General features: G+C 35.7%; 1 long non-coding RNA gene and 1 pseudogene across 1 annotated transcript; both read left to right on the top strand.

Moving 5' to 3' along the window:
- The first annotated feature begins 44,832 nt into the window (after window positions 1–44,832).
- On the top strand, window positions 44,833–60,908 carry LOC123952244. The gene is made up of 3 exons (XR_006820580.1): window positions 44,833–44,865; window positions 55,542–55,548; window positions 60,898–60,908. It is a non-coding gene; the product is annotated as an uncharacterized LOC123952244 (long non-coding RNA).
- Window positions 60,909–62,912: 2,004 nt separating this feature from the next.
- LOC123952144 lies at window positions 62,913–129,100 on the top strand (annotated as a pseudogene).
- Window positions 129,101–144,179: the final 15,079 nt, after the last annotated feature.

The following is a 144,179-nucleotide window of genomic DNA, read 5'->3' as shown; positions in this document are numbered from 1 at the left end:
CTGAATTTTATTTTCTTTGGTACTCGATAGTTTTGGAATCCTATAAATGTTTTAAATTCAATGTTTGGAATTCAATGACTTAGTTAGAAACAGCTCAATCCTTTGAATCGCTCTATTAGGCGGTTCCAGAATAATGCTCAGCTTTAGGCTAGTTATTCCCCATTCATCAACGAGGAATTATGGTATATTTACTCAATTCTTAATCTTGAAGCTTTCTGTTTTAGCTGTTGGGAATTGACAATATTCCTGGACCCATGTGAATTCCAGGCAGTCTATATCCCTAAAAACAACTAGGATCTGTAATCTCTCTAGCTTCGAGTAGCTTCTTACATTCTTGGGCTAATCTGTATTCTGCGTATCTTCTGAGTGCTCTGTCAAGGTTTCGCTATCCTAGTTGCATGTCTTGAGAGTTCTAGACTTGTTGACCTACCGGTACTCTCAGCTTCAATTCTTCATCTCAGGGACACAGTTGGGCTTTGGGTTCTCACAACCTAGAAATTCATTCAAGATAGTACATTTGGCTATTCATGGGGTTCACCTTGTTTCACCTTGTTTATTTACTACTTCATCTCATGGATTTCTGCCCTTCACTGCCCAATATCTAGTGTTCTTAAAACCACTGTTCCATTAATTTGGTTTTTTTTTTTTTTTTGGTTGCTTCAGACAGTAAAGCAAACCTAGTCCCTATTATTTTATCCTCACTGAAAACACTGCTACTATTTTATTAAAAATTTTTTGCATTAAAATATATCAATTCCTACAAAGACTCAGATATTTAAAAGTAACTAATATCAGCCTGTTTCAAATATATTTTACCAACATGACACCCTTGAAAATAATGACTTTGAGAAAGTATTTCTTGTTTGATTTTTAATATATTTTTTTTAAGATTTTATTTATTTATTTGACAGAGAGAGAGATCACAAGTAGGCAGAGAGGCAGGCAGAGAGAGAGGAGGAAGCAGGCTCCCTGCAGAGCAGAGAGCCCGATGCGGGGCTCGATCCCAGGACCCTGAGATCATGACCTGAGCCGAAGGCAGCGGCTTAATCCACTGAGCCACCCAGGCGCCCCTGATTTTTAATATATCTTTGATAGTGTAGTCTAACCATGACAAAAAATAAATGAAAGATGAATAAATTGAACTTATACTTGAAAAAATATCCTAGGGTTATACATGGATTTTATTTTATTGATTAGGTTAAAAATAGACAAGGGAATATTGTCCTTTGGTAAAGGTAAAATCAATATAAAAATGAAGTGCCCTTAATGTATGATTAAATTTATTTTTATCTAACTTTATGAAAAAAAAATCTTTAATATTTAACTTGTTTCTCTTTAATGTTGTTCCAAAGTAAATAGGGTACATACCACTGACATATTAAAGCTGACACAGATGTTCTATCCCCAAAATTTTAAAGACAAAGCATTTTTTATATCTGTCAGTTTGTTTTTTTCAGGATGGGAATAAAGTAAGAATTAGAAAGTACTTGTCTTATCCTGATACAGAGTTACCTCCATTTGTAACAGAGAACAAAGACACTCTAGTATCTTTTGAGTAGTGGCAACACAAGAAAGACTGTGAAACTGGTGACATTTGGGTTCAAGTCCTTTTTATCACCTCTTGCTAATACTACTTTTTGCCACCTGCTGTTTTTGCTCTTTCCTCTCTAGGTATAATGTACTCTGATCACAAACAGATCTTCCTAGACTTACAGTGTAGAATCAAAACATGGTACTAAATAACCACTTAAAGTTCCATTGACAATAATACTGTGCAGAAAAGAAACTTTTAGGTTAAAACAGTAACACTGATATAGTAAAATTAGAGAAAACTGACAAGGATGGAAGAGATTATTTTTAGTTCCCTTTTTTCTTGTACAAGTGAAGTATTATATGTAATTCAGTATTACATTATATGAAATGTAAGTATAAATAGGAGCCACAGGACTACTTGCTATTATTTATAGTAATCACAGTAAGGTATTTTATACTTACTATTAATTCATCTATAAAATAATTTTAATGAATCATTTTATTTATAAGAAATCAGAGGAGAAAAGTTTAAAACATATTTTGTGTCCTGATATTAAAAATCCTTACTTTCTGAGAGAATATCTGGGGGACAACAATTCCTTTTTCAGAGTCTACCATATATGTTTTTCTTGATTTCACTAAACTTTATCTGCCTCTTAATATTCTGTAAGCAAATCAGAAGCTAAATAAGAATCTGAAGTTATCCTAAAGCAGGGACCTCTTCTGGACATTAATATGCTGAAATATGTAACTTGGACTCTGTCCTATTTTGAATTATTCCTTGTGGATTTTTAAAAAAAATCTATGTTAATATGATATAGATTAAAAAAATGAGATGTTTTCTGTATTTAGTCAAGGCTTCCCTATCACCCCTCATAAAAAACCAGTTAATATTTTATGAAGAAAGATAGAGAAATTATTAAATATCCCTTAGGCACCTCTGAATATGTGCTTTTGTATTGTATTAACTGTCTCAGATACAGACCTCCAATTACAATGAAGAGCATCTCTTTGCTTTCTTCTTTATTAATACATAGAAAATTTTGAGAAGCCAATTAATCTCAAAAGATACATAGTGGTTATATTAGAATTGATATTGAAATGATAAATTTATTTCCCAACAGCTGTTTTAGAAATATATATATCTTTAAGAACAATGGCATAGTCTAATCTCACTTAAGATAAATTTTAGGTTTTATTATTTCAAATATTATTTCAGGTTCATCACATTTTTCTATAATTTAAATGATAAAATATGCCCTGGAGGAAAACTAAGTTCCCAGTCAAATCAGACAGACCAGGCTTCTGAAACACACTGTTATGTTAATATTTTCTCCATAAATTTATTATGAATAATGATTCATTTTCTTTGGAATTAAGAAGCTATAACGCAGTTCTATTTGTCTTCCTGGATAATATTCTCTTTCTCTTGTTTTTTTAGCCTCAGTCCCCAGGCTATGAAGAGACACTACCTAATGAATTTTTATTTGGTAACTCTACAAACTTCTGAAATGGTACAAACTAAATTCATGTTACCAGTAAAAGTGCTGGACGCATACATACATACATACATACAGATCTATTTTTATAAGCTATAAGTAACTAGTACTTCTTCTGTCAACCAAGTCAAAGGTGGTAAACGTTAGTTTGATATCTTGATCTTATAAAACCTGGGCTTAGTGGAGATGGCTAACATCTCATTATATTTCGCCCCCTCTCATCAGGTTAAAATAGAAATTCTTAATTGTCTCACTTTAGAAAGCACACTCCTGACATAAGTTTCTTATTCTGTGATAGTACTCTCAGAGCTGAGAGTACCACTGATGTAATATTTATGAAGGAAATTAATGACCACCTTTTTTTGTATTGAGTTTTTCAAACTGAATAGTAGCCCTGATAGTAAGAGCAAGGCTCAGTGGTGTTCGATATACTAGCCCGTTTAATTTAACACATGCAACCTAAACTCACATACCTATATATTTCAGTAATGCCAACAGTGAGGACAAAAGAAAAGTATACAATATTCTCCACCATCAAACAAAGTTTACGGATTTCCTTTACATTAAAATAGTGATCAACAAAATGTAATTTTCTTGAGTATTTCTTTCTTAAGATGCAATTACATTTTTATGCATCATTTTCATTTGAATGTTGTATCCATCCTGTAAGCTGAATTCATCTTAAAATTTAGCAGATTATAAATCTTCCATCTAACCCCACAAGCTCTTGCTGGCCTGAGTTCCCTGGCAAACCACTGACTTCTATGTTTTCCCTATCTGCATTATTCTCTTAGTGCTTTAACATTAAAAATCACAAATACATGAAAGACTAGCGACTCTGAAAAACAATCTGAGGGTTTTGGAGGGTTTGGGGGTGGGAGGTTGAGTGCGCCTAGTGGTGGGTATTATGGAGGGCATGTATTGCATGGAGCACTGGGTGTGGTACATAAACAATGAATTCTGGAACACTGAAAAGAAATTTTAAAAAATAAATAAAAATTGTTTAAAAATCACAAATACACTTTATCCTTGTAACAAATTGAACAATATATTTCCAAATGTTCTAAAAATCAGTAACAAAAGAACAATGGAAAACTTGCAAATACATGGAAATTAAATACAATGAAACAGCCACTGGGTCAAAAAATCAAAAGGTAAGTTAAAAAATATCTCAAAGGAAATGAAACAAAAATACAACACAGCAAAAACTTGTGGAATACAAAAAAAATAGGAGTACTAAGAGGGAAATTTATAGTGAAAAACACATACATTAAAAAAGCAGAACTCAACCAACCTACCTTTACACCTCAGGAGTTAAAAAAAGACAAACTAAGCCCAAAGTTAGCAGCAAGAAGGAAATAATAAATATCAGAGCATAAATAAATGAGAATATTAAAAACAGTAAAAAATGACAAAACTAAGAGGTAGTTTTTGAAAAGATAAATAAAATTGGAAAATTAGCTAGATTAATGAGGGGGAAAAAACTCAAAGAAATAAAAATTAAAATGAAAGAAGAGATATTATGATTTGATGCCACAGAAGTAATGAAAAAAATCACATGAATAATTATATACCCATGAATTAGGCAATCTAGAAGAAATGGATAAATTCCTGGAACACACAGTATACCAAGACTCAATTGAAACGAAATAGGAAACTTTAACAAGCCAATAACAAAAAAGGAGATTAAATCAGTAATCAAAAGCCTCTTCAAAAATGAAAGCTGAGGACCAGCTGGCTTCACAAGTGAATTCTACCAAAATTAAAGAAGAATGAAGACCCATCATTCTTAAACTCTTCCAAAAAAAGAGGAAGAAGTACTTCCAAACTCATTTTATGAGGCCATCATCACCTTGACAAAGACAAGACACCAGAAAAAAGCAAACTACAGGCCAATATCCTAATGAACATGGATGTGAAAATTCTCATCAAGATATCAGCAAACCAAATTCAATAGCATATTACAAAGATCATGCACCATGACCAAGTGGGATTTATCCTTTGGATACAAGGAAGGTTCAACATATACAAATCAATAATCATATAACAGAATTAAGAATAAACACCACAGAATCACCTTAATAAATGTGGGAAAAGTAAGTGATATAATCTAACACCCTTTCGTGAAAAAAAAAATCCTCAACAAATCAGGTATAGAAAGAAATTAACCTCAACACAATAAAAGCCATATGTCAATATCCCACAGCAAACATGATACTCAATGGTGAAAAATAACTTTCTGTAAGATCTCAAACAAGGCAAGGATGCTCGCTTCTGTCACTTTTATTCAACATAGTACTGGAAGTCCTAGCCACAGCAATTAGACAAGAAAAAGAAAAATCATCAATTATTTTCTTAAAATGTCTTATGTTTACCCTTCCTTTTGTATTAGAATTGCCACTGGCATAGTCTAGGTTCTTAATACTCCCTACCCAGAATAACTGCAATATCTCTGCACTGGTGTTCCTACTGCCAAATCCACAACTCCTAGGGTCTCTTCCTTCCTTAGGATTAGACTTCTAATGCTAATGATATTTAACCTCTTAATTTAAAAAAACTATTATAGTACCTATCATGTTGCAGATTAGAGGTCATGTGATTCTGCATTGCATTAATGATATGCAACAATCTCTCCTTATCTTCTCTATTTATCACCAGTTTGTAACATGAGTCTTGTAATAGGAGCAAACAAAGCCAAACCATATCAAATCATTTGCCATTCACTGAAAATATACCTGTCTCCTGCCCAGTGTCAGACACAACATAAATATGCTTATAGATGTAACAATGTAATAGAATTTCAGAGAGACAAATAGTGTGCTTGTAATCTTCCAATATTCTGGCTTGTTTTTGTTCTGTAAGTGTATTTTTTTGAAAACTCTGAACTTAATATGTGGGCTGGTAGCTTATACAACTCTAAAGGAGAAATTGTCACAAATAATGTGTATGTTGTATTCAGATTTTAAAACTGAACCGCAGATGGGATAATCATGTTCCTTTGAACATACCAGGCAATTTAGACTTCTTTCTTAAATTCCGTAACTCCACTAGCTGCAATTTTTCATGCTAAAAATCCCAAGATAAAAATAGACAGCTGATGACTTAGCTAGAAGGCATATTTTGCAATACCTCTCAAAATCTCTAAATTTCTGAATATATTCACATATTAATGCTATTATTGAATATAAATACTCAGTTTATATTCATAAATTCCATATATAATTTTTCTAGTAAATACTGTTTAAGTTTTAATTATTATACATCAATAAAAATAGCCATTAGAATCCATATTTTTTTAAGATTTTATTTATTTATTTGACAGAGAGAGATCACAGTAGACAGAGAGGCAGACAGAGAGAGAGGGAAGCAGACTCCCCGCTGAGCAGAGAGCCTGATGTGGGACTCGATTCCAGGACCCTGAGATCATGACCCGAGCTGAAGGCAGCAGCCCAACCCACTGAACCACCCAGGTGCCCCTAGAATCCATATTTTTGATGTTATAAATTATATTAATAAATCTTTAAGTGATATTTCATTGATCTGATCACTATAAAGTTTGTTTCATGTAAAGAAACAGATGTCATAAATAACATTTTGTATATTTAAAACCTGATAAAGTAGTCATATATCAAAAGATGTATAAAATGTTCCTTATATTTTCCTGTTCATTTCCTATTTGATATTTTTTTTAAAGATTTATTTATTTGACAGATAGAGATTACAAGTAGGCAGAGAGGCAGGCAGAGAGAGAGGAGGAAGCAGGCTCCCAGCTAAGCAGAGAGCCCGATGCGGGGCTCGATCCCAGCATCCCGGGACCACGACCCGAGCTGAAGGCAGAGGCCCTAACCCACTGAGCCACCCAGGCGCCCCCCTATTTGATATTTTAATAAAATAATATAAAATGCTGGCTTTTGAATACATTGTAGCAATTCCCTTACACAGAGGTATTAAAACATAGAACACATCTCTTAAATATTTTACTATCTAACTCCACTGACACATGTTAACTGTAATATTTGAACAATGTTTAGAGGAGAGCAAACTGCACCCCGACCTCCCTGTTCTAATAGCATTCTGTGAGATCAGTTGTTCCTAAGAACTTTTTAACAGTAACCCTCCCTAGACTAAAGAAACAATGATGAATAAGGAGAAGAAGGTGAAAAGCCTACCCATGTTTTCTACTTTGGAAGTATAAACTCCTATCTTTGTTAAATACAGATACAATGCACAAAGTGTCACACACACACACACACAAACACACAATTACACAATTATACAGTCTATTAAATCAGCTACAAGGCCATATATCTGGCCTTATATGTATACTGTATCTTGCCTGCAATGTGAATTCTTTAAAAAAAAAATAAAGCTGACAGTAGTGGAAAACCTCTGTCATATCTGTGGTGCAGTCTGCGCTAGATTCTCTGCTCAGAAGCAGCTACTTTAGGTCTTTGTGCATTTGACTGCTCTAACTACCTCATTTAAGTGGTATCACACAGTTTTCATCTTTCTGTGAATAGCTTATCTGACTCAGCCTAACGTCTTCAAAATTAATGGATGTTGAAGTATGTGTCAGAATGTCTTTCCTTTCTAAAGCTAAGTAATGTCTTACTGTATGTATATGCCACATTTTATTATCCATTCATCCATCGATGGACCCTTGTGTTGCTTCCATTTTGGCTAGTGTGAATAATGCTACGTTCATTGTTGCATCAGCCTTAAGGAAATACATTTTTTTGTTAATTCTACACAGGTCTACACCCTTGCCATAAAGATGATTATTACATGGATGTCATGGGAGGAAATGTATAAAGGACAAACATTCTCTAAACTTGCCTTAATCCCAGTCAACATATGAAAGAACTGATGAATCACGTATTTTATTATTACAGATTATGTATGGAATTTTTCTGCCTGAAATTTGGAGAGCTGGAAAGTGTCTATTATTACATGGACTTTTAATGTCAGGATCAAGTAGAAACACACACAAAAAAGAAAAAAATAATGTTTGTGTATTTAACCAAGAGTAATGCAATTTAACAATTAAGTTTCTTTTTTGCTTTAAAGTACTGTTTTGTGGGGTACCTGGATGGCTCACCCAGTTGAGTGGCTGCCTTCAGCTCAAGTCATGATCTCAGGGTTCTGGGATTGAGCCCCACACTGGGCTACCTGCTCGGTGGAGAGTCTGCTTTTCTCCCTCCCTCTGCTGCTTCCCCCACTTGTGCTCTCTTCTGGCTCTCTCTCTTAAATGAATAAATAGAATCTTTAAAATAAATAAGTAAAATACAGAACCATTTACAAAAATAAATAAAGTACTGCTTTGTGTTTGATTCTGGATTGAATTTATGCTATATGTGATATTTACCCAGTTGTTACAGCCAGATAAAGCTTGATGTAGTGCAAAAAATGAGCACTAAATTATCACGATTATAGCAGGGATAAGCAGTGTTATCTTTTAAAATATGTTAATTTTAATGTATAAAATTGGTTTCATTAAAAAAGCTTAATCTTGTGAGTTGTTTCGTTGTTTCAGAAAATTCCATTAAAAAATAACAGTAGAACCAACATAAAAAACAAAATCTAATCTAAAATTTACTGCAGGGCATTTTCTTTTAAAGCCGTATCTGTGTTTGTTACTTGTCATAAAATAAAAAATGGGAAGTGGACTCCGTGTAGTAGACTACTAAAGTATGTTTATCAGGAATTAATATATTGAAACATATACTCTTTTATGGAATTTGCCAATATGCACTTCAACAGAATTCCCAAAAAGTTTTATGAGAGTAAAGCCAACACCAGCCCATCCTCCTTCATAATAGGAACTCATGAAGTGTAACATATGAGTTACATATCAGAGAATTCTACTTACTTGCTTACCATATATTTTCCGTTACTTTTTCCTTTAGGAAACTAACTAAAGATGTGGATGTACACTAGCTTATAAAGTTCTATTTTCAAATAGAAACTGTTGGATTTTTCTTCCCAGGAATCTCCTTAAAGAGTGCTAACTCTGCTGGGTACCCAGTGTTTTATCCTTACCTCTTCCTCCTTCTTGCTTCTGAGAACATGGATTTGATGACTAGAGCTACAAAGACTGTCTCATGAAAATGAGTCAGTCCTTATGTTTGGAAACTTATCAGAAAGACCACAGTACAGATAAAGAGAGACAAGATTTCCAATGATACCAAAGACTCCATAACAACCGTACCAACCCTGATCTGCCTATACTGGGATCCTATTACTTAAAAGCAACATTAAAAAGTCTACCATATTATTTTTTGTTGTGAGTTTTTTATGTTATACAGAATAAATTAATTGTAACTGATATAAAGTTTTGTACCTGGAAGTGTATATTGCAATTAACAGATCATCAACAATGGAACTGACTGAAGGGAGAAGATCTAAAGGCAAATACTAAGCATTCAGATATTGTAAACTAGAGAAATAATATTCTTGTGTTCAGACTGTTGCCTGATATATATTGGAAGAGGAGGATGACAAACCAACTTAGGTTGTAACATCACAAACTCTGCTATCATAGAAGAAAATGAAAGTACGGCACATGTTCAACGTTCTGTGTTACTTTCAGTTAATAAACTGAAGTTAGAGCCAGGAGGAAAGTAAGTAGAGATCAAATAAATAAGCCTTGCAGAAACTATCTTCCAATGGCTTGCAGTCTAATCTCACTCAGACTTCGTTAATTTGGAATCTAGCTTGGGTAAAATGATGAATTCTACTATATTTTAACCTTGTGCATTTATCAACTCCAGATGTTAAAGGGAAGCATTAGTAGTAGGTAACACTATGGCCAAACCCTTTTAAACAATTTTCTTACTGTTCTCTTGCTCTCTGACAGGAGTAAACACACTGGTGAAGATAGGAATAAAGTATGGCATTCCTACTTGAGCCTGTTTTTTGAAGTGTATTCAAAATAGTGTAATTTTAATGAATAGGAGGTGGGGAGAACACAAAACTTAGTAAATAAAAAGTGAGAATGTTCAGGCTTCACCATATCTGGATGAGAACTTTAGGTATGATTAGTAATAGATGAAATTGTTTAGAAGAATGTACTAGACAATTTCTAACATTTGTAAATAATTTTATAGCCAATAATTTCTCTAAAGAGAGTCCATACTCCACTGAACCTTTCCCAGAAGAGGTGTGCAACTACCGGAAATATATTTTCCATGGTCTATGACAGACATAGAAGTAATGATAACAAGGAACATTCCGGATGGCAAGCCACACTGTGTGTGTGTGTGATCAATACAGAAGGACGGGGGGAGGGGGACTGGAGAAAAAAAAAAAGAGAATATAGAAGGTGAGGTGCATGACATAATTTAACTTAGTAACTATGACAAAAAAACCCCTAAAACCTATGAAATAATTAACACTATCCTTTTTTTTTTTAACAGATTGGTAAGAAGTCCTAGAGAAGTGGAATAATTAACCTAAAATAAAGCTGTATATCTGTGGAAGAGCCAGTGGTGGCTAACTGCATAAGCTGTATCCTTATATATATAAGTTAAACGGGAAAAATAATAGTAAGTATTGCCAACTGATGAGACTATAGGTGATTTTTTAAAAACATTATGGACTTTTTAATGTATAATGTATAATAGGTATGTATATGGGTATTGAATATTTGAAGGAAAATGAATTTATAAATACTTCTAGTCAGACTTATATGTGCAAACTTAAATATTCTAGTCTAACTTATATTCCACTTTATGACTATATTAATATGTGTAGTCATTGATATTGCATATATATATGAACATGATATATATACATATGAACATTGATATTGCATATACATTGGCACATGAGTTATTCTAGGATGCCTAGAGATAGCACCATTGACTAAAAATATGTTTACAGGGGCGCCTGGGTGGCTCAATGGTTAAGTCTCTGCCTTCAGCTCTGGTCATGATCTCAGGGTCTTGGGATTGAGCCCCAATTGTGCTCTCTGCTCAGTGGGGAGCCTGCGTCCTCCTCTCTCTCTGCCTGCTCTCTTCCTACATCTCTCTCTCTGTCAAATAAATAAAATCTTTTAAAAAGTATATTTACATATTTAAGTTTACTAGACAGTGTCATCTAGATTTCCAAGGAACATGGTTGTTCCATATTATCCACAGCTATTTTTAGAGTTTTACCAGTTAGGTAAGGATAAAACAGTATTTCTTGGTTTTTAAATTTAAATTTATATGGTTAAAAACTAAAGATATTTCTTGGGGAGGGGAGGCGAACCATAAGAGACTATGGACTCTGAAAAACAACCTGAGGGTTTTGAAGGGTCAGGGGTGGGAGGTTGGGGCAACCTGAGGGTTTTGAAGGGTCAGGGGTGGGAGGTTGGGGGAACAGGTGATGGGTAATGGGGAGGGCACGTTTTGCATGGAGCACTGGGTGTTGTGCAAAAAGAATGAATACTGTTACGCTGAAAAAATAAATAAAATGGGAAAAAAAAATAAATTTTAAAATACCTAAAAAAAAAAAAAAACAACTAAAGATATTTCTAAACAGGTTCATTTTTTATGCATGATTCTTTTTCTTTAATTATCCATTTTAATATGGTAATATTTTTGTGTGTTTTAAAGGAAATTTTATGGGGGCGCCTGGGTGGCTCAGTGGGTTAAAGCCTCTGTCTTCAGCTCAGGTCATGATCTGACTGGGATCAAGCCCCGCTTCAGGCTCTCTGCTCAGCAGGGAGCCTGCTTCCCCTTCTCTCTCTCTGTCTGCCTCTCTGCCCACTTGTGATCTGTCTGTCAAATAAATAAATAAAATCTTTAAAAAAGAATAAAGAAAATCTTATGTATTTTGCTATCAATCCTTTGTTGTAATTTGTTGGTCACGTATGGATCATTTTGGTTGCTTTTTTCCAATTATTTGGTGTCTTGATTAATAGAAGTTCTTAACTTTAATGTCATCTAATATATTAAATGTTTTCTTTTTCATACATTTTTGCATCTACCTTAGAAAGTCCTTCTCAGATGAATATATATATATATATATATACACATACTTAATTCCCATAGCATCAATTTGTAGCAACTCATATGAAGTGTTACCTACCAGAGAAACTGATTAGAGACTCAATGCCTAAGATTTTTATTGAGGACTGTTTACATTGACACCCTCTGCCTAGCATTTATCAAGATTCCAGACTCCCAGAAGAAAAGTGGATGTTTCACAAAAAACAGTATGTGCATAATTTAGGCACAGGTGGTAGCATTCTTATTACAGAATGGTGGAATTCCTCCCAAAATTCAAGTTCCAGACAGAAGCCAAAGTTCAACCTTACAAGCATGCTTTTTTAAGGGTAGCAGTCTCAGGCCATCTATGTTAATATTTTTAGGGATGTGGACACATTTCTTCTTTAGCAATTTGATAAAAATAATTTTTTTTCTTATTTACCTTTCTTCCTTATGTACACTGCCAGACATGAAGCAGTAAACACATCCATCTCTCCTTGGAAGTGTCTATTTTAGGCTAATTGATTGCCCTATAGTCTTAGTTCTCTAACTGGATGAAGAAAAGTTATAAATTTGTCTATTTTCTGACTTTTTTTTTGCAATTACAGTAGGAGTGATGCTGTTGTCATATTTCTATGCTATAAGTTGAATCCAAAAGCACTATGGATTTTAAATTTTCTAATATATTTGGACTTTTTAAATGTCCTGTCAAATACTGTCTTTTACCTATGAAATACTGACTTTTAACTTTGTTGTCCAATATTAAGAGATGAAAGGTTATTAATAGAGTACTAATTCACTTAAATGTTTTAAAGCTTTCTTATAGCTTAGCATGTGAACAATTTTTGAAATGTGTATTTTTTAATTGCTCAGTATAGAGTATGATATGGCCTGTTAAATCAAACTATTAGTTGTCTTGTTCATAATATTTCTATCATTTGAATTCATACAAAAATATGTTAACATGATTTTAATAAATGATAGTTACAAACATTATTTAATCTAATGTTGAATGGAAAGTGCTGATTTTCATAATGATAACATAGCAATACTAGCAAACTATAATATAGAATGAATTCTCATTATTTGTGGACTTCACATTGCAACTTGCCTACTCAGTAAAATTTGTGCCCTCAAATCCATACTTTTACCATCTTCATCATTCATGGACATGCATATGCATAGGACTGTAACAAATCTTAGTTATCCAATAAGTATGTGTGTTCCCAGCCAAGGTCAAACAAGGCTGCTATGTTTTCTTTGTTCAGTTCTCATGCTGTCAAAAGTATCCTTTTTCTATTTAGTGCAATGCTGTTCACATTTGTGTTTATTGCTGATTTCACTGCTTAGAATGTTCCTTAAACATAGTGTTGAAATGTTGTCAATTATTCCCAAATATAAAAGTCCTATGATGCATGTTATGGAGAATATATGAGTTACACTGCTTCATTGAGAGTTCAATGTTAATGAATCAACAATACATATTATATAAGGTATGGTTAAACAGAAATACACATAAAATAAGTTTAGAGACTGATTGGTTGATGTAAATATTATGACCAAAAGCTTGCAGGAACCTAACCCTGTATTTCCTCTAGGAGAAATGTGCCAGTGTTTACTAATTCATTGTTCACTGTAACTTTATAGAATATAATACAATAAGAATCATCTTTAAATTGTAAAATATTCCATTATAATGCTTGATTAAATTACACACTCCAAAAGAAGTAGGGAGCCCCTGATTCCCAATTGCTCTTAATCCAGACAACTAGAGATAGAAATCAGTGTCATTTTTGAACAAACTTCCTTAACTTCTGAATCAATATTTCACTTTAACAACTAAAATTTAACCATAACATCTTGAGTTCATCTAATAGCTGGTCCATGCCCAAAGCTGACCCAAAGAAAATCTTTAATAATGGTTTGCTGGACCTTGATCTGGTCAAATTATTATGTACATAAGTTCTACATGTTGAACTGTTTTTCATAAATGTTATGTTTCTTTTAACCTATAGTACTCCTTATCTACCAGATTTTTTAAATTTATCCAGGTTTTGAAGAGAACAGGCCAATTTTCCTTTTAAAAATTGCCAACCCAGGACATCTGGGTTCTCAGTCATTTAAGCAACTGCCTTCAGCACAGGTCATGATCCCAGGGCCTGGGGATCAAGTCCTGCATCAGGCTCCTTGCTCAGTGAGGAGCCCACTTCTCCCTTTGCCTGCTGTTCCCTCTGCTTGTGCGTGCTCTCTCTCTCTCTTTCTCTGACAAGTAAATAAAATCTCCATAAATATATAAATACATACGTACATATTGCCAAGCCTTCAGCACATCTTTGATTATTTCCTTGGGGTAGAGTATAACTCATTTAGTAAATCCTTGTAATGTCTACTTAAACTGGTCAGCTACATTCAAACTAAGAATACACCATAGGTGATTCTGTGTATTTCTTATTCAAACACAACAGGAAAGCAAGAGGCATGCAATGTCTGGATGATACACTATTAATTATGCTACATATAAATTTTATAACTTACAACAGTTCATAAAGGCTAAGAAATTCCAAAAATTGTATTTCTGATCATGCAATTATTTTAAGATTTTATTTATTTGTGTGTTTGAGAGAGTGTGTGTAAGCAGTGGGGAGGGGCAGAGGGAGGGACAAAGAACCTGAAGCAGACTCTGTGTCGAGCCCAAAGTGGGGCTGGATCTCACAACTGCAAATAATGACCCAAGCTGAAACCAAGAGTCAGGCACTTAATCAACTGAACCACTCAGACACCCTGATCATGCAATTGTGAAAAGTGGCATATTCACAGAGAAAAGACGGCTCTGATAAGTAGCTTACAGAACAATAGAAGATGACAAAAAATTTTATTAGGCCATGTGCCTTGCAAGAAATGCAATCAGGATGAAAGATTCCCTTTTCTTGAGACAAATAGTATAACATCAACAATAACAACAACAAAGACTTAGTAAAAAGCGAACAGTAGAACAAATCTCCTCTACTCTTGCCTTCACAGATTATGGAGGGCAAAATTAAAATTAGAAAGGGGCACCTGCAGGTCCTGATAAATGAGAATGTATGGAAAAAATTGTTCTAAGCATTTCAAATTAGATAAAAGTCCCAGGCCAAACGATTTACACTCTTTATAACATGAAAATAATTTGTACATATGCTATCACGGAGAACACTGCAGAAGTGATTTCATACACTATTCTTAAGGAAGATAATATTTGAGAGGTAATTAAGCACTGAAGAGGAACCATACACACACACACGTGTATATAATACAGGTAGTACTCTAGCTCTTATTTATATAAGGAGTAAAGGCAGGCAAGAATTAATTCAGTTTCCTCACTTGTGGAAGCTACATAATTAAGATAGTTTGGCCATGTATGAGTAAATCTGCATCAATTTTTATAATACAAAAATGAATTAATTTTTTAAAAAGAGGAATAAACCTCTAAAAATGAGCTATTTGGGATGCCAAACCATAGATAATGAAATGTTAGAATCGAGAAGTACAATGAGGCTAGAAAATGGATTCATTAAAGAACTTAACAACTTTCATCAAAGTACACAATGAAAAATTTTCTGTGTATGGGTCAGTAATTTGACAATGAAGGAATCCTACAAAACTCAGTAATATACTATATTTTTTATATGAGATAGTATGTTTTGTAACATAATTTAACTGAAAGCTCACAGAGAAAAACACACAACAAAAAGGAGAGTAATCATGAGCTTATAAAAATCAGAAATGTTGACTTCCAGGTACTATGTAAAGTAATTCCTATTTCTTTTTTTTTTAAGAATTTATTTATTTATTTGACACACACAGAGAGAGAGACCACAAGTAGGCAGAGAGGCAGGCAGAGAGAGGGGGAAGCAGGCTCCCCACTGAGTGGAGAGCCCGATGCCGGGCTCGATCCCAAGACCCTGAGATCATGACCTGAGCCGAAGGCAGAGGCTTAAACCACTGAGCCACCCAGGTGCCCCAAGTAATTCCTATTTCTAATCTGAGTATGCATTTAGGGAAGGAAGAGGATATTTTTCATGAGAAAAGTAGAACAAAAAGCCATTTATTTCAGGTAATTTCAGGGTAAAAAATATCAGTCAGTAATTTTAGTTTTAATGGAAGATTTAGGAGTATCACCACATAAATTTAAAAGCTATTGGTCTCTTCAAGGCCCCTTATCCCTCCTCTTTCAGAATGTTCCAGATGAAGCAAACTATCCCCACTTCTTCCCCACATTTTTTCAGGCTTATGACTGTCCTCTTTCTTACCCTCAATTCCCAGTGAGATATCAAAACTTGAATAAAAGAAAATTAAGTTCTGTAAAATGCTTCTTTTGGGTAAATTAAGGAAATAAAACATGTCATCCATACCTTCTGAATTACAAGAGTTCAAATGCCTTAGGCTGTATAAAAGTATTTCTTTTTTTAAAAAATTTTTAAAGGTTTTATTTATTTATTTGACAGAGAGAGAGATCACAAGTAGGCAGAGAGGCAGGCAGAGAGAGGGGGAAGCAGGCTCCCCGCTGAGCAGAGAGCCCGATGTGGGACTCAATCCTAGGACCCCAGGATCATGACCTGAGCTGAAGGCAGAGGCTTAACACACTGAGCCACCCAGGTGCCCTGTATAAAAGTATTTCTTAACCTTCAATGTGCTAGAGTACTCTGTACAAATAGAAGGTTTAATTATGGAGGGAAGGAGAGAAGAAAGAAGAGAGATATTCACACAGAGATAAAGTCAGACTTGTTCTTGCTGCATAGATAAAATATACTCCCTTAGCTTTTCATAGAGTTTATGTTTTATATTATTATAATTTGTACTTATTGCTATATAGTATTTACTTTTATATTATTTATTTTTCTATTTTTTGTGGGAGACCGCGATAAGGCTTGAGACGAGGAACAAACCAGGCCCTGACTTGTGTCTCCTTTAAAGTCCGAATAACCTAACAAAAGGTTTAGGATGGAAAAGTTGAGTAGCACTGAGAAAGGGTCTGTGCTATGTGTTGTGTGCTCGCCTACGCGATTTCCCACACGCTTACTTGTTAGATTAGAGCAATTTGGTTGGGGTCATAAAATCATAACTGGTCCTTGCTGTCCCAGCACAGCTTATGAATCACTCTCAGGTTTGTTGTTACTTCTTATATGTTTTGAGTTACTTTGGAGTCCGTGCAGCTGGTTAAGGAATTATCTGAAGACAGAGACCACTGGCCTTGGAGAGTCTGCATTTAGACCGTAAGAAGTAGATAATGGGGAAGTCTGGAAGGTTTTTTGTGCATGTAGTAAATTCTTTTGTAATCAGTTAAAAGTAGTTATTGTTGGCTATATAATGCCTTGCTGCCTTGAATAAACTCGGCATTGGTGGAAATCATCCCCTATGCTCCTCCTGCCCCCATCTCTTTGTCTCTTTAATTTCTTTTCATCATCCTCTTACCCTCGCGCTTCCTGGTCGATTTGTCACGCAGGCCGTGGCAATTTTTTTTTTTAAAGATTTTATTTATTTATTTGACAGAGAGAGATCATAAGTAGGCAGAGAGAGAGAGGAGGAAGCAGGCTCCCCGCTGAGCAGAGAGCCCGACGCGGGACTCGATCCCAGGACCCTGAGATCATGACCTGAGCCAAAGGCAGCAGCTTAAACCACTGAGTCACCTTTAGGTTGTTTCTAGATTTTGATTATTATGCATAATGCTGCTGTGAAAAAATTGTGTCTTTTTTTTTTTAAGTTGGCTTTATGCCTAATATGGGCCTGAACCCGTGATCCTGTGACCAAGAGTCATATGTTCTACTGACTGAGCCAGCCAGACTCAGTGTGTCTTTACTGTGTATCTTTTCTTTTTTTAAGATGTTATTTATTTATTTGACAGAGAGAGAGATCACAAGTAGGCAGAGAGGCAGGCAGAGAGAGAGGGGGAAGCAGGCTCCCTGCTGAGGAGAGAGACCAATGCGGGGCTCGATCCCAGGACCCTGAGATCATGACCTGAGCCGAAGGCAGAGGTTTAACCCACTGAGCCACCCAGGCGCCCCTTTACTGTGTATCTTTAATGAACATGTTCACATATTTTCTTTGGGGTTTGTATCAAAAAATAAGATAGCTGAGGGAAAATGCATATTTTCTTTTTTTTTAAGATTTTATTTATTTATTTGACAGGCAGAGATCACAAGTAGGCAGAGAGGCAGGCAGAAAGAGAGAGGGGAAAGCAAGCTCCCTGCTGAGCAGAGAGCCCAATGTGGGGCTCGATCCCAGGACCCTGGGATCATGATCTAAGCTGAAGGCAGAGGCTTTAACCCACTGAGCCACCCAGGTGCCCTGAAAATGCATATTTTCTATAAGTTTAGAAAATTTTTCTAACACGTTTCCAAGTTCCCATATTTTTATTTCTTCCAATAGCATGTGAGAATGCTACTGCTCCATATTGTCATAATAAGATGGCTGAGTATTTATTTATATTTGTGGTGATTTAAGTGTCTTCTTTCAATTGCACCCTTAAGTATCTTTCAATATAATTGTGTCATTAATTATATATTTGGATTAATGTCTATGATTATCTTTATTTTCTGCTTCTTACTTCAGCTTCTATTTCTTTTACATGTTTGCTTTTGGATTATTTATTAAGATTCCATTTTAGCTCCAATATTGGCTCATGATTAATAACTCTTTAAAAATAATTGTTGCCTCTTAATCTCACAAAACAAACTGGGGGTTGCTGGGGGGAGGTGGGATTGGGAGAGGGGGAGGGGGCTATGGACATTGGGGATGGTAAGTGCTATCGTGAGTGCTGTGAAGTGTGTAAACCTGGCGATTCACAGACCTGTACCCCTGGGGATAAAAATACATTATATGTTTATTAAAAAAAAAAATTGGAAGGGGAGGCGAACCATAAGAGACTATGGACTCTGAAAAACAACCTCAGGGTTTTGAAGGGGCGGGGGTGGGAGGTTGGGGGAACAGGTGGTGGGTAATGGGGAGGGCACGTTTTGCATGGAGCACTGGGTGTTGTGCAAAAGAATGAATACTGTTACGCTGAAAAAATAAATAAAATGGAAAAAAAAATAATTGTTGCCTGACTGGCATAGTTAGTTAAGCACCCAACTCTGGGTTTCAGCTCAGCTCATAATCTCAGGGTCATTAGATCAAGCCCCAAGTCAGGTTCCATGCTCAGCATTACTCTGTTTAAGTTGCTCTCCTCCACTCCCTCTGCTCCTCACCACTGTGCTGTGTCAAATAAATAAAGAAATCTTAAAAAAAAAAAAAGGGTGTTGTCTAGGCACTTAAAACATACCTTTTAAATTATTCATAGTTTACTTTAAATTAACAGTCTATTGCTTCACATGCTGGGTATATAAGTCTTGGTTTATAGGATTTTTTAATTTCCTGTCAGTGTTTTAATGATGCCATTCTTTATCTTTTGATGTACATAGTTTCACTATAACTAATAGTTATTTTAATCAAGATTACTAGCTGAAAGTGATAAAAATAATATTTTATGTACTAGTAATAAAAATTGGGAAATTAAAAATTTTAAATACCAGGGAACCTTGGTGGCTCAGTGGGTTAAGCTTCTGCCTTCAGCTGAGGTCATGAGGATTGAGCCCCACATCGGGCTTTCTGCTGAGCAGAGAGCCTGTTTCCCCTGTCTCTCTGCCTGCCTCTCTGCCTACTTGTGATCTCTCTCTGTCAAACAAATAAAATCTTTAAAAAAACTTAAATGCCCATATGCAGTAGCAAAAAAAAAAAAAAAAATCAGAAAAAAATTCCTGCATATATTATCATTTAATTTATGACAAAGGAATCAGGAGTATACAATGGTAAAATGACTATCTCTTCAATAAATGGGGCTGGGAATACAAGACAGTCACATGCAAAAGAATGTAATTGGATCACTATTTTAACACCATACACAAATGTTAACTCAAAATGGATTAAAGATTTGAACATAACACCAAAACCCATAAAACTTCTAGAAGAAAACATAGGTAGGAAGATCCTTGATATAATTCTAGTGATGATTTTTTGATTCAAAACTAAAAGCAAAAATAAACAAGTGAGACTACATCAAACTAAAAAGCTTCTGCACAGCACAGGAACTCATCAATTAAATGAAAAGGCAATGTACTGAATGGGACAAAATATTTGAAAATCTTATATAGGGGTTTAATATTCAAAATATAAACAACACATATAACTTAAGAGCAAAAATAGATAATTCAATTAAAATATAGTCAAACAACCTGAATGGAGTTTTTTCCAAAGAAGACAAGAGATGGCCAATAGGTTCATGAAAAGGTATTCAATATCACTAAATCACCAAGGAAATGCAAATCAAAACCACAATAAGATATCACCTCATATCTGTTAGAATAGTTAATGTCAAAATGACAAGAAATAACGTGTGCTGACAAGGATATGGAGAAAACCTAACCCTTGTGCACTGCTGGCAGGAATGCAAAGTTGTGCAACTATTATGCAAAACAATATGGAATTTCCTCAAAACATTAAAAACAAAACTACCATATGGTCCAGAAATTCTCCTTCTTGGTATTTATCTAGAGGAAATTAAAAAAAAAAAAAAAAAAAAAACTAACTCAAAAGAAAAGAAAACCAAAGCTGGTGGCATCACAATTCCAGACTTCTGGTTATATTAAGCTGGTGGCATCACAATTCCAGACTTCTGGTTATATTACAAAGCTATATCATCAAGACAGTATGACACTGGTACACAAAGAGACACATAGATCAATGGAACGGAACAAAGAACCCAAATATGGACCCCAACTCTATGGTCAACTATACTTTGACAAAGCAGGAAAGAATATCCAATGGAAAAATGTCTCTTCGACACATGGTGTTGGGAAACTTGGACAGCCACATCCAGAAGAATGAAACTGGGCCATTCTCTCACACCATACACAAAAATAAACCCCAAATGGGTGAAAGATGTAAATGTGAGACAGGAATCCCTCAAAATCTAGAGAATACAGGCAACAAGCTCTTTGACCTAAGACACAGCAACTTCTTGCTAGACACATCTCCAAAGGCAAAGAAAACAAAAGCGAAAAGTAACTACTGGGACTCCATTGAGATTAAAAGCTTTTGCACAGCAAATGAAATGGTCAATAAAACCAAAGACATTAGTGGGAGAAGATATTTGCAAGTGTCTTACCATATAAAGGGCTGATATCCAAAATCTATAAAGAACTTATCAAACACAGCACCCAAAGAACAAATAATCCAATCAAGAAATGGGCAAAAGACATTTTTCCAAAGAAGACATTCAAATGGCCAATAAACACATGAAAAAATGCTCAACATCACTAAGCGACACGGAAATACAAATCAAAACCACAATGAGACACCACTTCACACCAGTCAGAATGGCTAAAATGAACAAGACAGGGAATAAGAAATGCTGGCGAGGAAGTGAAGAAAGGGGAACCCTCTTACACTGTTGGTGGGAATGCAAGCTGGTGCAGTCACTCTAGAAAACAGTATGGAGGTTCCTCAAAAAGTTAAAAAAATGGAGCTACCCTACAACCCAGATATTGTACTACTAGGTGTATACTCCAAAGATACAAATATAGTAATCCAAATGGGCACCCCAATTTTATAACAGCAATGTCCACAATAGCCAAACTATGTAAAGAGCCCAGAGGCCCATCAACAGATGAATGGATATAGAAGAGGTTGTATATATACTTAATGGAATTTTACTCAGCCATTAAAGAAAATGAAATTTTGTCAGTGCAATAACTTTGTTGGAACTAGATGGTATTAATGCTAAGCAAAATAATTCAATCAGAGAAAGACAATTATCATATTTCACTCATATGTGGAATTTAAGAAAAAAAAAAAGAGGATCATAGAGGAAGGGAGGGGAAAAATAAGATGAAAACAAAGAGAGAGATAGACCATGAGTAGGAAACAAACTGAGGTTGCGGGAGTGGAGGTAGGGTAACTGATTGATGGGGCATTAAGGAGGGCACTTGATGTAATGAGCACTAAATCTAATAAAACATTTTATGTTAATTAATTGAATTTTATAAGAAAAGATATATTCACTTTGTTCATTGAAACAATATTCACCAATAGCCAAGGAAACAAGTGTCTATCAAGGGGTGGGATGTTGGGGGAACAGGTGGTGGGTAATGGGGAGGGCACGTTTTGCATGGAGCACTGGGTGTTGTGCAAAAAGAATGAATACTGTTACGCTGAAAAAATAAATAAAATGGAAAAAAACAAACAAACAAACAAACAAACAAAAAAAAAGATACAGAAGATATATATCTATATCTCTGTCTATGGATGTCAATTATATCTTGATAAAAATATCAGAAAAACTAACACACACACACACAAAACAACTTTTATATAAACTTAATAAAACATATTTGCCACTATCGAGACCTATTTTCAAACAATAAAAGACTGATGTCAAAAATCAAAGTAAATCGGGCACCTGGGTGGCTCAGTGAATTAAAGCCTCTGCCTTCTGCTCAGGTCATGATCTCAGGGTCCTGGGATGGAGCCCTGCATCAGGCTCTCTGCTCAGCAGGGAGCCTGCTTCCCTTCCTCTCTCTGCCTGCTTCTCTGCCTACTTGTGATCTGTCTGGTCTTCTGACAAATAAATAAATAAAACCTTTAAAAAAAGATTTTAAAAATCAAAGTAAATCTAAAAATTTTCAATATATCCTAGTTTTATAAATTTTTGAAGAATCAACATTTGTAGAATGTCAGTTTTCCTCAATTTGGTCTACAAGTTTGAGCACAGATGCCTTAGATATTACAAAAACTGATTAATTTTAGAAACAATAGTTTGTACCTCAAAAAATTTTAATTTCTGCTTTTCCAGAAATTTAAGCATATTTAAGTAAATAAAATACAAGCCACTAATATATGTTGGAACACAACCTGGACCCTCACTGGTGTGACTGTCGTGTGGGATCCTGTGAGAAAACTCCAGGGGATGGAGGGCAACCGTCTTCCTGGGCCAATGCCCAGAATAAACATGGGATCCCCCGAGTGCTTTCATGTCCTCCTTTAGATGGATCTGGTAAGTGTGGAGAATCCTTAACTTGCTCTTGTCATTTAAAGCTAAGAGATAATCACTGTTGTTCACTTGTCGCACTGCACTTGATTGCCTGCATGTAGTCCATGTCCGCACATAGCCCACATCCCACAAGCAGTTCATGTCCTGCTCATAAATCTATATGTTGTTCATAACTGGATATTGTGTAAAGGATAAGAGAAGTGATTGTAAGAAATAAAGTCGTCTACTGATCATTAGTCAGGAGTCCCCCCACCATTTAGGCTCTGATCACCAGGATCCCCACCTCACGAAGGTGACAAACATATATAATATTAAAAATGGTTTTTTTCTTTAAAACTCTCTCAGTTTGCATTAGAAATAATATATGTATCAACACAGTATGTAAACCTCATTCCTCTGTTGCTTAAAGGCTGCCTGTTGAAGCATCCTATCCCAACACACATTAATTTTATCAGAATTTCTTTTGAATTAATCCTAAACAAATGATACATATTGACGAAAGAAATATCTATGAAAAAAGATAGTTTTAGTTATATAACCATTTAAACCATAATAATGCATTTGTATTTGTTATTATAGCATTCTAAATGTGTTCACATTTTCCCACAAGTACATATCATTTCTTTGCCCTGGTTTTTATCTATGGTGGCTGCTCAGAAATATTTTGCTTCACTTACTGAGATTTATTGGCTTTTTATTTTAAGGAAAGTTAGTTTGTTGCATGAATGACTTCTGGATAAATGAAGCACTCTCATCTTTGAATATGTTATGGTTAGCATCTGTGTCTGATTTCTGAAGGAAATAATTTCATAGAAGCAATACAATCAAATATGGTGATAACCAAAATAAGTGTTTCAGAATAATTAGAGATATATCTTCTTTTGCCATTTATATTTTAAGCTCATCATATAGTCTCATTGACAATACAATAATTTAAAATTAATCTCCACTAGCTTTCATGAATCATGTAGTTAGTTATGGTAAAAAGGGATTTAATTAATTTCTGGGGTAAATTCCAGATCATCATAAAAACTTGGAAGAGGACCATTTGTATATTTAATTAATAAACTGTAGCATGTACACTATTGTTTCTATTAAAAATGAGCACTCTAATACTGATCATTGCTCAGTGTGAAATTCCTGCCAAGTAAAATCACAGGGAAATCCTCAAGATGAAAAATGAGCATAAGGAATTATCAGTAGTGCTTTAGAAATAATTCAATGAGAATAATAATAATAACAGATTAGGACTAGATATATCTCTATAGGTTCTTGTAGACTATTTGCTGAAAATAATCAGAATCACATATTAACTGACTCTAAACTGACAAAATCCATGGAAAACCCGACATTTATTTAAATACCTTGATGGGATGTAATAAATTCACCTTACTGAAACTATTAAAAACTACATAATTTATTTTGGTATTTTTACTTATTGGTGTATATCACTTTCCAATAATGGATCTTAAAAGGTCAGAAAACAGGGAATTTTGATACTTTCATTAAATTTTTGGTTCAGCATGTGACTCAACATCACAACCTGAGATTCTGATATTAGGGTGTTTTATTAATTTTAACTGGATATGTACCAGACATTGTGTGTACTTAAATGATTATGTTTATATAGGTACTCTCCCCTGAACCTGGGACATCTTTGAAAATTCATCATTTTGGATCAATGAAATTCATTTGATCCCTTCCCACTTCTTTTGATACATTATGTAATCTATTATTCTCTTCCTGAATCTTCACATACCTTTTTCAATGGCTTCATTCTTCTGCTATAAAATGTATTTAATGGGGCACCTGGGTGGTTCAGTCATTAAGCATCTGCCCTTCAGCTCAGGTCATGTTCCCAGGGTCCTGGGATCAAGCCCTGCAAGGAGCTCCCTGCTTAGTGGGGAGCCTGCTTCTCCCTCTCTCACTCCCCCTGCTTGTATTCCCTCTCTCACTGTCTCTCTCTCAGTCAAAAAAAAAATTTTTTTAAATGTACTTCAAAAAATAAAATAAAATAAAATACAATGTACTTCAATTTCCACATCAATAGTCACTTATCATTTCCAAACTTCTCATGGAAACACACATGCATAGTCCATTATTTAGCAATATTTATTGACCACCTAATACATATAATTAATTATTCCAAGTACTCAAGTTACATCATTAAATAAAATATCTCTACCAAACTAAGCTAATATTTTGTTTGGTGGAAAAACACAATATGTTAAATATAATAAATAATTTAAAATATGGTATATTAATAGTTAATAAATGCTTAAAAACAAAAATAGGGTAAGGAATATAAAATATATGTAAATGGGGTGGAGGTGATTTGCAATCTTAATTAGAGTCATCGATGTAGGTTCCACAAAGAAAATGATATTTGTAAAAATTATTGGAGGAGATGAGAGGGGTAATCATTAGGGTAGCTGGGAATAGAATAGTCCAGGAAGGAAGAATGCTGTAGCCAACGCAAAGTCAATAAGGGGTAAGGGTATAGGAGGGCAGGTCAGAGGGATGACAAAATCCTTCATCTGGTGGGGATATGCAGGCCACTGTATGATTTTTGGATTTTTTTTTGAGTGAGGTGAAAATCCACTGAATAATTCTGTACAAAGGAGTGCGATGACTAGACATATATTTTCAAAGGATCTTTGTAAATGACTTTGTAAATGTGAAGGACTTTGTAAATGACAGACTATAGAGTAGCAGATATGGTTGCATGCAGACTAGCTAGGATGTTCCTGTGCTAATAATGGCAGGAGATTTGATGCCTTAGACCAAAGTGGGAATAGGAGTTGTAGAGAAGTAGCCAGATTCTGCATATATATATATTTTAAAGATTTTATTTATTTGACAGACAAAGATCACAAGTAGACAGAGAGGCAACCAGAGAGAGAGGAGGGGGGAAGCTGGCTCCCTGCCAAGCAGGGAGTCTGATGCGGGGCTCAATCTCAGGACCCTGAGAATATGACCTGAGCCGAAGGCAGAGGCTTTAACCACTGAGCCACCCAGGTGCCCCTCTGCATATTATTTTAAAGTAGAGAAGACAGCAATGGATGTGGCAGATAAGAGAACACGTACTAAGAATGTCTATAAAATTTTTGGTGTCTATTTTCGTGTGTGGTGTAAGGAAGTGGTCCAATTTCATTTTTCTGCATGTGGCTGTCCAATTTTCCCAGCACCATTTATTGAAGAGGCTGTCTTTTTTCCATTGGACATTCTTTCCTGCTTTGTCGAAGATTAGTTGACCATAGAGTTGAGGGTCGATTTCTGGGCTCTCTATTCTGTTCCACTGATCTATGTGTCTGTTTTTGTGCCAGTACCATGCTGTCTTGATGATGACAGCTTTGTAATAGAGCTTGAAGTCCGGAATTGTGATGCCACCAACTTTGGCTTTCTTTTTCAATATTCCTTTGGCTATTCGAGTTCTTTTCTGGTTCCATATAAATTTGAGGATTATTTGTTCCATTTCTTTGAAAAAAATGGAAGGTATTTTGATAGGGATTGCATTAAATGTGTAGATTGCTTTAGGTAGCATAGACATTTTCACAATATTTATTCTTCCAATCCAGGAGCATGGAACATTTTTCCATTTCTTTGTGTCTTCTTCAATTTCTTTCATGAGTACTTTATAATTTTCTGTGTATAGATTCTTAGTCTCTTTGGTTAGGTTTATTCCTAGGTATCTTATAGTTTTGGGTGCAATTGTAAATGGGATTGACTCCTTAATTTCTCTTTCTTCAGTCTTGTTGTTGGTGTACAGAAATGCAACTGATTTCTGTGCATTGATTTTATATCCTGACACTTTACTGAATTCCTGTACAAGTTCTAGCAGTTCTGGAGTGGAGTCTTTTGGGTTTTCCACATATAGTATCATATCATCTGCGAAGAGTGATAGTTTGACTTCTTCTTTACCAATTTGGATGCCTTTAATTTCTTTTTGTTGTCTAATTGCTGAGGCTAGGACTTCTAATACTATGTTGAATAGCAGTGGTGATAATGGACATCCCTGCCGTGTTCCTGACCTTAACGGAAAAGCTTTCAGTTTTTCTCCATTGAGAATGATATTTGTGGTGGGTTTTTCATAGATGGCTTTGATAATATTGAGGTATGTGCCCTCTATCCCCACACTTTGAAGAGTTTTGATCAGGAAGGGATGCTGTACTTTGTCAAATGCTTTTTCAGCATCTATTGAGAGTATCATATGGTTCTTGTTCTTTCTTTTATTAATGTGTTCTATCACATTGATTGATTTGCGGATGTTGAACCAACCCTGCAGCCCTGGAATAAATCCCACTTGATCGTGGTGAATAATCCTTTTAATGTACTGTTGAATCCTATTGGCTAGTATTTTGGCGAGAATTTTTGCGTCTGTGTTCATCAAGGATATTGTTCTGTAGTTCTCTTTTTTGGTGGGATCCTTGTCTGGTTTTGGGATCAAGGTGATGCTGGCCTCATAAAATGAGTTTGGAAGTTTTCCTTCCATTTCTATTTTTTGGAACAGTTTCAGGAGAATAGGAATGAGTTCTTCTTTAAATGTTTGGTAGAATTCCCCTGGGAAGCCATCTGGCCCTGGGCTTTTGTTTGTTTGGAGATTTTTGATGACTGTTTCAATCTCCTTACTGGTTATGGGCCTGTTCAGGTTTTCTATTTCTTCCTGGTTCAGTTGTGGTAGTTTATATGTCTCTAGGAATGCATCCATTTCTTCCAGATTGTCAAATTTGTTGACATAGAGTTGCTCATAGTATGTTCTTATAATTGTCTGTATTTCTTTGGTGTTAGTTGTGATCTCTCCTCTTTCATTCATGATTTTATTTATTTGGGTCCTTTCTCTTTTCTTTTTGATGAGTCTGGCCAGGGGTTTATCAATCTTATTGATTCTTTCAAAGAACCAGCTCCTAGTTTCATTGATCTCAATGTGAGAAAGGAATCCATCAAAATCCTTGAGGAGAATGCAGGCAGCAACCTCTTCGACCTCAGCCATAGCAACATCTTCCTAGGAACAACGGTAAAGGCAAGGGAAGCAAGGGCAAAAATGAACTCTTGGGATTTCATCAAGATCAAAAGCTTTTGCACAGCAAAGGAAACAGTTAACAAAACCAAAAGACAGCTGACAGAATGGGAGAAGATATTTGCAAACGACATATCAGATAAAGGGCTAGTATCCAAAATCTATAAGGAACTTAGCAAACTCAACACCCAAAGAACAAACAATCCAATCAAGAAATGGGCAGAGGACATGAACAGACATTTCTGCAAAGAAGACATCCAGATGGCCAACAGACACATGAAAAAGTGCTCCACGTCACTCGGCATCAGGGAAATACAAATCAAAACCACAATGAGATATCACCTCACACCAGTCAGAATGGCTAAAATTAACAAGTCAGGAAATGACAGATGCTGGCGAGGATGTGGAGAAAGGGGAACCCTCCTCCACTGTTGGTGGGAATGCAAGCTGGTCCAACCACTCTGGAAAACAGCATGGAGGTTCCTCAAAATGTTGAAAATAGAACTACCCTATGACCCAGCAATTGCACTACTGGGTATTTACCCTAAAGATACAAACATAGTGATCCGAAGGGGCACGTGTACCCGAATGTTTATAGCAGCAATGTCTACAATAGCCAAACTATGGAAAGAACCTAGATGTCCATCAACAGATGAATGGATAAGGAAGAAGTGGTATATATACACAATGGAATACTATGCAGCCATCAAAAGAAATGAAATCTTGCCATTTGCGACGACGTGGATGGAACTAGAGCATATCATGCTTAGTGAAATAAGTCAATCGGAGAAAGACAACTATCATATGATCTCCCTGATATGAGGACATGGAGAAGCAACATGGGGGGGTAGGGGGATAGGAGAAGAATAAATGAAACAAGATGGGATTGGGAGGGAGACAAACCATAAATGACTCTTAATCTCACAAAACAAACTGGGGGTTGCTGGGGGGAGGTGGGATTGGGAGAGGGGGAGGGGGCTATGGACATTGGGGAGGGTAAGTGCTATCATGAGTGCTGTGAAGTGTGTAAACCTGGCGATTCACAGACCTGTACCCCTGGGGATAAAAATACATTATATGTTTATTAAAAAAAAAATTTGGAATGGGAGGCGAACCATAAGAGACTATGGACTCTGAAAAACAATCTGAGGGTTTTGAAGGGTCAGGGGTGGGAGGTTGGGGGAACAGGTGGTGGGTAATGGGGAGGGCACGTTTTGCATGGAGCACTGGGTGTTGTGCAAAAAGAATGAATACTGTTACGCTGAAAAAATAAATAAAATGGAAAAAAAAATTTTTTGGTGTGAATAATTGGAAAGAATAACTGGCCAGAAACTGCAAAGGGAAGAGAAGTAGTGATTTTATTGGTTGGAGGAATTTAGCAGTTAATTTTAGTCATGCCAAGTTTCAAGTGTTTACCTCCAAATGGAGGTATCATATCATATTGGTGGTTGGGTATATTAGTCCAGGGTTTAGAAAAGGAGTCTATATTTTGAAGACAACCTTTTGTTGTATTCAAAGTCAATGGCTGGATAAGATAACCAGAAATACATCAGTGTAGAAAGAGAAGGGGGAAAGTCATGTACTAAGAACTGGGGTACTTCTACATTAAATAGTTACAAAAAAGAGGAGAAAACAAAGAAATTTAATTTAGGTAATTTAACATTAACATTTTGAGATGTATTCACTGCATTAAGCTAGAAGCAGCCTATATCACCATGGAGGAAGAAATGTTTGCTTTTCGCATCTGTCTTGCCTTTTTTATTTATTTAAAATATTCTGAATTTTGAAAAAAGGAAGTAGTTTGTAGATTTCAGATATTTCTTACTGTAGTCACCGTTGATTTCCTTTTATTTGTTACAATTTTAGCTGTGAATTTTAAAAAGTTTTAAAAAGTTGTTTGTGAGTTTTAAAAAGTTGTTTTTAAAAAGTTTTTATTTAAATTCCAGTTAGTTAACATACAGTGTAATATTGGTTTCAGGTGTACACTATAGTGATTCCACACTTCCATACATCACCCTGAGCTCATCGCCACAAGTGCACTCCTTAATCCTTATCACCTATTTAAATCATCCCCTCACTCACCTCCCTTCCGGTAACCATCAGTTTGTTCTCTATAGTTAAGAGTCTGTTTCTTGGTTTGCCTCTCTCGCTTGCTCTCTTTCTTTTTCCCCCTTTGCCCATTTTTTTGTTTCTTAAATTTCACATACGAGGGAAGTCACATGGTATTTGCCCTTCTCTGACTAAGAGTATTATGCTAAAATAGATTTCTGAAGTAATTTATCTGGCATTTTTATGTACTTCGTTGCTGGAGAAATATCTAGAATACAATATTACAAAAGCTTAAACCTTTTTCTTAAATTCTGAGCACCCAGTATTATGTTTTTACAGCCAGGAGTAATTTAGACATATCAATAATGTGTTTAGTAATTTCTTTGTTCCTTAATACTTCTAGTTTCCAGTCTTTTCTGGGTTTAATTTTATTTTAACTGGAGTGCAGTTTAGTTCTTCTCAAATTAAGGAATCATATCCTTTCTGTATTTGCTCATCTAAATGTTTTTGTTATTTTTCTCAAGTGTAAAATTCTAGGTAGGAAGTTATTATTTTTTATAATATTTTTGAGCATATCATTTTATGGCCTTTTGGCATCTTTTATTAAAGGGCAGAAGCATATAGTTAGTTCAACTTTATTTTCTTTGATGTAATCTGTTTTTCTCTGGTAGCTGTTCAGATTTTGTCACTGAATTTCTATTTTACTGTGATTCTTTTCCAATGGTAAATGCCTTCTTGGTCTTGCTCAGGACTCAGTCTCTTCAATCAGAGATGTCATTCCCCATCCCCTAATATTTTATTATACATATATCAATTTCTCTTTAAATATTGACCTATTTCTCACTCCACGTTTAATTTTTCAACTCTTACTGCTTTATTCCTTTGTTTTCCATTTCTTTTAAGACACTGAAATGTCTTAAGACATACATTTTTTAATCTTTGTGCTTTTTTGATTTCCTCAGAAATGCATCATTTCTCTTCATAGTTTTGCTAATTAATTCTTACTGAAATCTACTGAAGTTTCTTTTTCTTTTTTGTAATTAATATTTTTTTATTTTATAAAATGTTTTGACATATGAAAAAATGTAACCTGTATATTGCCTTTTAATTTATTTATCATTTTCTCTTCTGTGCAGAATCTCTTTAGATTAATATAGTTCTGCTTGCTTATTTTAGTTTTTGTTCTTGTTGTTATTTTTGTTTTCCTGTGCTCTTGAAGTCTTATCCAAAAATATCATTTCCAAAACTAATGTTAAGGATCTTTTCCTTTAAGTTTTTTTGGTAGGAGTTTTGTGGTTTCAGGTTCCACATTTAATCCTTTGATCCATCTGAGTTCATTTTTATCAGAGGTGTAATGTAGCAGTCCAGTTTCATTCTTTTGCATGTGGATACCCAGTTTTCTCAGTACCATTTATCAAAGATATTCTCCTCTCTCTATTTTGTGTTCTTGGCACTCTTGTTAAAAAATAGTTGGCCATATATGCATAGGTTTATGTCTGGGCTCTCTATTCTAATCCACTGGTGTATATGCCCATTTATTCCTTATAAGAGGTCAGTATCCAAAATACATAAAGAACTCATATAACTTTACAGTAAAAAAAAAGCAAATAATCATATTAAAAATGGGTAAAGACCTGAATAGACATGTTTCCAAAGAAGACATACCAATGGTTAACAGATATATGAAAATATGTTCAACATTACTCATCAACAGGGAAATGCAAATCAGAATCACAACGAGATATCTATCACCTCACATCTGTTAGACTGGGTATCATCAAAACAAAATGAGATAACTAATGGTGAGGATATAGAGAAAAGGGAACCATTACACTGTTGGTGGAAATAAAATGGTATAACCATATTAGGAAACAATATGATGATTTCCCCAAAAATTCAAAATCAAATTGCCATAGGATCCAGCAATCACACTACTGAGTATATAACCAAAGAAAGAGAAATTAGTATCTTGAAAAGATTTCTGCACACCCATGTTTACTGCAGAATTATTCCTAATATCCAAGATATGGAAACAAACTAAATGTCCTTTAATGAATAAAGAAACTGTGGTATACATGAACACCTGAACAGTATTCATCCATAAGAAAGAAGGACATTTGGGGAGGGGAGCTAAAATGGCGGCACAGTAAGAGGACCCTAAGCCCGTCTTGTTGTCCTTGAACAGAACTAGATAACTATGAAATCATTCTAAATACTACAGAAATCAACTTCAAGACTGACAGCACAAACTCCACAATTAAAGAGAGAGAATAAACCACACGGAAGAGGGTAGGAAGTGCAGACATGTGGTTTGGGGGAGAAATGGAGCAAGGGTGCTGCCAAGGGGAGGAAACTATGGTCCCAGAGAAAGGTGAGGTAGACAGACAGGAGCACACAGGGGAATGCACAAGGAGATATTCCCAAAAACCACTGACTGGAAAAATAAGAGAGGCTGAGTTTTATGAGTTATTGCAACCATCAGGGCTTTAAGACTAGAGTTTTAAAGGTCTGAAGGCTTGGCTGGCGTAGAGACCTAAGGCCACTGCCCCACTCCTGCAGAGGAAACAGACAAACAACCCAGAGACAGTATGGAAAACGATCTGGAAAATGCCTGGGGCACACAGTGGGGAGTTTATTTGCTCTTCTGGAGTGTGCCCTCAGCAAGGAGAGTTCAGAGATGCCTCTCCGGGGACCTAAGAGACAGCTGGCACCATTTCTCTGCCTTCCCCCGGCCCCCACCCATCAGTTCAAATAAGAGCCACTAGCAGTAAGCAGCACATTGCCGATACTGGCTGCCTTCCCTGCTTACACCAAGTCCCACACCTCTGCACTCTGGTGTGACTGCCCTTCTCTGTTGAGCTTGCCTCAATGCCAGCACAGTGAGCCCTTTGCCAAAAGACCAGCAGAAACCCCCGCCCATGCCATATCTCCTGACCAGAGAGTTCTGCAGGCCTTCCATTATAGTGGAAGTACTATCAGCTCTCATTTAACAAGCAGACCAGAACACACCTAGTCAAAACTCATCACATCCTGGCCAAGGACAAAACACTGCCCACTGCAGGCAGAGAGCCTCTGCAGATGACTAGCCTGAGGGAGAGAACAGTCAAAACACAACAGCAGAGTGCATGCAGCACACATCAGAGACTCCCTGAAGCACAAAGCTCTAACTGTATGACCTCATCTCCATAAAGCCATGACTATCAGGAACAGGAAAAATAATGGGTTTTTCTAACATACAGAAGAAAGCAGAGACTTAGAATACCAAGATAGAGGAATTCATCCAAAATGAAAGAAGAAAATAAGGTCACAGCCAGAAATCTAAATGAAACAGTTTTAAGTAACATGTCTGATGGGAGGATTTAAAACAAAAATCATAAGGATACTCACTGGGCTTGAGAAAAGAATAAAACTTCAGGAGGCCCTTTCCACAGAGATAAAAGAGTTAAAAAACAAACAAACAAACAAACAGAAATGCAAAATGCAGTGGGACACTTGGGTGGCTCAGTCAGTTAAGCATCCAATTTCAGCTCAAGTCACGATCACAGGGTCTTACAAGTCACTATCTCAGGGTCCTAGGACTGAGACCCCACTCAGTAACTGTTTGTCCCTCTGCCCCTCCTCCCACTTGTGCTTGCTCTCTCCCTCTCACCCTCTCTCCCAAATAAATAAAATCTCAAAAGAGAAATGAAAAGTGCAGTAACTAAGATTCGTAACAGGCTTGATGCAATGTACACAAGGATGGAAGAAGTAGAGGAATATATAAGTGATTTGGAGTATAAAATAATGAAAAATAATGAAGGTGAACAAAAAAGAGATAGTTATGGAACACAATAGACTTAGGAAACTCAGTGATTCAAACGTAACACTTCATGTTATAGGAGCCCCAGAAGAAAAGAGAGTTAAGGGGACAGAACATTTATTTAAGGAAATAATAGATGAAAACTTCCCTAATTTGGGGAAGGAAACAGACATCCAGATCCAGGAGGCACAGAGAATTCTCACTAAAGTCAACAAAACCAAGCCAATACTAGGATGTATTTTAATTAAATTTGCAAAATATCATGATAAAGAAAAAAATCTTAACAGCATCAAGAAGTTGTCCCTAACTTACAAGGGGACGCCCATAAGGCGAGCTGCAGATCTCTCCATAGAAACTTGAGAAACCAGATGGGAGAGGCATGGTGTATTCAATGTGCTTGAATGGGAAAAATACAAAGTCTTGAAGAATACTATATCCAGCAAGGCTATCATTCAGAATAGAAGGAGAGATAGTTTGAAACAAAAAAAAAAAAAAAAAAAAAAATCTAAAGGAGCTCATGACCGCTAAACCAGCCCTGCAAGAAGTATTAAAGGTATCTCTGCTCTTAGTCTCAGGAAACAAGCTGAGGGTTGCTGGAGGGAAGGGGGCTGGGAGGGATGGGGTGGCTGGGTGATGGAATAACTAAAAAAAAAAAAAAAATTGGAAAAAAAAAGTGTCTCTGAGTGGAAAGGAGAGACCAAAAGTGATGAAGATGAAAGGAACAGAGAAAATCACCAGAAACAATAACGAAGAAAGCAAAAAAAAATGTCATTAACTACATATCAATAATTACCCTGAATGTAAATGGATTAAACACTTCGATAAAAAGACATAAGGTGTCAGAATGGATAAAAAGACCCATATATTTGCTTCCTGCAAAAGACTCATTTTAGACATAATGACAACTATAGATTGAAAGTGAGGGTATGGAAAAGTATTTATAATTGAAATGGACATCAAAAGAAAGTGGGAGTAGCAATACTTATATTGGACAAACTAGATTTTAAACTAAAGACTAACAAGAGATTAAGAAGGGCATTATATCATAATAAAGGGGACAATCAAACAAGAATATCTAATAATTATAAATATTTATGCACCCAATATGGGGACATCCAAATACATAAAACAATTAATAACATACATAAAGAAACTCATTGATAGGGGTGCCTGGGTGGCTCAGTCAGTTAAGTGTCTGATTCTTATTTTGGCTCATGTCATGATCTCAGAGTCCTGGGATCCCCAGGTCAGGTTCTATGCTCAGCAGGGAATGTACTTGAGATTTTCTCCCTCTTCCTCTGCCCTTACCATACCCTGACTCATGCTTCTGCTCTCTCTCTCTAATAAATAAACAAAATCTTAAAAAAAAAAGAAACTCATTGATAATAATACAATAAGAGTAAGAGACTTTAATACCCAACTCACATCAATGGACAGACCACCTAAGCATAAAATCAAGAAAAAAAAAAAAAAAACAATGGCTTTGAATGACACACTGGCTCAGATGGACATAACAGATATATTCAGAACATTCTGTCCTAAAGCAGTAGAATGCACATTCTTTCCATGTGTACACAGGACATTTCTCCAAAATAGATCACATACAGGTCACAAATCAGCCCTCAACAAGTACAAAAATATTGAGATCACAATCTCAACTATATATATTCTGATCTCACCACTATGAAACTTGAACTTAACTACAAGAAAAAAATTTAGAAAGACCATAAATACATGGACATTAAATAACATGCTACCAAATAAAGAACAGGTCAACCAGGAAATCAGAGAAGAAATTAAAAAAAAATACATGGGAACAAATGAAAATGAAAACAATGATCCAAAACTTTTGGGATGCAGTAAAAGTAATCATAAGTGAGAAGTATATAGCAATACAGACCTACCTCAAGAGGGAAGAAAAATCTCAAACAACCTACTCTTACACCTAAAGGAGATAGAAAAAGAACAAATGAAACCTAAAGCTATCAGAAAAGAAATAATGAAGATTATAGCAGAAATAAATGACACACACACAAACAAACAAACAAACCACAGTAGGACAGATCAATGAACCCAGCAGCTGTTATCAAAAGAAAAGAGAAAGGACCCAAAATAAACTAAATCACAAATGAGAGGAGAAACAACTAACACCACAGAACTATAATTGTAAGACAATATTATGAAAACTATATGCTGACAAATTGGACAATTTGGAAGAAATGGATAAATTCCTAGAGACATATAAATTACCAAAACTGAAACAGGAAAAAATAGAAAACTTGAATACACCAAAAACCAGCAAAGAAATGGAATCACTAATCAAAACTTACAACAAACCAAAGTCTCAGGCATCACAGGTGAATTCTACCAAACATTTAAAGAAGACTTTGTATCTATTTTTCTCAAACTATTCCAAAAAAATAGAAATAGAAGGAAAACTTCCAAATTCATTCTATGAGTCCAGCATTAGCCTGATACCAAAACGAGATAAAGACTCCACTGAGAAAAAGAACTACAGGCCAATATCCCTAATGAATATAGATGCACAAAATCTTGGTAAAATTATGGCAAACTGAATCCAAAAGTATATTAAAAGAAACATTCACAATGATTGAGTAGGATTTACTCCTGGGTTGCAAGAGTGGTTCAATGTTTGCAAATCAATCAACATGATACAGCACATTAATAAGAGAAAGGATAAGAATTATATAATTCTTTCAATAGATGCAGGAAAAGCATTTGACAAAGTATGACATCCATTCATAATAAAAACCCTCAACAAAGTTGAGGTAGAGGAACCATACCTCCACATAATACAGGCCATATTAAAAAAACAAAACAAAACAACAACTACCACTAATATCATCCTCAGTAGGTCAAAATTGAGAGCTTTTCCTCTATGGTCAAAAAAAAAAAAAAAAAAAAAAAAAAGAAAGGGATGTCCATTCTCACCCCTGTTATTTAACATAATAGTGGAGGTCCTAGCTATGCAGACAACAAAAAGAAGTGAAAGGCATCCAAATTGATAAGGAAGAAATCAAATGTTCACTATTCACAGAGGACACAACACTCTATGTAGAAAACCCAAAAGACTCCATCATAAAATTACTAGAAGTGATACATAACTCAGTAAAGTCACAGGATGCAAAATCAGTGTACAGAGATCTGTTGCATTTCTATACAATAATAATGAAGCAGCAAAAAGAGAAATCAAGGAATCAATGCCCTTTGAGATAATACCAAAAACCATAAAATACCTAGGAATAAATCTAAAGAGGTAAAAAGTCTGTATCCTGAAACTATCAAACACTTATGAAAGTAACTGAAGATGACACAAAGAACTGGAAAAACATTGTGTGCTCATGAATTGGAAGAACAAATATTGTTAAAATATCTATATTACTCAAACCAGTCTACACATATAACGCAATCCCCACCAAAATACCACAGTATTTTTCAAAGAGGTAGAAAAAACAATTTTAATTTTTTTTTTCCAGTGGAAGTCAGCAGTTTTTTTTTCCATTTTATTTATTTTTTCAGCGTAACAGTATTCATTGTTTTTGCACAACACCCAGTGCTCCATGCAAAATGTGCCCTCCTCATTACCCACCACTTGTTCCCCCAACCTCCCACCCCTGACCCTTCAAAATCCTCAGGTTGTGTTCCAGAGTTCATAGTCTCTTATGGTTCGCCTCCCCTTCCAAATTTTTTTTTTAATAAACATATAATGTATTTTTATCCCCAGGGGTCAGGTCTGTGAATCGCCAGGTTTACACACTTCACAGCACTCATGATAGCACTTACCCTCCCCAATGTCCATAGCCCCCTCCCCCTCTCCCAATCCCACCTCCCCCCAGCAACCCCCAGTTTGTTTTGTGAGATTAAGAGTCATTTATGGTTTGTCTCCCTCCCAATCCCATCTTGTTTCATTTATTCTTCTCCTATCCCCCTACCCCCCCATGTTGCTTCTCCATGTCCTCATATCAGGGAGATCATATGATAGTTGTCTTTCTCCGATTGACTTATTTCACTAAGCATGATACGCTCTAGTTCCATCCACGTCGTCGCAAATGGCAAGATTTCATTTCTTTTGATGGCTGCATAGTATTCCATTGTGTATATATACCACTTCTTCCTTATCCATTCATCTGTTGATGGACATCTAGGTTCTTTCCATAGTTTGGCTATTGTAGACATTGCTGCTATAAACATTCGGGTACACGTGCCCCTTCGGATCACTATGTTTGTATCTTTAGGGTAAATACCCAGTAGTGCAATTGCTGGGTCATAGGGTAGTTCTATTTTCAACATTTTGAGGAACCTCCATGCTGTTTTCCAGAGTGGTTGGACCAGCTTGCATTCCCACCAACAGTGGAGGAGGGTTCCCCTTTCTCCACATCCTCGCCAGCATCTGTCATTTCCTGACTTGTTAATTTTAGCCATTCTGACTGGTGTGAGGTGATATCTCATTGTGGTTTTGATTTGTATTTCCCTGATGCCGAGTGACGTGGAGCACTTTTTCATGTGTCTGTTGGCCATCTGGATGTCTTCTTTGCAGAAATGTCTGTTCATGTCCTCTGCCCATTTCTTGATTGGATTGTTTGTTCTTTGGGTGTTGAGTTTGCTAAGTTCCTTATAGATTTTGGATACTAGCCCTTTATCTGATATGTCGTTTGCAAATATCTTCTCCCATTCTGTCAGCTGTCTTTTGGTTTTGTTAACTGTTTCCTTTGCTGTGCAAAAGCTTTTGATCTTGATGAAATCCCAAGAGTTCATTTTTGCCCTTGCTTCCCTTGCCTTTGCCGTTGTTCCTAGGAAGATGTTGCTACGGCTGAGGTCGAAGAGGTTGCTGCCTGCATTCTCCTCAAGGATTTTGATGGATTCCTTTCTCACATTGAGGTCCTTCATCCATTTGGAGTCTATTTTCGTGTGTGGTGTAAGGAAGTGGTCCAATTTCATTTTTCTGCATGTGGCTGTCCAATTTTCCCAGCACCATTTATTGAAGAGGCTGTCTTTTTTCCATTGGACATTCTTTCCTGCTTTGTCGAAGATTAGTTGACCATAGAGTTGAGGGTCGATTTCTGGGCTCTCTATTCTGTTCCACTGATCTATGTGTCTGTTTTTGTGCCAGTACCATGCTGTCTTGATGATGACAGCTTTGTAATAGAGCTTGAAGTCCGGAATTGTGATGCCACCAACTTTGGCTTTCTTTTTCAATATTCCTTTGGCTATTCGAGGTCTTTTCTGGTTCCATATAAATTTGAGGATTATTTGTTCCATTTCTTTGAAAAAAATGGATGGTATTTTGATAGGGATTGCATTAAATGTGTAGATTGCTTTAGGTAGCATGGACATTTTCACAATATTTATTCTTCCAATCCAGGAGCATGGAACATTTTTCCATTTCTTTGTGTCTTCCTCAATTTCTTTCATGAGTACTTTATAATTTTCTGTGTATAGATTCTTAGCCTCTTTGGTTAGGTTTATTCCTAGGTATCTTATAGTTTTGGGTACAATTGTAAATGGGATTGACTCCTTAATTTCTCTTTCTTCTGTCTTGTTGTTGGTGTACAGAAATGCAACTGATTTCTGTGCATTGATTTTATATCCTGACACTTTACTGAATTCCTGTACAAGTTCCAGCAGTTTTGGAGTGGAGTCTTTTGGGTTTTCCACATAAAGTATCATATCATCTGCAAAGAGTGATAGTTTGACTTCTTCTTTACCAATTTGGATGCCTTTAATTTCTTTTTGTTGTCTAATTGCTGAGGCCAGGACTTCTAGTACTATGTTGAATAGCAGTGGTGATAATGGACATCCCTACCGTGTTCCTGACCTTAGCGGAAAAGCTTTCACTTTTTCTCCATTGAGAATGATATTTGCGGTGGGTTTTTCATAGATGGCTTTGATAATATTGAGGTATGTGCCCTCTATCCCCACACTTTGAAGAGTTTTGATCAGGAAGGGATGCTGTTGTCAAATGCTTTTTCAGCATCTATTGAGAGTATCATATGGTTCTTGTTCTTTCTTTTATTAATGTGTTCTATCACATTGATTGATTTGCGGATGTTGAACCAACCCTGCAGCCCTGGAATAAATCCCACTTGATCGTGGTGAATAATCCTTTTAATGTACTGTTGAATCCTATTGGCTAGTATTTTGGCGAGAATTTTTGCGTCTGTGTTCATCAAGGATATTGGTCTGTAGTTCTCTTTTTTAGTGGGATCCTTGTCTGGTTTTGGGATCAAGGTGATGCTGGCCTCATAGAATGAGTTTGGAAGTTTTCCTTCCATTTCTATTTTTTGGAACAGTTTCGGGAGAATAGGAATGAGTTCATTTTCATTCCCGTCCTCCGGAACTCTACGCAATTTTAAAATTTGTATGGAAAACCAAAAGACCCCAAATAGCCAAAACAACCTTGAAAAAGTAAAGCAAAGTTGGAAGTACTATAATTCTGGACTTTAGTTACATTACAAAGCTATAGTGATCAAAACAGGATGGTATTGGGATAAAAATATGGTATTGGTATAAAAATATGGTATTGGGACAAAAATGCACACATAGACCAATGGAACAGTAAAGAAAAGCCAGAGATGGGCCCTAAACTATAAGGTCAATTAATTTTCAACAAAGCAGGAAAGAATATCCAATGGAAAAAAGAATCTCAGATGTAGTGAAAAGAAGGGCCATCTGTACCCCAATGTTCATAGCAGCAATGGCCACAGTTGCCAAACTGTGGAAAGAACCAAGATGCCCTTCAACAGACGGATGGATAAAGAAGATATGGTCCATATATACAATGGAGTATTATGCCTCCATCAGAAAGGATGAATACACAACTTTTGTATCAACATGGATGGGACTGGAGGAGATTATGCTGAGTGAAATAAGTTAAGCAGAGAGATTCAATTATCATATGGTTTCATTTACTTGTGGAGCATAAGGAATAACAAGGAGGACATTGGGAGATGGAGAGAAGGGAGTTGGGGGAAATCGGAGGGGGAGATCAACCATGAGAGACTGTGGACTCTGAGAAACAAACTGAGGGTTTTGGAGGGGAGGGGGAAGGGAGGTTGGGTGAGCCTGGTGGTGGGTATTAAGGAGGGCACGCATTGCATGGAGCACTAGGTGTGGTGCATGAACAATGGATTTTGGAACACGGAAAATACATAAAATAAAACAAAATTTAAAAAAAAAGAATCTCTTCAACAAACGATGTTTGGAAAATTGGACAGCCACATGCAGAAGAATGAAACTGGACCACTTCCTTACACCATACACAAAAATAAATTAAAAATGGATTAAAGACCTAAATATGAAACAGGAAACTATCAAAATCCTAGAGGAGAACACAGGCAGTAACCTCTTTGACATCAGCCATAGAAATTTCTTATTAGACACCTCTCTATTAGAGATAGAGGTATATCTATTAGATATCCCTCCCCTTTGCAAGGAGGAAAAAGCAAAAATAAACTCTTGGGACTTCATCCAAATAAAAAGCTCCTGCAATTATTAACCAAACTAAAAGGCAACCTATGGGATAGGAGAAGATATCTGCAAGTGACATATCTGAGAAAAGGTTTGTATCCAAAATATATAAATAACTTATAAAACTCAACACCCCGAAAACAAATAATCCAGTTAAAAGATGGGCAGAAGACACGAATAGACATTTTCCCACAGAAGACATACAGATGACTAACAGACACATGAAAAAATGCTCAATATCACTTATCATCAGGGGAATGCAGTCAAAACTACAATGAGATATCACCTCACACCTGTCAGAATGGCTAAAATTAGCAACACAAGAAACAAGGTGCTGGCAAGGATATGGAGAAAGGCAAATGCTTGTGCACTGTTGGTGGGAATGCAAACTGGTGCAGCCAGCTCTGAAAAACAGTATGGAGGTTCCTCAGAAAGTTAAAAATAGAATTACCCTATGATCCAGCAATTGTACTACTAGGTATTTACCCAAAGAACACATAAGTTCTAAATCAAAGGGATACACACACCCTAGTGTTTCTAGCAGCATTATCAACAATAGCCAAATTATGGAAAGAGTACAAATGTCCGTTGACTGACGAATGAATAAGGAAGATGTACCTAACACAGGGGTGTATTACTCATCCTCAAAAAAGAATGAAATTTTGCCATTTGTAACAATGTGGCTGGAGCTAGAGACTATTAAGCTAAGTCAAATGAATCAGAGAAAGACAAATACCATATGAATTACCTCATATTGGAAATTAAGAATGAAAACACATGATCATAAGGGGAGAAAAAGAGAGAGGCAAATAAACAGACTCTTAATTATAGAGAACAAACGAAGAGTTACCAGAGGGGAGGTGGGTGAGCGGATTGGTTACACAGATGATGAAGATTAAGTAGTGCCCTTTTGAGGCGCCTGGGTGGCTCAGTGGGTTAAGCCTCTGCCTTCAGTTCAGGTCGTGATCCCAGGGACCTGAGATTAAGCCCCGCATCTGGCTCTCTGCTTAGCAGGGAGTGTGCTTCCCCCCTTCTCTTTCTCTGCCTACTTGTGATCTCTGTCTGTCAAATAAATCTTAAAAAAAAATTAAATAAAAAGTAGTGCACTTGTGATTAACAATGGGTGATGTATGGAAGTGCTGAATCACTAAATTGTACACCTGAAACTAATATGTTACATTGTATATTAGCTAACTGGAATCTAAATTTTTTTAAAGGAAATTCTGCCATTTCTAACAACTTGGATGAGTCTGGGGGGCGCATTACACTAAGCACATAAGTTAGACAAAAACAAATACTATATGGTATCACATGTGGAATCTTTAAAAAATATAGAAACAAAGAATAAAATGGTACTTTCCATTGCCTGAGTGGGAAGGAGGAAATAGGATGCTAGGGGTCAAAGGTCACATATATTCAGTTGTAAGAATAAGTTCTGAGGATCTAATGCATGGCACAGTTACTATATTTAATAATATAGTATTAAGGGGTGCCTGGGTGGCTCAGAGGGTTAAGCCTCTGCATTCGACTCAGGTCATGATCTCAGGGTTCTGGGATCGAGCCCCGCATTGGGCTCTCTGCTCAGCCGGGACCCTGCTTCCCCCCCCTCCCAAACCCCACCTGCAGCTCTGTCTACTTGTGATCCCTCTCTTTCTATCAAATAAAAAAAAATCTTTTTTAAAAATAATAATAATATGATATTAAATATTTGAAGGTTTCTTAGCACGGATCTTTTTTTAAAATTTAATTTTTTGTTTTTTTTTTCAGTGTTCCAAAATTCATTGTTTATGCACCACACCCAGTGCTCCATGCAATACGAGCCCTCCTTAATACCCACCACTAGGCTCACCCAACCCTCTACCCCCTCCAAAACCCTCAGTTTGTTTCTCAGAGTCCTAGACTGGTTCATCTCTCATGATTCATGTCTCCCTCCAATTTCTCCCAACTCACTTCTCTTCTTCATCTCCCAATGTCTTCTGTGTTATTCCTTATGCTCCACAAGTGAAACCATATCATAATTGACTCTCTGTGTTTGACTTATTTCACTCATTTTATTTATTTATTTATTTGACAGAGAGCACAAACAGGGGAAATGGAAGAGGGAAGCAGTCTCTGCTGAGCAGGGAGCCTGATGTGGTGCTTAATCCCAGGACTCCTGGATAATGACCTGAGCTGAAGGCAGATGCATAACCAACTGAGCCACCCAGCCATCCCTAGAGCAGATCTTTTTTTTTTTTTATTTATTATTTGACAGAGAGAGGTCACAGTAGGCAGAGAGGCAGGCAGAGAGAGAGGGAGAAACAGGCTACCCACTGAGCAGAGAGCCTGATGCGGGGCTCGATCCCAGGACCCTGAGACCATGACCTGAGCCGAAGGCAGAGGCCTAAACCACTGAGCCACCCAGGCGCCCCCGTAGAGCAGATCTTAAGCATTCTCAGTGCACACCCTCCAAAAAATTTTCTGTGGTAACTATGTGAGATAATGGATGTGTTACTTATCTCAAACTTGGTAATCATTCTACAATGTATATGTATATCAATTCACTTTAAATATACACAACTATATTGTCAATTCCTCAATAAAGCTAAAAAACATAAAACATTGCTTCATATTCAACCTTATTGCCCTTATGTCTCCTTTTTCTCTTCCATTTTCAATATGTGACATGATTTCAATATGTGATGATATGTAACATAAAACATTCTCTTTCATACTGCTCTATTATTTCCCTATTCCTTAACAAATTTTGCTACTTTTATCTATTTTTCAATTAAAATGAATTTCCAGTTTCTTAATCTTCCTAACAGAAACTATGATCACAAGGACTCCAGACTTCTAGCTTCATGATTTACTGGAACAGTAAGACTGAAGGGGGGAGGGACAGCATCTGTGTGTCGGGGTCCCTGCTCCAAGGGGGACCTGCTTCTCCCTCTCTTGCTCTCCCCTGCTTGTTTTCTTTCTCCTCTATCTCTAATAAAAATCTTTTTTAAAAGATTTTAAATCTTTTTAATCTTTTAAAAAAATTTTATTTATTTATTTATTTATTTATTTATTTTTTCAACAGGATCTCACGTTTATTGAGAAGTGATTAATGGTAAAAAGAAAGGCAATGCCCTTTCCTCATTGGCTGAACAATAAACTGAAGAAATATTCACTACACGTTTTATAATATTTTTCTCTTCCAAAATGCATTTCTGTAAACAAGTTTTTACCACTGTTCTTAGCTTTGAAATCAAATTAATCCTGACTTAATCAGTATAATGTACAAGAACAGAAAATTTCTTAGGACTCCTAGTACTTTACTTTGAGTAACAAAGGGTCAGAGAAAATGAACCACCCTTAAAGACACAACCTTGGGTAACACTGTTAAATTCTCCAAGACAAAAATTCTTCATAAAAATGTTTTCCCAGTTCGGAAGGGAAAAACCAAATTCCCACTTTCTGGGGTTTATTTATTTATTTATTAAAGAGAGACAACTAGCTGGGGGAGGGGCAGAGGGAGAAGCAGACTCCCAGCTGAGCAGGGAGCCTAATGTGGGACTAGATCCCTGGATCCTGAGATCATGACCTGAGCCAAAGGCAGACACTCAACCAACTGAGCCACTCAGATGTCCCATAAATAAATAATATCTTGAAAGAGACTGAGTCAAATTTGGGCCGCCTGGGTGATTTAGTCAGTTACACATCCAACTCCTGATTTCTGCCCAAGTCATGATCTCAGGGTCATGGGACTGAGCCCCCCAATCTGGCTCCTCGTTTGATGTGAAGTCTGCCTGAGATTATCTCTTTCCCCTACTCTCTCCCCCTGTTTGTGCTCTCTCTCTCTCAAATAAATCTCAAAAAAAAAGTGGAATATTAGAGTCATTTCTAAAATCCAAGGGGACACAGGTACCAGCTTTAGGAGATGCCCAGTTTGGGGGTAAGAATCACTGGAAAGGGATCTGAGTGTAATGGAAACCCATTTTTTTAAAAGATTTTATTTATTATAAACATTCGGGTACACGTGCCCCTTCGGATCACTATGTTTGTATCTTTAGGGTAAATACCCAGTAGTGCAATTGCTGGGTCATAGGGTAGTTCTATTTTCAACATTTTGAGGAACCTCCATGCTGTTTTCCAGAGTGGTTGGACCAGCTTGCATTCCCACCAACAGTGGAGGAGGGTTCCCCTTTCTCCACATCCTCGCCAGCATCTGTCATATTTACTTGACAGATAGAGATCACAAGTAGGCAGAGAGGCAGGCAGAGAGAGAGAGAGGAGGAAGCAGGCTCCCCATGGAGCAGAAAGCCCAATATGGGGGTCGATCCCAAGACACTGGGATCATGACCTGAGCCAAAGGCAGAGGCTTTAACCCACTGAGCCACCCGGTGCCCCATTGAAACCTATTCTGACCAAGAAGTTAAGAGCAATGATATGTCACCTAATAGGTGTTTCAATCAAAGCACAAATGTCAGAAATTTCTACTGTAATTTTGGAAGGAAATTATATATATAATATTATATATTTCTATAATTTATATATATTATATATAATATATAAGAAAACTATATAAATGTCACTCTGAGTTAGATTATGAGAAATAAATTCAAAGTAGATACCTGTTGTTTTCAGTTATAAATTATTTTAGTAACAGCATAGGTGTAGTTGGGGAGCATTATCGGTGTTTGAGCAGAGACAGCCTGAGAAAACTCAATGTCCAGATTCAGGGCATATTCTTGCTTTACTTGTCTCAATACTCTAATGATGTTGTCCATGATCAGGGTTCTTCTCACTTTTCTGATACATCTTCTGAAGTATGACAAATTTCCCCCTCGTGTTGATTCCCCTCAAGGTAATGGAATGCTATAGAAGTTCTAGGTTTCATGTCTAAACATGAGAACAACCATAGCAAAGGAAATCATCTCCTATTAATCACTTTTCATCACATCTGACTTTATTCTCTGCACTATTTTTCCAGAGCTTTGCATAGGGCATTGAACTGGTTTTAACTTAAGAAAAAAAGTTCTATTGATCTACTTCTACTAAACTGAAGAATTAGAGAAATATTAGCAATGAGTGCAGTAATATATCAATCAAAAATAGACGCCTAAGATGCCAAATACATCTTTGAGTTTAATCTTTTGTGTGTGACAAAAGACTGGCCTCAGCCAATGCCTGCATAGCTACCATTTAATCATCAAAACATTTATCTAAAAATGTAGTTAATATAGAGGATTAGCAGGGAGGAAAAATGATGAAAACTGAGAAATATTGAAAACAAGCCACGAATGGCAGTGATTATGCTGATGAAAAGTTTGCTTTTTGTACACTCTGTTCTCGCTCCTTTGAATATTTTTATGATATATGTAGGAGGCTGATTCACCAAAGTAATTAATCATGTAATGACTACACTTGTGTGTTCAATTACAGTCTTTCTGGTTGATTACTCTTTGTAATAAATACCATTACCAGCTCTTTTTCACTCCTTTTGCCCTGGGCAAGAAGGCCAGGACATAAATGGAAAAGACAAATATAACCAACGTGTAGATAGAGTACTTTTTGTAAAGCGGGATGTAAGGACATATTAATTTTCAGTGTCAGAAATATTAGTTTGTTTAGTGAAGCTAAAAGCATATAAACATTCACTAAATGTACAACTTCATTGCAACACCATCAGCTCTTTACCACATTTCAATTTTATTATTAATATAAATAATTTTAAAATGATTTTTTTAAAAGCCTCTCTACTTTTTCTCAAATGATAGAGAAAACATTTTGTGCATTCCCACAAAAAAATGCTTTTAATGTTTAAAGCCAAGAACCATTTGTAAAATCAACATCATTATTCCTAGGATAACCTCTAATGAAAACATTTTATCAGACTTTTAGAATTACATATATGGCTCCTAAATACATTGAGATTATAATTTGTCCCAATTTAAGAAGGAAATGCAAGCCCTAAATGCCCTTCCCCCCAACTTGTATAGGAGGCATTCTTTATTCATTTGGAATGGAGTTTGTTCACTTTCTTTGACAAATGTTTACTGAGAACTGCCCTATCTCAGGCTCAGTTCTTGGGGATGAGAATAATGTAATAAACAAAACAGGTAAACATCTCTGACATTGTGGAGCTTAAATTTTAGTATAATAAAGCACAGATAACACATACAATCTGTATTTGAATAAACGGTAGTGAGAATTTTGGAGGAATATAAATCATTGACATTTTAAATTGGGTGTTAAGAGAATACTTCATGAAGAAAGTTATATTTTAGTAAATCTATGTCTTTTCAAATCATTAATGTGGTTTCTCCCTTGTGATAGGATCCCAACATATACAGAATTGGTGTCAACAGTTGTCTTTGGACAATTGTCCATCCCAATTATGGAGTTTTTGGAAGGGGTAGTCATGGTCTTGCCCATGGAAAATGGGATAGTCATAATCTATGGTGTACAGTGGCACACACTGAGTCAAGTTTTTTCCTGTGGTTGACTGTGATCTATGACAAGTTCCTAAGGAGTTCAGATGGTTAACTTAACAGCTCAAGTCATGATCTTAAAACTAAATAGCTTTCATGGTAATACTAGAATAATTTATTTTTTTGCAGCCTCAGAACCAAGATATTTGACTATCAAACAAAATTTAATTGCATTGGTTACAGAATTACTGATTTACTTCATAATCTTGCCCAGTTTCTCATAGGAAGGTTAAGATTTTGACTGAAAAGGATAGGGACCGAGACACTTAGAATGAAGGCATCTGGTGGGGCTCCAATGAAACTTAGAATCTTGTGTACCCAGTTACCCTGAGCCTTCCTTGCTGGTGAAGTTAGATGTCCATATCTGTCTGAGAAAAGCTGCCTTTCTTTGCTGAAAACGCTTTGTTAACCCTACCTGGGTCATAGGTCTTACAGGGAAGATACTTATTTTCCTTAAACTGACACCATTACCCCCCTGTTGGCACCAGATCCATAGCTGAGTTGAATATCAACATGATCCTTGTTGATATTCAACAACTATGACCCAGAAAGAAATAGCTTACACACAAAATAATTCCAAGATTTAACGAATATATGTCAAGAGAATCTTGGAAATACATATGAAAGTGGATCCTAGACAGTAGACCAAGGTTAGAATAAAACACTAGGACATGCTTTTACCAGAGAATCTGAATCTAATGTGTTCGCTCATGCAGCTGACAGTAGCTCCTTCACCTAGTTACTTGGTTAACAGTAACATGGATTTAAAGGTAGCATATATTTCATGAGGTGGGTATGAAAGACCTTCCCAGCCATGATGTGGAAAAAAGAGTCAAAACTCCAGGATACGAGAAGGTGGAAATATATTTAATTTTTGCAACCTTCACACCAACCCTTACCTATATCTCAAAACATAGATCAGAGAACAAATGAAATAAAAATCTGAAAAACAGTAGAAAAGATTAACACAACTAAAAACTGCTTTTTAAAAGATAAACAAAATTTATAAACCTTGAATTAGACTAATTAATAAGAGGGAAGACTCAGTATATAAAATTAGAAATGAAAGAAGAGATCTTATAACTGTTACCACAGAAATACACAGGATCATTAGAGACTACTATGAATACACACCAACAAACTGAGTAACAGAAAAATGGATAAATTCCTAGAAACATACAACCTGCCTAGATTGAATCTTGAAGAAAGTGAAAATCTGAACAAACCAAAACAAGTAAGAAGTTTGAATTAGTAATCAAAAACCTCCCAAAAGACGGAAGCCCAGGAAAAGATGGTGAATTCTACTAAGCATTTAAAGAATTAATGCCAGTTTGTCTTAAGTTCTTCCAAAAAACTGAACAGGAAGGAACACTCCCAAACTCAAATTACAAGGCTAGCATTACCCTGATACCAAAGCCAGACAAAGAGACTATAAGGAAAGAAAACTATGGGCCCATATCCCTGAAAAATACATATGCAAAAATTTTCAAATATTAGCAAACCAAATTCAACAGCCCATTAAAAAGATCATACACCATGATAAGTGCAATTTATCCCTGGGATTCTAGGATGGTTCAACACATGCAAATCAATAAATATGGCATATCAAATTAATAGAATGAATGATAAAAGTCATATCTCAATAATGGCAAAAAAATAGTCTTTGACAAAGCAGAATATCCTTTCATAATAAAACTCTCAACAGATGGGATATAAAAGGAATGTACCTCAACATCATAAAGACTAACTATTGCAAACCCTTAACTAATATCATACTCAATGATGAAATTTAAAAGTGTTTCCTCTGAGGTCAGGAACAGGAAAATTGTGCCCCGGTCCCACAATTCCATTTCAATATAGTATTGGAAGTCCTGGCCAGAGCAATTAGGAAAGAGAAAGAAAGAAAATGAATCTAAAATGGAAAGGAAGAGGTAAAATTATCTGTCTAGACAATATGTTCTTATACAGAGAAAATCCTAAAAGGATCCACCAAAAAACTCTGAAGACTAATCAACAAATTTGGCAATGTTGCAGAAATCACATCAACCTACAGAAATCAGTTGTGTTTCTTCTATACAGTAACAACAAAATATCTGAAAGAAAATAAAGACAACAATCCTATTGACAATAGTATCAAAAATAATAAAACACTGAAGAACAAATTTAACCAGAGGTAAAAGACCAGTATACTGAAATCTGTGACTTTGGTGAAAGAAATGGAAGAATACACAAATAAATGGAAAGATGATCCATCTTTGTAGATCAGAAAAATTCATATTGTAAAAAAAGCCCATGTTACTCAAAGTCATCTATACATTCAGTGTAATCTCTACAAAAAATTCTAATGGCATGTTTTATAGAAATAGAAAAAAGAACCCTAAAATTCTTATGGAACCACAAAAGACTGAATAGTCTTTTCCTAAGAAAAAAGCTGGAGTCATCACACTTCCTAACTTCCTAAGCCCTTGTGAACTGTTGATGGGAATATAAACTGGTGCATCCATTATGGAAACCAGTATGGGGTGTCTTAAAAAATTTATATAGCAACCCCACTATGAGTAGGTATCTCAATGAAATGAAATCAGGAACTCAAAGAGATACATGCACTCCTTTGTTCACTGAAGCAATATTACAATAGCCAAGTAACAGAATCAGCCTAAATGTCTCTCAACAAATGAATGGATAAAGAAGTTATGTACATATCAATGAAATATGATTCAAACATGAGAAAGAAAGAAATCTTGACATTTGTGACAACATGGATAAACCTTGAGGATGATCTCATTTTTTTGTGAAACATAAAAAAGAAGCCAAAGGCATACAAACAGAATGGAATGGTGTTTGCCAGGGACTGAGGGAGTGGGGAAAATAGGAAGATGCTGGTCAAGAATATGGTATAAACTTGCATTTTTAAGATGAATAAATTCAGGAGATCCAGTGTACATCATGCTGACTACAGGTAGCAATCCTGTACTATATACTTGAAAGTTGCTAAAAGACTAGTTCTCAACACACACACACACAGTAATTATGTGAGGAAACAGAAGCATTAACTAACCCTACTGCAGTGATCATTTCACAACAGATACATTTATCAAGTCATCATGCTGTACACTTTATACTTGTCTAATGTTATATGTCAATTATATATTACTATAGCTGGGGGGTAAAGCAGGTCTTTTTTGTTGTTGTTTTTAAACCTAAAGAAACAAAGGAGAAATAAAACAACAAACCAAAGTGTAGATTCTGGCATCAAAAACTACAGCAAACATTAAACACAGCCTAGCTTCTAGCCAGGTTAACGCAAAGCCTCTCACTGAAGTTCCATTTACCTCAAGTACAATTTCCTAAACGATTACTGGTTGCTTTCAATAAAAAATTACAAGGAATGCCAAAGGCCAAGAAATGTACAGTCTAAAGAGACAAAACAGTCATCTAAACCAGATTCTAGTATCATACAGATTGAGTTATTATACAGAGAACTTAAAATAATTATGATTAGTATGTTAAGGACTTTAATGGAGAGATACAATTGGACAGCATTAAAGACTAGATGAGGAACATAACTATAGAAATAGAAACTCCAAGAAAAAATCAAAAGCAATGAGGGTTTATGGGGTGGAGGGAAGATGGGCTAAATGGATGATGGGTATTAGGGATGATGGGTATTAGGGATGATGGGTATTAGGCACTTGTGATGAGTACTGGGTGTTATATGTAAGTGATGAATCAATCACTAAATTCTATGCCTGGAATCAATTTTACCATAATCTTAACTAGCATTTAAATAAAACCTTGAAAAAAATTAAAAAATGAAGTGCTATAAACATAAGAAATCAAATATACTTTATTTTTTTTAATTTTTATTTATTTCTTTTCAGCATAACAGTATTCTTTTTTTTTTTGCATCACACCCAGTGCTCCGTGCAATACGTGCCCTCCCTATTACCCACCACCTGGTTCCCCCAACCTCCCAACCCCCTGCCACTTCAAAAGCCTCAGGTTGTTTTATAGAGTCCATAGTCTCTCATGGTTCATCTCCCCTTCCAATTTCCCTCAACTCCCTTTTCCTCTTCATCTCCCCATGTCCACTTTAAAAAATGAAGAATACCTTTGTTTTGAGCTCATCAATAGACATGGCCAAAGCAAGTCGGGTAAAACTTCCCAAAATGATATGCAAAGAGAAAAAAAAAGTGTATTTAAGAGTAAGATAGAAAGAAACCTACGTGAAGAGTGGGATAATAACAAAAGGTGTAATATTCCCCTCCCCATAAGTGGAGGGGAAAATGAGAATAAAGATTCTGAGTACTAAAGATGAATTTTCCAAAGTTAATTAAAGCCATAAACCATAAATTCAGGATGCTAACAGAATACCAACCAGGATAAATACCAACAATCCTACATCTGGGAGTATCATATTTATACCGTAGTAAATCAAAGACAATGAGAAAATCTTAAAAGAAAGCAGAGAAAAAAAATCACACTTCACCAGTAGTGGACTAAGGACAAAAATTACATTGGAATTAACATCAGAAACCATGCAAAGAGAGAAGAGGGGCGTTGAGAGAAAGAGAGAGAGAGATGTTTATCTCTTAGCGTTTCTCTTCTTGCGCCCTTCTAATCTATTCTTCATACTGAGAGAGTGAAAATTTATTAAAGAGAATTTGGTTGAACCCCCCCCAAAAGCCCCCATTTTAATACCTTTCAATGGTGTAAGACTAGTGTTTTGAGGCTAGACCTCCTAGGTTTTTTGAGCATTGAACCTGATTTCTCCAGGAGCGCTTGGAATTACCTGTCTACCTGATATTTATGCTTTCATCACACATTATTTTTTTCTCAGAAGCATCTTCTCATTCCTGTCAGAAGGCCCCCTTGCATATAAATCCTAACATCCCCCCCATACACATGGCTTCAATGAGTTAATTCCTATTAATCCTTCCAAACTCAGACCTACTCGCTCAGAGAAGTCTGTTCTGCTTTTCCAAACTGCCTCAAATATTTCTGACAAAGGTTCTCATTAAATCATACCATTTCCTGTGGTGCCTGGATGGATCAGTCAGTTAAGCATCTGTCTTTAGCTCAGCCCATGATCTCAGGGTCCTGGGATTGAGCCCTGTGTCAGGCTCTCTGCTTAGCAGGGAGTCTGCTTCTCCTTCTGTCCTTCACCTCTCCCTTTCTCTCTCTAATAAACAAAATCTTTTTAAAAATTTTGTACCATTTCCTTCCAGCAGATAGAGTTCCGTTTCGCCAATGTTCAAAACAAAAACAGAAACAAACAAACAAAAAAAAGAAGGCAGAAAAAGGAAGATAAAAAATAAATAATTGAAATTAACTGAAAACTGTTAAAAATATGGCAGATGTTAATCTAAATATATCAATAAGGACTTTAAATGTGAATTCCTGAAGTGCATCAATTAAAAGGTACTGTCCGAGTTTACTAAAAATTGCAAGACCCAGCTCTATGTTACTATAAGAAACTAAATTAGTAAGGATAAAGTAAACAGTTATAACCTTATGGCAAACAACATCAATTAATATGAACTGTTGTAAACACCATCAATCAGTTTGATCTATTGAGTGGCTTCCTCCACTCAATATCATTGATATTTGCACCCCTCCCACAAAAGAAAGAAAGAAAGAAAGAGAAAAACTCAATCATAAATTTGACAAAATATATATAGAATCTATGTGCAGAAAACTATAAAAGTTTGATAAAAGATATTTTTAAAATCTAAGGAAATGAAAGGATGTTCCATGTTTATGGATAGGAAGACTTAATATTAAAATTATTAAATTATTAAAATATTAAAAAGACTATATATTAAATTAAAATTTTAATTATTTAAAATAATTAAAATTATTAAAATACTTCCAATCTTGATTCATTGCAAGTCATTCAGAATCCCAGCAAGCAATTTTATGTTATTGACAAACTGAAACTAAAAGTTATATGGATTGGGAAAAGATACAGAAAAAGCAATATAATACTGAATAAATTCAGAGAACCAATACCACCCAACCACAAGATTTCTCATACAGCTGCAGAATTCAACATAGTTTGGTATTAGCTGAAGAACAGACCCAGAGAAGACAGTGAAGGGCCCAGATGCAAACAAAGGCAAAATAAACTATTGGGACTTCATCAAAATTAAAAGTTTCTGCACAGCAAAGGAAATAGTTGACAAAACTGAAAGGCAACCTACTGAATTGGAGAAGATATTTGCAAATGACATGTCTGAGAAAGGGCTAGTATCCAAAATATATAAAGAACTTATAAAACTCAACACCCCCCCCAAACCCAAATAATCCTGTTAAAAAAAATGGCAGATGACAGGAATAGACATTTTTTTCAAAAAGGATATACATATGGCCAACAAACACAAGAGAAGTTGTTCACCATCACTCAACAGCAGGGAAATGCAAATCAAAACTACAATGAGCTATCACGTCACACCTGTCAGAATGACTAAAATCAACAATATAAGAAACAAGAGATATTGGCTAGGATGTGGAGAAAAAGGAACTCTCATGCACTGTTGGTGGAAATGGAAATTGGTACAGCCACAGGTAGAAAACATATGGAGGTTCCTCAAATGTTAAAAATAGAACTTCCTTTTATGATCCACCAATCACACTATGGGGTATTTACCTAAAGAATACCAAAACACATCATGTGCCCTCCTTAATACCCATCATCTGGTTACCCCATTCTCCTACCCCCTTCCCCTCTGTAACCCTCAGTTTGTTTCCTGGAGTCCAGAGTCTCTTATGATTTGTCTCCCCCTCTGATTTCTTCCCATTCTGTTTTCCGTCCCTATGGTCCTCTGCTCTTTTCCTTATATTCCACATATGAGTGAAACCAAATGATAATTGTCTTTCTCTGTTTGACTTATTTCACTCAGTATAATACCCTCCAGTTCATCCATGTCGATGCAAATGGTAGGTATTCATCCTTTCTGATGGCTGAATAATATGCCATTTTATATATGAACCACATCTTCTTTATCCGTTTATCTATTGAAGGATATCTTGTTTCCTACCTCAGTTTGGCTATTGTGGATGTTGTTTCTATGAACACATGATGTGATGAGCACTGGGTATTTTATGCAACTAATGAATTGTTGTGCACTACATCAAAAACTAATGATGTACTATATGTTGGCTAATTGAACATAGTGGAGAAAGAAAGAAAGAAAGAAAGAAAGAAAGAAAGAAAAAGAAAAACACATCCTTGTTCTGTTAAATAACAAAAATTCAACCAATGGGGAAAAAAAAGAATTCCAAAACACTAATTCAAAGGAATACATGCACTCCTATATTTATAGTAGCATTATTTACAATAGCTAAATTATAAAGAGCCCAAACGTCCATCAACTGATGAATGGATAAAGATGTGAGATATATATATAATATTCATATATGAAATGGAATATTAATTAGTCATGAAATGAAAAGTAAATCTTACCATTTTCTATCACATAGATGCAGCTAGAGAGTATAATGCTAAGTGAAATAAATCATTCAGAGAAAGACAAACACTGTATGTGGAATTTAAGAAATAAAACAAATGAGCAAAGGGGGAAAAAAAAAACAGAGAAAGAGACAAGCCAGAAACAGATGCTTAACTATAGAGAACCAACTGATGGTTACCAAAAGGGAGGTAGGTAGAGGGTTTGGTGAAATAAGTGATGGGAATTAAGGAGTGCACTTGTGATAAGTACTGGTGATATGTGGAAGTGTGAAATCACTATACTGTGCATGTGAAACTAATATCACAGTGTATGTTAACTGGAATTTAAATAAAAACTTAAAAAGCAAAATAAAAATAAAAATAAACCTATACAATTATAGTCCACTGTTCTCTGACAAAAGACCAAAGGCAATTCAGTAAAGAAAGGATTATCTTTGCAACAAATGAAACTTGAACAGTTGGACATACATGTAAAATCACTTCTCAACAAATTTAAATCAAGATACTTAATAGATCTATATATAAAATTTAAAAAAAATATATAAACTTCTAGAAGAAAACATGACAAAGTACCGGTGGTCATGACTTTTGCAATGACTTTTTATATATAACGCCAAAAGCACATTTCAGGAAGAAAAAATAGATAAAGTTGGATTTAGTAAAATTAAAAACTTCAGATCTGTGAGAATCTTTTAAGAGAATGAAAAAACAAGCCACACTGTGCAAAAACATTTGCAAAACACCTCTCTAATAAAGGATTTGAAATATAAAAAGTACTCTTACTTAAGTTGTACTTAAAATTTGCAAAGCACTCTTAATACTCAATAATGAGAAAACAACTCAATTGAAAATAATCAAATAATTTGAGCATACACCTCAGATGTAAAATAAGCATATGACAAGATAAGCAACATTAATGTCATTAGGTAGTTGCTAATTAAAGCAACAAGATACCACAACACAACTACTAGAATGGCTAAAATCCAGAACACTAAAATACTAAATTCTGATGAAGATATATAACAAGAACTCTTATTTCTTCCTGGTGGAAATACATAATGGTACAACCATTTTAAAAGACACTCTGGCAATTACTTTCACATCTCAACTTTGTTTTAACATATGATCCAGAAATCATATCCCTAAGTATTTATGCGATGAATTATAAAACTAGGTCCACAGGAAAAACCCAAATCTAAATGTTTATAGTTGCTTTATTCATAGTCAACCCAAATTGGAAACAACCAAAATGGCATTCAAAAAATGAATGGATAAACTATGGTCTTACATTATACCCTGGAATATTATTCAGCAATAATAAGAAATGAACTATCAAACTATGAAAAGACTTGGAGGAACTTTATATATTGCTAAGTGAAACAAATCAGTCTGTACAATTACAACTATATGACATTCTAAAAAAGGCAAAATTATAAAGAAAGTAAAATATTAAAATATCAGTGGTTGCAATGGGATTGTGGACTAGGGTGGTATGAACAGGTGAACCACAGGCAATTTTAGGGCAGTGAAATTGTCCTGTATATTAATGTAATGACTAATATGCAACACTATATATTTGTCAAAAACTTTAGAAGTTGATAGCAAGCAAATTTACATACTATGGGTATGCAATTTAAGAGAAAAAAATCATTTAGTGTATTATAGGATCCCCAGAAAGAATGTAGACTGTGATAAGAGAATCTAACTATTATATATGAATTAAACAACCATACTAAAGGAGTTAGAGGTATATCTAAGACTAAAGTCAAAAGGACGGCTCATAATTTCTGTCCTCTACTTGACAAATTTATTTTATATTGAGGTACAGGTTAACAGTTCGGATACTACTCTCCAATTACTAATGGATATGCTGGACTTAACCAATTAGGTAAATGAATGGGTGACTATGAGAGTCAGGTTTCTCACTGTTGAGGTGGAAATTTATAGGTAAGCAAGTGAGAGATGTTAGAATGATCCATGTGGTAATGGATTATAGGTGGAGAATGTAAGAACTTCTGTTTAACTTAATATAGATATATATTATTCATATAGAAATATTCATAGATATGTGTATATACACAGGTTAGCATACCCAGATATATTTCTTTGCTCTCTGTGCTGAAAGGGTCTAGAGGTTAGGACACCCCAGTAGCAATGCACACACGTAGGGCTCCTGTGAGAAAGGGCTAATTATAAGACTGTGCAGGAAACATCCAAGAGGAGTCTGGAGCATCTTACAGTACCATCAAGTACGAAGTTGCTCAAAAAATTTCAATGATGGGCGTATGGAAAAGGCACAAGGATCCAACTGAGAGTTTCCAAAGGTTAAAGCTAGAATAATCTAAGCAACAATTAATAAAGCAATGTTGGATTCTAACTCAAAGTATAAATAACTACGAGTTTATATCAGTAAAAAAATGACTGAATAAGGGGGAGAAGAGAGAAATATCCCATGCTGATGAATTTCAAATAATTTATATAGAAACTCCATAGCATAACTCCCCACTCCTTATTTGTTGGGCTGTATGTAGTTCCTTCCAAAGAGTAAAGTATGAAGTGGAGATGTGGGATAGTAACTTTGTAGTGGAGAAACCCAACACTCCCTGACTCAGTTAAACAAAGTCACTATTAGCATTAATAAATCATGTTGATTTGTGTTCCCTTTCCATGAGTGACAAAATGGTCCTTTCCTCTACCATTTTTGTCCCAAATTCATATCACCAGTCTAATCATGGGAAAACAGAAAAATTTCAATAGAGGAGCAGCTACAATATACCCAACCAGTACTACCAGAAACTATCCAGGCCATCAAATGAAAAGAAATTCAGATAAACTGTCACAGCCAAAAGGAACTTAAAAAGACAGATATTTGCAAATGACAGTACAGACAAAAGGTTGATATTCAGGATCTATAAACAACTCCTCAAACTCAACACACACAAAACAGATAATCATATCAAAAAATGGGCAGAAGATATGAACAGACACTTCTCCAATGAAGACATACAAATGGCTATCAGACACATGAAGAAATGTTCATCATCACTAGCCATCAGGGAGATTCAAATTAAACCACATTGAGATACCACCTGACACCAGTTAGAATGGCCAAAATTAGCAAGACAGGAAACAACATGTGTTGGAGAGGATGTGGAGAAAGGGGAACCCTCTTACACTGTTGGTGAGACTGCAAGTTGGTGCAGCCACTTTGGAGAACAATGTGGAGATTCCCCAAGAAATTAAAAATAGAGATTTCCTATGACCCTGCAAGTGCACTACTGGGTATTTACCCCAAAGATACAGATGTAGTGAAAAGAAGGGCCATCTGTACCCCAACGTTTATAGCAGCAATGGCCACGGTCGCCACACTGTGGAAAGAACCAAGATGCCCTTCAATGGATGAATGGATAAGGAAGATATATAGTCCATATACACTATGGAGTATTATGCCTCCATCAGAAAGGATGAATACCCAACTTTTGTATCAACATGGCTGGGACTGGAAGAGATTATGCTGAGTGAAATAAGTCAAGCAGAGAGAGTCAAGTATCATATGGTTTCACTTACTTGTGGAGCATAACAAATAACATGGAGGACATAGGGAGATGGAGAGGAGAAGGGAGTTGAGGGAAATTGGAAGGGGAGGTGAACCATGAGAGACTATGAACTCTGAAAAACAACCTGCGGGTCTTGAAGGGGCAGGGGGTGGGAGGTTGGGGGAACAAAGTGGTGGGTATTAGGGAGGGCACGTATTGCATGGGGCACTGGGTGTGGTGCAGAAACAATGAATACTGTTATGCTGAAAAGAAATTAAAAAAACAACAACAAACAAACAAACAAAAGATATATAATGAAAGGTAATGTTTTATCTTGAATGGGATCTTGGAATGAAAAAGGGGCATCAATAAAAACTAAGGGAATCTGTTAATGTAGTTAAAAATAATAAATATTAGCTCATTAATTGTAACACAAGAATTACACTAATTACTGTAAATAGGAGAAACTTGGATAAGTATATAGGCATTGTTTTTATATCTGCATAATTTTCCCTATAAAGTAAAACTGTTCAAAAATGGTCTATTAAAAACATAAAGGGAAGCTAGGACCGACCATTGAGGAAAGACCCTGCAGCAGTGCCAGAGTATAAAACAAAGATCATCCAGGGCGCCTGGGTGGCTCAGTGGTTTAAGCCGCTGCCTTCGGCTCAGGTCATGATCTCAGGGTCCTGGGATCGAGTCCCACGTCAGGCTCTCTGCTCTGAAGGGAGCCTGCTTCCCTCTCACTCTCTCTGCCTGCCTCTCTACCTACTTGTGATCTCTGTCTGTCAAATAAATAAATAAAATCTTTAAAAAAAAAAAAACAAAAAACAAAGATCATCCTCCAAATCTTCCTAAGGGGCTTAAACCCATTTAATAGAATGACTGTGCCCTGGGGAGAAAGGGATGCTGAGACTTTTCAAAGATGGTTAGATCCTGACTTTGAATGGACACTAACTCCTGAGCACCAAAAATGGTACAACAGCTTATCAGACAAAGTGTGTACTTTTGGAGTCAGGTGATAGATGGCATCTTGGTTCAAGATGAACTCATAGTGGGGTCAGAAAGTGACTCATCTTGTGGTTATGTGCTGAATGTAGAGTTAAGATGACATATTTCACAATTCTCAGAATTTCCATGTTGGCTCTCTAACCCATGGAGAAATGGACAATGTAATAGGAATGCCTAAGTGGAATCTTCTGGAATTTTTTTCACTCCAGCAATATTGTAAACCAGAAGCATATCTCATTCCTAAAGCACTGCAAAAATTAGTGCCACTGTCAAGGGACCTTAGGAAACGTACAATGATTTGGGTTAAATCTACGGGTAATATGCATAACTGCTTAGAATTTTAAGGAGCTTGTGTTCAACGGATACAAATATTATGGAAGATAGGGACAATGCTTAACATTCTAATGTGAAACTGTATGGGTTTAGAGATTCCGTGCTGGAGGGAACAAACATAAATGTAAAGTAACAAAGGGGGAAAAGTGACTGGCAAGATTTTTCAGAGACTAAGTAGGCTTTACCTGATGCATATTTTGAATGGCCACTATGTGTGGAGAGATCATAATGTGTTTGTCCTTCAACAAAGGACTGAGTCATCAGCTAACTTGTTCTGCACCCAGTTTTCATTGGTTGTGCTAGTTGGAAACTTTTACAATTGCATGAGCCCTCTTTGCTAGTAAATAGTAAGCAGTCTCTTAGTCCATTCAAGCTGCTATAACAGAATACCATAATCTGTATGGCTTACAAAAAACAGAAATTGATTTCTCACAGTTCTGGAGGCTGGGAAGTCTTAGATCAAGACACCAGCACATTTAGTGTCTGCTGAGAGACTCCTCCTGTTTCACATAAGAGCCACTTTTTGTTGTAACCTCATATGACAGAAGAAATAAGGTTGCTTCTGAGATCTCTTTATAAGGATACTAATGCCCGGGGCGCCTAGGTCGTTCAGTGGGTTAAAGCCTCTGCCTTCGGCTCAGGTCATGGTCCCAGGGTCCTGGGATCAAGCCCCAAATCTGGGCTCTCTGCTCAGCAGGGAGCCTGCTTCCCTTCCTCTCTCTCTGCCTGCCTCTCTGCCTACTTGTGATCTCTGTCTGTCAGATAAATAAAATCTTAAAAAAAAAAGAAAAAGATAAAGATAAAAAGGATACTAATACCCTTCCTAATCACCTTCCAAAGTGACCTAACCAACACCCAAAATCTCCACCTCCAAGTATCCTCACACTGGGAATCAACATATTAAGGGGCAAGGGAGAAGGCTAAAACATTTGGTCTACAGCAAACAGAATTCCACATAGGCCTTCAGCAGTTTCATATGTACTAACAAATGGTATGATATTCGTGGGTCAGAGGCAAAGGACCTTATTACTTACATTTGTTTTTTCCCCCTTGTGATGCAGAACAGCCCAGATGAATGCTATATGTGTAATGGGTTTTCATAATAGCGGAGCAAGTCCAAGCTTACGAAATTCCAGTTTTTTGTAATAGGCTACAAGAAAACCTGTTCCACCTTTGCGTTGGAAGAAGACATTATCTAAGAATATTTGATTGACAATTTACTCAAAAGGAACTTAAAAGCAGAAATGCAAGTGTACCTTGAGTTAGAAAAATTGATCAATACTAAAAAGTTTGTGATATATACATACAGTGGACTATTCAACAATAAAAAGTAACAAAATACTGATATATGCGATAACATAAATGATTCTCATAGAATTTATGCTGGTAAAAGTATCTGAACATAAAATGTACACACTGTTCGGGTGGCTACAGGGATAAGTAAATGGGGTCTCTTTCAGTATGCAATTCCTTTTCCTCTTCCATAATTTATGGAGTTAGATGAGAGAGAAATTGATCACAGTGGGGAGAGCAAGAATGGGAATGCAGCTGAAAAACACGGGCAGGTGATTTTAAAAAGTGGATATATAAGTAAATAATTAATATACTTTTCCTGTCTAACCTCAAAAACTCAAAAGCCAAACAGAGCCAAGTGTAACCTGTACCTTTCCCTTGCCATATTACTGATATTTCTTAATTTCTTACATTTCTGAAAAAATATTAATATAAATTCAAAGTTCTTAATTGTGTTCAAATTTTGAGCAAGCAATTTCCCTTCTGAAAATCTATTCTATCATTTTGCTGTATTTGTGAATAAAGATTTATGCACAGAACTGATCATCACAACTTTATTTATATGGTGAAAAATAAAACACAAAATTTCCAAAAAAGAAGGAAATACTAAATAAATTGCTGTGTATCCAATCGATAGAATAATGTGCACCAGTTGAATAACTTTTATTAATCATTTTAGTAGCATATTGAACCGTTTGCAGTACAGCAGTAAGTGGGAAAAACATAAAATTAATGCTGAATTACATATTTAGCTTCATATATTTTCCAAAAAAGTTTTGCCATAACTGAATTTTTTAAAATTAATTTATTTATTTTTATTTGTTTATTTACAGCATAACAGTGTTCATTGTTTTGGCATCACACCCAGTGCTCCATGCAGTACGTGCCCTCCCTATTACCCACCACCTGGTTCCTCAACCTCCCACCCTCCCCCCCCGCCCCTTCAAAACCCTCTGGTTGTTTTTCAGAGACCATAGTCTCTAATGGTTCAGCATAGAAGTAGCAGTTGAAAAATGCCTAGGGTATACAAGATGATTTTTTTTTAAAGTAATCTTAGAGCATTTGCTGGAGGAGGGGGCAGGGATCTTTAGGAGACTTTTCCAAGAACAAAAGACCTGAGAGGCACCATTTTCCTCTTCTGCCCCCTCCCTAGCCTAGACACAAAGACCACCTATTGGACCAAGCATAGCCCAAACACTCTCTATCTAGCTTGCTACAGTGCACTGCCTGTGGTCTTCTATAGATGGGCTCTCTCCAATCTGCCCTCAGTAGGAGTTTTCCACAGCAGAGGAACACAACCTTGCTGACACCACATGCCCCCTCTGTCTCCTACAGACCTGTGTCATCCAACACTCCCTTGGCAGGAATCCATGGGAAACATTGCCATAAGCATGGCAGTGCGCAAGCAGCCCCAAAGGAGTCAGCATCATCATAAAGCGACTCCTCAGCCAGGAAGAAAGGAGGAAGACTACACACATCAACTCCACTGCAGCCCCAGCAGTAGGCTGGAGGAAGACATATGGTCTGAAAGCAGGCTCTACCCACCAATGAAAGCTTCTGCGGAGACAACACAGGTAAGTGCCTTGCAGTTCAGTGATACTGCATCTCTGGCAAATGTCTGGTCTCATTAAACTCAAGTTGAAGTTGGTCTCAGATGGCTCATTAACAATAGAGACCAAACCCTGACCACAAAAGGCAAAGAGAATCATTAGAGACACTGAACAAAAAGTAAACATGGCTCAGCCACAAATGTAGGGTATAGGCAGCCCACATAGAAAAACCCCTGAAGTGCCAGGTTCTGGTGAACTGGGGACATTGTACTACAGGGTACTACAGGACCCCTTCTTCATAAGCCCACTTCTTTCAAAAGCAGGAGACATAGCTGACTTTCCTAACACATAGAAACAAACACAGAGAGTAAGACAAAATGAGAATATGGAGGAATATGTACCAAATAAATGAACAGGACAAAATCACAGGAAGAGACTTAAATGAAAAACAGATAATATGCCTGATAGAAAATTTGAAATAATGGCCATAAAGATTCTTACTGATCTTGAAAAAAGAACAGAGGACCTCAGTGAGATCCTCAACCAAGAGACAAGACACTAAAACCTACCAATCAGAGATGAAGGACTCAGTAACTGAAATTAAAAATACACCAGATGGGTTGCCTGGGTGGCTCAGTTGGTTAAGCAACTGCCTTCAGCTCAGGTAATGATTCTGGAGTCCCAGGATTGAGTCCCACATGGGGCCCCCTGCTCAGCAGGGAGCCTGCTTCTCCCGCTGTCCTCTCTCCTCTTATGTGCACGCTCTCTCTCTCATTCTCTCTCTCTCTCTCTCAAATACATAAATAAAATCTTAAAAAAAAAATACACCAGATGGAGTAAATACTAAATAGGGGAAGCAAAAAAAAAAAAAAAATAGCAGCACTGTGGAGGACAGAATAATGGAAAGCAATCAAACTGAACAGGAGAGGGAAAACATAACAAGAAATTAGGGAACTCAGCAATACCATTATGCATAATATTCACATTCCATGGATCTCAGAAGAGAGAGAGAGAATGGAACAGAAAATTTATTTAAAAAGATAATAGCTGAGGACTTCCAAAATCTGGAGAAGAAAATAGGAATCTAGATTCAGGAGGCAGAGAGAACCCAATAGAATCAACCCAAGCAAGTCCACACAAGTATACATAATAATTAAATGGCATAAAGTTGTGATAAAGAGAGAATTTTAGAAGCATCAAGAGAAAATAGTGACATACAAAGCAAGTCCCATAAGGCTATCAGTGGATTTTTCAGCAGGAACAATGCAGGGCAGAAAGGAATGGCATAATATATTCAGTGCTGGAAGAAAAAACAAAAAACAAAACCCGAGAAAGTTCCGTAACCAATAATACTCTATCCAGCAAGGAGAGATAAACAGAAGAGATAAAGAGTTTCCCAGAAAAACAAAAGTTAAAGGAATAGAGTGCCACCATTCTAGCATTACAAGAAATATTAAAGTGACTCTCCATGGAAAATGAAAACCATAAGTAGGACTAAATGCACAAATCACAAAAGCAGTAAAATTAAGTATATCTGCAAAATCAGTTAAGGGTTTCACAAATAAAAAGATGCAAAAATATGACACTATATACCTAAAATGAGGCAGAAAGAGTAAAAATTTAGTGTTTTGAGAATGAGTTCAAACTTAAGCAACCATCAACTTAATATAGACTGCATATGAGTAAGATATTATATATAAAACTGAGGGTAATGATAAATCAAAAACCAATAATAAATATGTGAAAAATAAAGAGAAAGGAATTCAAGTATATTACTTAAGTAAGCCAGAAAACTATGAGAGAAGACAGCAAGAGAATATAGGAACAGAGAAGAATTATGAAAACAACCATAAAAGTAACACAATGATACAAAGTACACTTTCAATATAAATGGACTAAATGCTCCAATCAAAAAAATATAGAATGACCAAACAAATAAAAAAGTAAAACCCACCTATATGCTGCCTACAAGAAGACTTTTTTCATACCTAAATATACCTGCAGAGTTAAAGTGAAGGGACAGAAAAGCATCTATCATGTAAATGGAATTGGAAAGAAAGCTGGGCAGCAATACTTATATTAGACAAAATAGACTCAGAAACAAAGACTATAAGAGGCAAAGAAGGACACTACGTGATAGTAAAGGAGAGAATCTAACAAAACGATAAAACAGTTGTAAATATTTATGAACCCAACATGGGAGCACCAAATACATAATGCAGCTAATAACAAACAAAAAGGATGTAACTGATAATAATAAAATAATGGGGGAATTAAACATCCCATTTACACCAATGGATAGATCATCAAAACAGAAAATCAACAAAGAAACAACAGATAATGCATTTGTGTGACAACTGGAACAAATGAATCTAACAGATATATCCACAATATTTCATCCTAAAACATCAAAATATACACATTAAGCCACAAAATAAGTCTCAATAATTTCAAAAAACAAAGTCATGGGCATCTGGGTGGCTCAGTTGGTTGGACGACTGCCTTCAGCTCAGGTCATGGTCCTGGAGTCCTTCTCCCTCTGACCCTCCCTCATCTCATGCTCTCTCACTCTCGCTCTCTCAAAACAAACAAACAAATACATACATACATATATACAAAGTCATACCATTCATTTTTTTCTGATCACCATGCCAAGGAACTAGCAATCAACAAGGAAAAAGCTAGAAAAGAACACAAACACATGGAAGCTAAAGAACATGCTACTGAACAATAAATGGGTCAACCATGAAATCAAAGAAGAAATAAAAGAATACATGGAGGCAAATGTAAATGAAAACACAACTGTCAAAAGTCTCCAGGATGCAGGAATAGCTGTCCTAAGAGGGAAGTTTATAGCATTACAGACATGCCTCAAGAAGAAAGGAAAATCTTAAACAACCTAAGCCTATACCTCCAGGAGCTATAAAAACAACAAAACTCAAATCTGTAGAGGGAAATATAATAAAGATTGGGGCAGAGATAAATGAACTAGAAACTAAAAAATAGAAAATATAGAACAAATCAATGAAACCTGGAGATGGTTCTTTGAAAAGATCGATAAAGTTGATAGATGTCTACAAGATTGATTTAAAAAAGAGAGGGTGTACTCCAAATCAGAAATAAAAGAGAAGTAACAATTGTTATCACAAAAATACAAAGAATTTTGAGAGAAAATTATGAAATGCTGTATGCCAACAGATTAGACAACTTGGAAGAAATGGATAAATTCCTAGAAATGTGTAACCTCCCAAAACTGAATCAGGAGAAAATACAAAATTTCAACAAACAAAACACCAGCAATGAAATCAAATCACTGATCAAAAAACTGCCAACAAATAAAAGTCTAGGACCAGATGGTTTCACAGGTGAATTCTACAAAGCACTTAAGAATGAATGCCTATTCTTCTGAAACTATTCCAAAAAACAGAAGAGGAAAGATTATTTCTGAATTTATTCTATGAAGCCAGAATTACCTTGATACCAGACCAGATGAATGAATGAATGAATGAATGAATGAATGAATGAATGAATGAAAAAAGGAAAGAAAGGAAGGAAGGAAGAAAATGAACAGATAACTAGAGGCTAGGATCTCTCATGGTCATCAACACAAAAATCCTTAACAAAATATTAGCAAATTGAATCTAACAATTTATTATAAAATCATTCACCATGATCAAGAGGGATTTATTCCTGAGATGCAAGGGTGATTCAATACTCACAAATTAATCAATGTGACACATTGTCTCAATATGAGAAAAGATAAAAATCATAAGATCAATTCAAAAGATGCAGAAAGAGCGTGTGACGAAGTACAACATCCACTTATGAAAAAACCCTCAACCAAGTAGGTTTAGAGAGAACATACCTCAATGTAATAAAGGCCATATATGAAAAACCCACAACTAACCTCATACTCAATGGGGAAAAAAAAAACTCATAGCAGTTCCTCTAAGGTCAGAAATAAGATAAGGATTGGAAATCTTAGATAAGGATTTCCACTCTCATCACCTTTTTTTCCCCCCAAACATAGTCCTAGAAATCCTAGTCACAGCAATCAGACAAGAAATAAATGGCATTCACACTGGTAGGGAAGAAGTAAAACTTGCATTATTGGCAGATGACTTGATACTATATACAGAAAACCTTAAAGACTCCACCAAAAAATGACCACAACTCATAAGTTAATTTAGTAAGGTCACACAATACAAAATCAATCTACAGAAATCTACTGTGTTTTTATACACTAATAATGAAGTAGCAGGAAGGGAAACTAAGAAAAGCTCATTTATAATTGCACCAAAGTGAATAAAATGCCTAGGAATAAACCTCACTAAGGAGGTGAAAGATCTGTAAACTGAAAACTATAAAGCACTGATGAATGAAATTGAAGATTAGACAAATGGAAAAATATTACATGACCATGGATTAGGAGAACAAATATTATTAAAATGTCCATACAACCCAAAGTTATTTACACATTTAATGCAATCCCTATCAAAATACCAACAGCATTTTTCATAGTACTAGAAAAAACAATCCCAAAATACTTATGGAACTTCAAAAGACCCTAAAGAGTGAAGGTAATCTTGAAAAAGAGCTAAACTACAGCTATCACAATCCTAAATTTCAAGTTAAATTACAAACCTGTAGTAATCAAAACAGTATGGTACTGGCACAAAAATAGGCACATAGATCAATAGAACAGAATAAAGAGCCCAGAAACAAACCCACAATTGTATGGTCAATGAATTTTTGACATAGGAAGAAGAATACACCATGGGTAAAAGACAATCTGCTCAACAAATGGCGTTGGGAAACCTGGACAGCTACATGCAAAAGAATGAAGCTGGACCACTTTCTTACACAAAAATAAACTCAAAATGGAATAAGGACCTAAATGTGAGACCTGAAACCATAAAAATTCTAAAAGACAGTACAGGCAGTAATTTCTCTGACCCTGGGTGTAGCAACATTTTGCTAGGTATGTCTCTTGAGGCAAGGGCAACAAATGCAAAAGTAAACTATTGGAATTACATTAAAACAAAAACTTCTAAATAAAATAAAATAAAAACTTCTCCACAACAAAAGAAATAATAAACAAAGCAAAAGACAACATAGTGAACAGAAGATATTTTCAAATGGTATATCCATCAGGGGTTAATAGCCAATATATATAAAGTACACAAACAACAGACAAAAAAATAATCCAATTAAAAATGGGCCAAAGACATGAATAGAAATTTCTCCAAAGACAATATCAAGATGGTCAACAGCACTCATTATCATGGAAATGCAAATCAAAACCACAATGAGATATTACCTCACACCTGTTAGAATGGCTAAAATCAAAACACAAGTATCATAAGTAATGGCTAGGATGTGGAGAAAAAGGAATCCCAGTGTTTGTTGGTAGGAATAGAAGCTGGCGCAGCCACTTTGGAAAAGATAACAGAGGTGCCTCAAAAAGTTAAAATAAAATTCCCATATGCTCCAGTAATTATAATACTGAGTATTTACCCAAGGAATATGAAACATGCAGCATTATTATAATAGGCAAATTATGGAAACAGCCCAAGTGTCCATTAATAGATGAATGGGTAAAGAAGAAGTGGTGTACATATACACATAATACGATATAAGTCATAAAAGAGAATGAAATCTTGGGACGCCTGAGTGGCTCAGTGGGTTAAGCCTCTGCCTTTGGCTCAGGTCATGGTCTCAGGCTCCTAGGATTGAGCCCCACATCAGGCTCTCTGCTGAGCAGAGAGCCTGCTTCCCCTCTCTCTCTCTGCCTGCCTCTCTACCTATTTGTGATCTCTCTCTGTGTCAAATAAATAAAATCTTTGAAAAAAAGAGAATGAAATCTTGCCACTTGCAACAACATGGAGCATCTAGAGGGTATAATGCTAAGCGAAATGAGTCAGTCAGAGAAAGACAAATACTATATGATTTCACTCATATGTAGAATTTAAGAAACAAAACAAAGGAAAAAAAAAGAGATAAACCAAATAACGGACTCTTAAATATAGAGAACATACTGGTGTTTACCGGGAGGTGGAGGATGTGGAGGGATGGGTAAAACAGGGGAAGGGGATTAAGGGTATACTTACAGTGATAAACAATGAATAGTGCATAGTATTATTGAAGCACTTTATTATAAACTGAAATTAATACAATACTGTATGCTAATTGCATTGGAATTGCAATTTAAAAATAAAAGAGATTCCAAACTTAAAAAATAAAATTTTGTGACATTATCCATTGTTTGAATCAAGTAAGATAATGAGTCTCAAAATGTCATAGTGGCATATAAAAGAAATTCAACTTTTAGGTTTATGCTTGCTTTTTTTTAAGGATCAATAACCTTATCTAAGTAATTCACAATAACAATGTGAATTTAAACAGTATCTAGGTAGTTTTATGATAGGTCTCAGAAGACTGGCTTTGTAATATTTACCACTGTGGTAGCTAACACTTGGTGAACTGTGTTAATATCAAGAAAACAAATCCAAGAAGATAAAAATTTGTAAAAATTGTTTCTACAATGATGTCTATTCAAAATTACCATGCGTTGTAGATTTGTTATGAATATTTCCCACAATTTTAAGTTTATACACCTTAATAGAAATGTGCTTATCATAACATAAAGACATCCACTTTTATACCAATGTAACCATAAGCAAAGAACACATAAAAAATATGAGTAATTCTGTTCAACAAGCTTTACTGTCCCAAAACACATATTCCATATTCTATAGAAATATAATTCTAAACATGGAACTTGTTTTATGCTCACACTATTTCTTATTAATACTCCTTCCCTGTCCATATACTCACCCCTTCTACCAACCACATGAAGAAAAATAAATTTTTCCAAACAGAAATACCATAGATCTAGGAAAAAAAGTCCAAAATACCATTCTATTACCAATGTTAGAATTTGGGGGAAAATAAAGCTTCTGGTTTATGAAAACATAGGGATGATGGAGTATTTAAACAGCAGTCTTACAAAGTTTAAACAAGAGGAAAAAATGTAATAAACTGTGACACTGATGTTCATTTAGCTTAGTCTGTTAAGAGAAGGAGATGGAATCTTCTGAATATTTTTTGTAGTAATATTTTCCTCTCTAAGCAATTAATTTATACATAAATTCTTCCTCCCCCTCCTCCCCCCTCCTCTCCCCTCCTCCTTCTCCTCCTCACCACTCCCTCTCCTCCTCCTCCTCCTTCCTCCTCTTCTTTTTTTTTTTTGTAGGCTCCATGCCCAGTGTGGAGCCCAAAACAGGACTTGAACCCATGATCCTGAGATCAAGACCTGAGCCAAAATCAAGAGTCGAATGCTTAACTGATTCAGCCATCCAGACACCCTTGTACATAAATTCCTGAACATATTGAGACCATGTGGAAGATTCTAAGACAAATTTTTTCTAAGAGTTTCAATAGTGAAAGAATGGATTGGTACCTAGGATATCCATTAAAAGAAAAAGTATGAGAATTAAAGTGGCCAGAGAGATGACTTTGTTCTTTCTTTTGGAGAAGGAAATTTGGGTTATAAGAGGTACTGTGACATAGAAAAAGCATTATTATGGTTCAGACAAAATATGTCAGAAAAATTGGGGATTTTCAATGTAATCAATACATAGCAGAAAAGAATCAATTCAATAGTAAATCTGATAAAACGACTTATGAAGGGAGAGTATGCTTGCATAAAACTTGCACTTCCATTAGCAGAGATGAGTTACCACTACACATTTTCTAAAAAGCCTGTCATGTCTAGATTCTTTTAAGCGAAGTCACAAGTAAAGTATACAGCTATGGAAGCTACTTCAGATGTGGGTTGCTTTTTTGTTTTTTGTTTTATAGAGAGGAAGGGGGCAGCCTAGTGCAGAGCCTGGCATGGGGCTCAATCTCACAACCCTGAGATCATGATCTGAGCCAAAATCAAGAGTCAAATGCTTAACTGACTGACACACCCAGGCACCCCCAGATGTGATTTTTTAATTTTTTAAATTATATTATGTTAGTCACCATACATCATTAGTTTTTGATATAGTGTTCCATGATTCATTGTTTGTGTATAACACCCAGTGCTCCATGCCATGCATGCCCTCCTCAATACCCATCACTGGGCTAACCCATCCCCAGGCTAACCCATCCCCCCCACTTCCCTCCCCTCAAAAACCCTCAGTTTGTTTCTCAGAGTCCACAGCCTCTCATGGTTCCTCTCCCTCTCTGATTTTCCCCCTTCATTTTCCCCTTCCTTCTCCTAATGTCCTCCATGCTATTCCTTATGTTCCACAAATAAGTGACACCATATGATAACTGACTCTCTCTGCTTGACTTATTTCACTCAGCATAATCTCCTCCAGTTCCATCCGTGTTGATACAAAAGTTGGGTATTCATCTTTTCTAATGGCTGAGTAAAATATTGTATATACAGACCACATTTTCTTTATCCATTCATCTGTCGAAGGGCACCTTGGAGCTGATATCCAAGACCTATGAAGAACTTCTCAAACTCAACATCCCAAAAATAAATAATCAGTCAAGTACACTGCTGCACTTTACACAAATTTCTGGAGAGAAAAGAACCTAATGTACTTGCCTCCCTAAGAACATAAGAAATATGGAAGTAGGTATAGCTGATCCAGAGTTAAAAAAAAAAAAAAGACACTACTTACTTTCTTGCCCACACTTACCAGATCCTATAATTGTTTAAAGAGGGACACCAAAAGCTACTTTCTGAGTCTTTCCTGGTGACCACATGTGGAGGTGGTCTCTTCCTGACTGCTCACGTCTATTTTCACCCCTTTCTTCCACTACTGCTTTCTGCTTTGATTTTCACTTTTGAGAATAAAGTGTGTTTCACAATAGACTACAGACTAAAAATTCCTTTAGTGTATGACCTATATGAAATCAGTATTTTTCACCCTTAGCAGAAGCACAGCACACTGATAGCAGCTAAGAACTCTACAAACAACCTTTGAGATAACATAATTTAGACAAGAGAGTGAATAATATAAGGGGAAAAAAAGATAAATAAAATCACATAAATAAAAAGCAAGAAAACTAAAGGGTAGGGAAAAGATCATTTAGAAGTAAATTTATGTATATACATATTCAGTGTCCTGCAAAAAAGTCATGTTTCCTTGTTCTCTTGAAACCTGATTCTGTGATTCTAACCTGATTACCATTAGCAATATTCTACAGAACCATCTAAGGACTGGTTGTTCAATTGCCCCGTACACATTTACCCTGGAACAACTGTAAGATCAAGCGAAGAAACTGGTCGTATTAAGAGTGTTGCAAAAGAAATTTCTACGAATAGTGAAATATATGACTACTGTCTACACATGTAGTGAGTGAATGGGTAAATACACTGAAGTGACAAAGTTAAAAAGGAATGGTACCAGCCTACTTATGACTTTTCTGTGGATCTGTCCTCTGAGTTTGTTCATAAATAAGACAGTTTAGTATATTTGAAAGATAAATAAAATTTCTGATAGGCTCATGGAACCTCAGATAGGGAGAAGTAAATTAATATTATAATATAGTATATATTTACATAATTATATAATATATAACTATATTGTAAGAAATAATATGTTATATATAATTTTATCTAATATAAACGTCTTCTAATGTAAGCAAGGAAAAATCTATTATCTCTTCCTCTGGATTTTAATGATCCTTTCCTAGGCCTGCATTTGACACTATTTACACTATTTACACTGCCTTGTAATTTCTTCACATTCAGTCTCCCCTGTACATACTTATGTTGCTCCAGAATGGAAGGTGTAGGCAAGGACACTGCCTTAGAAATTAGTCAGTCCTAGGACACCTGGGTGGCTCAGTTGGTTAAAGGTCTCCCTTGGGCTCAGTTCATGATCTTAGGGCCCCAGGATCAAGTCCCTGAGTCCCATATTCATTCTCCTTCTCAGCTGGGAGCCAGCTTCTCCCTCTGCCTCTTCTGTTGTTGTGCTCTGGCAAATAAATAAATAAAATCTTAAAAAGAAAGAAAGAAATTGGTCGGTCCTACGTTCAAAACCAGTCTCTGCCCTTCAGTTGTTTAACTTCTCTGAGGTTTAACTACTTAAATTATAAAATTTAAAAACTGGACAGCTATATTTATTTTCTGGGTTTGCTGAAACATGTAAAAGGTGCCTAGGACATAATTTCGTACTTAGTAGGTGCTTGCAAATAAAATGCCATTAAAAATAACAATACAAACACACAATACTTAGGTATAAAGCTGAACACTAGGGTAATCCCTTTATGGGGAAAAAATATAAAATATAAAACCCTAAAAAGGTCCTAAATAAGTGGAGAGACATAGCACATTCATAAACAGAAAACACAGCATCATTAATGTATCAATTCTCAACTGCTATTAAATTCAATCTTGTTCCACTAAAATCTCAAAAGGGTTTTGGTAAAATTTAGTTAGAAGCTTAAATAAAAGAAAGTAGTAATGAAACTCTGAAGGGGAGACAAAATGCAGGGGGGGAATAAAAGTAACTGATTTTCTATACATATATCAAGAATTTTTGCAAAGCCATGGTAATTACACTGTGGTATAGATACAGGGGAAGACAGTAGGACAGTACACATGTGCATAGTAAGTGGAAATCTAACTACTGACCCAGCTACCACTGAAGACCAGTGGTACTTATTCAGTATATGGTGATATCTCAATTGAATGTAAATATAGAAAAATAAAGAAATAAATCCCTACCTCACACCATATACCAATCACTTTGAATGAGACATATGTGAAAACTGGGAGTTTAAGAACTGAAGTCATATCAGCACAGAAAATTTGAAGAGAAAAAGATTCTCAATTTTGGACTTCCGTATGTATTCTTTCATAAAACTACTCTAAGAAAACACTTTTTTTAATGTCTTTTTCACTTTTGCCTTTTTCCATATTTGCAAAAGAGAGCCATACCTCTCACTCATTCAGAATTATTCTGTGGTGTAAAAATGCCCAAGTACCTGATAAAGGAAGATATTAAAATGCCACCATCATTCGACCAATATGCCAAAACCCAGACCTGAGGCTGTCTCATTTCCTCTTGTATACATATTCTTTTCTGCGAAAAAAGCTTAGCATGAGAAATGTAACATTTTGTTCTATTTCAAAATATTCTTCATCAGGTTATTCCACACGGAGTACAGAACTGATAAAGTCCCAAATTATTTCCAGATATTTCAAAATTATTGTCAAATATTTAATGCATCTCTCCTGGGGGGAATGTCTAGCAATACAGAGGAGAAGGAGAGAGGGAAGAAATGAATGAGAATGAATGAAAACTTAAGAAATGCTAATGATGTAGCCCTTTATCTTATCCAGACCACAAAATGATGCTAGGAATCTATTCATTTTAGAGCTGGAATTTAGAAGTTCAATGATTATGAAGGGAGCTTATTAACACATTTACACTACTTTCTAAAAGAAAAATAAACCTTGCTTGGCTAATTTGCTTGACAAGGATTGACTTTGCCAATTAGGTTATATGACCATCATTTAAAATAAAATAAATGTGTTTAACTATGGCTCCATGACTTTTGCTCAAATATATTTAAAATGTGAGATAAGAGAAAACCTTTAATTAAAATTATATATTGCACTGATAAAAATAGAATTGATTTCAAAATGCATTTTTTTTTCTAATAAACTTTTAGTATATCAGGTTAAACACGTTGTCTCTAAATGGAGAAAGAATTAAAAGAAATAACTAATGGTCTTCTGAAAAGTCTTAGTAAAGCCTTTTAGGTATTATTCCTAGATACATATATGATTGATCTTCATGACTGGGTAACAAATCTTTTTGAAAGTTAGGTCATTTCCAATTTCTTGCTATCAATAAAACTGAAGGAGGAAGTAATCAAGTTGTCAGCTGATATAACATTAAAAATAGGTTTTATGAGAAACCACTATGTTATTTGGAACATAATTTGAAGAGTTTAAAGCACTGAGTAACAATGCTATTACAGAGCTTGTTTCCTTGTATCTCTCCATTAAATACACAAATTTTCTCATCATTTTCATCTATATTAAAGAAAACTAGGAAAAGGTCTCATTCTAGCAATTAGCAATAATTCATCAGGCATATATGAACTAATAGGAAAAAAGCTTTTTCTATCTTATAAAAGATAATTTATAGTTTGTATTTTATTCCTTATCTTTAACAGTTACTCAGATAAATTTTTTTGCTCATTTTTACACTCACACCTCATACTAATTCAAATGTAATGAAAAAAATCCTGAAAAAAATTTAAATTGTAGAGAGCTTTCAATGTACAAAAATTCTCAAAGTATTATGAATCATGCTTACATTTTCATTATATATAAATATATATATATATATAGCATAGGTAATTAAAATAATTTGAATCATAAAACATTAAATATTGAATACAAGGCAAAAAATCCAAATGTTCAGTATGCTCTAATTGCTGAACTTTTTTTAACTGGAGGACTGTGGTTATCAAATTGTCACAGTATTTTGATTCACTGGATACCTTTTTTTTTTTTTTTAAAGAGAAAGAGAGCATGCATGAGTGTGGGAGGGGCAGAGGAAGATGGAGAAAGAGAATCTCAAGCAAGTCCATGTCTGAGCAGAACCCAACACAGGGCTCTATCTCATGACTCTGAGATCATGACCTGAGGTGAAATGAAGAGCCAGAAGCTTAACCAGCTGAGCCACCTAAGTGCCCCTGAATATTGTTTTAAAATTGATGTGAGTTTTCTGCTGAATGCCAAACCTGATAAAATCCCCCTAGTTTTCTTTGTGCAACTAAACACAGTTGTGGAAATATCACACATGTCAAATTAAAACATTCAAAACAGTATATAACTTTCAAGTTTTTTAGGGAATCTTTAAGAAAAATTTTGAAACTGTGACCACTTCCAAAAGATAATTCTATATAAATCAAGGAATTAAATGTAAAAAGCAAATGTGTAATCTTCTAGAAACAAAAGCAGGAGAACGTCTTTATAATTTAAGAAATAAAATGTTTTATATAGGCACAAAAAACAATTGGGAAAAGACTGACCACTTGAAAACAAAAAAATATGTATGAATTTCTATTAAAATGAAAATGACAAACCAAAAATTAAGAGAAAATAAACACAACATATATAACTAAAAAAGAGAAAATACTCAATAAATAAGGGACTTCTGTAAATCAATTCTAAAATTTCAGCAAATTGGGAGAAATATAGATGGGGATGCACAAGTTGTCAATAAATATTTGACAATTAATCTAACTTTGATCAGAAGATGAAAATTAAAGGCATTAAAATTATTTTGCAATCATATTGGCAAAAATTAAGAAAACTAAATGGTAAGAATAGGAATTCATGATTATGTTTATTCAATCACTTTGGAAAACAATTTGGCTTTTCTCATATCTTACAACCTAGCAATTCCACTCTAAAGAAATACTGGCATACAGCCAACAAGAAACACGTACAAGAATATTTGTAATAGAAAAAATATATCAAAAACAAACTAAGGTCCATCAACAGGAAAATAAATAGTCTTATATTCAAGTAATAGAATTATAAACAGCAGTTTGTTACAAGGGTAAATCCCAAGCGTTTTCACCATAAAAGACAGAAAGAAAGAAGGAAGGAAGGGGTAACTACGAGAGGTGATGGACATGTTAATTAGCTTACTGTGGGGATCACTGCACATACATATGTATGTTGTGCGATTCAAGTTTGTGAATGTCAAACTATGAAGGTGTACATTTTAAGCATATATACAACTTTGATGTTTTAATTATACCCCAGTAAAGCTGAAGAAAACAGCAGTAATAAAATGAATCAATTCCATAATTATATATCAACGTAATGGATCTTGTGATTTTTTAATTTTGAAGGAAAGGAACAAATAAAGCTATTTAAATACTGTATTTATATAGAATTCAAAATTAAGGGGAAAATGAACATTGTATTCCTTAATCTTTCATATGTGTTTGTACCACAAAGAAAAGCAAGGAAAATATCACAGGAAAAGAGCACATGTTATGCTCTATTTTTAAAACTGTGTAATGAAACAAGATGGGATTGGGAGGGAGACAAACCATAAATGACTCTTAATCTCACAAAACAAACTGGGGGTTGCTGGGGGCAGGTGGGGTTGGGAGAGGGGGAGGGGGTTATGGACATTGGGGAGGGTATGTGCTATCGTGAGTGCTGTGAAGTGTGTAAACCTGGCGATTCACAGACCTGTACACCTGGGGATAAAAATACATTATATGTTTATAAAAAAAAAAAATGGAAGGGGAGGCGAACCATAAGAGACTATGGACTGAAAAAATAACCTGAGGGTTTTGAAGGGTCAGGGGTGGGAAGTTGGGGGAACAGGTGGTGGGTAATAGGGAGGGCACGTTTTGCATGGAGCACTGGGTGTTGTGCAAAAACAATGAATACTGTTACGCTGAAAAATAAATAAATTTAAAACACACACACACACACACACACACAAACACAAAAAAAACTGTGTTGACGCAAAAATTCTCGCCAAAATACTAGCCAATAGGATTCAACAGTACATTAAAAGGATTATTCACCACGATCAAGTGGGATTTATTCCAGGGCTGCAGGGTTGGTTCAACATCCGCAAATCAATCAATGTGATAGAACACATTAATAAAAGAAAGAACAAGAACCATATGATACTCTCAATAGATGCTGAAAAAGCATTTGACAAAGTACAGCATCCCTTCCTGATCAAAACTCTTCAAAGTGTAGGGATAGAGGGCACATACCTCAATATTATCAAAGCCATCTATGAAAAACCCACCGCAAATATCATTCTCAATGGAGAAAAACTGAAAGCTTTTCCATTAAGGTCAGGAACACGGCAGGGATGTCCATTATCACCACTGCTATTCAACATAGTATTAGAAGTCCTAGCCTCAGCAATCAGACAACAAAAAGAAATTAAAGGCATCCAAATTGGTAAAGAAGAAGTCAAACTATCACTCTTCGCAGATGATATGATACTATATGTGGAAAACCCAAAAGACTCCACTCCAAAACTGCTAGAACTTGTACAGGAATTCAGTAAAGTGTCAGGATATAAAATCAATGCACAGAAATCAGTTGCATTTCTGTACACCAACAACAAGACTGAAGAAAGAGAAATTAAGGAGTCAATCCCATTCACAATTGTACCCAAAACTATAAGATACCTAGGAATAAACCTAACCAAAGAGACTAAGAATCTATACACAGAAAATTATAAAGTACTCATGAAAGAAATTGAGGAAGACACAAAAAAATGGAAAAATGTTCCATGCTCCTGGATTGGAAGAATAAATATTGTGAAAATGTCTATGCTACCTAAAGCAATCTACACATTTAATGCAATCCCTATCAAAATACCATCCATTTTTTTCAAAGAAATGGAACAAATAATCCTAAAATTTATATGGAACCAGAAAAGACCTCGAATAGCCAAAGGAATATTGAAGAACAAAGCCAAAGTTGGTGGCATCACAATTCCGGACTTCAAGCTCTATTACAAAGCTGTCATCAAGACAGCATGGTACTGGCACAAAAACAGACACATAGATCAGTGGAACAGAATAGAGAGCCCAGAAATCGACCCTCAACTCTATGGCCAACTCATCTTCGACAAAGCAGGAAAGAATGTCCAATGGAAAAAAGACAGCCTCTTCAATAAATGGTGCTGGGAAAATTGGACGGCCACATTCAGAAAAATGAAATTGGACCACTTCCTTACACCACACACGAAAATAGACTCCAAATGGATGAAGGACCTCAATGTGAGAAAGGAATCCATCAAAACCCTTGAGGAGAATGCAGGCAGCAACCTCTTCGACCTCAGCCGCAGCAACATCTTCCTAGGAACAACGGCAAAGGCAAGGGAAGCAAGGGCAAAAATGAACTATTGGCATTTCATCAAGATCAAAAGCTTTTGCACAGCAAAGGAAACAGTTAACAAAACCAAAAGACAGCTGACAGAATGGGAGAAGATATTTGCAAACGACATATCAGATAAAGGGCTAGTATCCAAAATCTATAAGGAACTTAGCAAACTCAACACCCAAAGAACAAACAATCCAATCAAGAAATGGGCAGAGGACATGAACAGACATTTCTGCAAAGAAGACATCCAGATGGCCAACAGACACATGAAAAAGTGCTCCACGTCACTCGGCATCAGGGAAATACAAATCAAAACCACAATGAGATATCACCTCACACCAGTCAGAATGGCTAAAATTAACAAGTCAGGAAATGACAGATGCTGGAGAGGATGTGGAGAAAGGGGAACCCTCCTCCACTGTTGGTGGGAATGCAAGCTGGTCCAACCACTCTGGAAAACAGCATGGAGGTTCCTCAAAATGTTGAAAATAGAACTACCCTATGACCCAGCAATTGCACTACTGGGTATTTACCCTAAAGATACAAACATAGTGATCCGAAGGGGCACGTGTACCCGAATGTTTATAGCAGCAATGTCTACAATAGCCAGACTATGGAAAGAACCTAGATGTCCATCCACAGATGAATGGATAAAGAAGATGTGGTATATATACACAATGGAATACTATGCAGCCATCAAAAGAAATGAAATCTTGCCATTTGCGACGACATGGATGGAACTAGAGCGTATCATGCTTAGTGAAATAAGTCAATCGGAGAAAGACAACTATCATATGATCTCCCTGATATGAGGACATGGAGAAGCAACATGGGGGGGTAGGGGGATAGGAGAAGAATAAATGAAACAAGATGGGATTGGGAGGGAGACAAACCATAAATGACTCTTAATCTCACAAAACAAACTGGGGGTTGCTGGGGGGAGGTGGGATTGGGAGAGGGGGAGCGGGCTATGGACATTGGGGAGGGGAGGCGAACCATAAGAGACTATGGACTCTGAAAAACAACCTGAGGGTTTTGAAGGGTCAGGGGTGGGAGGTTTGGGGAACAGGTGGTGGGTAATGGGGAGGGCACGTTTTGCATGGAGCACTGGGTGTTGTGCAAAAGAATGAATACTGTTACGCTGAAAAAATAAATAAAATGGAAAAAAAAAAACTGTGTTGAGTGATATCATCAAGATGGTGTCACATGTTGCTCTGGATTCCAATCCTCCACTCAAGAAGACCAACTAGCAACTATCCATGGACAAAACACCAGAATTAAAATCCCAGAACACAGGTGTGAGACTGAAACAATCCCCTGGCCAACAGAGACTAAGATGGAGGGAATTGGAACACAGAGATACACACAGAAGACAATGTAAAGACACACAGGGACAAAATGGCCAGCTATAAGCCATGAAAAGAGGTCTGGAACAGATTCCCTTTCTCATCCCTCAGATGTCAACCCTTCTGACATCTTATCTCAGACTTCTATTCTCCAGAACTGTGAAAAACCTTGTGTATAGTGTCCATGAGTGTTTATATTATTGCTGATCTTTCTAACATGTTAGACATATCATTTTAAAACATTCAATATTTCATGGCATATTTTAGATCAAATGTATATGGGAGGGAAAAAAATAAGGAGAAAATATTCCTCCAGCCTGGATTCAAGGAAGTCCTATGTCAGCATTCCATGTTAACTCCAAAAAGCAAAATGGTTCTGAATCTGCAATTCTACAGTAGGACACTCAATGATATGTCATTGTTAGACAAAACGAGACATGTGAGCAAATAAAATTAGCCTCCAAAGGCTGGGGGAAATTTTTTAGCTCATTACTCCTGTGTGTATATTTATATACTGTGGAATATTTGTCAATGGATAACCTCCTTAACTAATAATCAAGAAGTAATTCAAAATAAGAAATAACTCTAAACATTTATACTGATGTTTCCTCATCTCTGAAGAACAAGCATCATGTATCATCTCAATGTGTTCATATTAAACCAAAACCTGCATATATAAGTGAAGTTAAATATTGATTCTTTACATTACCTTTTTTTTCTATGTAGAGCCACCTACTGTAAATATCTGTAAAAACTTTGTAAATTCTAAATGTAATTTTGTTCCCTCTTTCTCTAAGCCTACATCAACATCTTGGGCATCTACTTGAAAACCTACAAATTTAAATCCCTATATTGAACAAATAAAAATGCTTCCCATGAAGTTCATACAAGTTTTCCATCATGATATGTATTAATTATATGTAGGTGATAGCGTTTTGGTAGATGTAAGAGGTAGCTCTCATGTCCATTCTTCAAAATTTGAAAAGCTTCTTAAAAGTTTATTTCAAAGACCTATAATCATTTCTAACTGCTTGAGCATTGGTTCAGAGATAGTTCTCTTCTCTTCAAACAACTCTAACATTGATTTTGAAATAAAAGGTTCCCAAGGGGATTCAGAAGGTTTTACAGTGACTCAGTGTGAAGCAATAAACCTGAACTTTTAGGAATTTGTTTTATAACCTTGAGGTGTCTTAGACATACATGCTTGTAACCCTGGTTGATAGACCCTGTTGACACTGAAGCACTCAATTTGTTCTATCTTTTTTCTTTAGGGGACCAAGCTGATTCAACCTGAGAAATAAGTTTATTTGATTTAGCTGGATCCTATTGTGCCTTACATTTACAGATCCAAACACACACACACACAAATGCCTTTTAAATAATTGTGCCTTTCAGACAAATCCTCTTGGTCTCAATTGCTTTGATAATTTAAGCATATAATAATTAAACAATCATCAAGAATATTTTTAGTATTAAATTCATTTGAGGAATGTACAGCTATAAAATGTCTTTTTCAAATGCTTATTTAAATTGATACATTTTATATTTAAATTATTGCATGTTATTTATGTCATGCTAAAAATAAATTTTTTAATTTTTTTCTTTCTTTTAAATTTATTTTTTTTTCAGTTTCTAAGATTCATTGTTTATGTACCACACACAGTGCTCCATCCAATATATGCACTCCTTAATACCTATCACCAGTCTCACCCCTCAAAAACCCTCAGTTTGTTTCTCAGTGTTCATAGTCTCTCATGGTTTGTCTCTGCCTCTGATTCCCACAACTCACTTCTCCCAATGTCCTTCTCCCAATGTCCTCTATGTTATAAAAATAAAATTTTTAAAGTGTTGAAGATTTTTTAAAAAGACAGTAAAAAGAAAAAAAATAAGATTTCCCTCATTATTCATTTGATGCAAAATTTATAAAGGAAAAAATGATTTCACAAGAAAGTCATCTAATAGTATTGTGTTAAACAAAAATACAGTAAAATTGATAAAATAGGCATATATGTAGACATATAAATATATGTATGATACATATTTTCTCTGCACCATTAGCTAGAAAATAAAAGATCCTATCTATGTTTTATTATGAGATTTCTGTCACATTATTGTAAAAAGCAGTAACTAAGAAAAATAAAAAAGCAATGGGCAGGAAAGATATAAATGGACTTCTTTTTGGTGATCAATGTAGATGGAACTAGAAGGTATTATATGCTAAGTGATATAAGTCAATCAGAGAAAGACAACTGTCAGATGATCTTTTTCATATGAGGAATTTGAGAGGCAGGTCAAGAGGTTGTGGGGGGAAGGGAGGGAAAAAAAAATGAAACAAGATGGGACCAGGGAGGGAGGCAAATCATAAGAGACTCTTAATCACAGGAAACAAACTGAGATTTGCTGGAGGGTAAGAGTGGGGAAAGGGATAGGGTACTGGGTGATGGACACTGGGGAGGGGATGGGTTGTAGTGAGCACTGGGTATTATATAAGACTGATGAATCATAGGGCTGTACTTATGAAACAAATAAAAATTATATGTTAATTAACTGAATTTAAATTAGAAAAGCACAGATAATAAATAAATAAGTAAAAAAAACAAGACTTAAATAACTGGACAGATATGATGGCAAAATACTAGATTTCTTGAAGTACAACTCCAACAAAATTTTGATCTATAACAAATGAGTAACACCAAAAAATTCTGTAAAGAGATATAAAATATAGACAAATTTTTTAGAAAAAACTACACTTAAAGATATATTATTCCAGATAAAGAGGATTAAAAAATGATGATAAAAGATCTAATGATACCATGATAAAAGATCTTACGAGAAACGGGCAGGAGACATGAACAGACACCTTCTCCAAAGACATACAAATGGCTAACAGACACATGAAAAAATGTTCAATGCAAGTTAGAATGGCCAAAATTAACAAGACAGAGAACCAACAAATGTTGGCAAGGATTTAGAGAAAGAGGAACTCTCTTACACTGTTGGTGGGAATGGAAGCTGGTACAGACACTCTGGAAAACAGTGTGTAGTTTACTCAAGAAGTTAAAAATAGAGCTTCCCTATGACCCTGCAATTGCACTGAGTATTTACCCCAAAGATACATATGTAGTGAAAAGAAGGGGCACCTTCACCCCAATGTTCATAGCAGCAATGTCCACAAAAGCCAAACTGTGGAAGGAGCCAAGATGTCCTGAGATGAATGGATAAAGAAGATGTGGTCCATATATACAACGGAATACTATGCAGCCATCAGAAAAGAAGAATGCCTACCATTTGCACTGACATGGATGGAACTGGCGGGTATTATGCTAAGTGAAATAAGTCAAACAATGAAAGGCAATTATCATAAAGACTCACTAATATGTGGAATATAATGACTAACAGAGAAGACCATAGCGAAAGGGAGGGAAAACTGAACAGGAAGAAATCAGAGAGGGAGACAAACCATGAAAGACTCTGGACTCCAGGGAACGAACTGAGGGTTACAGAATGGAGGAGGGTGGGGGGATAACTGGGTGATGGGCATTAAGGCAGGCAGGTGATGTGATGAGCACTGGGTGTTATATACAACTAATGAATCACTGAACTTTACACCAAAAACTAATGCTGTGCTATATGTTGGCTAGTTGGACTTAATTTTAAAAAAAGATCTTACGAGGACAATATAATTACATAAAATGTACACAAAATTTCATGGGGTTATGCACATTGGGGAGGGTATGTGCTATGGTGAGTGCTGTGAAGTGTGTAAATCTGGAGATTCACAGACCTGTACCCCTGGGGCTAATAATACATTATATGTTTATTAAAAGAATAAAGAAGTTATTTTAAAAAATATGCACAAAATTTCAAAAAGAAAGCTTTATAATATGTAAAACAGATACAAACACTTTGAGGAATTGTAAAATCCAGTATCACTCAGAGAGATTCCAACACTATTCCCTCAATTGTAATTACATGCTAAATACACAAGATATTGAAGATATGGGAGACTCGAACAACGCAATAAACAAGTCTTATCCATTGGCCATAAACAGAGCTAATTTCAGCCATCATCTCTGGGTAGGTTATACATTCCCCAGCTGTTCTGACTAAACTTACATTCTGGTTGGCTGGATCAACACACCATTGGTTTTCACATATTTTTGTATATTGTCTCTGAGCAATATGTAAAATTTAATAAATGAGGATTATATTCTTTAATGAATATATAGAATGTCTAAAATATTACCACATATATTAGGCCATTGAGATATCAACACGTTTTATAATATCAACTCATCAGTATTGTCAGACCATGTTCTCTTAATAAAATGCCATCAAATTAGAAATGAATTTGAAAAATAACACTGAAGGGTGCCTGGGTGACTCAAGGGGTTAATCCTCTGCCTTCAGCTCAGGTCACGGTCCCAGGGTCTGGGACTGAGCCCCACATAGGGCTCTCTGCTCATCAAGTTGCCTGCTTCCTCCTCTCTCTCTGCCTGCCTCTCTGCCTGCTTGTGATCTCTCTCTCTGTTAAAAAATAAAGTCTTTTAAAAAAAGGAAAAATAACACTGAATAATTATGAAATGAAAATACTTCTAAATGTCTCATAAATTAAAAAAATAAATCATAATTTTAATTTTAATTAAAGAGAGTTTTCAGTAAATGTGATAATTAACTGACAATGAAAAAAAAATTGCAAATGGAAAACAGAGGCACAGGAACCAACAGTCTTCAGAGACCAGTATATTTTTTTAAATATTACTTTGAGAAACGCTGGAAGGAAGAGTAGAAATTGCTCAACAAAGGAGTGGAGCATATGTAAGACACATAGTGCAGATATATGGCAAGATAATTATTTACTTGTTTTTTATTTGTTTCCTGCTTTTTCTCATCCAGTAGCAGTTATTTTATTGGGAAAGATTGGATTTTTTTTAGGATTGGAAAAAAAACAAGTCTTTTTTTCTTTTCTTAGAAAGTCAAAAGACACTTTTAAAAACCAGATTTTCAGATTACAAGACCCAGGCATTCAAAAGTTAAAAAGGGGTTCTTTATTCTAAAGTTTAACTCAAATGGTAAAAATTCAATGTGCACAAGACTGAAATTACGCTTTTTTCTTAAGTCATGACTCAGGGGCTAAGTTCACTGACTATGTTGTTCAATTACCCAGAAGATGCCTGCAGTCTGGTCAAGTAGGACAGTTTGTGGACCTTACAACTGGATATTATAGCAAATACCATGGACAAGACAATAGTGATGTATGCCTATTCTCAACAGATATAGCAAGCCACAGCAACAGCAGATGCTGGGAAAGAAGATGAACCAAAGACTAAATAAATCCACTGAGAGACATTGGAGAGGCCACCACTGGCCTCCGTGACAAATCAGGACTCTATATGCCCTTCTAATGCCACAAGGTTATAAACATTTTCCCTGCAGCTCAGAGAGAGGCATAAAAGAAACAATTATTAAGAGGGGACAATATCTCTGATAGTAAGTTTAAATTTTAAATTGACTAAGTTTAAATGCAATACTGATTGAGAAATTAACCTTAAGAGACTGTTTTAACTTGAATGGCATAGGGTTTCCTGAAAGAGGCCAGATCCTATTCTTCTCCATTGAGTGGAAATGAGAGTTTAGGAGCAAGTTGATTACAATTACAGAAAAAAAAAAAGTAAGAAAATCGCAGTTCTGCACATCAGAGTAGTAGCGTATAAATTTAAAACACATGGCTTATGTAAAAAGTAGAAAGTGAACACTTGGTGTAGGAACTTGCTTTTTGAGTTTAACTGGATGTGAGATTTGGTTAACAAATCAAGAAGGGGAGCTTAGATAGCTAATCAGAGTAAATTATAAAAGACATATGTTATATGGTAGAATGTAGATTTCATTCTTTGGGCAATGCAGAATCATTTAGGATTTTAAAGAGTGGAATAACCACATTATTTAAGAGTCAGGTTTATTGAGATATAATTTTCATAACATATTTTATTTTTTGCTGTACAGTTGTATAAGTTTGGACAAATGAATAGAGCTAGACATACCAAGAGTCAAAATACAGAAGAATTCCATCCCCCAAGAAGTCCCTCGTCCTCTCTTCCATTCCCCGGTCTTAGTGCTCAATGACCCATTTTCTGTAGTTATAATTTTGCCTTTTCCAAAATATCTTATTAAGGGACTCACAATGTATCTTATTTAATCAGGCTGCAGAATGACACATTTGAAATTCATCCATGCTGCTGTAAATCACTAGTCTGTTTCTTTTCCTGCCAAGTAACAAATACATTGATACACCACCAGTGAAAGGCATTAGCTTATTTCCAGTCTTTGTGATATATATAGATATAACTATACATACATATGCGAACCTCAGTTTTCATGTCTCTTGATTAAATATATAAGATTGGGATTGCTGGATCATATGTTAATTACATATTTAATAGCAACTGGCAAAATATTTTCCCAAGTGGCTGTGCCATTTTGCATCTGTACCAGCAATCTAGGAGAGATCCAGTAGTCCTGGATCCATGCTATTTGAATGTCTTTTTGATTTTAGGTATTCTAATATGTGTATATATAGGTATTTTATTGTGGTTTTAATCTGCATTTTCTTAATGATATCGAGTATCTCTATTTTGTTGTTATTTTCCTTTCATGTGGTATAGTGTCAATATTAACATTATTAATGTAGATGTTATTATATGTCATCCATATACAGTTTTGAAGTGTCTTCCAACCCTCTGCATATTGTATTGGTCTATTTGCTTTTCCTGTTATTGAGTTTTTAGAGACTCTTATATATACACCAGATGCAAATCCTTTCTCCTATTTGTCTTTAGCCAAAATCTTCTTCAAGTTTGTGACTTGTCTTTTCAGATCAGATATGTGTGCTTGAAAGAGCCTGGTTTCAAGTTTTACAATCAGCTAAAATGAACAAAATTGGGGGCAGGAAGACTATGTGGTTGCATTTAACTGGAAAAACTGAACAGAATATAATGATATTAAAGAGACAGAATCAATAGAAGCTGTTAATTTAGACTTCCCAGGAAATAGAGGAGGAATAAAAATATAAACTAAGCCTTCTTCCCCAAGCAAATGGAAAGAAAATTTATGAATTTAACATATTCCCAAAAGATATTTTTTTCATTTATTTATTCTATTTTCATTTTTAAAATGTGAACTATTATATGAGCATTCATTTACTAGTGTCTAACTTTATTTTTACCATCATGCTTGATAGGGTCAAATTTTGACATGAACCATGGTTATTATCCTATTCTAGGATGTGAAAACTCCCCAGTCAATAAAATGTAATTTTTTTCATAGCCAGTCTTATTTGTGCATTTCCCCTCATTGCACCAGTTCCGAGAAGAATACTTAGCATATAGGAGGTACTATGTGATTAATGAAAAAAATGCGAATCTAGGATTAATGTCAGGTGTTGATAGGTTTACATACTCTTGACCATGTCCTGACTAACATTCTGATATCTACATCAAACACAGCTAATTCCATGTGCATCCCCTATCCTATTTATTCAGCTTGGCTTAAATTTATACAATCCTTGTTTTTCTTTCCAATACCACTGGATCTATATAGTGTCCTAAACTAATACCCCATTACTTCTCCTAAAATTTGCTTTTATGGATGTTAAATATAATTATAAATCTATCTGAGGTGAATTTTTATAGGTTTCTGACTATGTTAATAATTTCACCTAAAACAAACTTTATCTAGTATCCAAAAATCAACTCACTTTGGACAGCATGCAAACATCAAAAAAGAAAAACAAAGAGCAAATCTCTAAAACTGTTTAATGTATTACCATGTGTTTCTGTCTTATCAGAAAAAAAACAGTCATATTTCATTCATGTCAAAGGAGCTTACGTTACAGGGTAAGAATTGTGACTTACACGACATTTTAAAGAACTGGCTGAAATCTATTTGCAATATTTTTTCACCAAATTATCAGAGCATACTCTGTTTGAATGGTACATGTTTTTGAATACATATAAAGGAGTTTTAAAACAGATCTGAAGTCATAAAAATATTCCCTGAAAACACTAAAATTTTAACTTAAGAACAATCAAGTGCTTATAGAAATTTACCTAAATTCCAATCTCTTAAGTTAGTTCTTTGGTCTATTTGATCAAAGTATAAATTATGATATTCAAGAACACATGGAAAAATCAAATTAGCCAAGAAAATTCAGTGGAGATTAGGGACATACACATGCTTAATAAGTAGCACAGATTAAAACAAATGTGAGTATCTTAGAATCAATGTATAATCACACTTTATTCTGTTTAGTCTTGTGTCTGTAGCCTAATCCATACTGTGAAATATTATTGACACATTTAACATTAAAAGTAAGAGGAAAACACATAAATATTCTGTTGAATTATCCCACTATTTTAACTTGATGGATTTGATAAATGTTTCCTGTTAAAACTGTAAAATTGTGTTTATTCAGCTTTCCAGTCAAAATAAATGTTGTTCTCAAACTTACAGGTTCAGTGAAGCTTAGGGAAATCAAACAAAATCCTGCCTCCTTCATAAATTATAAGCAAAATCTGTGAAGTAATGGAAACTGTATCTTATTTTGGAATGATTCGTGGTGGCAATGTGAAATGTCCATGCAAACAGAAGTTGAAAAAGAGCACAGTCTTATTTTCATAAACTAGATGGGCCCTCTCAGGGTAAGGATAACAGAAAATAAATGAAAAATTATTCCCTATTTCTTCCAGTCAAACGAAGCATGGCCAGAAAATTGTAAAGATGAATACAAGAGTATAATGGTACATTTGTCTTTATGCCCAATTACATGCATCATTTTATAGGAGGAAAACTAAAACCAACCTGTACTGACAGAGTATCAAAGTCAGGACTGGAGCTATCTTCAGTCATTTGTTCAAACCTTTTTCACATCATCTGCTAATACTTTGGAAGTGCATCTGCATTACATTGGTAAATTTTTTAGTCATAAAGACACAGTGACTTTTATCCTCAATATTCTAGAATACACCATAAAGAGCATGAACACCAGAGTTATTCATTTCTTAATATATTACCAGCCTCTGGAGCTGTATCTGGTGGATAGAAGGTGTTAAATAATCACGAGATAATGAATGAGTTTTATCTTTGATTGAGGAACCTTAAAAAAACTCCCTATTTTTAAAATTATACATCATGCAATTGTAATTAATTTATTATGTTAGGGTAAACTTTTTAGACTTTGATTGCTTTTTTTTATTGAAAAGGCAAAACTGGGGCGCCTGGGTGGCTCAGTTGGTTAAGCGGCTGCCTTCAGCTCAGGTCATGATCCCAGCGTCCTGGGATCAAGTCCCACATCTGGCTCCTTGCTCCGCAGGGAGCCTGCTTCTCCCTCTGCCTCTGCCTGCCACTCTACCTGCCTGTACTCTCTCTATCTCTCTGAAAAAGAAAGAAAAAAGAAAGAAAGAAAAGGCAAACTCAGGCACCTGGATGGCTCAGTTGGTTAAGCCTCTGCCTCTGGCTCAGGCAATTATCCCAGAGTCCTGGGATTGATTCCCACTTCAGGTTCTCTGCTCCACAAGGAGTCTGCTTCTCCCCCTCCCCTCACTCATTCTCTCAATCTCTCCCTCAAATAAATAAAATCGCAAAAAAAAAAAAAAAGGCAAAGTTCAGTTATCAGTGAAAATTCCCACTACTACCTGGCACAGCAAAAATACAAACCACTAAGTATATTCACTTATATTCATGCCCATACCACATATGTAGCTATGCAAGTAGTTTTTTTTAAATTTTCAACAAAACTGTTTCAAAGTTTCACAAGATCATAATGATCTCTGATAAATTAGCAAGTAAAAGTAAGAACTGAAGCTGAATATTGAGCTAAATTCACTCCTGGTACTGATTCTTACTAAAATGTCTAGCATGAATTAGAGGGAAAAAAGATAACTATGAATAATTAATGTACTTTTTAATATAAGCAATAGATATGTGAACAACTAGCTAGAAAACAACATTTCATGGGCAAGAATGGATGAACAGCCAAACACTGAAATTTGTGCAGCTTAATTAATTTGTACCAATTGATTAATTTATGTAGATTAATTTGTGCTGAGTAATGTATCTGGAAGAAGAAAGGTAAGAGAGGGCTCCATGCAAAAGTTTGTGCCTTAGTAACATTGTAAAGATAAATAAAATAGAAACACAATGTGATATTGTGTAGTTTGGAAAATCAGGTATTATGCAATATTACTAGGAAATAAGGATTAGAAATGGAAGTAGTAAGGAAATTGCCCTGGAGTCTAGGCAGTGGTAAGATGATGTAGAAAGTTATGTATCTCATTACAAAATATGGATTTTCAATATGGATATTTCATTTTCAAAAACTAAACATAAAAACAACTATATAGTATGCTAGAATGAGATGAATGCCATCAAACATGTTTTCATGAAAGGAGAGCAAGGGAAGTTAGATGGATAGCACTAATGGTTACAATGTCCATGCGCAGATTAAAATTTTAAGAAGGCTGATTAGGGCAGGTTTTGTTGACAAGGTGACATTTGACCACTGATAGGAAGTGAGGTGGTAAGCTATGAAAACATCTCCTGAAACAGTATTCCAGAAAGAGAGAAAGAACAAGTACATAGTGCAAAAAACACAAGTTCAAAATATCTACGGTCAGCACATGCCTGGTGTTTTTAGTGATGGCAAGAAAGATTGGGTAGCCGGAGCAAACTGAGTAGGGAATACTAAGTAATCTGGTCTTATTAGGAACAATGAAGCCAGATCATGGAGGATCTTGTAAGCCATAGTAGGTATTTAGGAATTTATTCTAAATTAAATAAGGAACTACTGTAGTTTTAAGTAGAGAATATTTAGCTTTTGATTTAAAAGAATTGCCCTGATATGTTAAGACCCAAATATACAGAAGCAATTCTAAAAGCAGGGAGGCCAGTTAGGAAGTCTTTGCAGAAAATCAGGGGAGATGATGGTCTCTTTGGACCAAGGAGTCAGCAGTGGATTTGGGAAGAAATGTGCAGATTCTGCTACATTCTGAAGGTAGAACCAGAAATATTTTCTTAGAGATTTGAGATGGTATGTTAGGCACTAAAAAGAGTCCAATTTGAGTACAAGGTTTTAAAATGCAAATTAATGCATGGAATTACCTCAATTTAGTATAAAATGTCTGGAAGTAGAATCCACTTTGAGTTAGAATATCAATGTGGGGCATGGTTACACTGTAAAGATCTATTAGACATGTAATTAGAAATGCCGAATAGGCACTTGAATATATATGCTGGAGGTCCATAGAGATCTGGACTGCAGATAGAAATTTCTGGGTTATTTGTATATGGATGATAAGGCTGATGATATTATCAAAGAAGTATACAAACATGTGAATAGTATCAAGGGCTGAATACAGGGCACTTCAACATGAAGAGGTCATGGAACAGAGGAAAATCCAGTAAATAGGTCTGAAATGGAGTAACAGGGAAGAGAAACACAAGAGTGTGGTATTCTGGAAGTCAATTATAGAATGTGTATGAAGGAGAGCAAAGTATTTAACTGGGCCAAATGTTGCTAATAGGTCAAACTAGGAAAGGACTGGGCTCTGAGATTTGGATTTAACAGATGAAAGTTATTTGTCCCTCTAGCAATGCATGTTTGGTAGAATCCCATGAGTGAAACAATACTGATTTGGATTTAAGAAAAAAACAAAAAGAGAGAGGTTTCCCCTTCCCCTCCTGAACAATTCAAACCTGAGATCATTAGGAGGGGCTTGACAAGATAAGTGTTTACCTTGGTAGGAAGATAGTGAACATGGCTGAGATCAAGGGGGCAGATCCTGATCAGGGTGGAAGAGGTGTTATGCGGGAAAATGGTCTAGGGTACTGGAGCATGTGTAGAGTTTTGAGCACATCCTTGGGAAAAGGCATCCAGCACTGAGTGTCAGCCTAACGGTGGAATGGGGAATACATTTATATATGTAACAGTAGAAATAGCTGAGGATGGGTGTTAAAGTCAAGGGGCATAAGGAGAGCACGTATTCAGGGGAGGAACAATGATGGTTAGGAGAGATAAGACACATGCAAGGGGACTTCTAAAAACATATTTTAAGATTCATGGGAATGACGTTTCACACTATTAGGAAAAGGAGTAACAAATAACCCTAGAATAAACCCTGGTATTAGACTGAAATTGGGGTTATTAGTGTGAACTCACAGTTTTCAACAGCAACAGATATATAGAGAAATAAACAGGCATAAAAAGGTGTACACACATACACACATTCTAGAAAAAGAAAAGGTAATAGAGCCTAACACCAGCAGAAGGGAAATAATAAAGATTAGAGCAGAAATAAAGGATATAGAAAAAGAACAAACAGATCAACAAAACTAAAAGCTGGTTCTCTCAATTAACAAAATTGATAAACCCCTAGCCAGATTTACCAAAAAGAAACTAGAAAGGACCTAAATAAAATCATGAATGAAAGAGGAGAGATCACAACCACCACCACAGAAATACAAACAATTATGAGAAAATATTATGAAAAATTACATGCCAAAAACCTGGGTAATCTGGAAGAAACCAACAAATTCTTAGAAACATACAAACTATTAAAGCTGAAGCAGGAAGAAATAGAAAATTTGAACAGACCCATAACCACAAAGAAGTTGAACCAGTAATCAAAAATCCCCCAACAAACAAAAGTCCAGGGCCATATTGCCTCCCAGAGGGAATTCTACCAGACATTTAAAGAAGAGTTAATACTTATTCTTTTCAAAGTGTTCCAAAAAAATAGAAAAGTAAGGAAAACTTCCAATCTCTGTCTACAAAGCCATTGTTACCCTGATTCCAGAAACCAAAGACTCCACTGAAAAGGAGAATTATAGGCCAATATCTCTGATGAACATGGATGCAAAAATTCTCAAAAAGATACTAGCAAATTGATTTCAACAGTACCTTAAAGGAATTATTCACCATAACCCAGTAATATTCATTCCTGGGCTAAAAGTATGGTTCAATATTTGCAAATCAAGATAGGATAAGAGCCATATGATCCTCTCAATAGATGCAGGAAAAGCATTTGACAAAATTCAGCATCCATTCTTGATAAAAACCCTCAAAGAATTAAGGATAGATGGAACATACTTCAATATTGTAAAGTCCATATGTAAAAAACTCACAGCTAATATCATCCTCAATGGGGAAAAACTGAAAGCTTTTCCTGTATGGTCAGGAACAAGACGGGAATGTCCACTCTCACCATTACTATTTAACCTACTACTGGAAGTCTTACCTTCAGCAATCAGACAAGAAGAAGAAGAAGTAAAAGTCATCCAAACTGTCAATGAAGAAGTCGAAATTCCACTATTTGCAGATGACATGATATTCTACATAGAAAATCTGAAAGACTCCACCAAAAAATTGCTATAACTGATACATGAACTCAGTAAAGTCATAGGATATAAGATCAATGTAAAAAAATCTGTTACATTTCTATACACCAACAAAGAATCAGCATAAAAAGAAATCAAGGAATCAATCCCATTTTCAATTGCACCAAAACCCATAAGCTACTAGGTATATTCTGAAGGAAATTGAATATGATACAAAGAAATGGAAAACTATTCCATGATCATGGACTGGAAGCACAAACATTGTTAAAGTGTTTATACTCGCCAAGGCAATCCATACACCTAATGTAATCCCCATCAAAGAGCCACCAGCATTTTTCACAGAGATAGAACAAACAATCCTAAAATTTTTGTGGAAAAAAGATTCCATCAGGGAGATTCAAATTAAAACCACATTGAGATACCACCTTACACCAGTTAGAATGGCCAAAATTATCAAGACAAGGAAACAACCTGTGTTGGAGAGGATGTGGAGAAAGGGGAACCCTCTTACACTGCTGGTGGGAATGCAAGTTGGTGCAGCCACTTTGGAGAACAGTGTGGAGATTCCTTAAGAAATTAAAAATAGAGCTTCCCTATGACCCTGCAAGTGCACTACTGGGTATTTACCCCAAAGATGCAGATGTAGTGAAAAGAAGGCCCATCTGTACCCCAATGTTCATAGCAGCAATGGCCACAGTCGCCAAACTGTGGAAAGAACAAAGATGCCCTTCAACAGACAAATGGATAAGGAAGATGTGGTCCATATACACAATGGAGTATTATGCCTCCATCAGAAAGGATGAATACCCAACTTTTGTAGCAACATGGACGGGATTGGAAGAGATTACGCTAAGTGAAATAAGTCAAGCAGAGAGAGTCAAGTATCATATGGTTTCACTTATTTGTGGAGCATAACAAAGAACATGGAGAACATGGGGAGATGGAGAGGAGAAGGGAGCTGAGGGGAATTGGAAAAGGAGATGAACCATGAGAGACTATAGACTCTGAAAAACAATCTGAGGGTTTTGAAGGGGCCGGGGGGTGGGAGGTTGGGGGAACCAGGTGGTGGGTATTAGGGAGGGCACGTATTGCATGGAGCACTGGGCGTGGTGCAAAAACAATGAATTCTGTTACACTGAAAAGAAATTAAAAAAAAAAAAGATTCCAGATAGTCAAAACAATCTGAAAAAGAAAAGTAAAGCTGGAGGCACAGTTCTGGACTTTAAACTATATGAAGATATGATAATCAAGACAGTACTGTACTCGCATAAGGACAGACAAGTAGATCAATGGAAAAGAGTAGAGAACCCAGAAATGGACTCACAATTATATGATCAATTAATAAACAAAGCAGGAAAGAATATCCAATGGAAAAAAGTTTCTTCAGCAAATGGTGTTGGGAGAAGACAACAACATGCAGAATAAAACTGGACCACTTTCTTATACCATACACAAAAATAAACTCAAAATGGAGAAACACCTAAATGTGAGGCAGGAATCCATTAAAATACTAGAGGAGAATATAGGCAGCAAACTTTTGAACTCAGTCATAGCAAATTCTTATTAGACATGTGTGGGAGGTCAGGGAAACAAAGGCAAAAATGAACTATTTTATCAAGATAAAAAGCTGTGTAACAATTAACAATTAACATAGGAAACAATTAACAAAACTAAAGGCAACCTACAGAATGGAAGAAGATATTTGCAAATGACATATGTGAGAAAGGATTATTAACCAAATATATAAAGAACATTTCAAACTCAACAGTCCAAAAAATAATAATAATCCATTAAGAAATGGGCAGAAGACATGATTAGACACATCTCCAAAGACAACATTCAGATGTCTAAGAGACACAGGAAAGATGGTCAACAGCACTCATCATCAGAGAAATACAAATCAAAACCATGATGAGATACCATCTCACACCTGTCAGAATGGTTAAAATTAACAACACAAGAAACAAGAGGTGTTGGTGAAGATGTAGAGAAGGGGAACCCTCTTGTTCTCTTGGTGGGAATGTAAACTGGGACAGCCACTCTGGAAATCAGTATGGAGGTTCCTCAAAATGTTAAAACTAGAACTACTCTGTAACCCAGCAAATGCATTACTAGGTATTTATTCAAAGGATATAAAAATACAGATTCAAAGGGGGCACATACAACCCCAATGATTATAGCAGCATATCAACAATAGCCAAACTATAGAAAGAGCCCAAATGTCTTTGGGCTGACAAATGGATAAAGAAGATACAGTACACACACACACACACACACACACACACACACACACACTGGAAAATTGCTCATCCATCAAAAAGAATGGTATCTTGCCATTTGCAATGGTGTGGATAAGCTAGTGTGTGTTACACGAAGCAAAGTACATCAGAGAAAGACAAATACCATATGATTTACTTCTTTGCTTAATTAAATGTTAATACTTTCAGTTGAATTGCTAGTAGTTTCGATAGAGAGAGACCGAAGGCATTTTTCTTTACTTTAAAGTAAACGACAATTTTCTTGAAGTAAGTGTTCTAGTTTTGAAAGACAAAAGAAAAATGAAGTGAATGACAGATTTTTCCCCCATTAAAAATTTTCTGAGATGGGTAAGTAAATATCAACATACAGTTGATGTATTTTTTTAAAAAATCAAGAATAAATACTGAATTTTTAAAAACACTTTTCAGCATCTATGGATATAATCATGTGATTTTATTTTCTCCTTAGAATTCATTGGAATGGAATGGAACAGAAAGTGTTATTTTCTAACTATGAACAAAGCCCACTCTATATTTCCAAAATAAAAGACTGACACATTAAATGTAATAATTTTAGCTTTCTCTTATTTTGAAAATATTTAGAAAAAATCTTTGCTTCCCTAAGTTGACAAAAAATGTTACATTACTTTCAGGTGTTAGACACAGTGATTAACTTCTCTATACATTATGCTATGCTCACCGCAAGTGTTGCTACCATCTGTCACCAAGCAATGTTGTAACAGTATCACTGGCTGTATTCCTCATGCTATGCCCTTTATTCCTCTGACTTATTCATTCCATAACTGGAAACCTGTATCTTTCACTTCCCTTACCCATTTTGACCCCCCCCCCCCTTACCCCCTTCCCGTCTGGCAACCATCAGTTTGTTAGGTCTGATTTTGCTTTTTCTTTATTCATTTATTTTCTTTTTTAGATTCCACATGAATGAAATAATTTAGCATTTGTCTTTCTCAGTCTGACATATTGTTTCTCCCTTTATTTCACCCATCCCCCATCTACTTTCAGACTTGTTTTTGAAAATTATTTTCCATAATACTTAAACTGGTGATATATATTCTATATACTAAACTGAAGATGTATTTATGATTTTTCACATGAATTTTCCCCCCAAACATGTTTTTTTAGATGGCCAAGGTATGCTGGAACTTTCACAATCTGGAAAAGCCACCACCATGCTCAGTCACTGACTAAAGCATGCTTTGTAGAGGAAAGGACATAAGCTTGATGTTTCTGAAGGAATCAAATTTTGGTTCCACTCTTTTATAAATAAGTAAATGAGGGCAGTTAACTTAATCACTATAAGAGAAGCAAATACATTATGTTATAGTCACCTCATTACTATGGTCATTTTAGTTCAACCCTTTAAGTCTGCCTTCAAATATTCAAGCCTGCATTTTGCATTTTAAAAAAATTTTCTGTTCTTCTTTCTTATAAAATCCTATGACAGACTTTTGACAGAAAGTGCTTTCACCAAAACTGACAAACTGTGTCTAAATAGAAAGTTCACAGTTACAACATCTGGCTTTGTTTGTATTTCGTCGAGCTACGTGGGAAGATTCAACAACCCAAGGGGTTGTCTGCCTAGTCAGCAGGACAGCAGGAGCCAAAGGCAGAGAGAAGAAGGCAAGGTGTGAAGGAAGAGACATCCTGTCAATCAGAGAGCACAGCACGGGAGAACAAGGACCTGTACAGAGAGAGTGACTGTAGCAATGGGACAACATGAGGAAGTCTGGCACGGGTAGGCTTCCCTGGTACTTTGTGTACTGAGAGACTCTAGGACTGTAGAGAAGTCAGGGGCCTTACACCTTTTGGTTTTCTTTAAAATCCTCTAAAACTGCATACACACACACACACACACACACACACACACACACACACACATTCATGCTACTGAACTGCATTTTCTCTATCACTGTAAGCTACTGATTCTCTAGCGGCAAAATAGCAGTTACCTGGCTTTTTGTAATTTCAGAGTAAATTACTTATGAGTAAACTAATAATCACAGATGCAGGAAATGTGCTAAAAATATGTGGAGGAGCTTACATTAGGACCTAACTCGCATTGCTTTTGGAGGAATAAAAAGTTACTTTTTTTTTTTTTTTTTTTGTATATGAACTTGATAAGTAGGTAAATACGGGTTTTAGAATCCTTTAAAAGTTTTTTTTTTTCCTCCCCTATGGTCTCCTGAATTGGCTACAGTAATTTCAGACAAGGTAACAGACCTTATTCCAATTTTCTTTAAACTTCACACATGGAAAATGATGAATCAACACTTTCTTCCCCAAAGGAAAAAAATGCTCATTTTTAGATTAATTAGTAGAATAAATAGTGGTGTCGACTGTCTCTCCCCTCTAAATTGCCATTCTTAAAACCAGGACGAGTATTTCATTCCTTAAAACTATATCTGGCAGTCAGTGGACATTGGCCCCTCTGGACTATGGCTTAATCACCTGTAGGTTCCCATCTTTGGCCGTTTGGGCAGAGGCAGAAGCAGAAGAGTTCAGCCGTAGCTCAATAAATACGTTATGAAATCCAGCAGGCCAGGATAGCACACAGTTTCCCAAGACCAGGAATCAATTCTCATTCAGCATTTCTCCTACTCTTCCCTGCTCCCTTTGTTCCAAGATCGTTAACGTAAGAGATACGGTTTTGTGTTTACATGGGCTGACTTACACCTAAGCTCAAGTCATTAAAAGTAGCTGCCTAATTCTCATTAACGCAACCATTTTAATTTGCTGAGACAATATTTACTAATCCTGGGATTAATGATGCTCAATACAGCATGACTATTTTTTGCTAACCAGAACTTTTATGTAATAACGGAAAACTGACATTTGCTCTTGGGCCTTTTCTCACCCCTGTACAAGAGTGTTTATTGGCAACTCAGGGAAATACCCTTCAGAACTGAAGGAGAAATAAAGACTTTCAGATAGACAAAAACAGTGAATTAATTGCCAACAGATTTGCCGTGAAAGAAATGTTAAGGGAGACTTTCAGGCAAATGTAGCCTGAAACCTTGATAGGAGAAAGGTTCCACACAAAAATATGGAAATGGAGGAAAATAAATAAAACATTCCTGTTGTAAAAGAAAATGATTAAAGCAAAAGGGTAGCAGGGTACTATGTGTTTGTAGCACTTGTAAAAATAAAATAAGGGACAAAAATGTACAAAGGATGGAAAGAACCATTGGGACTATATTATCGTTAAGGCCCTTAGCACCACATATGAAGTGGTATAATACTATTTGAAGATAAATAAAATCTTTAAAAAAAAAAAAGAATCTCTTTATTTGACATAGAGAGACACAGCAAAAGAGGGAACACAAGCAGGGGGAGTGGGAGAAGGAGAAGCAGGCTTCCCACTGAGCAGGGAGCCCAATGTGGGGCTCAATCCCAGGACCCTGGGACCAGGACCTGAGCTGAAGGCAGATGCTTAATGACAGAGCCACCCAGGCACCCCTTGAAGATAAATACTTATTATTTAAAGATGTACACCATAAACCGTAGAAAAATATTTAAAATAGTTGTAAACTAAAAATAAATAGTATGATAAAACTGAATTTTAAAAAATTGAATTAACCAAAAATGCAGAAAAGGAAAAAGAAACAAAGACAGAAAAAATGGGAAACAGCTATCAAAATTGTATTTTAATCCAACCTTATCAATAATAATATTAAACAATATAGTACCAACTAAAATACAGAGATTGTCGTGTGAGATGAAAGATAAATATCCCACTGTAGACTGTCTCTAAGAAAGTCACTTTAAAAATAGAGTCATGGGGCAACTGGGTGGCTCAGCGGTTTAAAGCCTCTGCCGTCAGCTCAGGTCATGATCCCAGGGTCCTGGGATCGAGCCCCACATAGGGCTCTCTGCTCAGTGGGGAGCCTGCTTCCTTCTCTCTCCCTGCCTGCTTCTCTGACTACTTGTGATCTCTATCAAATAAATAAGTAAAATCGTTTAAAAAAATAAAAATAAAAAATAAAAATAGAGTCATGAATTGGTTAAAAGAAAACTGATAGAAAAAATCTAACATGTAAACCTTAAAAAAAAAAAACACCTAAAACTGTTATATTAATTCAGAAAAAAAGACTTCAGAGCAAGAAATTAAGCAGAACTAAAAAGGTATATCACACTGCAATAAAGGGGTCAGCTCTCCAAGAAACCTAAAGACTCAACTCTATAGGTTAATCGGAGCTTCAAAACAAACGTAGCAAAATTTGCTAGAACTGAAAGGAGAAATTTACCTGTCCACAGCTAGAGTTGGAGACATCAACCTCTCTTTCTCTCTCTAATTGATGAATATGTCACCAAAACTCTCTGCAGGAAAGATTTCCTATTCTCATTTACTCAAAATCTCCTATCTTCTTTAATTTCTATCTTTCCAACATCTCATCTCTACACATTTACATACCATATGAGCCCACTTCTACTTACTGGAGAAATAGGTGTCTAACATCCAAGAATCATATAAAATTGGAAAGCCACACCTGCATATTATCATATCTGCTAAAGGTTAACAACCAGCAGATATATTAAGCAGCAATTACTAGAAAACAAAGTTATAAGTTGGGGGGAAAAAAGCGCATTTCTCTCAATCTGTTTCATCAGTTTGATCATGCAGAGTCAAGCGTATGAAAATATGACTCAGTCTTCATCATTGAACGATTGCTGGTGTCTTGGGAAACTTCATGGAAACTAACACTAAAATTGGAAAAGCTACTTGTATTCCAGGTCACTTTGAACTGTTCTACAGACATCAGCATTGTGTTCCCATTAGAAATGTAAACCTCTTCAGCTATCTGTAATAATACATCCTATAAGACAAGAACGTGGTCGCTTTATTTTTCTTAGCTGTGTATACCATAAGGAATGGAAGAAGTTTAGATTGACCTGTTTTGCTTTAAACACTTGAGTGATGAATCATTGTTTTAAAAGTTTTTGTCTTTTGTTTGCTTTTGCCTTTTGGAAACAAACTAGCAACCTAACTTTCCTTATGACAATATGATTTCTTCTGGGTTAAAACAATGTGATGACTAAAGGCAACAAATCTCTCTGAACTTATTTGTCACTAAAAGATTCCAAAGAAAATCTTGACAAATGAAATTTTTAAAAAGTCCTACAACATTTCTGGGATCTTTAAGAGTAGTTTACTTCTGAAACAGAAGTATACACAGTCCACACAGAGATCTCTAAGAAGAATAGTTTAGTTCTGAAAGCAGAAATACGGAGTGGCTAAAGAACAGGAGAATTCATAAAAACCAAGTTTTATTGCTAACCTGGATAATAGACTGACAATGGGCTATGTCTTATCATGAGGCGACTAAAGCTAGAGCAGTTTCCCTGTATAAGAGAGAGAGCAGGGCGGCCAAGTAAGGCAATAAAAACCAGGCAGATGACAGGGAAATCTGACTCTTACTTTAAAAAAATAAAGCCATCTGTGATTTCCCCTCTCTCTCTCCATATACCTTACTTCATTCTCCAATTCTCTCCTGGTTGATTCAAACCCTGAGCTCCAACTATCCTGTTTATACACAGTATCATTATATATTAACTTTCCACCACTCAGATTGAAATTAACACTCCCTACCTGCTCCTGCCCTCATTCAGATCTCATTGAAAACTTCACAGTCAGTGGTTACATACTTCAAATAAAACACTTAGGATAATGTCACACTTGATTATGTGTCAAAACCTGTTCTTTTTAAAATTATTCAAAGATTCTATTTATTTATTTAAGAGAGTGAGCAAGAGAGAGAAATGGAGCAGGGGGAGCAGCAGAGGGAGGAGAAGTAGACTCCCCACTGAGCAGAGAGCCTGATGCGGAACTATTTCTCCCTACATTGGGCTTGACCCTGGAACACTGGGATCATCACTTGAGCCAAAGGCAGATGTTTAACTGACTGAGACACGCAGGTGCCCCTGTTCTTTTTAAAATGTAAACTCCTTAAAGTCTAGGGTTCTTTCATTTGTGTATTGTTCTGGAACAATACCTGGCATACAGTAACTACTTAACTAATATCTGTTGATGTGCTTACACCACGCAGTCAAACAAGGAAGGGGGACTGTTGCCTGGAAACAGGTATTCTGAGACAGAATACAGGATGTTGGGAGTACAAAGCAGGTACCAGCTGCCTTGATTTCATTGCAAAATGGAGGGGTTGGCATTTATGATATTTAGAGTTCTGAAGTTTTAAGTCTTTATGTGTTTCCTTATACACCCATTTAAATATGCATCTGGTAATTTGAGTTTACGAATCAAAAAAAAAGTCATAATTTTTAAAAGTACAATATAAACATACAAAATCAATATGCAGAATAAAAATACTTGGCATTTTACATTTATAACACAAATACTGTTTTATGTTAAAATTAAGTTGAATTTTATTCCATTCAATAAACTTTCTTTCACTCAGAAAAGTGTCCTAGCTATAAAATAACTTGTAACTTTACCTACATCTGCGATGATGTCTAATTTTATGAGTAAAATCATAGCGCTACTTAAATATTATTTCCATAGTCAAGTAATGTTTAAACTTCATGATATCATTTTATATACATATCATAATATATGAAAGGTTTACATTTCACATTATTATTACCATGATATGGTTCTCCATCTCTTTATTATATAATGTTTAAAATCCATGAGATTTCTTAAAATAATAGGCTGGAGTTCCCATGCCTCAAGTTTTACATTATAAAGTTTATCTAACATATCGTATTTTTAACTAACAATGTCATATATCTTATCTAAGCCTCAAGAGATATTATCCATGCATTACCACATTTGTGTTCATAAAACAGAAAATTTCCAACGACAACTTTTTATACGTATATGCATGCTTGAGTGAGCACTGGCGAGTAAGAAAGCCAGTGTGAGAAGGTAAGGTAGAAACTTTTGTGTTGTCCTGTTGTAATCTGGTAAAATGTGGCTATCCAGAAACTTCAGTCCATAGAAAGCTTCCCTTGCAGTAACATAGGTTTTCTTTTGGTATTTTCATACCTAAATATTAATACCTTCAGTTGTTTTAGAAGCAGTTTCAGAACATTATGACCCTTGGAAAAATATGGAGATGGGTCCGATATTGTCATATTCTGGTCTTCTCGCCTTTTGTTTTCTGGCTCTTCTTCAATTTAAATTGTTCAAAATCTATTTTAAATTTTTTTAATATTTTATTTATTTGACAGACACAGATCACAAGTAGGCAGAGAGGCAGGCAGAGAGAGGAGGAAGCAGGTTCCCTGCAGAGCAGAGAGCCTGATGTGGGGCTCGATCCTAGGACCCTGGGATCATGATCTGAGCCGAAGGCAGAGGCTTTAACCCACTGAGCCTCCCAGGCGCCCCCTATTTTATATTTTTAAATTTCTGGCTGCACATTCTACTGAATACAACCATTCTGTCATGTTCAGTGAAATGCTTATCTTCCCTCATTTTATTTATTTTTATTTTTCATTATTTTTAAAACTATCATTTCCAGTGGTAGTGACAGTTACAAAACTACAACACCAACTTTTCCATTTAGAAATTACTCTAAATAATTGATAAGAGACTGCCTGCTATGGGTAACTTTTTTCATATGAAAAAGGCTATTTCTAATAATAATGACAATAATAACACATACTCTGAGTAGGTGCTCTTCTAAGTACTTTCTATGTGTTTCACAATTTCAGCTTCATACAAACCCTGTGAGGTATGTACTATTATTGGCTCCATTTCACCTGTACGGACACTGAGGCATGAAGAAGTTAATGACATAAGCGTGAGATCACTCAGCTGTGGACCCATAATCTACCCTCATTGAAATTTAAGATATAAAAGGTTGATAGCCATATAGGAAGCTTTCTTCTAATACTTAAACATTTCCCCAAGTTGTGTTTTATGGATCAGCTTAATTTTACAGACGTCGTTTATTTCTCATCTAGAACTATATTTGTCTATGCATGACAAGGGTTTTGTCGGGTCTATGTGATGTCGATCGTATGCATTGACTGGGCGTAGGCTATAGCACAGCTGTTTGGTCAAATATTAGTCTAGATGTTGCTGTGAATGTAGTTTGTCTAAGTGAATAACATTGACAATCCAGTTACATTTAAGAGGATTACTCCCCATAATGTGAAGGGGCCTCATCCAATCAGTTGAAGGATCCTGAGAGGAAAAATTGCTATTTCCTGGGGGAAAAAATAAAAAGGAATTCTGTCTAACAGAAATCTTCTCTGAGTTTCTAGCCTACTGATCTGCCCTACAAATTTCAGATGTACAACCCTCATAATCTTGCCCCAAATCTCCCTTTGAAAAACCCTAACCTGGAAGCCTTCCTTGTATATACATATAATCAATCTTCAATCATTGTTATGTAAATATTACCTTTTTCACCAATTTTAGAGTTAAAGCAATATACCATGAAGATGTACTGTGAATATTACTATATTTGTACTTAGAAATTCTGTAAAGTATCGAAATGAAGATTCCTCATTTTTTTTATTTTTTATTTTTTAAAAGTATTTTGCATTTAAATAATCTCTCACCCAACATGGGGCTTGAACTCACAACTCTGAGATCGAGAATCACGTGCTCTATCCACTGAGTCAGTCAGGAACCCCTCATTCCTCATTTTTAAATCTTGAGTTTGGATTTACTAGTATAGTTTTTTTATAAGGCTAGAAACATCATCTGATTAAATATTGGAAATAGTAATATACTAAGAAAATTAATCTAATTGTGAAATCTATTTTATTTGATACAAGTTAATTTGAATGACTTTAGTTTCTCCTCATTTATTTCCTCTGCATGTGATTGTTTATAAAAGTTATGAGAAAAGGAAGCCAGGAAGGCAGCCAACAAATTGGGCTCCAGACTTTGTCTCCTCATTCTTCTTTTATTCTCATCATTATTATCACTAGGAGGTAAATCTGACTTCTCTTACTGGCTTGATTATCTTTTTCCTTTTATAAAAATAGCATTTGTGTGAGAGTTGAAAGTTTTATTACTGGGCAAAGTCTAGGGTGGAAAAGATAAGCGTAGCTGACCATATTGGTCCCCTAATAAAGTTTTATTAGGTCTACAGACTCTGCCTGTTAAAATAATGGGGTTACCCTTAACAGGGAGGCTTCCAAATTTTCATGCCCTCACTTTTTTTATTTTTCTGACCATGAAGGGAGATTTTAAATCTAGTACGGAAAAATTTTAATTCTTTCTTAAAAATGTGAGTCTACTCAGTGTGCATCAATTTCAGGGGACACTGGCATTAACATTCTCACAGGGTAGAGTATTCTCTACTTTACATAATTGAGATATCCAAAAACTCACACAAGCAGCAGTATTGTTATACACATACATGGTAATGATTTTAAGCCATTAAATGTATGTTGTAGATAAAGTAGAGGAAAAAAAAACTTAAACATACTGCCACTGGGGCACCTGGGTGGCTCAGTGGGTTAAGCATCTGCCTTTGGTTCAGGTCATGATCTCAGAGTCCGGGGATCAAGCCCTGCATCAGGCTCTCTGCTCAGTGGGGAGCCTGCTTCCCCCTCTCTCTGCCTCCCTCTCTGCCTACTTATGATCTCTGTCAAATAAATAAACAAAATCTTTAAAAATAAATAAATAAACATACTGCCACTGTCCTAAGTATAGCCAGTAACTTTAAACTAATTTATTGGCTCATGATTTCAAATAAATACTGCATATGGAGAACAAACACAAAAATGTCTTGACATGTTACAAAGGTATAGCAAAAGGGTTTATAATAAAAAAAAAGAAGTTTATGTATACTTGTTAAGAAGAGTTTAAAGGAATCAAAGCCATCTATGAAAAACCCACCGCAAATATCATTCTCAATGGAGAAAAACTGAAAGCCTTTCCGTTAAGGTCAGGAACACAGCAGGGATGTCCATTATCACCACTGCTATTCAACATAGTACTAGAAGTCCCAGCCTCAGCAGTCAGACAACAAAAGGAAATTAAAGGCATCCAAATCGGCAAAGAAGAAGTCAAACTATCACTCTTCGCAGATGATATGATACTATATGTGGAAAACCCAAAAGACTCCACTCCAAAACTACTAGAACTTGTACAGGAATTCAGTAAAGTGTCAGGATATAAAATCAATGCACATAAATCAGTTGCATTTCTGTACACCAACAAGACAGAAGAAAGAGAAATTAAGGAGTCAATCCCATTCACAATTATACCCAAAACTATAAAATACCTAGGAATAAACCTAACCAAAGAGGCAAAGAATCTATACACAGAAAACTATAAAGTACTCATGAAAGAAATTGAGGAAGACACAAAGAAATGGAAAAATGTTCCATGCTCCTGGATTGGAAGAATAAATATTGTGAAAATGTCCATGCTACCTAAAGCAATCTACACATTTAATGCAATCCCTATCAAAATACCATCCATTTTTTTCAAAGAAATGGAACAAATAATCCTAAAATCTATATGGAACCAGAAAAGACCTCAAATAGCCAAAGGAATATTAAAAAAGAAAGTCAAAGTTGGTGGCATCACAATTCCAGACTTCAAGCTCTATTACAAAGCTGTCATCATCAAGACAGCATGGTACTGGCACAAAAACAGACACATAGATCAATGGAACAGAACAGAGAGCCCAGAAATAGACACTCAACTCTATGGTCAACTAATCTTCAACAAAGCAGGAAAGAATGTCCACTGGAAAAAAGACAGCCTCTTCAATAAATGGTGCTGGGAAAATTGGACGGCCACATGCAGAAAAATGAAATTGGACCACCTCCTTACACCACACACGAAAATAGACTCCAAATGGATGAAGGACCTCAATGAAAGAAAGGAATCCATCAAAATCCTTGAGGAGAACACAGGCAGCAACCTCTTTGACCTCAGCCGCAGCAACATCTTCCTAGGAACATCGCCAAAGGCAAGGGAAGCAAGGGCAAAAATGAACTATTGGGATTTCATCAAGATCAAAAGCTTTTGCACAGCAAAGGAAACAGTTAACAAAACCAAAAGACAACTGACAGAATGGGAGAAGATATTTGCAAACGACATATCAGATAAAGAGCTAGTATCCAAAATCTATAAGGAACTTAGTAAACTCAACACCCAAAGAACAAACAATCCAATCAAGAAATGGGCAGAGGATATGAACAGACATACTCCCAAGGGAGTTTGTGGGGAAATCTGATAGTTGCACCCAAAGTTGAATACAGCCATGTGTAAGTCTTGGACGGAAGCATAGGAATGCAGGGTGCAAATGGAGTTTGTGGGGGAAATCTGCAGTTCCCACCGCAAAGGCAGACCGGAAGGTAGAGGGTAGGTCCCAGAAGCTCCCACACTTGCCACATGGGAATTTGTGAAGTCAACTGCACAGCTGCCAAACTGAAGAGGCGTCTAGGAAATCACTCGTGACCTCCCAGTGGTTACTGTCTCACTTCTGGTTTGTGAATCCCGAGGAAATTCCTTTCACTGGACATCTCTAACTAACAACTACACAGCAACAGTGCCCAGGGAGGGATGGAAGTGGTGATCACGGTGCCAACTTGACCGTGAGTAGCCGGCAACAAAGAATCTAGCTTTGTTTTATACTTTTTTTTTTAAATGTTGCAATAATTCTAGGAGCAGCAGAATTATGAAAAGTCTAACACAAAATATGAAACCTGAATCATTACACCAAACAGACTTGGAGGTAAGGCTAATTGGGAAATCACAATTAAAGTCCCTATGGAGAAGTTTTTTGTTTTGTTTTGTTTTACAGTAAGAATTAAATGAGGCTGAAACCAAGAGAAGCAGATATGAAAACCAGGTTATACTAGAAGGAAAGGAAAAGGGTAGGATTAGTGTCTCACAGGACTTGATTGGAAATTGTGCTCTGCAACCAGATAAATTCTGTTAGACCCCTGCGGCACATTCCTCTCCTTGTTTTATCTGGTAAATGTGGATTTCTGGTACTTGCAACAAAAGGTACATTGACTAAGGAAATGTCCTGGCTAAATTATGTTCATTTTCTATCATGCAATTAAAATCACTGTTCTGTTTGTAAAAGGAACTGATAAACCAGCATAGACTGTAAATGGACAGACCATAGAGACAAACTATATGGATTAACATCCCAACGCTGCCACTTAGCAGAGTGATTCCGGGAGAGTTATCTACTTACCTTATCTACCTCTGCCTAAGTTTCTCATTTATCAGTTGAGGACACCATTATTGGACGGTATTAAGAGGCTCCAATGATTCATTATTAGCACAGTTCTTCTAAAAGTGCCCGGTGAGCTGTAAATAATTTTTGAGCTAATAGATATTCAGATATGAGCCATGAACTCATTAAAAAAAAAAATCCATCTCTGAACTCACCAGAGACCTGGACCCTTATCACAAGTATTCCAGAAAAGTCAATCAAAACAAAATAACGAACAGTGGAGGACTTCATAGTCACTATCTATAATTCTTCTTTGCCATGTTGATGTGCCTTTCAAGTGTGATGTGTACATCAGTTAGAAACAAACGGGCTCCTGAAAGAGACCTCAGCCAATGAGCGTCCTCCCCTCCTTGAATCACTATGGGCTACCAGTGCTACATGTTATCCGACAGCAAAACTGATCTCAACATTAGAAAGTTGGGTGCTTAAAAGATATTAGAAATAATAAAATAGATTTTGTGGACTCCTGTATTTCACAATAGATCATTCTTTTATAATGTTATTTCTCACGAAGCTCTAGATTCTAACTGAATAATACCATCAATGAACTCTTAAGCATGTGCTAATTAACACTAAAAACTTAGTACAGATACAATTATGAACTATAAATCAACATTTGTTTATATGTCCTTGATTCAATGCACATGCACACATCCAGTAAACGGTACAATTAGCACCTTATGTTTTCGCTAGTTTATCAAAGGTTTTTTCTAAAAATTACTATTTTTCAAATGTTTTATATAAGATATCTGGTTCTCGCAGTGGAAGGACCCACTCTTCTAACTATCTCCTTGTTACGGGAACTGGAATAATTTACTTTGTTTCTTTTTTTCTCTCCTTTTTTTCTTCTTGATCTGTAAGATTGCCAAACAGATAAACTCAACTTTTCCCAAGTATGTGAAAACTTGCCACTGTATTCTAATAAAATACTTTTCACCTTACAGGTTGATCCTATCTTGTTAGTTGATTTGCTTTTAGGTACATGACTGAGACATTATTTTTTGTGGAATGTTTGAACATTTTCTGTTCTTCTTTCACTTTATTACTATTCTTCATGTTAGAGTTTATATTATGATATTATACTGGCTTTCTTCATTTGCTTCAATTTCAGATTTTTAATTCTTATGCTTTTTATCTATTTTTTTTAATTTGGCCCCTGTAAAGACCACAAAGATATTTTTTTCCTCCTTTAGAAATCTAACCTGAAGATTTCTCATTTTTAGTGATCTGGTTTCTATTTGATATCCCAGAATGCACAGAGCAGGCGCTGCAACCCTGCATTGCCAGCCCAATGTGGAGTACTAAAGAGACTATTAAGAAATTAGGGGCTTAACCTTTGCTCATTTACCAAAATTATTCTATTCATACTCAATCTCTTAATTCTCTCACCTTCTTTACTTCTGTCTCAAATAGAATGAACCTTTTTGTACCTTGTATGTATATTAAGAATGTGAGCTTAATGCACATTCATTTTTTGCACTTTTTTGAATATAGTTGATGCAATACATTAATATCAGGTGTACAACATAGTGATTCAACAAGTTTACACATTACAGTATGGTCACCACAAGTGTAGCAACCATCTGTCCCCATATATCACTATCACCATACTATTGAGTGCTAAAAAGGCTGGGCCTTTTATTCTCATGGCTTAGCCCTTCCATAACATTAACTTCTTTTCTCTAGAAAAATCTCCACATATTTATTATGGGTTTATGTGTATGTTAGCATGTTAAGTTAAGAAAAACAGAAATATCCGTACTTCCTGGAGTCTCAGACTGGGGGAAGAAAACTAAAACAAATAAATTGCTACAATTGGAAATACATTCTGCAACAGAAGAAGCTTCAAGTTACTTTCAGCACCAGGAGGGGAAAAAAAGACAGCTGTGGTCTCTATGCTGCCAGGGAATTTAATGAGGTGGGAGGTAAAAATGGGTAGGGAAGGGGGCACCTGGGTGGCTCAGTGGGTTAAGCCTCTGCCTTCAGCTCAGGTCATGGTCTCAGGGTCCTGGGATCGAGCCCCGCATGGGGCTCTCTGCTCAGCAGGGAGTCTACTTCCTCCTGTCTCTCTACCTGCCTCTCTGCCTACTTGTGATCTCTCTCTCTCTGTCAAATAAATAAATAAATAAAATCTTAAAAAAAAATGGGTAGGGAAGGCTTCACAAGAAGGCACTGCCTTTGATGATCTGTAAATGACGAGTGCAATTCTAGCGGATGGATTAAAGGAGCTCTCCCTGAGAAAAGGCCAGTATATGCAAACAATATGAGAGAAACCAGGGAAAGCTGTATAAACTGCGGTTGGAGACTTAGAAGTTAGATTAAGGATGGTCTAAAAGCCACATCTTCGGGGATGGAATCTGTCCAGTGATGTGCTCGCATCAGTTTGTAAGACACCATTCTGTGTACATCTTTGTCTTTCCAACTTGAATTTCAGTTAGGTCAGGTTAGTAGCATGAAATAGGCTATAATTTGAGCAGTTATAACGCTGAAATTGGCAAACAATACACACCAGAGCTTTTTATCCCAGAGATCTAGTTGTTAAACATTAACTAGCACACTAATGACTTTATCTAAAATGTAATGAGGAATCACCAAAAGACTTTAAATTAGGGTGCGACATCTAATTTGCTATTGGAACAACATGCCACAAACTTGGTAGTTTGAAACAACATTCATAATCATACAGTTCCAGAAGTCAGAAATCATAAATGGGTTTCAGTCAGCTAAAATCAAGGTACCTGCAGGTCTGCTTTCCTTTTGGAGGCTCTACGAAAATACTGGTCTCCTTGCCTTTTCCACATTCTAGAGGCTGACCACATCCCCCTTCACACATGTCCCCTTTTTTAAATTCAACACCATCAAGGTCTGGAAGAGCCTTTCTTTTTTTAAGTTATTTATTTATTTTCAGCATAACAGTACTTATTGTTTTTGCACCACACCTGGTGTTCCATGCAATACATGCCCTCTCTATTACCCTCCACCTGGTTCCCCAACCTCCCACCCCCCGCCCCTTCAAAACCCTCAGGTTGTTTCTCAGAGTCCATAGTCTGTCTTGGTTCATGTCCCCTTCCAATTTCCCTCAACTCCCTTCTCCTCTCCATCTCCCCATATCCTCCATGTTATTTGTTATGCTCCACAAATAAGTGAAACCATATGATACTTGACTCTCTCTGCTTGATTTATTTCGCTCAGCATAATCTCTTCCAGTCCCATCCATGTTGCTACAAAAGTTGGGTATTCATCCTTTCTGATGGAGGCATAATACTCCATCGTGTATATGGACCACATCTTCCTTATCCACTCGTCCGTTGAAGGGCATCTTGGTTCTTTCCACAGTTTGGCGACCGTGGCCATTGCTGCAGCCTTTCTTATATCACATCACTCTGACATTCTATTCTGTCTCCCTGTTCCACTTTGATTACTTTGGACCTGCCTGGATAATCCAGATTAACCTCCCCGTTATCAAGGTCTACTGACTAGCAAACTTAATTCCATGTGCAACCTTCACTCCTTCTTGACATGTAACATATTTACAGGCTCTGGAGATTTGGGGAACCATTCTACACCTACTGCTACATTCCATAGTTTGTTCAGCAAGTGGTATCGAAGATGGGCTAGATGCTAGTAAGAAGCGTAGGACAATACCTCAGTGAGATAAGATGAGAGCTTGAATTAAGTTAGTGTAAGTTAGAATAAAAATGGTGAGGGTAACTGATGACTTCTTTGTTGGACATAATGCAATAGGGGAAATAAAAGAACCCAAAGCTTTAACATAATGCAAAATTGTATCAACAATGAATGATATTGTTTCCATTTCCATTACAAATAAAAGTTATCAAATAGAATTTATATTTTGGTAAAATTGCCTACTTTGTATTAGATTGCAAACCAAAACAGCACTGTAATAGAAACTGTGTGCAATTTATCAAGTCCTAGCAAATACAATGCAGTTACCTTGACTCTTCAGATTTTTCTTCTCTTTCCTCTTGTTCTATAACATTCTGTCCACAGCTTTGAAATAAGTAACGATGGATTGGAGAAACAAATATTGTTCACTTCTTTACACATTTATATTCTAAATACCACTCTCAAAGAATTCACAGCAACTTTAAGAGGTTCCTAGAGGGGGGCATAAATGTTCTGTTTCTCCAACACATTAGCACAAACTACTTATGAAACAGTTACAGAAATGAAATATTTACCACTAATATAAGAAAGCACGATTATATTTATTCCTAAAATAGTAAGATAAAATAACTTATGTCAGGGAAAAGAAGAACTTGTGTCTGGCTCTTACCAGTTAACTGAGTGAAAGACTGATTAGGTAATGTCTATTGCTTAGAAGCTTAGATGAGTTAAAAACAAAAACAACAACAAAAAAACTTCTAGGATTAAAAAAAAATGCCAGTTGTAGTACTCCTAAATCTTTTAAAAGTGACTAAAAAGGACTAAGATGGCAGCACAAAGTAGATGTCCAAAGATACTTTCTGAAGACATAAATTAACATAAAGCAAAAGAAGTCTTTCTCGAAAATCTTTAAAGCTCCAGAAATCTGTACTATCTGTTATAATACCATATATTTATATTACTGAGCCTTGAAATTTGACCAGGGAACACTAATCCAAGTCACTGTCATATGCACAAGTGTCACACGCTTCCCAGATTTTCTCTCTGCTGCCATTCTTGATCCCCACTTAAACTGCACACATGTAAAATCATTATTGGTAAAATCGAAATATCATCGTAATTCTCCTGCATAAAACTCTCTAGGGGCTTCCCATTTCACTGGGAACAAAATTCCTAACCCTTGCTCTCCAGGGATTATCATGGCTAGCACCCATTTAGATGGTGGACTTCAAATCTGCTTGGAACATGCTAACCCCAGATCTTTGTCTCTTACCTCTGAAGAAAGGCTCTCCCTATCCACCTTACCTAAAGTAATCCCCCTTCTCATCCTGTCAAGTTATCACCTCATTTCATAATATTTATGGATTTTAAATTTCTTAAACCTATTATATTAAATCTGTTACTATTTATCTATATTTACATTACCTTATTTTTGTTTTACTTTCTCCTCCTCCCCATTAAAATACAAGTGCTGTGACTGCACATTGTTCATGTTTTTGTTCATTGCTCTATCTTGGTGAGCCCTCACCACATATTTTTGTATGGTTTAATGCATGCATTACCTTTAAGTGCAATGTATACAATCTTATATAATTATCAATTCAAATGATTCATATTGACTGATGAATTTAGAACAGACATCATCTCATGCATCCACCTCCCTTAAAATTTCACATAAATGAGACTTCCATTCACAGTTCAGGCAAGAAATACATAAAGCATGTTTTTGCTCATTTAATTCTCTCTCTCCACAGCATCTTAACCTTCAGCAAATTCTGTTGGCCTTGTTTTCAGACTCCCCCTATTCCTCTAGTACCTTAATCCAAGGAGCATCAACTCTTATAGACTACCATAAAGAAAAAAAAATTAGCTTGTGAAGTTTGAGAGGGCATTTGCATATACATATCACATAGGTAGAGAGTTATGTTAAAACAGGTTTAGTGGAAAATATATTAAAATATAAAATTTAGAGTTTTTATTCTGACAGGTGTAAGGTGATTTTTCATTATGGTTTTGATTTGCATTTTACTGATGATACATGATGTTGAGCATCTTTTCATGTCTGTTGGCCATCTATTTTTTTTTTTTTTTGAAAAATGTCTATTAATCTCTTCTCATTTTTTTAAATGGATTGTTTAGTTTTCTGGTGCTGAGTTGTATAAGAGTAAAAAGACAAGAAATAATAAGTGTTGGCATGAATATGGAGAAAAAGGAATGCATTTGCACTGTTGAAGGGGATATGAATTGGTGAAACCACTATGGAAAACAGTTGAAGGTTACTCACAAAGTTAAACATAGAAATACCATATAATCTAGTAATTCCATTGCTGAGTATTTCCCCAAAGAAAGTGAAAATGCTAACTCAAAAAGATATATGCACTTCTATGTTTACTGCAGCATTATTTATAATAGCCAAGATATAGAAACTATCCAAGTGTCACTAACAGATGAATAAATAAATATGATGGGGGTGTGTGTGTGTGTGGTGGAATATTACTCAGCCATAAAAAAGAATGAATTCTTCCCATTTGCAACAAGATGGATGGATCTAAATAATATACTGCTAAGCGAAGTAAGTCAAAGAAAGACAAATAGCATGTGATTTCACTTATATATGGCATCAAAAAAACAAAACAAGAATAAAGAAATGAACAAAAAAACAGACTCTTAAATACAAAGAATGGGTAGTCATTGCAGGGGATGCCAAAATAGATAAAGGGGACTAAGAGGAACAAATTTCTACTTATAAAATAGTGAATCATTGGGATGAAAAGTACAGCATAAGGAATACAGTCTATAATGTTGTAATAATGTTTGGTGATAGATGGTGACTACACTTATCATGGTGAGCACTGAGCAATGTATAGAATTGTTCAATCACTATATTGTACACCTGAAAGTTATATAATATTGTATGTTATTTTTATTTCAATAAAAGAATTGGGATTTTTCAGCATATACATGGTGTTAAAGCCATGAGTCTCTCACTTAAGAGATTTAGTTCAGATTGGATGAAATGCTACTACACTTAGAATTTGAAAAGGGGAGGAAGTCCCAGGAAAAGAGATTAAGAAGTCAGAGTCAATAAGATTTATGGAACACCAATAAAATGTATTCACCTAGAACCAAAATTAGCAAGAGTTTCAAGAAGGAGCGACTAATCAACTATATTACATACACTGACAGACCAATTAAGAGGAGGGCTGAGAGTTGAACATTAGATTTAGTAACTCTGACAAAAATAATTTCAGTTTAGTGATCAGAATCAAAGCTTGGATAGAGTGAATTTGATAGCTTAGTCATCTTGCATAACTGACAATTTACATCAACTGAACAGCAACTCCCCATTTCCCAAGTCCTCCAGCCCCTGGCAATCACCATTCTATCTCTTCATGGTCCTGACTTCAACTCTTCTGAATATATATCCTGAAGAAGTTCTAAAGATCTGTTGCATAAAATAGTATCTACAGTTAACAATAGTACATTTGCACTTAAAAAATTGTTAATAGATCCTATGTTAAGAGTTAACAAGCAAACAAAAACAAAATTAAAGGGCCATAAAGAAAATTTGGATGTGATGGATACGTCTAGTACTTCCATTGTGGTAACTGTCCCACCAGTATGTGCATATGTCCAAACTCATCAAATTGTATACATTAAATATATGCAGGCTTTATGAAACATATCTCAATAAAGTGAAGGGTGGGGAAGAACATTATAGGAGAGCAAACTTAGGAGGTTATCTAGAAAAAATCTTTGAAACACCTTTGCCATAAATGAGATTCTGTTTACTCTGCTTTCCCCATTTCTCACAGTGAATGGAGAATAGTTTTAATCAGCTTTTAACTAAGGGGTAAAGGGTTTGGAATTTTCATATCTGCCCTTTTTTAAAATGTAAAAGCCGTTAGATAACTATAGAACATCCATTCCCATTCTTTGAAAGTTCTTTAAAGTGTTGTCAATCCTGAATTCATCATATAATATTAATGTATGTAAATAAGATTGTGTATCTCCCACTCCTATTTAAAAGTAAGATTTGTTTGAACATTCAAAAATGCAGTTACTAGGAATAATTTGATGTCTCTTTCTTCTTTAGTATAACAATAAGCTAACTATTGTTAGCTGAATTCTCATTCAGCCTCACTCCATATTTAGTGGGAAAAAAAATTTTCCCTAGATTTTTTTTTTTAACTTTTGGAAATTATAGTCTTTAGTCCTATAACTACTAAGATGTGCCCTTCTGCAGTGCCTTGGTAGCACCATCAGTTAAATGTCTGATTCTTGATTTTGGCTCAGATCCTGATCTCAGGTTTGTGGGACTAAGCCCCACACTGGGCTCCCAACTCAATGTGGAGTCCACTTGAGATTCTCTTCCCTGCTCCCTCTGCCCCTCCCCAACATGCTTTCTCTTGCTCTCTAAAATGAATAAATTAATTTTGAAAAAAAGATGGGTGTTTCCTCCCTACCAAAAACAACAACAACAACAAAAAAAAAACCAAAAAAACAGAAAAACAAATTTTTCAACAAATTTATTCTTAAGAACTATTTTTTAAGAGTAAATCTATTTCAGGGCACCTGGGTGGCCTCTGCCTTCGGTTCAAGTCATGATCCCAGGATCCTGGGATTGAGTTCCAAATCGGGCTCTCTGCTTGGGGAACCCTCTCCCCACCCACCCCTGCCTGTCTCTCTGCTTACTTGTGATCTCTGTCTGTCAAATAAATAATAAAATCTTTTTAAAAAAAAGAGTAAATCTATTTCAATAGTAAAATCATCTTGCATTTATTGAATCAGAACTAGAATTTAAGTGACTGAGAAACAGGAAATGATTGATTGATCTTACCAAGAAAAGCTCAAAGTTAAGTAACTTATGATTAGTATTTATCCAAGGATTTTCCCTTCCTCCTGTAGGTCACAGGATGACCTGGATTAGACCTGATGTCTTAGGAAGCTTTTCTGTAACATAGTTACTGTTATGTGTCCAAGACATTTATTTTCTTGATGGTCTCAATCTTGTTATTAACATTCATTGAAAGGCACTACATTTTTTAACTGAACAGAAATGTTAGATGCAATGTCTGGTGTTGACTATACAAATAACTACATAAACTCATGGATAATCAAGATATATTCACGTTTATATGCTATCTATAATTTGTAATATACTAATAGTATTCTAAATATGTAACAATTGGCTCAAAATAAATGAATAATGTCTCCTACATTCTAAAATTGGAAACTACTAAGTCATGAAATAATAGGACATTCTCATCAGTAGTATCACTTTCATAATTCTCAATTACATTAAAATGGGGTAACAAATATTATTATCTTACTATTTTTAAAAATAAACTCACCTAATCATTTTTCCTCATGGCTTGGGCTTTTGCCCCTGTCTCTTGTAGTTGGGAAGGTGAGCTGGGATACACTTGGCGTCCTGAAGTTTTTCTTTTATATGGTCACCACCATGTGTCCAAGCTATTTATTTTCTTTATGACCTGCAACATTTTTTCACGAAGACTTGCTTAAAATTGTATTTTATACTGAATAGGAAGAGATGTTGGCAAATAGGTTCCGTAACTGCTAATATTCCCTACTTATCCTGAAAATTAGCAGCCAAAGACTAAGGAGAAAAAAATAGCAAGCTTCTACTCATCAACGGAAATTTACTGAGTCTCAGGAGAACAGAAAAAGGCAAGAGAAGTACTTTCAGGAATGTTGATAGAGTGAGGAGCGTGAAGGTCTCAGTCCCAGAAATACTTCGGTTTTGATTAGAATTCATTTCAGAAAGACTCCTGATTGGCTCATCCAGCAAAATGTCCTCTTTAAGGACTCATTAATGTTTCTTATTGATGATTGGTATGATCTTGCAGTCACTATTTTTTTTAATTTCTTAAGATTTATTTATTTGTCAGAAACAGAGAGTACAAACAGGCAGAGCAGTAGGAAGAGGGAGAAGCAGCAGGGTCCCCACCAGGCAAGGAGCCTTATGTAGGACTCGATCCCAGGACTCAGGCATCATGACCTGAGCCGAAGGTAGATCTTAACAGACTGAGCCACCCAGGCGTCCCTGCAGTCATCTTTTATAGCAAAGAATAATATTTTACACTGTTATGAATAAGGACTGTGTGAGATAATTTAAATTAAAAATAATTATGCTGAGCAAAATAAGTCAATCAAAGAAAGACAACTGTCATATGATCTCTCTGATTATGAGGAATTTGAGAGGCAGGGCAAGGGGTCGTGGGGGGTAGGGAAGGAAAAAATGATAAAAGATGGGACCAGGGAGGGAGACAAACTGAGGAGACTCTTAATCTCATGAAACAAACTGAAGGGTTGCTGGGGAGCTGGGGGGTAGGGATAGGGTGGTGGGGTGATGGACATTGGGGAGGGTGTGTGTTATGGTGAGTGCTGTGAAGTGTGTAAACCTGGAGATTCACAGACCTGTACCCCTGGGGCAAATAATACATTATATGTTAAGAAAAAAAATAAATAAAAATCACAATTCATACCCATTAGGATACTATTACAAAGCAAAATAATAATAATAATTCAACTCTCTCTGACCTCTTGTCTGCGTCACTATCATCAAAATGGAAATCAGTACTGCAACAGAAGTAAACAGGATTCAAATCTATTGTATTTGGTGTTTTATCTTCTCTTTATGGTGATAGGACATTATAATGTGGAAGATATCTTCACTGTTATCTTCCCCCATTGACTAATCATGTAATAATTCTGTAATTCCCTCATCTACTCAGTCCATCTGTGCTTCATGCATTTAATACCCTCAGGTTTAACCGTTCTTGCTTTCCTGGCGTATTACAGTTTAAGCAGCCTGTTAAAAGTTTCATATTGCTCTCTCAATATTGGTAACAATAGAAGGACAAAAATTGCCTTTCTCACAGTCCAGAACAATTTGGTAAAGTTCAGCTAACCAGCAATACCACCACCTCGAATTTTTTTTAAAAGATTTTATTTATTTCTTTACTTTTTTTTTAATTTGACAGAGAGAAATCACAACTAGGCAGAGAGGCAGGCAGAGAGAGAGGAGGAAGCAGGCTCCCCGCGGATCAGAGAGCCCAATAAGGGGCTCCATCCCAGGACCCTGGGTTCATGACCTGAGCTGAAGGCAGAGGCTTTAACCAACTGAGCCACCCAGGCGCCCTGACCACCACCTCAAATTTAATATCTGTATTAGTTTCATAACTGGTCTTAGCTAAAAATTTTCTATAGTTATTACCGGCTATAACTGTGCTACAAAGAAGGCTTATATCATCATCCAATACTCTAATTAAACAAGGGGTTAGTAAATTCTCACTGTCGTATAAAAAGCATTCTAAAGTGAACCTGAGCCCTACTGCAAGACTCTTCTGTTTTAGGGCAGAATTCTCTTCATAATGAGGACTTTATATTAGTTAGCTCGCAGAGATCACTGCCCTTCCCTGGTAGCTTAAAGTGTTTGTTCTGTAGAGAAGAACTGTCCTTCTGGGCCATTTTTCTTCTTTCAATGTCAGCAAATTTTATCCTTTAGGCCTGTACCATTGAGGGAGGCTTTCTTCAGTGCCTGTCTCACCCCTAACCATCCTCCTAAGTAGCCAGTAGCGATCTATGAAGAAAGCTTGCCAATGCACCCTAACTCCTTTTGAGTCTGAAGTTCACAGTGGCTCTATGGTCTCCACACTCAATATTTAGCATCTTTTTTTTTAATTTTATTTTTTTTATTTGTTTATTTACAGCATAACAGTGTTCATTGTTTTGGCATCACACCCAGTGCTCCATGCAGTACGTGCCCTCCCTATTACCCACCACCCGGCACCATTTAGCACCTTTTAAAGTATTGTGTCTACATTATTTTCATCCAATCGTGTTGTGCTTGGTGTCCATTTGGCTCATGCTCTGCCAATGTTGGTGTTCCATTTCTCTTTGAAGGGGCTGTTTTTGTTTTTGTTTTTTTCCCCAAGAATTCAGGCTACTTGCTTGTCCTGAAACCTCTGTTCTTCAATAATCCAAAGAAAACTAATTATTTTTAATCCAGCGTTTTCTTGTTGTGAGGGCAGCAGGGGCTGGTCTTACCAGCTTTCCACATCCTTTGTGAAAGTAAACCCAGGAAGACAATTTTGAGACTTATTCCACTAAGTTTCTTAGATTAAACCCCTATTACCCACAGCATAATACCTACTCTTCCATGACCCTTTACTGATTTTTCAAACTTTCCTGTCACTTTCTCCTGCCTTCTCTACTCCTCACATCTTTACAGGATTTCCTCCTCCATAAAAAATTACCATCACTGGTGGGTGGAAAGGACTTGGCTTAATATCAGCAGTAAATTAATAAGCTTTCTTTCTAACACTGTTCTAAAATCATTTGTTGGATATATTGCCTGGCCCTCCATATTCCTGAACCGTGTATTATTTCTTATAATTCTGTCATAAATTATATTATCTTACTTAAAATTTTATGTACATAAAGACCTATAGGAAAAATGTTTCTGAGTTAAATAAGAATTTCATTTAACTATAAGCACAAACCTTAAAAACAACCCATTCCACCAAATTCACGTATAAGTAGCTACGTCAGAAAAAGGCTATGCACTAGGAAAAAATATGTAACATGTTCTATAAATTTCTATAAATTTCTATAAATTTCTGGATTCTATAAATTTCATGGATTATGGCAGCAAGCGCATAAACCTGAGTTTTGGCATTGAATTTTTTTGACAAGAGGCTCAGAGCTCAACTCTTTTATCTGAAGTTCTCTGGCCTTGAAAATATAGTCCTATTTTGTGAGAAAAGAACCTCCCAGAATGTTGTAAATGCGCTTTGGCTTGAGGTAGATCTGAAAATGTCTAGGAATAGATGGTTTGGGCCTTAGAATTCTATCCTTAAAGTTAGATAAAATAAAGAATGAGAAACAAAAATAACTAGATTTCCAAAAAATATTTTTGGGTAAATTATCTCTCTTTTTTTTTTTTTTTTTTTTTTTTATTATTTTTTTTCCCTTTTTATTTATTTATTTTTTTTTCAGCGTAACAGTATTCATTCTTTTTGCACAACACCCAGTGCTCCATGCAAAACGTGCCCTCCCCATCACCCACCACCTGTTCCCCCAACCTCCCACCCCTGACCCTTCAAAACCCTCAGGTTGTTTTTCAGAGTCCATAGTCTCTTATGGTTCGCCTCCCCTCCCCAATGTCCATAGCCCGCACCCCCTCTCCCAATCCCACCTCCCCCCAGAAACAAGATGGGATTGGGAGGGAGACAAACCATAAATGACTCTTAATCTCACAAAACAAACTGGGGGTAAATTATCTCTTATATCTTAATGTAGAACTTTTATTTAAAGCTAAAACTTATTTAGAATGAATGTTTTGAGATTCAGAAAATATCCTACTGATTTCTAATTTTAAATAGTGTACGACTGGGGCACCTGGGTGGCTCAGTCGGTTACGCCTCTGCCTTCAGCTCACTTCATGATCTCAGGGTCCTGGGATCCAGCCCCACATCAGGCTCTCTGCTTAGCGGGGAGCCTGCTTCCTCCTCTCTCTGCCTGCCTCTCTGCCTACTTGTGATCTCTCTCTCTTGCTCTCTGTCAAATAAATAAATACAATCTTAAAATAAAATAAAAAACTAATAAATTTCCTGATTTTTAGGGAGAATTAACTTTTTTTTGTACAACAAACACTATTTGCATCAACTTTTCGGTTGGAAAATTTTTAAAAATTTTAAAGGAACTAGAAGATAATAACTATATTTTATTTCTTAAATATGGCTTATTAGTTTCTCTCATAGTGTACATCCCATTTCACATAATTTAAATATATGATCCAACCATAGGTTAATATTTCTCTTGAGACTAATGATACAATCTGAATTGACACGAACATTCTGTTACAATAAAAGAAAATCACAGCAGAAGGGCAAAAATAAGTGGCAAAAGCATAGACTTTTTCATCCTCTATGTCAAGTTATTCCTCATCTGAAAACAGATTTTGTAATGTGATTTATTCTTATCAAAATGGAATATAAAATATATTTAATATTATGAATAAGTTTCTCAATGGAGATCGAATTTTGCCTTCATTATCCATACAAAATTATTGTACTGATTTTACTATTTTTTTAATTTTTTACTATTTTAATAACGAGCTTTGCATCAAAGACAAAGAGGACAGCACTAATAATGGTGATGGTACAGCATAAAGAAGTAGAGAGAAACACAGAGAAACAAATTTAAATGGTTATGAAAATTACTGTGTTGTTTACCTATATACATTAAGCAAGGGATGACTGAAAAATAATTTACCCTAATCTTACAAAAGCTCCCTGTGTTACATTCTGAAAATCATTTTCTGCAATTGAGTTCATGTTCCCAGAGTATCTATGAAGCAGGACAAGTTACATGAAACAAAAAGAAACAACAACAACAAAAAAAACCACTTTGGATATTACATAAAAAAAGGTCTGATTTAGAATTAACTAAAAATAAAAACAAATGATACATCCAATTTTGTAACTTTTCTGTCAACAAGCAGAGAGAAGTTTCTGTATTTGTGTTTCACAGCAAGGGAATGAATTAATAAGAAAGAGAAGACTGGCTGAGCCCAGGAATCAAGTACTGAAAATTTTCACACCCATAAATATATGAACACACACCAGGACCCACAGAGATCCATACACAAAATACTATTTTGGGAATTAGGTATTAAACCAGTTTGTTAATTGCATAATGATCATCTGTATAATAATATCTAAAATAGTTGTTCTTTAAAGTTATATATCAGAAATTAGCTATACTGAATATTTTTCTCATAGTAACATGTGTTTCTCACAGTAACACAGCACTTGTTACACCTATAATTTTAAAATAGTTTTTTGTAGCTATTTACCTAATACCTCTTTATTCGTAAAATCACTGGTGATATGGATCATAGTCATGTCTGTCCATCATTACCTCAATGTGTAGCCTAGTGCCTACAACACGTAGGCACTTAATAGGTATCTACTGAATAAATCTGAATGTTTAAAGAAATGAAAGGATGTGTTCTTGAATGCATCACAGTTTTGCAAACAGTGACAGAAATATAAATAATTTTCTTGGTATAAGATCAGTACTGACTCTAGGATAAAATTCCAGTTGTTCAGTAGATATTTCTATCAAAATACCTCACAACTCAAGACAGTAAAGTAACTAAAGTCTTTGGATTAGATTTGAGATGTTTATGACTCAAGAAAAATGAACTACTACCTTTCTACTCAGACAGTATAAAAAGCAAATATTGCTATGAAAACAGCATGAGTTTTTATAAGTACTAGGTATTATTCCCCTTTAAGGAAATATTATTATACTCACAATTATATAGTGATTGAATTGTTCAGCTATTGATTATCTTGACTGTATGTACGTGTGTATGTGTATATATGTATATATATATGCACATATATATGTGTGTATGTATATGTGTGTATGTGTGTGAGTATGGCGTCTATTATTTGCTTACAGCAACTTAATATTCAATAGCCAAAACAGAAATCCTCAAAGAATGAAGTTTGACTTCTAGCAGACTAAGCAGACAATGACCAATAAACATAATTAATAAGTTGTATGTCAGAACGTGTCAAGAACTATAAAAAGGTAGAGCAGGATTGGGAGCTCAGTATTGGGGGAAAAGGCTTCAGTTTTTAAAAGGATAGTGAGACAACTTCAAGAAGGTTCATTTGGTCACAAACTTGTAGGCAGTGAGGGTATTAGCCATGTGAATATTCAGGAGGATAAGCCAAGTACAGAGTAAAGCCAGAGCAAAGGTCCTGTGGTGAAAACAACCATGACGTAAACAGGGAGGCCTACATGGCTGGAATTGGGTGAATCAGGGCAATCATGTGGGAACTTCTGTTAAATCTTCTGAAATATTTTTTTAAGATTGTTAAGACACTGATGAAAAGAATTAAAGCTATATATTTTCTTTTAAATTACTTAATATTCCATTTTGTTTGTATATCTCATACAGCTTATAAAACAGCAGTATTCTAAAAGAACTTATTTCTGATGTTTCTTCCATAAGTCATAGGTTCATATGATTTTCTTTCACAGCATCATGACTTTTAACTGATATTATCTTCAATCAAACTTACATCCTCCTCTCCCAATCCAAATTTATTTCAGAGTTTCCTATTTGGTGATGGTCATGTAAGAACAGAACAGCACAGTTGTCTTTCAGTTTTTTGTCTCCCTAATTCCTCTTATCTGTTTAACCATCAAGATTTGCTCAGGTATTCTCTAAAAACAGTCTTTTTCATTCTCAGGTCTAATTCTTTAGCTCAGTTTTTACCCCATAACATTCTATCATAACAGCCTTCATAAGCCTCCCAGCTTCTAGTTCACAACACACTTCTTACACCACTTTCACATTCATTGCGGTTGAGTGTGCCATCGTCCATTCAACTATTCTAGCAGGACAAATTGGTAACTGGTGGAAGGTGTTACAGCAGCTCTTGAATCTCATCACCCATCTCTTCCCACCTCCTTCCTTTACTGTCCCATATTAATTGGGTAGTAATTTAGCCCTGGCTCCAAGTGGGGCTAACTGTATGTTAACACACACCAGTGTGGTATTTTTCGTGGTGTTTCAATATTCTTAACCCAACATGCTCACTTCTAGGGCTGACTGAAGCAGGAGAAAAGTAATGAGAAAGCGGATTTACGGCCATATTTAAAAGACAAGATTGTAAAGGTGAGAATAATTGTGGGGTGGGAAATATGCAGGATAGACAGAGTTAGGAAGAAAAGGTTGATGCAACACACCAAAAAGTGACATCATCTCCCAGGGAAACCAAAGAAAAGCAAGGTGCCCAGGTGCTTTGGAAGAAAAGACGACATCTTTTTCCAACAGAGATTGGATTACATTTGTTTGCAGTGATTTTATGAATAAGGTATATAAAATATCCCATAGCTTGAAATGTCAAAGATATAAAAATATCAAATCTATGAAAAGGAAAGTCTAGAATGGAAGAGGTATAGCTGTGCCATTGCCATATTCCATCAACATTTAACTGAACTTGGATTAAATGTCTGAAGAAAAGGTTCAATTAAGAAATAGAACTTAGACAGAGTTACTTTCCATTCACATAAAAGAGAAATCAGTTTACAACAAGTGGATGATTTTTCTTTACATGACATTTTTTTTCCCAAATAGTCAACCATTCTATATCTTAGAACTTAACACATGATTTATAACCTTCAAATAATTTGTGCTATATAACCAGAGTTATAAAGTTGAATGACTTGATAAGCTAGCATAATGTCACAAAGACAAGGCTAAGCCACATGGCCTAGATTTGAGAGTCAAGTAAATGTAAGTTTAGGTAAGACATTTTATCTTGATAGGTTTCACTGATTTACATTTGAAATGATTATGTTGCTTTGATGATCTCTAGGGCCCAGTCCTGAAGAGTGGCCTTGAGAACAAAGAAAGAAAGGAAAAAAAAAAAAAAATATATATATATATATATATATTCTTTGTATGTATATATTCTTTATATATATTTTATATATATTATATCTCTATATATATTTGTATGTATATATTCTTTATATATATACATATACATATATATACACACACACACACTCTTTATATGTATATATTAAAAGCTACATAATTCAATTGGAAAATATAACACAACTTGGCTGCATTTGTTAGAATTAAGAATGAAAAAAAATTAATGTTTCCTGCACAACATTAGTTTCTGAAAATGCTAAACACACAAAAACTTCTGTTCTTTTTCCTATCCTATCAACATGGTCATAATTAAGTTACTGCCTTAAATTCAATATGGAAAAAAATTTCACTATGGATGGAATGCATATTCATGAAAGTGATCTAAATCTCCTCAACAGGAGGACAGAATATGTATCTTATAATTTTTGTCAATTATTAAGTTAAATACATTAAAAATAGACATATATATAAAGTTTTTATAACTGGGGTAAAAATTATGTGCAAAAATACTATGTTACATTCTTGACTATACTACAAAGTTAAAATACAGAATTTAAAAAGATTATTTTAATATAATTTTAATAGTTTTAGGAAGCATGTGGTCTGAAACTCTCTCTCTCACTCTCTCAGCTCTCTATGGGGAAGATTCAAACAAAAGCCATAAGGAAAATCTCAAATAAATGGATAACAAATCCATCCCACAGAACACTTCTGTGGCAAGAAGAATTCCAAGATGGACCAACCCATGATCTCCACTTTCTGTTATTACATCCATGATTGGTATACATTATATGATAAAAGATATTTTGCAGATGTAATTACGGTTACTAATCAATTGACCACATGATCAACAGATTATCTGGGTGGATCAAGCCTAATCAGGTGATTACTTTAAAAGCAGTATTTTCTCAGGGTGAAAATGAAAGAGGAAGTAAGAGAAATCTAAGTTTAAGAAGGATATTATGAGAAAGAGGGAGGGAAAGAGATTTCATTGCTGATTTAAAGAAGGAGGAGGTTATATGGAAAGAAGTTGAGTCAGTTCTAGAAGCAGAGAATGATCCTGGTTGACATCCAACAAGAAAATTAAGACCTAGTCCTATGACAGATCTGTACTGAATTCTACCAATTAACCTAAAGGAACTTGAAAATAGATTCTTTCCCAAAGCCCCCAAAAGTAAGAGGCTATTCCAGTGACACTTGGGTCTCAAACTTGTGAGACATTACGTAGAGCGCCCAGTAATGCCCACTCGGACTTTTGACTTACAGTACTGTGCAGTAATAAATGGGTGGTGTCTTAAGTTGCTAAGTTTGTGGAAAACTGTCAGGCAAAAATAGGAAACTACTATTACATCTAAAGCCTCAGGTTCATAACACATACAAAAATAATCAGTAAATTAATTAAAAACCTAAGGAGGGGGAAAGCTCCTTTAAAAAAAAAGTATGGGGAAATGTCTTATAACCTGAGATTTTTTTTAAAAAGGTTTTTTAAAGAGAAAAATTAAGAAACAAAAATGAAGGAAAACATTAATAAATTTGAGTACACTGAAAATCTCAAAAAAGTCGTATTCAAAGTAGAAAGACAAATTATACTCTGTAAGAAGACAATTTTAACATATATTTAAAATGATCATTTTGTGATTAGAATACATTTAAAGACATGACAAATCATTAAAAGTCAATCCAACTGAAAAATTAGAAAATCGTGCAGAAAGAAACTATATAAAAACTGAATTGGTTTCTATCTACATGAAAATTGCTCAATATCAAAAGTGGAGAAATGCAATTTTTTTAGAAAGTGATATACTATTTATGCCCATCATATTGACCAAAATTGAAGTCTCTTGATGTGAAACAGTCTGGGTATCAAAGAAAAATTTATATGATATTTTGGAAACTGAATTATTATACTTACTTTGGAATCTAATTTGAGATTATCTAACAGTGTTGAAGGTACCAATTTCCACTAGTCAAATATTTCTAGGTTACTCCTAAGAGCAACTTTCACATAGGTTCATGTGGAGAATTCCAACTTTGCTTCTAGTGAAAAATTGTTGCGTCTTAAACTGTGGTCTTCCAGAAGAATGTGTAAAATAGGAATGATATTAAGGTACAAGCATGAGACACTGTTCATTTTAAGTAAGTCCCAAGATCCTAAAATTCTGAATACATTATTTTTGAGCATTACATGAGATTTTTTCTCTGTTTCTCTTTTAAATACAACTTTTCTAACATTAAGCCAGACATGCAAACACACAGACATACACACACACACACACACATGCGCGCATGCCTCTCACTAACAGCGAATTTATCTGGCAAATAAAAGTACTTTATAAAGCCACATAAATATAATTTTAAGAGGTATTCTGGGAAAGCTTTCCTCAAATCATGAGTCACAGCACCAAAGATTCATCACAGGACTTCTTTCTTCCTCTAATTATTCATGAAAGATAAAGAGTGGCATTGGATATGGGTTAAATTGGCCTTTATTTGAATTATCTGAATTAGAAAAACTTTGGACAATGGTCCATAAGAGTAATGGCAATTCTTGCTTAACAACCAACAATCTTTAATAACTCAAAGATTACCAACAAAATATTGTTTTGAGACAAGGTCTTATTTTTTATTATTTTACTATTTTTTTGTTTAAGGGATTAAATTCATGACCCTGAGATCAAGACCTGAGCTGAGATCAAGAGTCAGACACTTAAAAACAACTGAGCCACCCAGGTGCTCCTGAGAGAGGGTTTTATTAAGGGAAGGTGAAGAGAGCTTTGGAAAGAAATTTTGAAAAATAAGGAGACTTTTAAAAATATAATTAAGTGCAGGGTGAGAGACACCAGGGACTCAGGAGGGACATGTCCACTCCTCTTGTTGCATGCTTTTTCAGAGCATTTGCACTCTTTCTTCCTTTTATGGCCTCCTTTACCCACTTTATGGCCTCTTTTACTCACTTTTACTCCAGTGGAGGTATTTTGCTCTTAATCAACTCCTACTTCTTCATATAGAGTATAACCAGAACCAAAGCTGAATATTCCTATGTCAATGCCACCAAACTCCTATTCGAGGGAACCAAGGCTAAGAGAAAGAAGAAAAAAAGTAAAGAGAAGAAGAAAAAAAAAAGAAAAGAAAAATATGAAGAAACTCAACTTGGTATTGTTGTAATCTGTTGGAGCAGAACAAACTTCAGTGAAATTTCAGGGACCAGAGCAACTGAAATGGCTAAAGGAATGTACATACATACACTTGAGAATGGACTTTTTATACTGGGAGTGCCACATAAAGAAACTGATGAGGGCCCTAGTCCTTCAGAGCAGTTTACAACTATCATCCTGCCTGATTCCTGAATTACACTGAAATCTGGCTATGTCTCCATTGATACCTTGGTATCAATTCATGTGGACTTATTATGGGGTTTTTGGATGCAACTGGACCAAGACAACAATGGGAACTGGTCTTTCAGGATGAGAAAATGTTTTATTGGCCTCAAATAGCTGCTTTAGTAGATGCAATGAAGCAGGCAATACGGAGGCAAAAAGCAAAACATCAGGAGAAGAAAGATAAAGCTTACATCCTGTGCTGAAAGTGAAACTAAGAAAAAAGATGATATTCCAGAAGAAGACAAAAGAAATGTTAGATAATGTGAAATCAGTTGTGCAAAGAAATGTCAGAGTTTCTAAGTCCACTAACTTAAAATAAGTAAAGGAGACAGTAAAATTCTCAAAAGGCCTAGAATGATGGATTTTTCATCAATCACTTCTGGATAGAACAAAACTGAAAGCTGATAGATACTGCAAATGACCAGAATTTTTGTTTGTCTCCTTCTGTTTATTTTTCTCTGAATAAAATAGTCAGTGGAAGTGTTTTACAGGATACACACACACGCACACACACATATACACCCACAATACATAAAATTAAATGCAAACATTTATATTCATCCTAGAGTATTTTATTAGCTGGCTCCAGATTTTTCAAGTTATCCTAAATAAAATTCAGAGTTTAAAACTTCTTTTCTTTCTTTCCTCCACCCATGGAGGGTTCTTAGTAAGATAGTTAAGATCTACTTTAGGAGCACCTGGGTGGCTCAGTGGGTTAAAGCCTCTTCCTTCAGCTCAGGTCATGATCCCAGGGTCCTGGGATCAAACCCCACATCGGGCTCTCTGCTCAGTGGGGAGCCTGCTTCTCTTCCTTCTCTCTGTCAAATAAATAAATAAAATCTTTAAAAAAAATCTACTTTATGAGAATTCATACTCTTGGAGTAGATAGCTTTCTATTTCTCCTGATGATTACAACTAAAACCCCTGAAGACACACAATTTTTTTTCCCCCGGGTTTACATAGGTTTAAATATATAAAGGAAACCTAAAAAGAATTTGAAAGGTGGAAAGAAGGCAGAAAAAGCTAGGAATCTTGACCCTTAAAAAATGATATGTGATGATTTTCCTAGGATTTCTTTATAACATGCATAAACAAGACTGGGTGCTAGAGAAACTGGCAACACAGAAAAACCAAGAAACATAGAAAAAAAAAATCTCTCGTGGTGTTACTTGAGTCATGTGAAAATCAGAGATTCTACCCCCACCCAATAGTAAAAAAAATGCCCCTCTTGTCCCCACTGGGGTGATATCAAGGAGGCTGACTGAAAAGGTGGGACTTTCCTCACATTTTGGAAGTAAAAATCCCCATTCACACAGCATCAGTGGACGCAGTGTCAAGACCACTAACAAAGGAGTGGTACTGAGAGAAGCCTAGTGGGGGTTCTAAACTCTTAACCTGGCCCAACAGTAATGATGGTCCTCTGCCCACCACCTCAGGATATCAATGGAAGCTGAACAGGAAACCTGGACTTCCACTCACATGTGAAAGTAACAGGCATTTTTTTCCTTCTTGAAACAACTGTATTAAAAATTAGAGTGTCTCATAAAATAAGCAGAAAGCCTTATTAAAGAAATAGAAGATATAAACAAGAAACAAATGGAAACTGAAAGACATAAAACCATAGTAACAAAAGTTTTAAAACACAATGGATGGATTTCACACAACGAATAGGACAGAAGAATAATTATTAGACTGGAAGATTGAATAGAAATTACCTAACATGGAGGACATTGGGAGATGGAGAGGAGAAGTGAGTTGGGGGAAATTGGAGGGGGGAATAAGCCATGAGAGACTGTGGACTCTGAGAAACAAACTGAAGGTTTTGGAGGGGAAAGGGGTGGGGGGGTTGAGTGAGCCTGGTGATGGGTATGATGGAGGGCATGTATTGCATGGAGCACAGGGTGTGGTGCATAAACAATGAATTTTGGAACACTGAAAAAAAATAAAATAAAAATTTAAAAAACGTAAAAGAAAAAGGAATTACCTGGCTGAAACAACAGAGAGAAAATGCACTTTAAAACAAAATAAAACAAAACAAAAACAAAAGAGGGACAGAGCCTGAGGGACATGTGGGATTATAACAAAAGATCTAAAATCCCAGGAGGAAAAGAGGAGGAAGAAGATGGGACTAAAAAAACATTCAATAAAATAATGGTTAAAAACTTCTTAAATTTGGCAAAAACAAAACAAAACAACAACAACAACAGCTATGGATTTAAGAAGCTGAGCAAACTCTAATAAGGATAAATCACAGCAAGACACATTAAATTAAACTTCTGAAAAATTAAAGACAGAAAACAAATCTTGAAAGTAGCAGTGGGAGGGGCAGAAAACCCACCTTAACTCCAGGGGAAAATTAATTCTAATGAAAACAGAAGAAATAAGCAAAGGACAGTAAGAAAGAGGCACTGTATTTCCAAGTTATGAACAAAAGAACTATCAACCCAGAATCTTATATTCAGTGAAAATACACTTTAGTAAAGAAGGGGAAATCAAGATATAACTGGATGAAGGAAAACTAGAATTTGTCATATATATGTATATATATGCATGCCATACACACATACACACACACACACACACACACACACACACACACACACACACACTAAGAGAATGGCTAAAGAAAATTCTCTCAACAGAAAGGAAATTATAAAAGAATGAAACTTAGAACATCAAAAAGGGAAAAAACATGAAAAACATGATAAATAAACATATGGATAAATACAACAGACTTTCTAAGTCTTGATATTTATAATTTATACTTAAAATATATATATATGTATAATATAGTAACAGATTAAATAAGTATGTATGTGTAACACCTAGAGTAATTACTAAAAGAGCTACACAAAGGGATACATTCAAAAACAACAGTGCTAAATAAAAAGGGAACTGTAAATTTGTTCAAGGAACCCAAAGAGAGGCAGAAACAATAAAACAGAAATAAGCAAGCAAACAAAAAAAAATTCAGAAACAGAAAACAAAAAAATGAAATTGTGGACTTCAGTCCTAAAATTATCAGTTATTATATTAAACATAGATATTCTAAATACAGAAGGTAAAAGACAGAGAATTGAAGAGTGGTTAATGACATGAACCTAACTAAATGTCTATCTAAGAAACTCATTTCCAGAAAATGACACAGGGATGTTAAAAGTAAAACTATGGAAACGAATAGATCATGAGCATATTAACCAAAAGGAAGGATGAATGGCTATATTAATTTCATATAAAGTAGAATTCAGAACAAAGAAAATTACCAGAGAAAGAAAGGGAAATTACATATTGGTAAGAGAATCTATTTACCAAGAAGATACAGCAATCCTAAATGTGTATGCACCAAACAGAAGTGCTGCAAAATATGTGAAGTAATCACTAATAAACAGAGAGAAGTAGAAAAATGCTCAATTATAGCTGGAGATTTTCCTCCTCTCAAGAAATATTACAAGAACTAGAGAGAAAATTAGCAAGGATATAGAAGAACACAACAATACCATCAACCAATAGGGTATCATAAACATTACAGAAAACTCCACCCCGCAACACCAGAATATACATTATTTTCAAGTTTCTATACAACAAACACCAAAAAATACCATACCCTGGGCCATAAAACAAACCTCAGTATATCTGAAATAACTGAAATAATTCAGAATATATACAACTACAATGGAATCAATCTAGATATCAATTGAGAATGATAACAGAAAAATCCCCAAACACTTGGCCATTGAACAACATAATTCTAAATAACCCATTCGTCAAAGAGCAAATCTCAGAAGAAATTTCTAAAAATGCGTCAATGAATGAATGAAATTGAAAGCACAACCTATACAAAATTTTAAGACAAAAAGCAGTGCTGCAAGGGAACTGCTTACATTTAAAAAATGCTTACATTTAAAAAAAAAAGTAAAATCTCTAAATAAGAATCTAAACTTTCATTAGAGAAACGAAATATAAGAACAAAATAAACCTTAAAACAAGCAGAAGGAATGGAGTAAGAGCCCAAATTAATGAATTTGAAAAAACAGAAAGTAATTGAGAAAATCAACAAAACAAAGAGCTGATTCTTTGTAAAGATCAATAAATTTAACAAGCTTCTAGCAATATTGACAAAGAAGAGAGAGAAGACAGAAATTAGCAATATCAACAATGAAATGGGATATCAGTAGAGATCCCTCATTATTAAAAACACAAGGTAATAATAAAAACAACACTACACAGATAGATTGGACAACTTAGATGAAGTGAAGTAGTTCTTAAAAAAAAAAAAAACTTATTAAGTCACCTTCTGTCTGTACTGTCATTTGCAAATATCTTCTCCCATTCCGTGGCTTGCCTCTTTGTTTTGTTGACTGTTTCCTTTGCTGAGCAGAAGCTTTTCATCTTGATGAAGTCCCCAAAGTTCATTTTCGCTTTTGTTTCCTTTGCCTTTGGAGACATATCTTGAAAGAAGTTGCTGTGGCAGATATCAAAGAGGTTACTGCCTATGTTCTCCTCTAGGATCCTGATGGATTCCTGTCTCATGTTGAGGTCTTTTATCCATTTCGAGTTTATCTTTGTGTACGGTGTAAGAGAAAGGTCAAGTTTCATTCTTCTACATATAGCTGTCCAGTTTTCCCAGCACCATTTATTGAAGAGACTGTCTTTTTTCCACTGTATAATTTTTCCTGTTTTGTCGAAGATTATTTGACCATAGAGTTGAGGGTCCATATCTGGGCTCTCTACTCTGTTCCACTGGTCTATGTGTCTGTTTTTATTCCAGTACCATGCTGTCTTGGTGATCACAGCTTTGTAGTAAAGCTTGAAATCAGGTAACGTGATACCGCCAGTTTTATTTTTGTTTTTCAACATTTCCTTAGCAATGTGGGGTCTCTTCTGATTCCATACAAATTTTAGGATTATTTGCTCCAGCTCTTTGAAAAATACCAGTGGAATTTTGATCAGAATGGCATTAAAAGGTTGATATCCAGGATCTATAAAGAACTCCTCAAACTCAACACACACAAAACAGATAATCATATCAAAAAATGGGCAGAAGATATGAACAGACACTTCTCCAATGAAGACATACAAATGGCTATCAGACACATGAAAAAATATTCATCATCACTAGCCATCAGGGAGATTCAAATTAAAACCATATTCAGATACCACCTTACACCAGTTAGAATGGCCAAAATTAGCAAGACAGGAAACAACATGTGTTGGAGAGAATGTGGAGAAAGGGGAACCTTCTCACACTGTTGGTGGGAATGCAAGTTGGTGCAGCCACTTTGGAGAACAGTGTGGAGATTCCTCAAGAAATTAAAAATAGAGCTTTCCTATGACCCTGAAATTGCACTACTGGGTATTTACCCCAAAGATATAGATGTAGTGAAAAGAAGGGCCATCTGTACCCCAGTGTTTATAGCAGCAATATGCCCAGCAATGGTCACGGTCGCCAAACTGTAGAAAGAACCAAGATGCCCTTCAACGGATGAATGAATAAGGAAGATGTGGTCCATATACACTATGGAGTATTATGCCTCTATCAGAAAGGATGAATATCCAACTTTTGTAGCAACATGGACAGGACTGGAAGAGATTATGCTGAATGAAATAAGTCAAGCAGAGTCAAGTATCATATGGTTTCACTTATTTGTGGAGAATAACAAATAACATGGAGGACATGGGGAGATGGAGAAAAGGGAGTTGAGGGAAATTGGAAGGGGAGGTGAACCATGAGAGACTATGGACTCTGAAAAACAACCTGAGGGTCTTGAAGGGGCAGGGGGTGAGAGGTTGGGGGAACAAGGTGGTGGGTATTAGGGAGGGCACATATTGCATGGAGCACTGGGTGTGGTGAAAATGAATATTGTTATGCTGAAAAGAAATTAAAAAAACTTATTAAGTCACCCATTATGAAACAGAAGTTTTGAAAAGCTTTATAATTACTAAAGAAATTGGATTCATAATTTTAAAATCTCCTGAAAAGAAATTTCCAGGTCCAGATAATTTCCCCAAAGAATCCTACCAAAAATGTTAACACTAATTCTACTTGATCTTCTGAAAACAGAATTGAGAACACATCCCAATTCATTTTATGAGTGAATATTACCTTAATACACAAATTAGCCAAAGAATAAAGAAGAAAAGTATGGACCAGTATCTCTCCTGAATATAGATGCCAAAGCCTCTAACAAAACATTATCAAATACATTTCAGCAATCTATAAAAATAATTACATACACTGTCACATGAGGTTTATCTCAGGGATAGAAGGATGGTTCAATATTTGGAAAACAATCATTGTAATCCACCTACCATATTATTGGGGTAAAGAAAAAGTAAAAAGATCACATTAACTGACGTAGAAAAAGTACTGGACAATATTCAACACCTATTCACCAAACAACAAACAGCACAACAACAAAAAGTGAGAATAGCCAGGAATTTCTTCGACTTGATAAAAAATACCAATAATCTTATAGTTAATGGCATATTTAATGATGAAAGACTAAATACCACCAAACTGCTTTCCACAGTGTTTTCATTACTGCACATTCTCACCAACAGTGTATAAGGATTCAAATTTCCCCATTCATCATTGTCAACACTTCTTCCCCATTTTTTGTGTTTTCTCTACTTTTTATTAGTCTTCCTTTCCTATTTTTTTACTACTCATCAAAAAGTACTACCTTGTAGTTTTGATTTTCATTTACTTAATGACTAATGATGTTGAGCAAGTTTCCATATTCTTATTAATCCTTTGTCCAACTTCTTTGGAGAAATGTCTGTTCAAGTTCTTTGTCAATATTCAGCTGAATTTGTTGTTATTGTTATTGTGAAGTCATGAAGGTACAAAAGGGAATGAAGCCTTGATACATGCTACAACATGGATGGACCTCAAAATATGCACATTAAGTAAGAGAAGAAAGACACGTAGTATATAATTCCATTTATATGAAGTATCCAGAAGAGGTAAATCCATAGTGACTAATAGCAGAGTTTAGTGATTACTAGATGCAAGAGGGAGAAAAGTGGGAAGTGACTACTTAAAGGGTATGGAGTTTTCTTTTGAGGTGGTAAGAATGTTTTGGCATTTGATAAAGAATGATTTGACTTTACAACATTGTGAATGTACTAACTACCAGTCTTGTATTTTTTAAATGGCTAATTACTTGTTATTAAGTTTCACCTCAATTTTAAAAAGTAGAAAAAAAATAATAGTAGCTAAACTTAAGAGGTGACAGAGACTGAAAGGGAGTATAAGAAGGGCTTTTAGGGTGTTAGTGGGTGCTCTGTTTCTTAGATTGGGTGACTTGTTTTCAGAGGAGTCAGTATCTGAAATGCTCTATATTAATAATAGGTACACTTTTATATAAATGTCATCCTTTAAAAGTCCATTACAAAAAAAAAAAAAAAAGAAGGGGTGCCTGGGTGGCTCAGTGGGTTAAGCCTCTGCCTTTGGCTCAGGTCGTGATCTCAGGGTCCTGGGATCAAGCCCTGCATCAGGCTCTCTGCTCAGAGGGGAGCCTGCTTCTCTTCCTCTCTCTCTCTACTTGCCTCTCTGCCTACTTGTGATCTCTGTCAAATAAATAAATAAAATCTTAAAAAAATATATTCCAAGGAAGTTAGGACTCCTTCCTTTTTTAAAATATTGAAATAGCCGTGTACAGCATCATACTACCAATAAGTGTAGCACTGAAATTTTGGCATAATTCCTAAACTCTCCCCATTACATTAATCTAGAGCTCAAAACAGATTCCTGTGGCTATGTTATCATCTATAAATTTTATACTGACTATTCTCGTTAGGCTAGTTCTCAAAAGCTATAGCAGTTTTGTTTTTACAGTTTTCAAGTCACTAGTAAGTTTTGCTTATGAAAAATACTGCATGAAGATACATCCAAGTGTGGGTATACACCATGTATTGCGGAGTTAAGAAGAAACAAAGATAATTAAAAATAAAGTAGAATATTGACTGGCTAATTTAATGTACTAATTGATCTTTTTTATCCATTGTTTCAACAGAGCTAGAGAATATGTAATTTCTTTCCATATGGATTATTACCTGGCCTCAAATGCCTTAATTTTTTTTTTCAGTTCAATTACTCTATTACTTTCGTTTGGTTTTTAGGGAACAGAATTGAACAGTTTACCTAATTAAAATTCCAAATGCAAAAAAAAACATCTCCCCAAAAGTACACTGCCACTCTTCTAATTGAGCACTCTACTTTCGCATTAATGCAGTTGGTTTAGATGAAAGTGCTATTGTATTAGCAGAATCCTCTTTGTTTCCTTTTTGTTGATTCCCACAACCATATCTTAGTTGGTAATTTCTCTTTTTCCCCTAAGGCTGCTCCCAAAAAAGTAAGAACAGCTGACAACTTCCTTGAATTATTAGTATTAAATCCATCTTTTCTCATTTCATCTGTCATATATCTGCCTGAAGGAATGCAATTGCAGCTTTCTTGAAATGCTCTGCCTTAAGCCAGCACTTTTGTGTGGTGATGAGAGGCGTGTACCCCAAGAAAACTGGTAGTTACTAAGTCTTTAATTTCTGCACTTACACCATCAGCTTGTGGGACACACACACAAACACATACTCACAGAGGTTGTATGTGTACACATGTGTCTGTGACTACAGAACCTATCATCTGTTTTTATGAACATCTGTACTTTTAATATGGCATTGATGCCCTTGTAGATTTCCACAGTGTTCTTGACTATGTATAGATGTTCTTACCTCGGTTACCCACAAATACTACCCACAAAGACAGGTTTCAATGTGGATTTTAAGCTATTAAATACCACGTTGATGTGACGATAAATAATTCACATGTAAGACCAACAATGTTTTACCTCATTGACTCAAGCAGTTCAATTTTACCTGGAATTAGAACAATAAAAATTGGGGCGCTTGGGTGGCTCAGTGGATTAAGCCGCTGCCTTAGGCTCAGGTCATGATCTCAGGGTCCTGGGATTGAGCCCCGCATCAGGCTCTCTGCTCCGCAGGGAGCCTGCTTCCTCCTCTCTGCCTGCTTCTCTGCCTACTTGTGATCTCTCTCTCTGTCAAATAAATAAATAAATAAAATCTTAAAAAAAAATTAAAAAAAAGAACAATAAAAATTTCATATGTATGCAAGAGTGCAATCATTTGGATTTTCAAGGATTGAACAATCTAAATCCTTGAGGACAGAGATTATTTTTTTTCCCTCTTTTACTTACCAGCATATTCCAAGAGCTTAAAACAAAGCTTGGAACATAGTAAGGACTTAATATTTGTTCCATGAGTAAGTGAATACATGCAAGACTTGAAGCAAGTATGATGTAAAAATTGTTTTTGTCCGGCGTCTGGGTTGCTCAATGGGTTAAAGCCTCTGCCTTCAGCTCAGGTCATGATCTCAGGGTCCTGGGATGGAGCCCTGCATCTCACTCTCTGCTCAGCAGGGAGCCTGTTTCGCCCTCTCTCTCTGCCTGGCACTCTGCCTACTTGTGCTCTTTGTCTGTCAAATAAAGAAATAAAATCTTTAAAAAAAATTGTTTTGTCATGTCATATGTTCATATTTTACTACTCTTTTTTTAAAGATTTTTAATTTATTTATCTGAGAGAGAGATCACAAGTAGGCAGAGAGAGAGGGGGAAGCAGGCTCCCTGCTGAGCAGAGAGCCCAATGCAGGGTTCGATCCCAGGACCCTGAGATCATGACCTGAGCGGAAGGCAGAGGCTTAACCCACTGAGCCACCATGCACTCCCATATTTTACTACTCTTACACACAAATAAAAATAAATAAAACATAATATTGAAGGGATTTCTAAATAATGCTGATTCAATTATATATAAAGATATATAATTCATGATAATACACATTTTTAATTTAAATTATATATTTATAAATATATAATTGATTGATTTTGTAAAAATACCACTGTTGTTTAATGCCCTCATGTCTCTTTATTAACTCTTAAAAGAGTCTTGAAAGTCTTTAATACCCAGTATGTAGATTGTGCAAAGATAGGATGCAACTGTACAAGTTAGTCTGATCTTTACTTCACTTAAGGTCATGCAAATATGCCTGGCTTCTTCAGTCTGAGATATAAAAACTGGAGTGGGAGTTCATAGCACCTGTTTATATCACCAATGGAATTTAGAGAGGTAAAAGAAGGATGAAAGACAAAGAAAGCAAATTATATTTAAGTGAAAACTATAGATACGTAATGTTTTCTCACATGGAGCTATAACTAAATTCCAACACTACAAGAGAAAACAGATGTGCTTTACTTTATACTTTTATTTAATCTTCAGATCCTCAATAGAGTCATTTTCATAGATAGTGAATTTTATTCATGGAAAACATACATATAAAATTCAGTATCCATGAATGACTCACTCCATTCATTCAGCCATATTAACTGAAGATAGCACCAAGAACAGTATTACCCACAGTAGATTATCTGTCAGTTCAATTTAATAAAAGTGTTATGAAACTTGAAACATTCTCCTGGTTGTTTAAATACTTGACATGGTTCATCCCTGTTAGAAGTTACAATAGTTTGGGACAAAAAAAAAAGTAGATACAAAACAAATATTTGACATCATTCCTCCGCAAGAAGTTACACTATTTGGAAAAAGATGACATGTCCGGCACTTTCAAATTAGGAAATAATGCAAAAATACAGCAAGAAAAGTGCTAAGTTGAATATAATCAAATGCTAACAAGAAATCACATAATCCAAAGAACAGTCACAAGGAATATAAATGCTGACTCTTGTTGTGGGAGGAAGCCTCCTGAAGGAGGTAGAAAACTCTGATGAGTTTTAAAGAGGTTGAAGAATGGAGACAGAACTGTAAATCCTGTGCCAAAGAAGGAGAAGATGAGTATTTTTAGCTGTGAGAAGCAATCTTTTCAAACAAACTTACTTTTGAAACCCAATTAATTAGCAGTCCCTGTTGCAACTCTTATCTCCTCAAACACTGACTTACCTGCTCAAACACTGACGGCAATCCACCCTGGAAAAGCAAATCCTCAACTACACCACCTTGCTCAGCATTGGCAGTGGTTATCAGCAAAGCGAGATCTCAGTTTGTCGTGACTGAAGCAGAACTTAAAGCAGTTAACAGCTGGGAACTATCTGCTAACGCCTCCCTTCTCACAGCTGTCTTAACATCAATATTAAGTATTTCCATAAATTTTAATAATCCTTTATTTGTAAACAAAAAGCTATCTATTAAGTACCTATTTCAATAGTAAAAAATCCTTCCACTTTTAATTCAGAATAACTCACCCTTCGTTTTAATTCTTACATCCTTTGAAGTCCCATTCTATCATTGTTTTATTCATTATATACTTTTGAGAGAGGGAACACAAGCAGGGGGAGTGGGAGAGGGAGAAGCAGGCTTCCTGCTGAGCAGGGAGCCCCACGCAGGCCTCAATCCCAGGACCCCGGGATCATGACTGGAGCCAAAGACAGACACTTAAGGACTGAGCCACCCAGGAATCCCACATTCTATTTCTTTAAAAACACAACTATATTAGATTAATATAAATAAGGAAGAGGTGGAAGACTGAGGCAGGGGGGAGCGATCTTGGAGCACCTAGATGGCTCATTCAGTAAGCGTCCACCTCTTGACTGAGGCTCAGGTCTTGATCTCAGGGTTGTGAGATCGAGTCCTTCATGGGGCTCTGTGCTGGGCATGGAGCCTGCTTAAGATTCTCTCTCTCCCTCTTCCTCTGTTCCTCCCCACCCACTTGCTTTCTCTCTTTCTCTCCCCCTCCCTTAAAAAAAAATGATCTAGCACACTCAAAAAAAAAAAAAAAAGAAAGAAAAATTCATGCATGTAAGATTCTTTGAGCAATGCACTGACTTTAATTGTAGAAAAAAAAAAACTAAAACTATTTAAGAATAGTTACATCAATAACCAGGGAAGAAAACACGATCAAAAATTGACAAAATATGTGAGTGATGGTTGTAACAAAGTTTTCCATTTTTTTCTATTGGGAATGTCATCGCAAATTGGCATGATCTTTTCAACAAAGCTCGGAGCCTCAACAGTATGTTCAAAGTGAAGCCTGTTGTTAACACTGGCTCTTCTATTTTATGTGAACAGGCAATAACATTCTCAAAAAAACTAGCCCTTGGAAATTAAATAGCTTTTGAAATTAAATGAAAACATCCAAATTTGTCAAAATGCTATGCTTGTTTAAGAACACTGCTAATCAAACAAGATCACCAGACCACCCCCCCACCAGCCTTTACAAATAGGCCACTAAACCAATTGAGAGATGTTAAATTTAACCTCTGATAAAGTATCACAATGACTACAGAAAAAGGAATGAATTTATTTACAAGGAAATACGAGGAATATGCTATGTTTGTGACATTAGTCTGCTGAATACTACTTTCAAACAATTTAAGAAATAAAATATATGAAAGATTCCAGTGTGAATAAATCATTATAAAGTCAGGGGCACCTGGGTGGCTCAGTGGGTTAAGCCTCTGCCTTCGGCTCAGATCATGGTCTCAGGGTCCTGGGATCGAGCCCCACATCGGGCTCTCTGCTCAGCGGGGAGCTTGCTTCTTCCTCTCTCTCTCTGACTGCCTCTCTGACTACTTGTGATCTGTCTGTCAAATAAATAAATAAAAATCTTAAAATAAAATAAAAAATCAAAGGGGAATTTTTGTGAGTTACAGTTACATGCAAACTATCCTACTCAAAATTTCCTTCCTGAACCCTATTTAGGGCAAATTACCTAATGGAAGAGGCATTAATATAAGATACGAGTACACAACCTGTTGGGAAAAACCTGTTTCCCAAACACAACCTGTTTGGGAAAAAGTTTGGAAAGAAAACATTTTTATATATATAGAGGTCAAAGAATTTATTAATCTATTATCTCTAGGCACCATGCCTAGAAATTCCTTAAGCGTCATTTCTCATTGTTCTATTTGTATACGTTTGTGCCCAAATCACACTGTATATATTAGTGATGCTTTGGAGTAGGTCTTAGTATCGGGTAAACCATTCTTCAAGATCATGTTTTCATATGAATTCTTCAAATAGTTTTTCAATTTCCAAAAAAGACTAGCTTAAATTTTGATTGAGATTTTATTGAATTTATAGGTAATAATATTGGGGAGAATCAGTATCTTTACATCTTGCAGGTTTCCAACTCAAGAACATAGCAGCTCATATAAATTGTATTGTTTTTTTCAGTTTACAGTTTTACACTCATGTCCTGTAAATTTAGTATTTATTCCTTAGCATTTGAATTTTCTTACTCTAAATGGTTATCTCCATGGACTGGAAGAAAAATATCTACAACACATACAACTAATAATCGTTCTATTTTATGCTATATAAAGAACCCCTACAAATCAGTAAGTAAAAAGTAGCTGAGCCTTGGGGTGGAGAATGGGCAAGTTATTCAAAAAAGAAATGTTTTTTTAATATATTTTGAACACCCCAATAAGCATATGAAAAGGTATTCACCCTCATTAGTCTTAATTAAAAATTAAAATTGAAACTAAAAATAGACATGGCTACACATTTGCCAGGATAAGTAAAGTCAGAAAAATACACGATGGCAAATATTTGCAAGGTTATCGGGTAATAGGAACCAAACTACACTGCTAGTCAGAGTGCAAATTTGTACAAGCACTTCAGAGAATTACCTGGCCTAACACACTAAGTGGAATTTATACACATGGTTTGTTAGCATCTCACTTCCCATTGACAAAGAGCCCAGCACTATGCTCAGGCACACAGACATGACTGAACTAATTCTAAAATACCATATTTTAGGGTTTATCTCCTGAGATCTTCCCCCATACCTACCCCCCATACCTATCCGGTATCATGTAAAATCTAGTTAGAACACAAAAACCACACCAGCAATCTGAATATGAAAATAAAATTCATATAAAATACAATAGAATAAAAGAGAATTTTAAAGAGCGTAAGCCTGAGAGAGCATAGGCAAGAAAGCAGCAAGGAAGGAAAGGGATCCCCTCCAAGGAGAAGAGTCAAGCCTTCTTGGGCAGGCTGTGGCTACCGCCCATTGATACTGGAGAAGGTTACTGAGCTCCCAAAGTTAGTCCACCAAGGGGCCAAGTGGGGCCCAGGCTGGCAAGTAAGAAACCAACTAGATGGAGAAGATGGTGCCTAGCTTGTCTCCTGCTAGAACTGGCCCACAGCTACTAAACAAAGCCTGATGAACAGGAAGCTTCCTGCCAGACTGCTGGTTGGCTGAGGTCCATGAGCAGGAAACCACAGGACAGGATCGTTGGAGGACAAGCACTCCCCTGGTGTGCATGCAGCTGGCTCAAAGGCTGGGCTGGTGTACAATGCCAGAGCTTGAAGGGGAAAAGCACACCAGAACCAGGAAAATCCCTGTCTCCCTATAGGATCCCTTCAGTGGTTTTACTGACTGGGCTTAACATCTCATCTGGCCGAAATACTCACTGAGTCCAGCTCTGGTACCACAAATCAAAGCAAGTAAGCGTGAACTGGGTCAAACAAATGAATACCTGGCACCAAAAAAAAAAAAAAAGTTATTTACCATAAGAATTTTGGAAATAAATTAATAAAATTCGAAGAAACTAACTAAACACGTATGGATGCCAATTTTGAGAAGCCCAGGCTACTGATGATCACATAGGACATGCTTCATAATACTTAGAGATGGACTGATTCATCTTAGTAGCACTACTAACACAGCACAAGAAGGAGGGAGCAGAAAGAATGGGGTGAGACCAGTAAAAGACAATGCAACAGAAGTCAGGGAGCAATACATTCTGAAGTCAAAGGGACAATAAAAGTGTCAAAAATTCTAAAGATAACAAGGAGAATGAGGGCTGAAGAAATGCTTCTGGTTTTGAACAGATATAAGTCACTGAGGGCTCCTCAGTGTTAGCTGTGAATTCTGGCCAGATTTCAAGTGATTAAGAAGGAATGATTGGATACTCAGCACAGTGAAAAATGGGAAATGGCATGAAATTAGCATTTAACATGCACCTCTTAGATCAGATGCGCACAGGCACTGTACAATGTATTTTTTTTAATCTTTTCAGCATCCCATAATAATAATTATTATTATTTCCATTTTATAGTTGAGAAAACTGAGGCTAAGAGCAATTAAGGAAACTGCTAATGGTTTTGAAGTTCACATGTGACAGAGCCAGGACTTAAATCCAAATTGATTAAACACCTGCCTGGGGGGATAAATAAATCCAATGAAAGGAAGCCTCATTTTTAACATACAGCTGACTGTGACTGTTTGATTTTTCAAGGGATGGATTTCATAAGAAAAATAATTAAGCTTCTAAGGGATGAAATGTATATTCTTATGCTAAAAAATATTAGTAGTCTAAATAATAAAAGATGAGCCTCGAGGTTGTGGTAGATTACAAACAACAGAAATAAAGAAATTTTATGTTCATTAAAAACAAAACTTTGGTGTTTGATGAATGTATATTGGTATGCCTCTTACTATCTATATAATCTTAGGTAAA

The sequence above is a fragment of the Meles meles genome, chromosome 10 (genome assembly GCF_922984935.1).
Source record: "Meles meles chromosome 10, mMelMel3.1 paternal haplotype, whole genome shotgun sequence".
NCBI lineage: Eukaryota > Metazoa > Chordata > Mammalia > Carnivora > Mustelidae > Meles > Meles meles.
The sequence above is the reverse complement of the archived record's forward strand: the minus strand, read 5'-3'. Positions and strand labels throughout refer to the sequence as shown.